Source organism: Trachypithecus francoisi, unplaced genomic scaffold (genome assembly GCF_009764315.1).
Source record: "Trachypithecus francoisi isolate TF-2019V2 unplaced genomic scaffold, Tfra_2.0 Contig00084, whole genome shotgun sequence".
NCBI classification, from domain to species: domain Eukaryota; kingdom Metazoa; phylum Chordata; class Mammalia; order Primates; family Cercopithecidae; genus Trachypithecus; species Trachypithecus francoisi.
In genome coordinates this window covers 761,301-870,228 of record NW_022680469.1, presented here as the reverse complement: position 1 = coordinate 870,228, position 108,928 = coordinate 761,301, and the positions used below count along the sequence as shown (strand labels likewise).

At 39.0% G+C, this 108,928-nt stretch overlaps 1 long non-coding RNA gene across 2 annotated transcripts; it reads left to right on the top strand.

The window, feature by feature from the left end:
• Nucleotides 1-15,383: 15,383 nt before the first annotated feature.
• Nucleotides 15,384-82,197, top strand: LOC117090666. 2 transcript variants are annotated; one of them, XR_004440089.1, is made up of 3 exons: nucleotides 15,384-15,504; nucleotides 78,935-79,041; nucleotides 80,094-82,197. It is a non-coding gene; the product is annotated as an uncharacterized LOC117090666 (long non-coding RNA). The 2 variants fall into 2 exon arrangements; XR_004440099.1 differs by having other exon boundaries at nucleotides 78,935-79,045.
• The last annotated feature ends 26,731 nt before the right edge of the window (nucleotides 82,198-108,928 follow it).

The following is a 108,928-nucleotide window of genomic DNA, read 5'->3' as shown; positions in this document are numbered from 1 at the left end:
GAAACACTTGGGTTAAATTTTGGAAAGCCCCTACATAGCTATCTCTGGGTCATTAGAAAACTTGCCTAGGTCCCCCCTTTTTTGTCTAAGGTCCTGAAATGGAAAGGGGAGTTTAAGTGTAGTAGCACCATGTCCATCAGACATTTCCTGTAAGGGCAACAGTGAAGTTGGGTGTTACTTGGGTAGCACATCCAGAGGATCTCATAAAATAGTTAATGGGACCCCAGATAAAGGGATCAGATAGGGCATCCAGAAGGTGCATTAGAGGGTTCCCCAGGAATTTGTCTTTCTGAGTTTGGGAAATTATCATTTGTAAGTTTGTGTGATATGACTGCCAAGAGGGCAGAGTCAATTTTGCAATGCTTGTAAAAATCTGAGTTGTCTCACAAGGAAAAGGAAGCTTGTACATAAGGAACCTTGGATCATTTTCTCTCCCATTAGCAGAAAGATCACGAGGCCAGATCTTCTGCCTTTCCTGCAGTTGGTAAGATGGCAACAATCTTGTGCAAAAAAATAAATAAAATGAATTTTTTTCTTCACAGTCTGAGAGTCAGAACAGTTTTAGTGTTTCAGAATGCATTTGAGAAGATTGCAGGCTGCAGATGGTTTGTTACTTATCTAAAATAGAGAGGAAAAGAAAGTGTACCTTAGTTTCTTTTTCCATTTGAAGTAACCCAAGGAGGAAAGAAAATAGAAAAAGTGCCCCCTGTAATTTCTTCCCTTAAATCTCCTCTGAGGCCTGGTGACCATCATAGTGTCATCCATGAATTCAGTCATGACCTTCATCCATGGATCTGGAGGAGCTAGCTGGCAAGAGTAATCGTGTTTCTGTGCATGAGACCCTACCTCTCTGGTGGTGAGTCCTCATTTCAATAATGCTTCCAAGATATTCCAGGGGCCTGGGAGGGATTATGTAGTAGCTGAATTTGGGGAGACCCTTTAATGAAGAGTGTCTTAATACTCTCCCTGGCTTCCTCTCCTGCTATGTCCCTAGTGAAATGGAGAAATCCTAGGGAATGGACGAGTTGATTTCCAAATATAAAATCCACTGTTTATTTAAAAGTCAATGTAGCTGGATGCAGAACAGGTACCTGAAAGAACATACGGAATAAATGGTTTTTTTTATTTGATGGGGACTACTCTGAAGGCCAGCTTCCTCTTGACTTCTGAAAGTGAAGGTTTTCTGCCTATAGATGAGGTATGGCATCTGATCACTGTTAGAGGAATGTAGGAGGAAGAATAATTGGGAAAGTAAAGATTTGGGGCAAGGGGTCAACAAGGCTCCCACAGAGAAAAATACCACTCCACTAAGTGGACCTGTAAGGTTTGAAATGTTAGGTAACTTTCATTCCAGCTTCTTTCCAGACAGAAGTTAGAGAGATTTGGGGCTTGACAAACCTGTCTCCACAGTATGCCTTCTAGCAAAAGAAAATTAACTTGTCTCAAGAAGAAAGAAAGGAGCCATTTAGATTCGTTGAGCAGTGCTGAATTCTTACATGGAGGAAAGAAAAAAAAAATACACGAATAGGAAGGTATTCACTCAGAGTGAAGTATCTTCTCATTCAGTGCCATGAATGTTTATTATTGGGGCAAAAAGCCTCTTAACGGTGAAAATTTAGACTAAAACATTAAGTTCCCATTGTTTCTAGAAAATCGCAAAATCAGTAACTCTTTGAATTACATTCCTGATTACTAAGAAACAGCTGATTTTACCCAAGAAGATTATATTCTCAGGTTGCAAAAACATTCACAACTTTGCAGACAAAGAAGGTATAGAAGTCGTAATAGTAATGCTGAGACGGACAGGTGGGAGGGGGGTTTCTGGCAAACTGTCAGCCAAGCTGCACACTAGGAGGAATACACACTGAGATGGAGCCATGGAAGTTCATGACATTTGCAGTGGGGAGAAGCTTGGCCTCTCCTGTTCCTGTGTAAAACCTGGGATTCAAACTGTGAGGCAGGAAGCAAAGGAGAGGAACTCTGGCCTTGTGGAGAGTCCGTATTTTTCCTTTTTTAAAAAAAATTCACACAATAAGGCCTACTTTACTCATCTTTCAAACCAATTGTGAGACTGAACTATTGTGGTTGTGAGACAAGGATCTTATCTTTAGCTGAACTAAGGAAATGTCCTGTAATATTTTTAGGTATGCCAATGTGGGCCTGGAGAATTGGTGAGGAAAATAGGGAATCAAAACCTCTCACTGTGGTTTGTAAGCCTTCTTGTCCTCGAACATCTGAGCTTAAGGGGTCTGGGGCCGTTTCATGCCCTTTTATTTCTTTTACAAGACAGACCAGTAAGCAGCAGTTTTTCACTTCTCCCCTCCCTACTGGGCTGGGATGCATGACCCAAGGCACCCAAGGCGGCTGCGACAGTCTAACATTTTCTGCCACGTGCCACGGGAGACTTCCCCTTCAGCAGCCAACGGGTTTAACTCCATCGGACAGTAATTAAGCTCAAGCTTGTCTCCCTGATGGAGAAATCACTAGCACAAAATACATCGGAGAGTTATGATTTCCTTTTACTGTCATCTCAATGGCTCCCTTTCCACTTTTTACTGCTCTCAAGAAGAAAAAATATATGGTGTAGCATACTTTATCTCCAGAAAGAATCAAAAGTACATTGCCAGAGCCCAGAGTCATTAAAATTAAGTCAGAAAGCTTTCCCTTTCCCTTTCCCTTTCCCTTTCAAAAAGGTAGGCCGGGCGCGGTGGCTCAAGCCTGTAATCCCAACACTTTGGGAGGCCGAGATGGGCAGATCACAAGGTCGGGAGATGGAGACCATCCTGGCTAACACGGTGAAACCCTGTCTCTACTAAAAAAATACAAAAAAACTAGCCGGGTGAAGTGGCAGTAGTCCCAGCTACTCGGGAGGCTGAGGAAGGAGAATGGCATAAACCCGGGAGGCGGAGCTTGCAGTGAGCTGAGATCCGGCCACTGCTCTCCAGCCTGGGCGACAGAGGGAGACTTTGTCTCAAAAAAGAAAAAAAAAAAAAAAAAAAGGTAAATGATGTTGAAAAAAGACACAACTCGACTATGTAGGAAAACAATTTGAATGGGGTAAGGTAAGGAAGCAGTCATTGGTTAATAGGAAGTTGCAAAGAAGACTGAGGACTGTCTCCTTTCAAAGGAAACAATGTTTTTCTAAGGGAGAAATATTTTTGTTCTAACTTAGATGCCAAGATGGGGGAAATGCATTTCCCAGTAATTTATCTGCATCTCCTCTGAAGAAAAGCAATCTACAGAAGCGCTGTGGTCCAAAGAGACTTCCTAAGATTTCAAAGCTGCAACTTGGATACAGGCCAATATCTAATATTGGGAAAGAGATGTTTCCAGGGAAAGATCTTATAAACTAGAAAATGTGAACCCCTAAAAATCATGCTACTAGACAATGTGCATGTTACTAAATGTTTTCTAAACAAGCAGTACACTTAGGAAAGGGAATACTGTCTTGCCTTGAATACTAAAACCAAAGAAAAGGAATAGGCAGAATACAGTGAGAAGCAGGGCAGGATAGAACAACTTAATCTTCCATACCTGAAATAATTCAGTTTATGGTTTTCCTTCATCTATTCCTAGCTCCTATACCCAGAAATCCCTAGAAGCTAGTGATGTGGTTCTAAGTTTTGAACATGAACTCCTTCTTGGTGTTTGCAGTGGGAAATCTCATGAGCAAATGCCTCCCATTTTCTCTAATATTCCAGGAACAAATTAATATGCTTAGTGTTGGTTTCTGCAGACAGAAATCCTGGGGACAACATATTCTGCCAGGTTTGTCCATCTAATTAGACAATAAAAGGAAGAGAGAGAAAGAGAGAGGAAGAATACATTGAGGATAGTGTATGTAGATAAAATACATCTATTTAATGCACTAGTGGAACAAGTTGAAAAGAAGCATAAAACATTTGACCACCTGTCCATTCTAGGGATGGTTTCAACAACATCAATAACGACCAAACATTGTGGTAGATGTACATCAATGTATATGCAGAGTACATGCTAATGCCTAAATAAAGAGATGCTGAGTGAGTGTTTGAAGGCATGGTGATGACATGGAGGAGTCCTACAGAAAATGTTTGGTATTGAATTCAAAGTTCTATACAGATGAGAAAGACAAACATATTATATAGCATCCTACTAAAAGAGAAACCGAGGAACAGAGGGGGTGGAGCAAGATGGCCGAATAGGAGCAGCTCCAGTCTCCAACTCCCAGCGCGAGTGACACAGAAGACTGGTGATTGCATTTTCAACTGAGGTACTGTGATCATCTCACTAGGGAGTGCCGGAAAATCAGTGCTGGTCAGCTGCTGCAGCCCGGCCAGTGAGAGCTGAAGCAGGGCGAGGCATCGCCTCACCTGGGAAGTGCAAGGGGGAAGGGAGTCCCTTTTCCTAGCCAGGGGAACTGAGACACACAACACCTGGAAAATCAGGTGACTCCCACCCCAATACTGCGCTTTGAGCGAACGGGCACACCAGGAAATTGTATCCCACACCTGGCCGGGAGGGTCCCATGGCCATGGAGACTCCCTCATTGCTAGCACAGCAATCTGCAATCGAACCACAAGGCAGCAGCAAGGCTGGGGAAGGGGCGCCCGCCATTGCTGAGGCTTAAGTAGGTAAAGCCGCTGGGAAGCTTAAACTGAGTGGAACCCACAGCAGCTCAAGGAAACTGCCTGTCTCTGTAGACTCCACCTCTGGGGACAGGGCACAGCTAAACAACAACAACAAAAAAAAAAACCAGCAGGAACCTCTGCAGATGCAAACAACTCTGACAGCTTTGAAGAGAGCAGTGGATCTCCCCACATGGAGGCTGAGATCTGAGAAGGGACAGACTGCCTGCTCTAGTGGGTCCCTGACCCCTGAGTAGCCTAACTGGGAGACATCGCCCACTAGGGGCACTCTGACACCCCATACCTCACAGGGTGGAGTACACCCCCGAGAGGAAGCTTCCAAAGTAAGAATCAGACAGGTACACTCGCTGTTCAGCAATATTCTATCTTCTGCAACCTCTGCTGCTGATACCGAGGCAAACAGGGTCTGGAGTGGACCTCAAGCAATCTCCAACAGACCTGCAGCTGAGGGTCCTGACTGTTAGAAGGAAAACTATCAAACAGGAAGGACACCTATACCAAAACCCCATCAGTACGTCACCATCATCAAAGACCAGAGACAGATAAAACCACAAAGATGGGGAAAAAGCAGAGCAGAAAAGCTGTAAATTCAAAAAATAAGAGCACATCTCCCCCTGCAAAGGAGAACAGCTCATCACCAGCAACGGATCTAAGCTGGTCAGGGAATGACTTTGATGAGATGAGAGAAGAAGGCTTCAGTCCATCAAACTTCTCAAGAGCTAAAGGAGGAATTATGTACCCAGCGCAAATAAACTAAAAATCTTGAAAAAAGAGTGGAAGAATTGACAGCTAGAATAATTAATGCAGAGAAGGTCATAAACGAAATGACAGAGATAAAAACCATGTCACGAGAAATACGTGACAAATTCACAAGCTTCAGTAACCGACTCGATCAACTGGAAGAAACAGTATCAGCGATTGAGGATCAAATGAAACGAAGTGAGAAGAGAAGCCAAAAGAAAAAAGAAGAAAAAGAAATGAACAAAGCCTGCAAGAAGTACGGGATTATGTAAAAAGACCAAATCTATGTCTGAGTGGGGTGCCTGAAAGTGAGGGGGGAAATGGAACCAAGTTGGAAAACACTCTTCAGGATATCATCCAGGAGAACTTCCCCAACCTAGTAGGGCAGGCCAACATTCAATTCAGGAAATACAGAGAACGCCACAAAGATACTCCTCCAGAAGAGCAACTCCAAGACACATAATTGCCAGATTCACCAAAGTTGAAATGAAGGAAAGAATCTTAAGGGCAGCCAGAGAGAAAGGTCGGGTACCCACAAAGGGAAGCCCATCAGACTAACAGCAGATCTCTCGGCAGAAAGTCTACAAGCCAGAAGAGAGTGGGGGCAATATTCAACGTCTTAAAGAGAAGATTTTCAACCCACAATTTCATATCCAGCCAAACTAAGTTTCATCAGTGAAGGAGAAATAAAATCCTTTACAGATAAGCAAATGCTTAGAGATTTTGTCACCACCAGACTGCCTTACAAGAGACCCTGAAGGAAGCCCTAAACATGGAAAGGAACAACCGGTACCAGCCATTGCAAAAACATGCCAAACTGTAAAGACCATCGGGGCTAGGAAGAAACTGCATCAACGAGTGAGCAAAATAACCAGTTAATATCATAATGGCAGGATCAAGTTGACACATAACAATATTAACCTAAATGTAAGGGACTAAATGCTCCAATTAAAAGACACAGACTGGCAAACTGGATAAAGAGTCAAGACCCATCAGTCTGCTATATTCAGGAGACCCATCTCACATGCAGAGACATACATAGGCTAAAAATAAAGGATGGAGGAAGAACTACCAAGAAAATGGAGAACAAAAAAAAAAAAAACAGGGGTTGCAATCCTAGTCTCTGATAAAACAGACTTTAACATCAAAGATCAAAAGAGACAAAGAAGGCCTTTACGTAATGGTAACGGGATCAATTCAACAGAAAGAGCTACCTATCCTAAATATATATGCACCCAATACAGGAGCACCCAGATCATAAAGCAAGTCCTTAGAGACTTACAAAAAGTCTTAGACTCCCATACAATAATAATGGGAGAATTGAACACTCCACTGTCAACATTAGACAGATCAACGAGACAGAAAGTTAACAAGGATATCCAGGAATTGAACTCAGCTCTGCACCAAGAGGACCTAATAGACATCTATAGAACTCTCCACCCCAAATCAACAGAATATACATTCTTCTCAGCACCACATGGCACTTATTCCAAAATTGACCACATAATTGGAAGTAAAGCACTCCTCAGCAAATGTAAAAGAACAGAAATTATAACAAACTTTCTCAGACCACAGTGCAATCAAATTAGAACTCAGGACTAGAAACTCAATCAAAACTGCTGAACTACATGGAAACTGAACAACCTGCTCCTGAATGACTACTGGGTACATAACGAAATGAAAGCAGAAATAAAGATGTTCTTTGAAACCAATGAGAACAAAGATACACCATACCAGAATCTCTGGGACACATTTAAAGCAGTGTGTAGAGGGAAATTTATAGCACTAAATGCCCACAAGAGAAAGGTGGAAAGATCTAAAATTGACACTCTAACATCACAATTAAAAAAGACTAGAGAGGGAAGAGCAAGCACATTCAAAAGCTAGCAGAAGGCATAAATAACAGATCATAGCAGAAATGAAGGAGATAGAGACACAAAAAACCTTCCAAAAAATCAATGAATCCAGGAGTTGGTTTTTTGAAAAGATCAACAAAATTGACAGACCGCTAACAAGACTAATAAAGAAGAAAAGAGAGAGGAATCACATAGACTCAAGAAAAAATGATAAATGGGATATCACCACCGACCCCACAGAAATACAAACTACCATCAAAGAATACTATAAACACCTCTACGCAAATCAACTAGAAAATCTAGAAGACATGGATAATTTCCTGGACACTTAACACTCTCCCAAGACTAAACCAGGAAGAAGTTGAATCCCTGAATAGACCAATAGCAGTCTCTGAAATTGAGGCAACAATTAATAGCCTACCCACCAAAAAAGTCCAGGACCAGATGGATTCACAGCTGAATTCTACCAGAGGTACAAGGAGGAGCTGCTACCATTCCTTCTGAAACTATTCCAATCAATAGAAAAAGAGGGAATCCTCCCTAACTCATTTTATGAGGCCAACATCATCCTGATACCAAAGCCTGGCAGAGACACAACAAAAAAAGAGAGTTTTAGACCAATATCACTGATGAACATCGATGCAAAAATCCTCAATAAAATACTGGCAAACTGGATTCAGCACATATCAAGAAGCTTATCCACCATGATCAAGTGGGCTTCATCCCTGGGATGCAAGGCTGTTTCAATATTCACAAATCAATAAACGTAATCCAGCATATAAACAGAACCAAAGACAAGAAGCACATGATTATCTCAATAGATGCAGAAAAGGCTTTTGACAAAATTCAACAGCCCTTCAAGCTAAAAACCCTCAATCAATTCGGTATTGATGGAACATACCTCAAAATAATAAGAGCTATTTATGACAAAACCACAGCCAATATCATACTGAATTGGCAAAAACTGGAAAAATTCCCTTTGAAAACTGGCACAAGACGGGTATGCCCTCTCTCACCACTCCTATTCAACATAGTGTTGGAAGTTCTGGCTAGGGCAATCAGGCAAGAGAAGGAAATTAAGGGTATTCAGTTAGGAAAAGAAGAAGTCAAATTGTCCCTGTTTGCAGATGACATGATTGTATATTTAGAAAACCCCATTATCAGCCCAAATCTCCTTAAGCTGATAAGCAACTTCAGCAAAGTCTCAGGATACAAAATTAATGTGCAAAAATCACAAGCATTCTTATACACCAGTAACAGACAAACAGAGAGCCAAATCATGAATGAACTTCCATTCACAATTGCTTCAAAGAGAATAAAATACCTAGAAATCCAACTTACAAGAGATGTAAAGAACCTCTTCAAGGAGAACTACAAACCACTGCTCAGTGAAATCAAAGAGGACACAAACAAATGGAAGAACATAACCATGCTCATGGATAGGAAGAGTCAATATCATGAAAATGGTCATACTTCCCAAGGTTATTTATAAATTCAATGCCATCCCCATCAAGCTACCAATGAGTTTCTTCACAGAATTGGAAAAAAAGAACAGCTTTAATTTCATATGGAACCAAAAAAGAGCCCACATTCCCAAGACAATCCAAGTCAAAAGGACAAAGCTGAAGGCTCACGCTACCTGACTTCAAACTATACTACAAGGCTACAGTAACCAAAACAGCATGGTACTGGTACCACAACAGAGATATAGACCAATGGAACAGGACAGAGTCCTCAATAATAATACCACACAACTACAGCCATCTGATCTTTGATAAACCTGAGAGAAACAAGAAATGGGGAAAGGATTCCCTATTTAATAAATGGTGCTGGGAAAATTGGCTAGCCATAAGTAGAAAGCTGAAACTGGATCCTTTCCTTACTCCTTATACGAAGATTAATTCAAGATGTATTAGAGACTTAAATGTTAGACCTAATACCATGAAAATCCTAGAAGAAAATCTAGGTAGTACCATTCAGGACATAGGCATGGGCAACTACTTCATGTCTAAAACTCCAAAAACAACGGCAACAAAAGCCAAAATTGACAAATGGGATCTAATTAAACTAAAGAGCTTCTGCACAGCAAAAGAAACTACCATCAGAGTGAACAGGCAACCTACAGAGTGGGAAAAAAATTTTGCAATCTACCCACCTGACAAAGGGCTAATATCCAGAACCTAGAAAGGACTCAAACAAATTTACAAGAAAAAAAACAAACAATCCCATCAAAAAGTGGGGAAAGGATATGAACAGACATTTCTCAAAAGAAGACATTCATACAGCCAACAGACACATGAAAAAAACTCATCATCATTCGCCATCAGAGAAATGCAAATCAAAACCACAATGAGATACCATCTCACACCAGTTAGAATGGCAATCATTAGAAAATCAGGAAACAACAGGTGTTGGAGAGGATGTGGAGAAGTAGGAACACTTTTACACTGTTGGTGGGATTGTAAACTAGTTCAACCATTATGGCAAACAGTATGGCGATTCCTCAAGGATCTAGAACTAGATGTACCATGTGACCTAGCCATCCCACTACTGGGTATATACCCAAAGGATTATAAATTATTCTACAACAAAGACACATGCACACGTATGTTTATTGCGGCACAATTCACAATAGCAAAGACTTGGAATCAACCCAAATGTCCATCTGTGACAGACTGGATTAAGAAAATGTGGCACGTATACAGTATGGAATACTATGCAGCCATCAAAAAGGATGAGTTTGCGTCCTTTGTAGGGACATGGATGCAGCTGGAAACCATCATTCTTAGCAAACTATCACAAGAAGAGAAAACCAAACACCGCATGTTCTCACTCATAGGTGGGAACTGAACAATGAGCTCACTTGGACTCAGGAAGGGGAACATCACACACGGGCCTATCATGGGGAGGGAGGGGAGGGACTGCATTGGGGAGTTATACCTGATATAAATGATGAATTGATGGGTGCTGACGAGTTGATGGGTGCAGCACACCAAGATGGCACAAGTATACATATGTAACAAACCTGCATGTTATGCACATGTACCGTAGAACTTGAAGTATAATAAAAGTAAAGAAAGAAAGAAAATCTTCAGAAACATTCTCAATAAAATAACAGTGATAGTAATAAAAAAAAAAAAAAAAAACCCAGTAATGCATCATCTAAGAAAATAAGTAATATAAATTAAGTACTCTGGGGCCACAGAAACTGTGTGTCTTGAAAGAGAAAGTAAGACAAGCTTACCCCTCTCCCATTGTCACTACCAGTGCAAACTAATTATAAATACTTTAAAGCATTTGTTAATGATTTAAAGACTTTTTTTTTTTTTTTGGCAATTACATTATTGAGTGAACAATTTATAGTTTACTTTCACAAATAATATAGTCTACTGCATGCCAAAGTTATAACCTATAGCCTATTCATTGTAGGTTTCAATGCTATTCCTAGTATACTAAATATTGAAGCTAGTTATGACAAAATAATATTTTTACATCTAAACATGTAAAATTTAAAAGTACAGTAAACATGTAGGATGTAAAATATGATACACCTATATAGAGTACTTACAGTGAGGGAAGATTGCAGGACCGAAACATGTTCTTGGTAAGTCAGTGAGTGAATGATAAACGAATATGAAGGCCCAGTGCCCTGAGGTACACTACTGCAGATTATACATACTATGTATTCAGACTTCATTAACTTTATCTTAAAAAGTGTCTTTCTTCAATCAAAAAGTTACCAAGTACTACAGATTTTTCACTCCATAAACTTGGAATTTCTCTTAAAATTTATTTTCTAATACGTTTAGCTTAAAATTATAATACAAGAATATTGTACTGGTGCACAAACAATATCTTATTTCTGTGTATTCTTATAAAAGGTTTTAAAAAATTTTTACATTTACGACATTATAAAAACTGAGCTACAACATACGTATTGTACTAGGCCTGTGCTGTGTTAGCATGTCAATATAGTCATCTTTCACCTTCACACCTTGTCTTACTGAAAGCTTTTCAAGTAAAACAGATGTGGAGTAGTCTTACACCTTTTAATGACAGGTGTGCAGCTGTTATTTCCCATAATGACAATGTATTTGATGGAATAGTTGCTGAAGGATCTGTGTGAGTCTTATATCAACTTATAATAGAAGTTTATCTGTTGATAGCCACAGGTTACTTTCAAATATTAGCAATGGTGAATAGTGTTGCAAGAAACTCTTCAGCACACTGATTTTCTTTCTTTTGAGTTTATACCCAGCAATGGGATTAGTTGACCATGTGGTATCTCTTGTTAGTTTTTTGAGGGACCTCCAAACTGTTCATACAAAGTTCCATCTTCTCCACATCCTTGTCAGAAATTGTTATTGCCTGTTTTTTGTCTATAAGCCAATTTTATTGCCTGTCTTTCCCCACATCCTTTTAGCTGTAAGCCAATTGTTAGTGCCTCTTTCTCCACATCCTTGTCAGAAATTGTTATCGTCTATCTTTTGGCTATAAGCCAGTTGTTATTGCCTGTAATCATTGAGGAAAAGAGTACAAAAAGCCACATTTTACAGTTCCCTGTTTTGTATTCCAGGTTGAAGAGTGCTCTGGCTGTACAGAGTCCCCATAGTCTGTCATCTAGTAACTCACCAGGCAAGTTTTGGATTTGTTTCAGAGAGCCCAAGACAGTTGCCATGCTCACACGGTTGTACCAGGAGACTCTGACTTTCTGCTGTCATCAACATGGCCCAGTTCAGCTCCATACTGCTCTGTCTGACCCCAATTTGACACACTTACTCTAAGTAAACAGCCCACTTATAGTCCTTCTAACCCATCACTTTTACCCATAATGGAAATTCCCAATAATAACACCTTGAACTCTGACATTGAGGTTGCTACCTTCTCGTAACAAAATTTAGAGAGCATTTGTGGAAGAGACTGGTAAAAAGAGTAGCTCTCACAGAATGGAGTTAAGGCTTCATTTAACTGGTTCCCCTTTTTATAATTTGTCTCTAGTTTCTCTTCTCTATCACCTCTTCCAGAGAAGGAGCCATCACCCTGAATGGGAAGAGGGCAAAAGACTTCCAGATAGTCATATTCTAAATGGGTATGATATGTCTGGTGATGCCATTTGGCAACACAGCAGTGAGAGTGAATGAGAAAATTCAGACAGCAGTTGCACCTTGAAGGTCAATAGTAGCAAGGTTTTTTCTCATCAGTGGCCAATAGATGCCTGGTGATGAATCTTCTGGGCTATCAGAAGCAGGAAAGGCTAAATGATAAAAAAAAAATTCTGTTTGAACTTTGAAAGAAAAAAATGGGTAAATGTCTAATTTTGGCAATTTACCTGTATGAAGCAATATGTTGAAGTATTGCTGGGCGGGAGTTTGTCATAAAAAAAAATTGACTGTGGGAGGAAGTAACACACAATTTTTATTTCAGGTTGTTGGATGAGGAAAAGACCCTCACAGTATGAAACTGAAGAGGGTTGAGGTGCAGGAATTATCATTCAAGTGCAAATAGGAATTTACATCCCAGAGTTCCAAATTCAGTGCTGGACTTGGGGTTGCACAGCCAAAGGTTCTATTTCATCTGAGACATGTGTTGAGCATATTATATATTATATTAAAGCATTGCTGTGCCCTTTCATTTACTGACTAAAATCTGTTTGACTTCCTTTAAATATAACTGGATATATAAAATGATGACTTTGCTTCTAGAAGGGTTATGGCTAACAGTATTTAGTCTGCAGTGAAAAATAAATAATTTGGTGACGAGTAAACAAGCAGAATCCATCATTGACTCATTTGTGTATTAGTTATTTATACATCACGTGTTGGCAGTAATGGAGGAAGCACAGCGTATTATTGAAGACGAGAATACAGGCATGACTGGGCAGTGCTGGGACACAGGAACATATAAAAAGTAATTGTGGAACAGATGTCAATGCATACATTTTACTATATGTTAGAATTTTATTATATGTACATAATTAGAGGAAATAGTTGTGGAATATTAAGGTCATATCCTTAACAGTTGTGAAAGTATAGAGATAAGGAAAGATTATATGAGATAAAATATTGAAAGACAAAACATATTGACATCAGGTAATTATCATCATCTGGAAAACTGGAGGACAAATAAGGTTTAGTTATTAAGGGAGGAGGAAAAAGAGAAATTTCCAAAAAAAAACACACACAAAGACAAACCTATTTAGTTGTTTTATAAGACTTTTAACACTAAAGCACAAAGTACCAAGGCAAAAGAAATACCAAATTGTGAAACATATTTATTGAAATATAGTTATGCATTTATTCATTCCTCAGACAAGGGGTTGAGAAATTTTGGCCTGTAGCCAGCCACCACCATCCAGCTGTTTTTATACAATCAAAGAAGTAAGATTTTTTTTTACGTTTATAAGTCGCTTAAAAAAATTGTAACATAAACATTTTCATTAAATTCAAATTTAAGTGACCATAATAATAACGTATTAAAGCGTTGCTATGCCCTTTCATTTACATATGGAGGTTTAAGTTGTTACAACAGAGTTGAATAGAGCTTTTACCTATTTATACTGCTTCTTGGTATGCTACTAATCACATTAATGCAGTAATACTGCAGTAGTTTCAAAGTCCACATCGATTTTATGGGGTTTCACTTTGTTTTTTGATTCTTTTTTTTTTTTTTTTTTTTGAGACGGAGTCTCGCTCTATCGCCCGGGCTGGAGTGCAGTGGCCGGATCTCAGCTCACTGCAAGCTCCGCCTCCCGGGTTTACGCCATTCTCCTGCCTCAGCCTCCCGAGTAGCTGGACTACAGGCGCCCGCCACCTCGCCCGGCTAGTTTTTTGTATTTTTTTAGTAGAGGCGGGGTTCACCGTGTTCGCCAGGATGGTCTCGATCTCCTGACCTCGTGATCCGCCGTCTCGGCCTCCCAAAGTGCTGGGATTACAGGCTTGAGCCACCGCGCCCGGCCTGTTTTTTGATTCTTACTACCACTGTGTATGAGTCACATGTGCACATGTACAACACATAAATAAGCATTGGCATGAGGCACTGAGCATCTTGGCAAAGACTCACATCAAAATTACAGCCATGTAAAAGCCTTTGGTGCTGAAACCAGACAGACAATGTCAACTTTCCAAATGACCCAGAGGCATGGATTAAAATAATCCACTCATACTCACTATACTGAGCATGTGGACAAGTCTGTGAAGGTGCCCTCTGTGGCATGTAATAAAGAAGTTTCAGTGCAGACATCCCATACACAGTTCTATTAAAACAGCAGATAGTCTAAAGTGTGAATGATGGCCTCACTCTGCTAGAGCAGAAGCAGGAGGACATAGTCTGCAATTATCTGACATTTTTAGGGACAAAGGCCAGAATATGTTCAGATTGGTTATAAAATGAAAGGGAATGAACAGGAGAATGGTTAAAACCAATACACAGCTAAAATCTGGCTTTTTTCTTTTAGGTGATGTGAATGGTTCCAGGCATGACACTAGGCCAGAGAAACATATTTGAGTATTTAGTAACATGTTATCTGGCCTTACTCACCCTTTACCATGTGAATTTCTCCGGGCTCTACAGTGACACTGCTCAAAAATGCAGAAGATACCAATCTGGACAAGAAATAACTTATTTCCATACTATTTACATCACAGGTAGAGTTAGATACAGGAACTGTGCTATACATTGTCTAGACTCTTCTAAGCATATTTAGCATGATATCCTACAACCATATGTCTCTCAGAGTTTCACTATTTTTTCTTTGCAGATACCACCATAGTTATGTAAAGGGAAGACAGAACTAGCCTGTGAGTCAGAAACAATAATTCTGACATTTTTTGTATCGTAACTTTTTGTTTTCTAAATGTCCACAAATATCACATTGAACTGAGTACTATGGTAATACCTAAACTATTCTCTATTTCATAACAGCCTTTAACTCTGTACTCAGAGAAAGTCAATAAAGTCCAATGGCGTATAACCTGTGGCCTAGAGAAGCTTCTGAGATTCTAATGCTCCACTTGGTAGAGAGGCAGATATCTAATATTAGAAACTTGGAGTTAAGAAAAAGGATAAACTAGGGAACACAGTATAACTCAAGAAATCCCTGTTACATGGCAATATTCTGCATCCTAATTTTTTTTCTTTTTTAAATCAAGGAGTACAAGAACACAAGAAGAGGTTGGAAATAATGTAGTAAAAACACGAGCAGAATAAAGCAGCTCAACTCTATACTTGAGCTAGTGCATGTTATCAACATTTCCTTTGAAACAAGGTTTGCAACAAATTCAGTAAGTATCAAGCATAGCCGTGGAATTGCATATACAATGTAAGTGCAAAATGCAAATTACTTCCAAAGTAAATACAAAGTGAATGGGTGTCTGGAAGTAGTACTAGTATTCATGACTGACTACTGACTACAGCTGGTCAATATTAAATTCATGTTTCTGTCAAAGAAGACAAGGCAACATGTTTTATACTATGCTGCTGGAGGAGGAGCCACATCTGTTGATACTATAATTCAAGTGTGGTTGCATCATGTTCCTTTACTAGGTCCTTCCACATTCTTTATTTCTTTTTACTACATCAATGAGAAATGATCACAGAAGGGATAACATGACAAATTAACTTCCCTGAATTTACAGCTAGTGTATGTGCTAAGGGAGGAGGTAAGACAAAATTCTCTCACTCTTGTTATTCCTCCCAATTCATGCTAGTTAAAATACACTCAAGCATCAATTAATGACTTTAATATATTGTGGAGCAATTCTGTAATTAGCTGAACATTTTAGAGTGAACATTCACAAACAAGACAGGATAGCTTACACTATGTGGTATACCACGATATATGGTATAGATCTGTAGACTATGAACTTACATAGCAGGTGACTATGCTAAATATTATAGGCAGTTAAAACAGTGGTATTTATTTTCTAGACATATGTAAATACTGAAAAGGTACAGTAAAAATATTTTGGAAGGGGTATAATGTCATATAACTGTGTAGGGAACATACTTAAATGCATGTCCTAAAATGCAGATTTTATGACTGACAATTGTTCTGGATGAGTCAGTGAGTGGCAAATTAATATAAAGGCCAAGGACATTACTGTAAACTACTATGACATTATATTATATGCTTAGACTGTATAAATTTATAAAAACTACCTCTCTTTAATAGTAAAATAACCTCTGCTACTATAACATTTTACTTTACAAACTTTTAATTTTTGTTTCAAGTTTAGATTTTTCAAATTTTATTTTTTTTATTATACTTTAAGTTCTAGGGTACAAGTGCACAATGTGTGGGTTTGTTACATATGTATACATGTGGCATGTTGGTGTGCTGCACCCATTAACTTGTCATTTACATTAGGTATATCTCCTAATGCTATCCCTCCCCTTTTCTCCCCAAAATAGGACCCAATGTGTGATGATCCCCTTTCTTTGTCCAAGTGATCTCATTGTTCACTTCCCACCTATGAGTGAGAACATGCGGTATTTGGTTTTTTGTTCTAGTGATAGTTTGCTGAGAATGATGGCTTCCAACTGCATCTATGTCCCTACAAAGGACACGAACTCATCCTTTTTTATGGCTGCATAGTATTCCATGGTGTATATGTGCCACAGTTTCTTAATCCAGTCTGTCACAGATGGACATTTGGGTTGATTCCAAGTCTTTGCTATTGTGAATAGTACCACAATAAACATAAGTGCGCTTATGTCTTTATAGCAGCATGACTTATAATCCTTTGGGTATATCCCCAGTAATGGGATGGCTGGGTCAAAGTGTGTTTCTAGTTCTAGATCCTTGAGGAATTGCCATACTGTTTTCCACAATGGTTGAATTAGTTTACATTGCCACCAACAGTGTAAAAGTGTTCCTATTCCTCCACATCTCCAGCACCTGCTGTTTCCTGGCTTTTTAATGATTGCCATTCTAACTGGTGCGAGATGGTATCTCATTGTGGTTTTGATCTGCATTTCTCTGATGGTGAGTGATGATGAGCATTTTTTCATGTGTCTCTTGGCTCTATCAGTGTCTTTTCAGAAGTGTCTGTTTATATCCTTTGCCCACTTTTTGCTGGGGTTGTTTGTTTTTCTTGTAAATTTGATTGAGTTCTTTATAGGTTCTGGATATTAGCGCTTTGTCAGATGGGTAGATTGCAAATATGTTCTCCCATTCTATAGGTTGCCTGTTCACTCTGTTGGTAGTTTCTTTTGCTGTGCAGAAGCTCTTTAGTTTAATTAGATCCCATTTGTCAATTTTGGCTTTTGCTGCCGTTGCTTTTGGTGTTTTAGACATGAAGTCCTTGCCCATGCCTATGTCCTGAATGGTACTACCTAGATTTTCTTCTAGGGTTTTTATGGTATTAGGTCTAACATTTAAGTCTCTAATCCATCTTGAATTAATTTTCGTATAAGGAGTAAGGAAAGGATGCAGTTTCAGCTTGCTACTTACAGCTAGCCAATTTTCCCAGCACCACTTATTAAATAGAGAATCCTTTCCCCATTTCTTCTTTTTATCAGATTTGTCAAAAATCAGATGGCTGTAGATGTGTGATATTATTTCTGAGGACTCTGTTCTGTTCCATTGGTCTACATCTCTGTTTTGGTACCAGTACCATGCTGTCTTGGTTACTGTAGCCTTGTAGTATAGTTTGAAGTCAGGTAGCATGATGCCTCCAGCTTTGTTGTTTTGACTTAGGATTGTCTTGTCAATGTGAGGTCTCTTTTCGTTCCATATGAACTTTAGAGCAGTTTTTTTCCAATTCTGTCAAGAAAGTCATTGGTAGCTTAATGGGGATGGCATTGAATCTAGAAATTACCTTGGGCAGTATGGCCATTTTCGCAATGTTGATTCTTCCTATCCATGAGCGTGGTATGTTCTTCGATTTGTTTGTGTCCTTTCATTTCACTGAGCAGTGGTTTGTAGATCTCCTTGAAGAGGTCCTTTATATCCCTTGTAAGTTGGATTCCTAGTTATTTTATTCTCTTTGAGGCTGTTGTGAATGGGAGTTCATTTGTGATTTGGCTCTCTGTCTGTTACTGGTGTACAAGAATGCTTGTGGTTTTTGCACATTGATTTTGTATCCTGAGACTTTGCTGAAGTTGCTTATCAGCTTAAGGAGATTTTGGACTGAGATGATGGGGTTTTCTAAATATACAATCATGTCATCTGCAAACAGGGACAATTTGACTTCTTCTTTTCCTAACTGAATACCCTTTCTTTCTTTCTCTTGCTTGATTGCCCCAGCCAGAACTTCCAACACTATGTTGAATAGGAGTGGTGAGAGAGGGCATCCCTGTCTTGTGCCCGTTTTCAAAGGAATACTTCCAGTTTTTGCCCATTCAGTATGATATTGGCTATGGGTTTGTCATAAATAGCTCTTACTATTTTGAGATACGTTCCATCAATACCGAATTTATTGGGAGTTTTTAACATGAAGTGATGTTGAATTTTGTCAAAAGCCTTTTTTGCATCTATTGAGATAATCATGTGTTTTTTGTCTTTGGTTCTGTTTATGTGCTGGATTACATTTATTGATTTACATATGTTGAACCAGCCTTGCATCCCTGGGATGAAGCCCACTTGATCATGGTGGATAAACTTTTTGATGTGCTGCTGGATTCAGTTTGCCAGTATTGTATTGAGAATTTTGCATCGATGTTCATCGGGGATATTGGTCTAAAATCCTCTTTTTTTGTTGTATCTCTGTTAGCTTTGGTATTAGGATGGTGTTGGCCTCATAAAATGAGTTAGGGAGGATTCCTTGTTTTTATGTTTTTTGGAATAGTTTCAGAAGGAATGGTACTAACTCCTACTTGTACCTCTGGTAGAATTCAGCTGTGAATCCGTCTGGTCCTGGACTTTTTTTGGTTAATAGGCTATTTATTTTTGCCTCAATTTCAGAGCCTGCTATTGGTCTATTCAGGATTCAACTTCTTCCTGGTTTAGTCTTGGGAGAGTGTAAGTGTCCAGGAATTATCCATCTCTTCTAGGTTTTCTCATTTATTTGCATAGAGTTGTTTATTCTCTGATGGTAGTTTGTATTTCTGTGGGGTCGGTGGTGATAATCCTTTATCATTTTTTATTACGTCTATTTGATTCTCCTCTTTTTTCTTCTTTATTAGTCTTGCTAGCAGTCTGTCAATTCTGTTGATCACTTCAAAAAATCAGCTCCTGGATTCACTGATTTTTTGGGGAGGGTTTTTTGTATCTCTATATCCTTCAGTTCTGCTCTGATCTTAGTTATTTCTTGCCTTCTGCTAGCTTTTGAATGTGTTTGCTCTTGCTTCTCTAGTTCTTTTAATTGTGATGTTAGGGTGTCAATTTTAGATCTTTCCTGCTTTCTCTTGTGGGCATTTAGTGCTATAAATTTCCCTCTACACACTGCTTTAAATGTGTCCCAGAGATTCTGGTATGTTGTATCTTTGTTCTCATTGGCTTCAAAGAACATCTTTATTTCTGCCTTCATTTCATTATGTACCCAGTAGTCATTCAGGAGCATGTTGTTCAGTTTCCATGTAGTTAAGTGGTTTTGATTGAGTTTCTTAGTCCTGAGTTCTAGTTTGATTGCTCTGTGGTCTAAGAGACAGTTTGATATAATTTCTGTTCTTTTACATTTGCTGAGGAGTGCTTTACTTCCCACTATGTGGTCAATTTTGGAATAAGTGCAATGTGGTGCTGAGAAGAATGTATATTCTGTTGATTTTGGGTGGAGAGTTCTGTAGATGTCTATTAGGTCCTCTTGGTGCAGAGCTGAGTTCAATTCCTGGATATCCTTGTTAACTTTCTGTCTCGTTGATCTGTCTAATGTTGACAGTGGAGTGTTAAAGTCTCCCATTATTATTGTATGGGAGTCTAAGTGCCTTTGTAAGTCACCAAAGACTTGCTTTATGAATCTGGGTGCTCTTGTATTGGTGTATATGTATTTAGGATAGTTAGTCCTTCCTGGTGAATTGATCCCTTTACCATTATGTAGCGACCTTCTTTGTCTCTTTTGATCTTTCATCGTTTAAAGTCTGTTTTATCAGAAATTGGGATTGCAACTCCTGCTTTTTGTTTGTTTGTTTGTTTTCCATTTGCTTGGTGGATCTTCCGCCATCCCTTTATTTTCAGCCTATGTGTGTCTGCATGTGAGGTGGGTCTCCTGAATACAGCAGACTGATGGGTCTTGACTCTTTACCAATTTGCCAGTCTGTGTCTTTTAATTGGACCATTTAGTCCATTAAGGTTAACATTTAAGGTTAATGTTGTTATGTGTTAACTTGATCCTGTCATTATGATATTAGCTGGTTATTTTACTCACTCGTTGATGCAGTTTCTTCTCAGCATCAGTGGACTTTACATTTTGACTTGTTTTTTCAATGGCTGGTACCAGTTGTTCCTTTCCATGTTTAGTGCTTCCTTCAGGATCTCTTGTAGGGCAGGCCTGGTTGTGACAAAATCTCTACGCATTGCTTGTCTGTAAAGGATTTTATTTCTCCTTCACTGATGAAACTTAGTTTGGCTGGATATGAAATTCTGGATTGAAAATTCTTTTCTTTAAGAATGTTGGATATTGGCCCACACTCTCTTCTGACTTGGAGAGTTTCTGAGGAGAGATGTGCTGTTAGTCTGATGGGCTTCCCTTTGTATATAACCTGACCTTTCTCTCTGGCTGCCCTTTACATTTTTTTCCTTCATTTCAACTTTGGCGAATCTGACAATTTTGTGTCTTCGAGTTGCTCTTCTCGAGGAGTATCTTTGTGGCATTCTCTGTATTTCCTGAAATTGAATGTTTGCCTGCCTTACTATGTTGGGGAAGTTTTCCTGGTTGATATCCTGCAGAGTGTTTTCCAACTTGGTTCCATTTTCCCTGTGACTTTCAGGCACACCAATCAGATGTTGATTTGGTCTTTTCACATAATTCCGTATTTCTTGGAGACTTTGTTCGTTGCTTTTTACTCTTTTTTCTCTACAATTCTCTTCTTGCTTCATTTCATTCATTTGATCTTCAATCACTGATACTCTTTCTTACAGTTGACCAAGTCAGTTCCTGAAGCTTGCGTATTTGTCACGTAGTTCTCGTGTTATGGTTTTCATCTCTATCAGTTCTTTTAAGGTCTCCTCTGCATCGATTATTCTAGTTATCCATTTATCCATTCTGTTTTCAAGGTTTTTAGTTTCTTTTCCCTGGTTATGTAGTTCCCCCTTTAGCTCTGAGAAGTTTGATCTACTGAAGCCTTCTTCTCTCAACTCATCAAAGTCATTCTTCGTCCAGCTTTGTTCTGTTGCTGGCGATGAGCTGCGTTCCTTTGGAGGGGGAGATGCACTCTGACTTTTTGAATTTTCAGCTTTTCTTCACTGCTTTTTCCCCATCTTTGTGGTTTTATCTGCCTTTGGTCTTTGATGATGGTGATGTACTGATGGGGTTTTGATGTGGGTGTCCTTTCTGTTTGTTAGTTTTCCTTCTAACAGTCAGGGCCCTCAGTTGTAGGTCTGTTGGAGTTTGCTTGAGGTCCACTCCATCCTGTTTGCCTCGGTATCAACAGCGGAGGCTGCAGAAGATAGAATATTGCTGAACAGTGAGTATTGCTGTCTGATTCTTGCTCTAGAAGCTTCATCTCAAGGATGTACCCCGCCCTGTGAGGTGTGTGGTGTCAGTCTGCACCTTAGTTGAAAATGCAGAAATCACCTGTCTTCTGTATCGCTCACACTGAGAGCTGGAGGCCAGTGCTATTCCTATTTGGCCTAAGTGGGCACAACCCCTATTTTTTCTTTTTAAAAGTTTTATTCAGGGTGTTTTTATTTTGTTTTTAAGGTAGAGTCTCATTTCGTCAACCAAGCTGCAGTACACAGATGCAGTCATAGCCCACTGCAGCCTCAGCTACCAGGTTCAGCCTCCTGAGTAGCTGGAATTACAGTCACATACTGGCTAATTATTGTAATTTTTGTAGAAATAGGACCTTGTCCTGCTTCCCAAACTGTTCTTGAACACCTATGCACAAGCATTCCTCAACTCAACCTCCCCAACTGCTGGGACTGTGGGCATGAGCCACCATGCCCAGCCTTGACCCTTTTTAAATGAAATGTAGATTAAAACAAATATATTGTACACATGAATAAACATTAATTTTATATTCAATAATATAAGCTTATAGCTGCTCTTATAACCGTTACTTAATTTTTTCCATTTAAATAATTTTAAAAACATAAAGCATGAGCACACACATTTGCCTTTTATTATGCAGAGACAGGGTCTTCAATATTATCATCACCCCCTCCACATCTTGTTCCACTGAATGTCTACAGGGCAGTAACACACATGGAGGGGTCACCTCCTATGTTAACAATGCCTCCTACTGAAATATTTCCTTTCTGGAATATCTCCTATTATGTCTTATACTTAGCTTTTTTTTTTTTTTTTGTAAAGAGTAGGAGTATATGCTAAATAATAGTGAAAATACAGTATAGTCAGTAGAATACATACCAGTACATGGATGGTTGTTATCATTATGAAGAATTATGTATGGTATGTATGTAATATGTGTGTTAGACTCACACAATTGGCAGTGCAATTGCTTGTTTACACCAGTGTCACCACAAAAACTTGAGGGATGTGATGCTCTTCAGAGCCACTATGTCATTGCTAAACAATAGGAATTTTTCAGTTGCATTATAACCTTATGAGACCACCATTGTATATATTCCAATCGTTGAGCTTAGTCATTTGGCACATGACTATATTGAAAAGTATTATGTTTATAGGGATGAGACCTGGTAGGTAGCCACTGTGGTAGGGTCCTACACCTACCTTTGACATTTGCCCCAACAGCTTTCTACCACAAATGACCAAGACGTTATCTGGACAAATCTGTTTTCAGACCTTGGCTCTCTTTTCTATCCAGGTATAGCCTTTATGAAATAGATAACACATCTGCTTGTCCTGCCTTGTTCCAATTGCCCAGCTCGGCAGGGTTGGGAAGGATGCTGGCAACCACCCCAAAATAACCTGCTGCCTGCAAAGGGATAATATGCCTCTACCATTCCCTTCTCTAGAGTCCTTAACTTTTCTTATTATATACTCGCTTGAATCATACAGCTAGGCCTCCCTGTTTCTGAACAAATTCTCTAAGATTAGTGTTGTTTGGTCTGAGAGTACAAAACCCAGACACCCAGACTCATGACCGTTCTAGTCTTTTTTGGTCATAGGTATGTACAGTCAAACTCCAGGTCAATCTATTTGGTAGGCATAACATTTGAATATTTATTCCACCAGAATGTCTTTTTTTTTTTTTTTTTTTTTTTTGAAAGCAGCTCAAGACCTCAGAGCAGAGTGGTCATGGGTCAGGCTTTCATAGGACATGAAGTCACTGCAACAAGACTGGGAATATAACCTGATTGGACCCAAGCAGTGGACCCAGATGAGCAGCAAGACCTCTGAAGTCCTTTGTTGTCTAATTCCTGCCCATATATGCTAAAAAAGAGTATTCTAAGATGTGTCCTTGTTTCTTTTGTTTCATTTTGTATTTTTTCTAAAGAACCCCATGATTACAGAAAGTGGTTTACCATTCTCTGAGATCCCTAAAGACAAGTACAAGACAAGAAATTTAATTTAACATTGTGAGCTCTTGATTACATACACAGTTTGTGAGATAGGTTACAGAAGCAAAGGGAGGTTGTTCACCTGGTAAGTCCCTATGGTCTGGAGAAAATGTCATTCATTGAAAAAGCAGGCCTGCTCATGTGGAGATTAAAGCTGTATTGGGAAAGGCTGACACAGCAGTCTTTAATTCGCATCTTAAGGCAAGGATAAGAATGGCCAGTGTCTGGTACTGCAAGAAGATACACATTAAGAAGTCTTTATAGACAAAAGAGGCTTTGATAGTGAAGTCAGATTTTAGGACTGACAGGCAGAATAAAGTTTTACACGTGCAAGGATGGTGGTGGAAGAAAAAATTTGTTAGAACATTCTTTTGGCAGAGGGACAATTTCACAGCTGGAAGAAAGATGAAACAACTTTAAGAACCCAGGACACGAAAACTGTAGGATCCTGCTTTTATGAATCCTAAAGGCTGAAGGGATTCAATGCATGCAGGAGTGAAAGCCAAAGATATATGCAGCCTTTTTGTATATTCAGTAGCCAGTAATGCTTGCTCCTGTAGGCCCCAGTCTGGTGGATATAGGGTAAGGACTTCTATGTGGAAATGCTTCTGTACCCTGACCTATGCCTGAAACTGTCTGTTAAGGTTGGACTGAGAAGCCAGAGAAGAGCACAGTCGAAACAAGGAGGCAGGTTACCTTTCTGCTTTGGCCTGTAGAAGTGGTTGTGGGATAGTGGGTAGACCACAAGCATTTAAGGTTTAGCATTGCTCAGGACATGCTGTGTCCTGTCCTGGAACTGATTAGACCTATTTCTGCTTGGCTCCCAAAATTCCAAGGTTTCAGGAATTCTCAGAGGGTCGGGGCTACTGTCCTTGAAGCTTCCTTCCCTCTTGGATAAATTTCAGGTCATTACTTACCCGTCTTTGTTCTAGGCATTACCTTGATTAACTTAATGGAAGCTGCTACATCCTCAAAGGGCCAGTGAGCTAGCTACTCTGTTGCTCATTCTTAGAACAACCACCTCAACAATAGTGCCTTAGTGCTACTCTGAAAGAAAAGTCTGAAGATAAAAGCTTCATACTGATATCTGGTCACACTTGGGCTGGACCTGACTATAAAGATAGGGATTCTACTTCCTTACTCTGCTTTAGAAGGTCAGGATATTGACTTATTGGGAACACCAATGGGCCAGGGACAGGCTGGTGGCCAGAAGCCTGGAGCACAGCATGTCCACTGGGCTAACTTTGGTTTTGGCTATGGCCAAGCCACTACGCCTTCTGACTTAATCCAGATGTTCTCCGTTGTCTTCATCTTTAAACGTCTTCCTTTTTTTTTTTTTTTTTTTCTTCTTGAGCAAGAGGAAGAAAAGTGAGTTGAGCCAGTCCCACACAGTGCCCTCCTGTGCCTCACAAGGAATAGTGCTCTGGCATCCCATGGTCCATAATTTTTCTCATCCTGAGACTCACCAGGTCAGCCTTGTTTTGGCATCTGAGATCTTAAGGCATAAGTCTTAACTCATGTTTTTGTGGCAGAAGGTTCCAATGCTCTGTGGCCATCATCATAGCCCAGTTTAGTCTTCTGATGTTCCTTCTAACTCAAACTTGACCAAGAAACTGTTAGTAGACAGCCCACCCATAGTCCTTGTTCTGCTAACTCATTGCTTAGAATTTCCCAATAATGACATGAAACACAAAGATTCTATGATGGGTCCCTTCTGTTCTAGGAGAAGAGAATTCCTGAGGAAGAATTAAGAAGTGCAGCTCTCACAGCAAGTCTTGCTATCATGAGTTTTTCTCATTGTATATTTATTGCGTTTTCTTCTCTCTTTCTCCTTGCTGTAGCAGGAACCATGATAAAGATGGGGAGAAAGGAAAGACAAGTCCTTAGTGGAGTGTATCCAATAATGCACTTAAATGTCTAGGTGATACCTCTCAGCAACTTACCATGGAAACTCTAGATGAGAAAATTTCAAGAGAAATTACACTTGAAAGCATATAGCAACAAGACTCTATCTTATCCATGTTTAATAGCTCCTGAATAAAGCTGGAGGGGTTAGTTTAACCAAGAAAATTGTAAATGCTAGAAAACTATCATTTGGCTTTTAAAAATAACGATATGTGAATGGGGCAATGTACCTGTTAGCTATCACAGATAGAATGATTGTTGAAGAATAAATAATATGAGAAACAGTGAAGAAAAAACAATTTCATTATGAGTATAAATACCACGCAGTAATCTTTATTGTGAAATTTTGCATAATAGATAAAGACCCTCACAAATTAAGATTGTACACAGTATTAAGGTACAGATTTTTCAGTTCAGTAAAACTGAATTAAGTAAGGTTATTTCTGGATAAGAGTTTAAGAAGATGTATGTCTCTGTAATGGTGCTTCAAAACCCTCCCAGAAATTAAGTTTTAAAAGCTCTACTTTTAGTGCTGGCTTAGCATCATGTACCTCAATCACACCCCTACGCAAACATACACCCTCACACACATAGAAATAGCTGATTGTCAAACGTGGTGCAGAGTGAATAGTTTTGATATTAAGTTAAATGGCAAACCTTTGTGTTCATTGTACAATAACATTTTAACTGTTAAAAATATAAGATTGAGGATGATGAAAGCAAGATAGTGAAATATGAGGTCACCATCCTGTATCCCTTTAAAACACAAGAATTCTGCACCCATTCACAGACAAAAATTTCTTTATTTCTTGATAAAATGATTGGGATTCACCTATGAGATTTGTAAAATGCTGGTATAGCCCCAAAACTATGATTTTTGAGACTGCAAATAAACATTCCTATGGCAGACAAGTCATTTGTTCTCTCTAATTTGGACTCAGGAGTGGTCCCTTTGGCTGGGTTAAATTCACATGTATTCCTGGAGCCTGATTCCAAAACTGTCTTTTACAAGACGCAGAAGAATCATGTGCAGTAGAGCCTAAACAGAATGAAGTCTGTCGGCTGACCCTTGTCTTGGGAGTGGACCCTAATCTTATCTTATAAAATGGATACTCTCCTTTTTAAGGCAGGATTTCAGGTTATTTTTTCTCCGCTGAGGAGGCTCAAGGGAACTCATCTATCTGTGCTTCCAGGATTGGCTTGCTTCTCTCTATTCAAGAGCAGGTCCACACTGTGGTAGGCAGAGTTTCTATGTCTGTGCAGCGAGCCAAGCAGTAAACCCAGACACGTTTACCTGCTTCCATCTGTCAGCAGTTACTGATGAGACTGTGTCAACTTTACTGCCAAAGTCCCAGATTTACACTATATAGATAGAGAATTATTATAAGTTACAACTAGATAGTCTTGAAGTCCTTTAAGCCAAAGAATATTCTGGAAGGTGATTGATTAGATTGACACAAGCATCTCTTAACTTGTATTTGTGAGCAATTTTGCCTGCAAAAGAAATTTTTCTTAGTGTTATATCAAAAAACCCACCATCTTAAGATGGTGTAAAAATAGTTTTTGGTTTTTATCTTTTTTATTTATTTATTTATTTATTTTTATTATACTTTAAGTTCTAGGTTACATGTGCATAACGTGCAGATTTCTTACGTATGTATACTTGTGCCATCTTGGTGTGCTGCACCCATCAACTCGTCAGCACGCATCAATTCATCATTTATATCAGGTATAACTCCCCAATGCAATCCCTCCCCCTCCCCCTCCCCATGATAGGCCCCAGTGTGTGATGTTCCCCTTCCCGAGTCCAGTGATCTCATTGTTCATTTCCCACCTATGAGTGAGAACATGCGGTGTTTGGTTTTCTCTTCTTGTGATAGTTTGCTAAGAATGATGGTTTCCAGCTGCATCCATGTCCCTACAAAGGACGCAAACTCATCCTTTTTTATGGCTGCATAGTATTCCATACTGTATACGTGCCACATTTTCTTTCTTTTTATTTATTTATTTATTTATTTTTTATTTTTTATTTTTTATTATACGTTCAGTTCTAGGGTACATGTGCATGACATTTATATCATGTATAACTCCCCAGTGCAATCCCTCCCTACTCCCCCCTCCCCCTGATAGGCCCCAGTGTGTGATGTTCCCCTTCCCGAGTCCAAGTGATCTCATTGTTCAGTTCCACCTATGAGTGAGAACATGCTGTGTTTGGTTTTCTCTTCTTGTGATAGTTTGCTAAGAATGATGGTTTCCAGCTGCATCCATGTCCCTACAAAGGACGCAAACTCATCCTTTTTGATGGCTGCATAGTATTCCATGGTGTATATGTGCCACATTTTCTTAATCCAGTCCGTCACAGATGGACATTTGGGTTGATTCCAAGTCTTTGCTATTGTGAATAGTGCCACAATAAACATACGTGTGCATGTGTCTTTGTTGTAGAGTAATTTATAATCCTTTGTGTATATACCCAGTAGTGGGATGGCTGGGTCATATGGTACATCTAGTTCTAGATCCTTGAGGAATCGCCATACTGTTTTCCATAATGGTTGAACTAGTTTACAATCCCAACAACAGTGTAAAACTGTTCCTATTTCTCCACATCCTCTCCAACATCTGTTGTTTCCTGACTTCTTAATGATTGCCATTCTAACTGGTGTGAGATGGTATCTCATTGTGGTTTGATTTGCATTTCTCTGATGGCGAGTGATGATGAGCATTTTTTCATGTGTCTGTTGGCTGTATGGATGTCTTCTTTTGAGAAATGTCTGTTCATATCCTTTCCCCACTTTTTGATGGGGTTGTTTGTTTTTTTCTTGTATATTTGTTTGAGTTCTTTGTAGATTCTGGATATTAGCCCTTTGTCAGATGAGTAGGTTGCAAAAATTTTCTCCCATTCTGTAGGTTGCCTGTTCACTCTGATGGTAGTTTCTTTTGCTGTGCAAAAGCTCTTTAGTTTAATTAGATCCCATGTGTCAATTTTGCTTTTGCTGCCGTTGCTTTTGGTGTTTTAGACATGAAGTCCTTGCCCATGCCTATGTCCTGAATGGTACTACCTAGATTTTCTTCTAGGGTTTTTATGGTATTAGGTCTAACATTTAAGTCTCTAATCCATCTTGAATTAATCTCCGTATAAGGGGTAAGGAAAGGATCCAGGTTCAGCTTTCTACTTATGGCTAGCCAATTTTCCCAGCACCATTTATTAAATAGGGAATCCTTTCCCCATTTCTTGTTTTGTCAGGTTTGTCAAAGATCAGATGGCTGTAGATGTGTGGGTATTTCTGAGGACTCTGTTCTGTTCCATTGGTCTATTTCTCTGTTGTGGTACTAGTACCATGCTGTTTTGGTTACTGTAGCCTTGTAGTATAGTTTGAAGACAGGTAGCATGACGCCTCCAGCTTTGTCCTTTTGACCTAGGATTGTCTTGGCAATGCGGGCTCTTTTTTGATTCCATATGAACTTTAAAGCAGTTTTTTCCAATTCTGTGAAGAAAGTCATTGGTAGCTTGATGGGGATGGCATTGAATCTATAAATCACCTTGGGCAGTATGGCCATTTTCACGATATTGATTCTTCCTATCCATGAGCATGGTATGTTCTTCCATTTGTTTGTGTCCTCTTTGATTTCACTGAGCAGTGGTTTGTAGTTCTCCTTGAAGAGGTCCTTGACATCCCTTGTAAGCTGGATTCCTAGGTATTTTATCTCTTTGAAGCAATTGTGAATGGAAGTTCATTCCTGATTTGGCTCTCTGCTTGTCTGTTACTGGTGTATAAGAATGCTTGTGATTTTTGCACATTAATTTTGTATCCTGAGACTTTGCTGAAGTTGCTTATCAGCTTAAGGAGATTTTGGACTGAGACAATGGGGTTTTCTAAATATACAATCATGGCATCTGCAAACAGGGACAATTTGACTTCTTCTTTTCCTAACTGGATACCCTTGATTTCTTTCTCTTGCCTGATTGCCCTAGCCAGAACTTCCAACACTATGTTGAATAGGAGTGGTGAGAGAGGGCATCCCTGTCTTGTGCGAGTTTTCAAAGGGACTTTTCCAGTTTTTGCCCATTCAGTATGATATTAGCTGTGGGTTTGTCATAAATAGCTCTTATTATTTTGAGGTACGTTCCATCAATACCGAATTTATTGAGCGTTTTTAGCATAAAGGGCTGTTGAATTTTGTCAAAAGCCTTTGCTGCATCTATTGAGATAATCATGTGGTTCTTGTCTTTGGTTCTGTTTATATGCTGGATTACGTTTATTGATTTGCCAATGTTGAATCAGCCTTGCATCCCAGGGATGAAGCCCACTTGATCATGTTGGATAAGCTTTTTGATGTGCTGCTGTATCCGGTTTGCCAGTATTTTATTGAGAATTTTTGCATCGATGTTCATCAGGGATATTGGTCTAAAATTCTCTTTTTTTTTGTGTCTCTGCCAGGCTTTGGTATCAGGATGATGTTGGCCTCATAAAAGAGTTAGGGAGGATTCCCTCTTTTTCCCTGATTGGAATAGTTTCAGAAGGAATGGTACCAGCTCCTCCTTGTACCTCTGGTAGAATTCAGCTGTGAATCCATCTGGTCCTGGACTTTTTTTGGTTGGTAGGCTATTAATTGTTGCCTCAATTTCAGAGCCTGTTATTGGTCTATTCAGGGATTCAACTTCTTCCTGTTTCAGTCTTGGGAGAGTGTAAGTGTCCAGGAAATTATCCATTTCTTCTAGATTTTCTAGGTGATTTGTGTAGAGGCATTTGTAGTATTCTCTGATGGTTGTTTGCATTTCTGTGGGGTCGGTGGTGATATCCCCTTTATCATTTTTTATTGCGTCTATTTGATTCCTCTCTCTTTTCTTCTTTATTAGTCCTGCTAGCGGTCTGTCAATTTTGTTGATCTTTTCAAAAAACCAACTCCTGGATTCATTGATTTTTTGGATGGTTTTTTGTGACTCTGTCTCCTTCAGTTCTGCTTTGATCTTAGTTATTTCTTGCCTTCTGCTAGCTTTTGAATGTGTTTGCTCTTGCCTCTCTAGTTCTTTTAATTGTGTTGTTAAAGTGTCAATTTTAGATCTTTCCTGCTTTCTCTTGTGGGCATTTAGTGCTATAAATTTCCCTCTACACACTGCTTGAAATGTGTCCCAGAGATTCTGGTATGTTTTATCATTGTTCTCATTGGTTTCAAAGAACATCTTTATTTCTGCTTTCATTTCGTTATGTACCCAGTAGTCATTCAGGAGCATGTTGTTCAGTTTCCATGTAGTTGAGCGGTTTTGATTGAGTTTCTTAGTCCTGAGTTCTAGTTTGATTGCACTGTGGTCTGAGAGACAGTTTGTTATAATTTCTGTTCTTTGACATTTGCTGAGGAGTGCTTTACTTCCAATTATGTGGTCAATTTTGGAATAAGTGCGATGTGGTGCTGAGAAGAATGTATATTCTGTTGATTTGGGGTGGAGAGTTCTATAGATGTCTATTAGGTCCGCTTGGTGCAGAGATGAGTTCAATTCTTGGATATCTTTGTTAACTTTCTGTTTCGTTGATCTGTCTAATGTTGACAGTGGAGTGTTGAAATCTCCCATTATTATTGTATGGGAGTCTAAGTCTCTTTGTAGTCTCTAAGGACTTGCTTTATGAATCTGGGTGCTCCTGTATTGGTGCATATATATTTAGGATAGTTAGCTTTTCCTGTTGAATTGATCCCTTTACCATTATGTAATGGCCTTCTTTGTCTCTTTTCATCTTTGATGGTTTAAAGTCTGTTTTATCAGAGACTAGGATTGCAACCCCTGCTTTTTTTTGTTCTCCATTAGCTTGGTAGATCTTCCTCCCTCCCTTTATTTTGAGCCTATGTATGTCTCTGCATGTGAGATGGGTCTCCTGAATACAGCAGACTGATGGGTCTTGACTCTTTATCCAGTTTGCCAGTCTGTGTCTTTTAATTGGAGCATTTAGTCCATTAACATTTAAGGTTAATGTGGTTATGTGTGAACTGGATCCTGTCATTATGATATTAACTGGTTATTTTGCTCGTTAGTTGATGCAGTTTCTTCCTAGCCTTGATGGTGTTTACATTTTGGCATGTTTTTGCAATGGCTGTTACCGTTTTCCTTTCCATGTTTAGGGCTTCCTTCAGGGTCTCTTGTAAGGCAGGCCTGGTGGTGACAAAATCTCTAAGCATTTGCTTATCTGTAAAGGATTTTATTTCTCCTTCACTGATGAAACTTAGTTTGGCTGGATATGAAATTCTGGGTTGAAAATTCTTTTCTTTAAGAACGTTGAATATTGGCCCCCACTCTATTCTGGCTTGTAGAGTTTCTGCCGAGAGATCTGCTGTTAGTCTGATGGGCTTCCCTTTGTGGGCAACCCGACCTTTCTCTCTGGCTGCCCTGAAGATTTTGATTTCATTTCAACTGTGGTGAATCTGGCAATTATGTGTCTTGGAGTGTGCTCTTCTGGAGGAGATCTTGTGCGTTCTCTGTATTTCCTGAATTTGAATGTTGGCCTGCCCTACTAGGTTGGGGAAGGTCTCCTGGATGATATCCTGAAGAGTGTTTTCCAACTTGGTTCCATTTTCCCCCTCACTTTCAGGCACCCCAATCAGACGTAGATTTGGTCTTTTTACATAACCCCATACTTCTTGCAGGCTTTGTTCATTTCTTTTTCTTCTTTTTTCTTTTGATTTCTCTTCTAGCTTCATTTCATTCATTTGATCCTCAATCACTGATACTCTTTCTTCCAGTTGATCGAGTCGGTTACTGAAGCTTCTGCATTTGTCACGTATTTCTCTTGTCATGGTTTTCATCTCTGTCATTTTGTTTATGATCTTCTCTGCATTAATTATTCTAGCTGTCAATTCTTCCACTCTTTTTTCAAGATTTTTAGTTTCTTTGCGCTGGGTACGTAATTCCTCCTTTAGCTCTGAGAAGTTTGATGGGCTGAAGCCTTCTTCTCTCATCTTGTCAAAGTCATTCTCTGACCACTTTGATCCGTTGCTGGCGATGGGCTGCGCTCCTTTGCAGGGGGAGATGCGCTCTTATTTTTTGCATTTCCAGCTTTTCTGCCTGCTTCTTCTTCCCCATCTTTGTGGTTTTATCTGTCTCTGGTCTTTGATGACGGTGACGTACTGATGGAGTTTTGGTGTAGGTGTCCTTCCTGTTTGATAGTTTTCCGTCTGACAGTCAGAAGGACTGTCTGTTGGTCTGTTGGAGATAGCTTGAGGTCCACTCCAGACCCTGTTTACCTGAGTATCAGCAGCAGAGGTTGCCGAAGATAGAATATTGCTGAACAGCGAGTGTACCTGTCTGATTCTTCCTTTGGAAGTTTCCTCTCAGGGATGACTCCACCCTGTGAGGTGTGGGGTGTCAGACTGCCCCTAGTGGGGGATGTCTCCCAGCTAGGCTACTCAGGGGTCGGGGACCCACCTGAGCAGGCAGTCTGTCCGTTCTCGGATCTCAACCTCGGCATTGGGAGATCCACGGCTCTCCCCAAAGCTGTCAGACAGAGTCGTTCGCCTCTGCACCGGCCCCGGCTGCTTTCCCTATTGGACCTCAGCTGTGGCTGTCCCCAGAGGTGGAGTCTACAGAGACAGGCAGGTTTCCTTGAGCTGCTGTGAGCTCCACCCAGTTCGAGCTTCCCAGCGGCTTTGTTTACCTACTTAAGCCTCAGCAATGGCAGGCGCCCCTCCCCCAGCCTTGCTGCTACCTTGTGGATAGATCTCCGCAGACTGCTGTGTTAGCAGTGAGGGAGGCTCCGTGGTCGTGGGACCCTCCCGGCCAGGTGTGGGATATATTCTCCTGGTGTGCCTGTTTCCTTAAAGCGCAGTATTGGGGTGGGAGTTACCCGATTTTCCAGGTGTTGTGTGTCTCAGTTCCCCTGGCTAGGAAAACGGATTTCCTTCCCCCTTGCGCTTCCAGGTGAGGCGATGCCTCGCCCTGCTTCAGCTCACGCTGGTCAGGCTGCAGCAGCTGACCAGCACCGATTGTCCGGCACTCCCTAGAGAGATGACCCCAGTACCTCAGTTGAAAATGCAGAAATCACCGGTCTTCTGTGTCACTTACGCTGGGAATTGGAGACTGGAGCTGTTCCTATTCAGCCATCTTGCTCCGCCCCCAAATTCCATGTGCCACATTTTCTTAATCCAGTCTGTCACAGATGGACATTTGGGTTGATTCCAAGTCTTTGCTATTGTGAATAGTGCCACAATAAACATACTTCTCCATGTGTCTTTGTAGTAGAATAATTTATAATCCTTTGGATATATACCCAGTAGTGGGATGGCTGGGTCATATGGTACGTCTAGTTCTAGATCCTTGAGGAATTGCCGAACTGTTTTCCATAATGGTTGAACTAGTTTACAATCCCACCAACAGTGTAAAAGTGTTCCTGTTGCTCCACATCCTCTCCAACACCTGTTGTTTCCTGATTTTTTAATGATTGCCGTTCTAACTGGTATGAGATGGTATCTCATTGTGGTTTTGATTTGCATTTCTCTGATGGCGAGTAATGATGAGCATTTTTTCATGTGTCTGTTGGCTGTATGAATGTCTTCTTTTGAGAAATGTCTGTTCATATCCTTTGCCCACTTTTTGATGGGGTTGTTTGTTTGTATCTTGTAGATTTGTTTGAGTTCTTTGTAGATTCTGGATATTAGCCCTTTGTCAGATGAGTAGATTGCAAAAATTTTTTTCCCATTCTGTAGGTTGCCTGTTCACTGATGGTAATTTCTTTTGCTGTGCAGAAGCTCTTTAGTTTAATTAGTTCCCATTTGTCAATTTTGGCTATTGCTGCCATTGCTTTTGATGTTTTAGACATGAAGTCCTTGCCCATGTCTATGTCCTGAATGGTACTACCTAGATTTTCTTCTAGGGTTTTTAGGGTATTAGGTCTAACATTTAAGTCTCTAATCCATCTTAAATTAATCTTCATATAAGGAGTAAGGAAAGGATCCAGTTTCAGCTTTCTACTTATACCTAGCCAATTTTCCCAGCACCATTTATTAAATAGGAAATCCTTTCCCCATTCTTGTTTTTGTCAGGTTTGTCAAAGATCAGATGGCTGTAGATGTGTGGTATTATTTCTGAGGACTCTGTTCTGTTCCATTGGACTGTATCTCTGTTTTGGTACCAGTACCGTGCTGTTTTGGTTACTGTAGGCCTGTAGTATAGTTTGAAGTCAGGTAGTGTGGTGCCTCCAGCTTTGTCCTTTTGACTTAGGATTGTCTTGGCAATGCAGGCTCTTTTTGTTTCTGTATGAACTTTAAAGTAGTTTTTTCCAATTCTGTGAAGAAAGTCATTGGTAGCTTGATGGGGTAGGCATTGAATTATAAATAACCTTGGGCAGTATGGCCATTTTCATGATATTGATTCTTCCTATTCTTGAGCATGGTATGTTCTTCCATTTGTTTTTGTCCTCTTTTATTTCATTGAGCAGTGGTTTGTAGTTCTCCTTGAAGAAGTCCTTGACATCCCTTGTAAGCTGGATTCCTAGGTATTTTATTCTCTTTGAAGCAATTGTGAATGGAAGTTCATTCCTGATTTGGCTCTCTGCTTGTCTGTTACTGGTGTATAAGAATGCTTGTGATTTTTACACATTAATTTTGTGTCCTGAGACTTTGCTGAAGTTGCTTATCAGCTTAAGGAGATTTTGGGCTGAGATGATGGGGTTTTCTAAATATACAATCATGTCATCAGCAAACAGGGACAATTTGACTTCTTCTTTTCCTAACTGGATACCCTTGATTTCTTTCTCTTGCCTGATTGCCACAGCCAGAACTTCCAACAGTATGTTGAATAGGTGTGGTGAGAGAGGGCATCCCTGTCTTGTGCCAGTTTTCAAAGGGAATTTTTCCAGTTTTTGCCCATTCAGTATGATATTAGCTGTGAGTTTGTCAAAAATATCTCTTATTATTTTGAGGTTCATTCCATCAATACCGAATTTATTGAGCGTTTTTAGCATGAAGGGTTGTTGAATTTTGTCAAAAGCCTTTTCTGCATCTATTGAGATAATCGTGTGGTTCTTGTCTTTGGTTCTGTTTATATGCTGGATTACGTTTATTGATTTGCGAATGTTGAACCAGCCTTGCATCCCAGGGATGAAGCCCACTTGATCATGTGGATAAGCTTTTTGATGTGCTGCTGAATCAGGTTGCCAGTATTTTAATGAGGATTTTTGCATCGATGTTCATCAGTGATATTGGTCTAAAATTTTGTTTTTCTGCTGTGTCTCTGCCAGTCTTTGGCATCAGGATGATGTTGGCCTCATAAAATGAGTTAGGGAGGATTCCCTCTTTTTCTATTGATTGGAATAGTTCCAGAAGGAATGGTACCAGCTCCTCTTTGTACCTCTGGTAGAATTCAGCTATGAATCCATCTGGTCCTGGAGTTTTTTGGTGGGTAGGCTATTAATTGTTGCTTCAATTTCAGAGCCTGCTATTGGTCTATTCAGGGATTCAACTTCTTCCTGGTTTAGTCTTGGGAGAGTGTTAAGTGTCCAGGAAATTATCCATGTCTTCTAGATTTTCTAGTTGATTTGCGTAGAGGTGTTTATAGTATTCTCTGATGGTAGTTCGTATTTCTGTGGGGTCGGTGGTGATATCCCCTTTATCATTTTTTCTTGCGTCTATTTGATTCCTCTCTCTTTTCTTCTTTATTAGTCTTGCTAGCGGTCTGTCAATTTTGTTGATCTTTTCAAAAAACCAACTCCTGGATTCATTGATTTTTTGGAGGTTTTTTGTGTCTCTATCTCCTTCAGTTCTGCTCTGATCTTAGTTATTTCTCGCCTTCTGCTAGCTTTTGAATGTGTTTGCTCTTGCCTCTCTAGTTCTTTTAATTGTGATGTTAGAGTGTCAATTTTAGATCTTTCCTGCTTTCTCTTGTGGGCATTTAGTGCTATAAATTTCCCTCTACACACTGCTTGAAATGTGTCCCAGAGATTCTGGTATGTTTTATCATTTTTCTCGTTGGTTTCAAAGAACATCTTTATTTCTGCTTTCGTTGTGTACCCAGTAGTCATTCAGGAGCAGGTTGTTCAGTTTCCATGTAGTTGAGCGGTTTTGATTGAGTTTCTTAGTCCTGAGTTCTAGTTTGATTGCACTGTGGTCTGCGAGACTGTTTATTATAATTTCTCTTCTTTTACATTTGCTGAAGAGTGCTTTACTTCCAATTATGTGGTCAGTTTTGGAATAAGTGCGATGTGGTGCTAAGAAGAATGTATATTCTGTTGATTTGGGGAGAGTTCTATAGATGTCTATTAGGTCCGCTTGGTGCAGAGCTGAGTTCAATTCCTGGATATCCTTGTTAACTTTCTGTCTCGTTGATCTGTCTAATGTTGACAGTGGAGTGTTCAAGTCTCCCATTATTATTATGGGAGTCTAAGTCTCTTTGTAAGTCTCTAAGGACTTGCTTTGTGATCTGGGTGCTCCTGTGTTGAGTGCATATATATTTAGGATAGTTAGCTCTTCCTTTTGAATTGATCCCTTTACCATTATGTAATGGCCTTCTTTGTCTCTTTTGGTCTTTGATGGTTTAAAGTCTGTTTTATCAGAGACTAGGATTGCAACCCCTGCTTTTTTTTGTTCTCCATTTTCTTGGTAGTTCTTCCTCCATCCCTTATTTTGAGCCTATGTATGTCTCTGCATGTGAGATGGGTCTCCTGAATACAGCAGACTGATGGGTCTTGACTCTTTATCCAGTTTGCCAGTCTGTGTCTTTTAATTGGAGCATTTAGTCCATTAACATTTAAGGTTAATATTGTTATGTGTGAACTTGATCCTGTCATTATGATATTAACTGGTTATTTTGCTCGTTACTTGATGCAGTTTCTTCCTAGCCTCGATGGTCTTTACATTTTGGCATGTTTTTGCAATGGCTGGAACCGGTTGTTCCTTTCCGTGTTTAGGGCTTCCTTCAGGGTCTCTTGTAAGGCAGGTCTGGTGGTGACAAAATCTCTAAGCATTTGCTTATCTGTAAAGGATTTTATTTCTCCTTCACTGATGAAACTTAGTTTGGCTGGATATGAAATTCTGGGTTGAAAATTCTTTTCTTTAAGAACGTTGAATATTGGCCCCCACTCTCTTCTGGCTTGTAGAGTTTCTGCCGAGAGATCTGCTGTTAGTCTGATGGGCTCCCCTTTGTGGATAACCCGACCTTTCTCTCTGGCTGCCCTTAAGATTTTTTCCTTCATTTCAACTTTGGTGAATCTGGCAATTATGTGTCTTGGAGTTGCTCTTCTGGAGGAGTATCTTTGTGGCGTTCTCTGTATTTCCTGAATTTGAATGTTGGCCTGCCTTACTATGTTGGGGAAGTTCTCCTGGATGGTATCCTGAAGAGTGTTTTCCAACTTGGTTCCATTTTCCCCCTCACTTTCAGGCACCCCAATCAGACGTAGATTTGGTCTTTTTACATAATCCCATACTTCTTGTGGCTTTGTTCATTTCTTTTTCTTCTTTTTTTTTTGGTTTCTCTTCTAGCTTCATTTCATTCATTTGATCCTCAATCACTGATACTCTTTCTTCCAGTTGATCGAGTCGGTTACTGAAGCTTCTGCATTTGTCACGTATTTCTTGTGTCATGGTTTTTATCTCTGTCATTTCGTTTATGACCATCTCTCCATTAATTAGTCTAGCTGTCAATTCTTCCACTCTTTTTTCAAGATTTTTAGTTTCTTTGTGCTGGGTACGTAATTCCTCCTTTAGCTCTGAGAAGTTTGATGGACTGAAGCCTTCTTCTCTTATCTCGTCAGTCATTCTCTGACCAGCTTTGATCCATTGCTGGCGATGGGCTGCGCTCCTTTGCAGGGGGAGATGCGCTCTTATTTTTTGCATTTCCAGCTTTTCTGCCCTGTTTTTTTCCCATGTTTGTCGTTTTATCTTTCTCTGGTCTTTGATGATGGTGACGTACTGATGGGGTTTTGGTATATATGTCCTTCCTGTTTGATAGTTTTCCTTCTGACAATCAGGACCCTCAGCTATAGGTCTGTTGGAGATGGCTTGAGGTCCACTCCAGACCCTGTTTGCCTCGGTACCAGCAGCAGAGTTTGCAGAAGATAGGAAATTGCTGAACAGCGAATGTACCTGTCTGATTCTTACTTTGGAGGTTTCCTCTCGGGGTTGTACTCCACCCTGTGAGGTGTGGAGTGTCAGACTGCCCCTAGTGGGGTATGTCTCCCAGCTAGGCTACTCAGGGATCAGGGATCCACTAGAGCGGGCAGTCTGTCCGTTCTCAGATCTCAACCTCCATGTTGGGAGATCCACTGCTCTCTTCAAAGTTGTCAGACAGAGTCGTTTGCGTCTGCACAGGCCTCTGCTGCTTCCCCTGTTGTTTTTTAGCTATGCTCTGTTCCCAGAGGTGGAGTCTACAGAGACAGGCAGGTTTCCTTGAGCTGCTATGAGCTCCTCCCAGTTCGAGCTTCCCAGTGGCTCTGTTTACCTACTTAAGCCTCAGCAATGGCGGGTGCCCCTCCCCCAGCCTCACTGCTGCCTTGTGGTTAGATCGCCGCAGACTGCTGTGTTAGCAATGAGGGAGGCTCCGTGGGCGTGGAACCCTCCCGGCCAGGTGTGGGATATATTCTCCTGGTGTGCCTGTTTGCTTAAAGTGACATATTAGGGTGGGAGCTACCCGATTTTCCAGGTGTTGTGTGTCTCTGTTCCCCTGGCTAGGAAAAGGGATTCCCTTCCCCCTTGCGCTTCCCAAGTGAGGCGATGCCTGGCCCTGCTTCAGCTCTCACTGGTCAGGCTGCAGCAGCTGACCAGCACCGATTGTCCGGCACTCCCTAGTGAGAGTACCCCAGTACCTCAGGTCAAAATGCAGAAATCACCGGTCTTCTGTGTCGCTCCCGCTGGGAGTTGGAGACTGGAGCTGTTCCTATTTGGCCATCTTACTCCGCCCTCCTTTGGTTTTTATCTTAATCTCAATTTCAATTCCCGCTATAATCTGGGAAAATTTAAAACCAAAGAAACAACACATGGGAATTCTTAAACTCTTGTTCACTTATGTCTTTCAGTAGGTCCTCTAATATATACAGATCTTTCTATTGATTTTTGTTGTTTGCAGATATGTGAGATATTTTGCCTACCATGAGTCCATGAGAGAATCACGTCCAGCAGTGTCCTACAGATGGATACTCTCACTTTGGATGCACTGTGAATTTTGAGACAGGTGCATAAATAGTCTCTGCCACAGACTCAGAGCAGGATTGGTAACTCCAAAACACAACAGGACATATCCTAATTTTGACGCCAGAGGAAGGTTTAGATATCTTAGTCCTGGATGACCTAACATTGTTTCTCAATTCTAGCATGTCTCAGCAAAAGAGTGAAGCAATATGAGAGGTCCAGGGACCTGTCTGTACATAACAGTAGTTCTCCCAAGTACCATAGATAGCCACACCTTTCAACACAAGTGCTGAAAACCCCACTGTTGCAAGTTGTGAAGAAAATATTTGTCTTAGTGCCAGGCCCGAAGTCCGGGACCTTGGAGACAGACAAATCTACCCAGGATATGGATAAAACTCCGGCCTATTAGTTCTCCTGGTAACTGGACTGTAAAATTCAGTTTGTATTGTGTACCAAGTTCAGCGAGGGGACCTACTTAAAACTCACAGAACTGTAATCCCAAAGGTAATGTCTTCAGCACAAAAGCCTATTGGAGGAAAACTTCAAACTTAAACCAGTTTGTAAGACTCAATGGAAACATTAATAAAACTAATAAAGAATGCTAATACCTCTTTTTAGAAATTACGTAAAGGAATGCATGTGGATTTCTTGAAACAGAATTAAACACGATTATTGTAAAACACTGCTCAGATGCAAAAGTAACCCCAAAAATTCAAGAAGAAATAAAAATATTGGAAAACTATGCATATACAAAATTTAAAGTTTTATCAGTAAATAAAAATTTAGAGAGAAAGGAAACAAAGTGGTAGAATAGAAATCCCCACTGATTGCAGCCCTGCCCCTCACCCCAGGGACCTCAAGTTACCGATTATCTACACAGAAAAGAAAAACAAAGAAAACACACACCTTCATAAGAACCAAAAATCAAGTGATCACTCTCAGTAACTAATTTTAACTTTGTATCACTGAAAGAGGCACTGAAGGTTTCAAACAAAAACAAAAAACAAGCAACAACAAAACCAGCCCTGATTCTCCAAGGCCACCTCTCCCTAATCCCTGGTACCAACTGTGTAGGCAGAAAGCATATGTGGGCACTGGTGTAGAAAGAGCAATCTCAAGGCAGTGAACTCAGTGCTGTCCTATTAAAGGAGAGAAGAAAACCAGAACAAAGTCAGCTGATGCCCACCCACAGAAGGAGCATTGAAACTATCCCTAGCTACAAGGGAATTTCCAGTGCTAGTGGTCTGAACTTGAGTGCCCTCAAACCTCTCCATAGAGGGCCAAAATGCTCTTGATATCTAAGTAACTTGAATAGTATTCTAAGCCACTGCATCTCTTAAGTCCTGTTGCTGAAGTGGGCCCAGAAACAGTGTACTTAAGTGGAACAAGGGGCACCAACCAAGGCAGAAAATGGATTCCTGACATCACCTCTGTGCTAACCCTAAGCTTCTTAGCTCATGGCTCCAAAAAAGGCTGCTTTCCTTTACTTAAGGGGAGGCCATGAAAGGGTACAAAAGACTTTGTTTTGCATCTACACACAGTTGAGCCACAGCAGGTTAAGGTACCGTACAGAGTTTTGCGGCTGCCATTTTTGGTCTTAGCTCCCAGATGGCATTTCTTGACACACCCTGGGCCAGAAGGGAAACTGATGCCTTGAAGAAAAGGACTTAGTCCAGTCGACATTTGTTGCCTGCTAACTGAAGAAACCTTGGGCTCTGAATAAACAGCAGTGTTACCCAGGTATTACATTAAGGGCCTTGGTGACACTCTGAGATTTGCTGGCTTCAGGAGAAATGTAGCACATAACCAACTGTAGTGGCAATGGGGCAAAACGACTTCTACTCTAGAAAAGTGGAGAGAAACTTAAAGGGGACTTTGTCTTCTTGCATTTTAGGTACCAACACTGCCACAGTGGCTAGGCACAAAGTGAGCTCTTGAATAGCATTTGTGGACCTTCCCTGACCCAGGAAGAAGCCCACTGCCCTAAGGGTGAATCCCAGGCCAGGCAGCATTTACCAAAAGCTAACCTAAAAGACTTCAGGCCTTAAGAAAACATCTGTGATAGTCTGGCAGTACTCCTTTTGGCCAGGGGTAGTAGTCGTAACTATGGGATAAGAATTCTCTGCCTTTGGAAAGTAGAGAGAAGAGTGGAAATAACTGCAACTTCTGGTTTGGTTGGCAGCTCAGCCTCAATACCGTACAGTACCAACTAGACTTCTAAGGTTTTTGAATTCAGCCCTGACTCTAAGATGGCACTTCTGACACACATGGGATCTAGGGGACCTCACTGCCCTAAATGGAAGAACAAAGGCCTGCCTTTCCTACCTGCTAATCGTAGAGCCCCGAGCCCTTGAATTAACATAGGCAGTATCCAGGGAGTGGTTATAGCAGGCCTTGAGTGAGACCCAGCAGTGTGCTGGCTTCAATTCTGACCCAGCATAATAACAGTGGTAGTGGACACAGGAGTACTTGTGTCACTCCATAACTAGTTTTAGATGATTAAGAACATAGAAAGAGACTCTGTATGTTTGGGAGAAAGTAAGGAAAGAGAACAAAAGTGTCTGCCTGGTAATCCAGATAACTCTTCCAGATGCTGTCCAAGACTGTCAAGGCAGTACCTCTGTGACTCCAGAAGAGCCATGGAGTTTTGACGCTTGTGATACTTCCTAAAACAGGCACAGCTTAGATCACAACGTCCAAGTCTTTTCCAATACCTGAAAAGCCTTCTCAAAAAAAAAAAAAAAAAAAAGACTCTAAATAAGCTCAGGTAATAAAGACTGCAATAGATACCTAACTCTTCAATACCCAGATGCCTTAGAACATCTAGTAGCATCAATACCATTCAGGAAAATGTGGCCCCACTAAATGAAGTCAATAAGGTACCAGGGATCAATCCTGGAGGAACAGAAATACGTGACATTTCAGACAGAGAAGTCAAAGACCAGTGTTGAAACAAAGAAATTTGAGATAACACAGAGAATAAATTCAGAATTCTGTGAAATTAACAAGGTATGAAAATAATTAAGCAGGAATCCCAGAACTAAAAAATAAAATTGGCATACAGAAGAATATAGCAGGGATATACTAATATAATGGATGAAACAGAAGAAAGACAGTGAACTTGAAGACAGGCTAACAGAAAATATACAGTCAGAGAAAAAAATAGAAAATCATAAAGCATGCCTACAGCATCTAGAAAGTAGCCTCTGGAGTTCTTGGCCTTAAAGAGGATGTAGAGAAAACGATAGGAGTAGAAAGTTTATGCAAAGGAATAATAACAGAAAACTGTTGCAAACCTACAGGAAGAAATCAACATCCAAATACAAGAAGGTTATAGACACCAAGCCTACTTAACTCAAATAAGACTACCTCAGGGAATTTAATAATCAAAGCCCTACAGATCAAGGATAAAGGATCCTAAAAGCAGCAAGAGAGAAGAAAAAAAAGCAAAACAAACAAACAAAAAACCTACAGTGGTGCTGCAACATGTCCAGCAACAGATTTGTTACTGGAAACTTTGCAGAACTAGAAAGAATAGCATGACATGTTTGAAGTGCTGAAAGAAAAAAAAGACAAATGAATCCACTTTTACGCTAGAATAGTATAGCTGGTGAAAATATCTTTCATATATAAAGAAGACTTAGAGACTTTTTCAGCAAACAAAAGCTATAGAATTTCATAAATACCAGATGCATTCTACAAGAAAAGCTAAAGGGAGTACTTCAGTCAGAAAGAAAGAAGTGTTAATCAACAATCAGTAATCACCTGAAGGTACAATACTTATGCGTAAAAATAGTTATGTAGGAAAACACAGAATATAATAACTTTCTAACTGTAGTGTGTAAACTACTCTTATTCTAAGTAGAAAAACTAAACAATAAAAAAATCAAAAATAATAATCACAACAATATTTCAAGATATAGGAGAGTAAAATATAAATAGAAATAACAAAAAGTAAAAACGGTGGAAGGTGGATTTAAAGTGAGTTTACTGGTTTTCTTTTTGCTTGTTAGGGTATGCAAATAATGTTGTCAGTTAAAATAATGGGCTATAAGATGATAGCATTTGTAAGTCTCATAGTAACCTCAAACAAAAAAATAGAAAAAAATGCAAAAAATTAAAAGCAGAAAATTAAATTATATCACCAGAGAGACTTATCTTCACTAGAGAAAGCAATAAAAGAAAAAGGAGAAAAAGACCACAAAAGAACCCCAGAAAACAACCACAAAATGGCAGGGGTAAGTCCATACTAATCAATAATATCACTGAATGTAAGTTGGCTCAACTCTCCAATTAAATAAACTGGCTGATTGTATGAAAAAATAAGATACACTGGCCAGTTGCCTATAAGAAATATACTTGGCCTATAAAATACACAAAGCCTGAAAATAAAGTGATGTAAAAGTATATTTCATGTCATTGAAAAAAAAAAAAAAAAAAAAAAAACAAGAATCACTTTACTTTTACCAAACAAAATAAATTTCAAGACCAAACTATAAGAGACAAAACTCACTATATAATAATAAATAATGACAAAGGAGTAAGTTCAGCAAGAAGATATAACAATTTTAAAGATATATGAACCCAACACTAGAGCAAAGAGATATGTAATGCATATAGAGCCACAGAGAGAAATAGGGTCCAATTCAATAATGGCTGGAGACTTCAGCCCCCCACTGTTAGGATTAGACAGATTTTTAAGACAGGAAATCAACAAAAAAGAAAAAATCAGAATCTCCACCATAGATCAAATAATTTAATAGTTACTTACAGATAATTTTATCGAAGAACTTCAGAATATACATCCTTTTACTCAGCACACGGATCATTCTCAAGGATTGGTCATACCTTAGGTAGCAAATCAAGTCTCAAAACTTTTTAAAAAATTGAAATTATATGAATAATCTTCTCATTGATGGAATAAAACTAGAAATTAATAACGTAATTTTTTGAACCTATACAAATAAGTGGACATTAAATAATATGCTTCTAAATGATAAATGGGTCAGTGAAGAGATTCAGAAGAAAATTTAACACTTTTTTGAAACAAATGATAATGAAAACACAATGTACCAAAACCCTGCGAGATACAGCAAAAGCAGTACTCAGAGGAAAGTCGATACCTATAAGCGCCTACAGTAAAAAAAAAAAAAAGAAATAAATAAATAAAAATAAAACTTCAAATAAACACGGATGCATCTTGAAATACTAGAAAAGCAATAGCAAATCCAACCCAAAATTAGGAAAAGAAATAAAGTAATAAAAATTAGAGCAGAAATAAATGAAATAAAAATGAAAATAGAAAAGCAATAAAAAAAGATAAATACAAAGTTTTTAGTTTAAGATTGAAAAACCTGTAGTCAGACTAAGGAAAAAAGAGTTCAAAGTAAATAGTGCAAGCTATATATAAAAGAAAGCATTACAACAGATACTGTAGAAATTCAAAGGACAATTAGTGGGTAGTATAAGCCAGTAGACGTCAATTCAAAAATCTAGAAGAAATTGACAAATTGCTAGATACATTCAAAGTTAACAATATGGACTTAGTAAGAAATTTGAAATATAAATGGACTAATAATAAATGACGTGATTGGAGGCATAATAAAAAAAAAAAAATTACTCCAGTAAAAAAAGCTCAGGTCCTGGTAGCTTCACTGCTAAATTTCACTGAATATTTAATGAGGAACTAATACCAATTCTATTCACACTATTCTAAAAAATAGAGAAGAAAGAAATACTTTCAAACTTAACTCCTCAACAGTAGTACTACCCTAACACAAAAGCAGATGATGACACATCAAAAATAGAAAACCATGGGGCAATATCTCTAATAGATACTGATGCAAAAATTCTCAACAAAACACTAGGAAACCAAATACAACAATATATTAGAAAGATCGTTTGTCAAGACCAAGTGGGATTTATTCCAGTGATGCAAGGATAGCTCAACATACACATATCAATCAGCATGATACATCATATCAACAGAGTAAAGAGTAAAAAGCATATGATCATTTCAATTGATACTAAAGCATTTTATAAAATAAATATCTTCATGATTAAAAACCTTCAAAGACATTGGAGATTGAAGGAACATACCTCAACATAAAAGCCATATATGACAGACCCACAGCTTGTAATATACTGAATGAGGAAAAGGTGAAAGCCTTTCCTCTAAGATCCGGGACATGACAAGAATGTCCACTGTTACCACTGTTATTCAAAACAGTATTATCAGTTTTAGCTAGAGCAACGAGAGAAGAGAAAAACATCAAATTATTTTTATTTTCTGATAATGTGATTTTATATGTAGTAAAACCTAAACACTTGACAAGTAAACTATGAGAAATGACAAACAAATTCAGTAAAGTTACTGAATACAAAATCAACATGCAAAATCAGTAGCATTTCTATATACCAACATTAAACAAGGTCAAAAAGAAATAAAAAGTAATCCCATTTACAGTAGCCACACACAAAATTAAGTACCTGGGAATTAACTTTCCCAGAGTTGCAAAATATCTCTACAATAAAAAGTCCAAACATTGGTTAAAAAAGAAAAGAAAAGAAAAGGACACAAACAATGGAAAAATATTCCATGTTCATGGTTTGGAAGAATTAATATTGTTAAAATCCTCATACTACCCAAAGCAATATAGTTAATGCAATACCTGTAAAAATAACAATAACATTCTTCACAAAAGTAAAACCTTAAAAATCCAAAAATTTATTTGGAACTACAAAGACCCAGAATAACCAAAGCTATCCTAAGCCGAAAGAACAAAACTGGAGGAATAGCATTACCTGACTTTAAATTATGCTACAGAATTATAGTAGCTAGAACACCATTGCACTGGTATAAACATGGACACATAAACCAGTGGAACAAAATGCAGGCTGGAAAGACAAATCTTCATTCCTACTAATTTTCAACTAAGGTGCTCAGAACATGCATTAGGTAAAATGCAGTCTCTTAAACCAATAGTGCTGAGAAACTGGATATGCACATGCAAACGAATAAAACTAGTCCCATATCTCTTGCCTTAAGAAAAAAATCAAAATAAAATGGATTAAAACCTTAAGTATAAGAAGTAAACCTATGAAACTAGCATAAGAAAACATTTGGGAATTTCTCTAGGATATTGGTCTGGGCAAACATCTCTTGAGCTATACCCCACAAGCTCAAGCAATTATAGAAAAAAAAAAAAATGAACAAATGGAGTCACAAGTTAGAAAGCTTCTTTATACCAAACGATACAATCAATAAATTTAAGAGATAACCCACAAAATGGGAGAAAATATTTTTAAACTACCTATCTGACAGAAAAATTAATAACCAGAAAATATAAAGAGCTCAAACAATTCTATCAATTCTATACAAAAAAAACCCAAAACAAACAAAAAATTGATCAAAGATTGGCACAAAATTTAAATAAACTTTTCTTTCTTTCTTTCTTTCTTTCTTTCTTTCTTTCTTTCTTTCTTTCTTTCTTCTTTCTTTCTTTTTTTATGACTATCTTTTTTTGTCCACAAGGCTAGAGTGCAGTGGTACAGCTCACTGCAGCCTCTGCTTACTGGTTTCAAGTGATTATCTTGCCTCAACCTCCTGAGTAGCTGAGATTGCAGACACCTGCCATAATGCCCAGCTAATTTTTGTATTTTCAGTAGTAACAGGGTTTCATCATTTTGGCCAGGCTGGTCTTGAACTCCTGACCTCATGTGGTAAGCTAACCTTAGCTTCCCACAATACTGGGATTACAGGCATGAACCACTGTGCCTGTTTTTTTAGATATTACTTAAAAGCAGATATATAGAGAGCATACATGCATAGAAAAAGATGCTCAACCTCATTGATAACCAAACAAATTCAAATCAAAATGACAATAAGATATCACCCCCAGTTAAAATGCCTTATATCCAAAAGATAGGCAATAACAGATGCTGGTAAGGATGTGGATAAAAGGAAACCCTTATACACTGTTGGTCAATATGTAAATTAATACAACCACTGTGGAGATCAGTTTGGAGGCTCTTTAAAAACTAAACATTGACCTACCATATGATCCAGTTAACAGATGAGATGCACAGAGAATTAAGGTACAAGTTTTCCAATTACAATGTTGAATAAAGTAAGGCAATTTCTGGGTGAAATGAGGGTCCAAGAGGAAACATATCTCACTTACGTTGTCCTACATGCCTACAAAAGTAATAGTTTCAAAGGCCTTGAGTTGAGAACTTGTTTGGGCATGTTTAATTAAGTCTTCTCTTTTATCAGCAGCAAATACTGTGCAAATAATTTGCAAGATTACACACCTAAAAAATTGAATGACTATAGTGTACTAATTGTGGTTACTTAAAAATACTTGGATGTTGGCCAGGTGAAGTGGCTCATGCCTGTAATCTGAGCACTTCGGGAGGCCAAAGTGGGCAAATCATGAGGTCAGGAGATTGAGACCATCCTATCTAACATGGTGAAACCCCGTCTCTAATAAAAAATACAAAAAAATTAGCTGGGTGTGGTGACAGGTACCTGTAGTCCCAGCTACTGGGGAGGCTGAGGCAGGAGAATGATGTGAACCTGGGAGGCAGAGCTTACAGTGAGCCAAGATAGCACCACTGCACTCCAACCTGGGCGACAGAGCAAGACTGTGTCTCCAAAAATAAATAAATAAATAAATAAAAACTTGGATGTATGGAAATTTCTTTCTTGATCCAATGGGGTTTTAGCTAACAGCTCTTAGTCCTCCATCAAAAATAAACAATTTGGACACCAGTACACTGAAGCAATCTTTAGCCCATTTACATATTTGTATATAAGATCTGGAGGTAATGGAGGAAATATAGCATGTTATTCACAACTAGATGGAAAAAACACAGGCAAGATTGAGCAAATTGGGACAGAGGAACTCAGAAAAGGTGTAATGGTTTGGGTTAAGATACTTAAGCACAGATGAAATTCTATTACATGCATAATAGGGAGGAGGCAGTGGAAGTGAAGTAAGGGCATACATGTAATGTTGTTAAAATTTTGGGACAGAAGAAAATATTATTGGGGGAGAACTACAGAATGTCAAGAAAAGTCTATTTTGAATAGAAGATACTTATCATCATATAAGAAAACTGCCAAAAAAAAGTGTCAAGTTATTAAGAAGAAGGGTGAACAGAATGTTCCAAAACAAAACAAATAGAAAACTTTTAATTTTCCTGCATAACTGTGTTTACTAGAACACAGATCCCAAAGAAATCTTCAGTCAGAACAGTGGCAATTAGCCATTAATAATTATATCTTTTACTAAACTGCTGAATAAGTGGCCAAGAGACTTTGGCGTGTAGCTAATACCTACCAGCTGTTTTAGTGTGAACAAAGCAATATTTTATATGTATTTTTAATTATTAATTTTTTTATTTTCCAAAAGTCATAATTTTTGTGGGCACATAGGTGCGTATACTTATGAAGTGCATCAGATATTTTGATACAGGCATACAATGCCTAATAATTACATCATTATAAAATGAAATATTATCTGCTCAAGCATTTATCCCTTGTTGCAAACAATACAATTATTTTCGTTATTTTCAAATGTAATTGTTACTGTTTCCTATCATGACTCTATTGTGCTATCAAATACAATGTTTTATTTATTATTTTTAATTATTTTTGTACCCATTAATCTTTTGCACCACTCCACCGGCCATCCAGTATTTTTTCAAGCTTCTGATAACCATCCTTCAACTCTCTAAGACCATGATTTCAATTGTTGTGATTTTTACATGCCATAAAAAGGGGGACATGTGATGTCTCTCTCTGACTGGCTTATTGCCCTCAACATAGTGACCTCCAGTTACATTCATATGGTTGAAAATGACAGAATCTCCTATTTATTTTTATGGCAGAAGAGTACCTCATTTTATGTAAGTACATTTTCCTTTCCATTCATCCATTGGTGGACATTGTCATTGCTTCCAAATTTTGACTGTCATGAACAGTGCTGCAACAAACATGGGAGTACAAGTATCCCTTTGATATACTGTTTTGTGTTTTGGGGATAAGTACCCAGAAGTGAGATTGCTGGATCATATGGTAACTATTTTTAGTTTTTGAAAAACCTCCAAACTATTGTCCATAGTGATTTTACTTCTTACCAGTGGTTTACAAGGGTTTCCCTTTTTCTCTACATCCTTACCAGCATTTGTTATTATTTGTGTTTTGAATATAAGCCATTTTAAATGGAATAAGATGATATCACATTGTAGTTTTGTTTTGCATTCTCTGATGAGCAGTGATGCCGATCACCTCTTAATATAACTGCCATTTGTATGTCTACTTTTGAGAAACATCAATTCAATTTTTTTGAGCATTTTAAAATAGGAGTATCTTTTTAATTTTTTCTCACTGAATTATTAAGCTCCTTGTATATTCTAGTTGTTGCTTTCTTGTCCACTGGATAATTTACAAGTATTTTCTCCCGATCTATAGACTGCCTCTTCACTTTGTTAATTGTTGCCTTTGCTGTGTACTGGCTTTTTAACTTGATGTGATTTACACTTGTCTATTTTTTGTTGTGGTTACCTGTGGGATATTACCAAATGCATTTTTTTCATTGACCACTGCTCTAGATATCTTCCCCAATTTTTACTTATAGTAGTTTCATAACTTGAGATCTTAGTTTTAAATCTTTATCCAATTTTAGCTAGATGTGTATATGTGAGAGATAGGAATCTAGTTTAATTGTTTTTCATATAGATGCTCAGTTTACCCAGCATCACTTTTTGAAGTGACTTTTCCTCAGTGTATGTTCTTGGCATCTTTGTCAAAAATAAATTCACTGTAAGTGTGTCACTTTGTTTCTGCATTCTTAATTGTGTTCCACTGGACAATATCTGTTTTTATGCCAGTACCATGCTGTTTTGGTTACTGTTGCTCAGCCAATATCATTTAAATCCAGGCAATTTATTCCTCCTGTTTTGTTCTTTTTTATCTTTTCACTTTGTATTTTGATAGGAATTGCCTGGGGTTGCTTTGAGTCATAAAGATATATTTAAAATATTCTTTTTTTTTTTTTTTGGTAGTTTTTTATAGAGTTTTATCACTTAGCCTGGGTTCTTTTAGAGAATAATTTTTTTTTGTGGCTATTGGAAATTGATTACGTTTGATTTGTTTTCAGATTATTACTGTTGATATGTAAAAATATGTGTAATTTTTGTATCCTACAAAATTTTGCTGATTTTTTCCCCTGCAATTTAATGAATTTGTTTATCAGGTATAATAATGTTTTTGTGGGTCCTTTAGTTTTTTGTTTGTTTGTTTGTTTGTTTTTCTAAATGGAAGACCAGATTACCTGTAAACACAGCTAATTGAAATTCTTTCTTATCAATTTGGATGTATTTTATATCTTTCTCGTCTGATTGCTGTATGTAGGGCATTGAGTACTATGTTGAGTATTAGTGTTCACAGTTGGCATCCTTGTCATCCTCCATATCTCAGAGGAAAGACTTTCACTTTTACACCATTAAGGATAATATGAACTGTCGTTCTATTATATACAGTTTTTATAATGTGGAAGTATGTTCCTTCAATCCCCAGTTTTTCTGAGAATTTTTATCTGAAGTTATGTTGAATTTTATCAAATGCTTTTGTGGAATCAGTTGAAATGAACAAATAATTTTTACTCTTCATTCTGCTGATATAGTGTATACACTGATTGATTTGCATATTTGAACTATCCTTGAATGCCAGAAATGAGTTCCAGTTGGTCTGATGAATTATCCTTTAATGTATTATTACATTTGATTTGCTAGCATTTTGAAAATTTTTGCATATTTATCAATATTGGTGTGTGAGATTTTTGTGGGGGTATGTGTCTTTGCTTTTAGTGCAGGGTACAACTGACCTTATAGAATCAGTTTCAAAGTGTATCCCCACTGTTTTCTGAAATGGGATTAGTACATTTTAAAATGTTTGGTAAAATTGAGCCACAAAGCCATTGGGTCCTGGGCTTTTCTTTACTTGAAGAATTTTTATTACAGCTTCAATCCTGTCAGTTGTTATTGATCTGATAATGTTTTGAATTTTTCATGGCTGAATCCTGGTAAGTAATATATGTTTGATTATTTGTCTGTTTCTTTAAAATTTTCTTAGTTTTTGGCATCTATTTGCTCATATTAGACTCTAGTGATCCTTTGAATGTCGCAGTAAACTATAATGTTTCCTTTTTCATCTCTGATTTTATTTATTTATGTTTTACTTTTTTCTTAGCTGGTCTAGCTAGTGGTTTGTGTTTAACTCCCCCAAAAAAATTTTGTTTCATTGGTCTTTATTTTTTCAGTATTAATTTCTGCTCCATGATATTATTTCTTTTATTTTACTAATTTTTTTACCCACTTGTCATTCTGGAGCACACTGATAAATGTCCAAGTATTTGTATAATTTCCAAAAATTTATCTTGTTATTACATTGTATTTAATCATTTTATTCAGAAGATGCTTGATATTATTTCATTTATTGCATGTTTTAAAACTTGTTACCCAACAATGCTTTATGCTTGAGAATACTCCATATGCTTAAGGAAAAAAGTGTATTCAGCAACAACTGGATGCAATGCTCTGTAAATATCTATTAGATTCATTTTGTATCTAGTGCAGATTAAATTCAGTGCTGGTTGTTTTCTGTCTGAAAGATCTGTCCGATGCTGAAAGGGTGATGTTAAGTCTCTAGGGTTATTGTATCAGGCTTGTCTCTTTCTTTATCTCTAATAATACTTGCTTTGTGTATCTCGGTGCTCCAGTGTTTGTACATATATAATTAAAATTGCTATATCATTTTTCTGAATTAACAACTTTATTATTATATAGAATCCTTCTTTATTTCTTTTGATAGCTTTTGTCTAAAAATCCATTTTTCTGTTTTTTTTTTTTGTATTGTTTTTTTTCTCTGAATGTATTTTCAGATGTTTCAAGCTCACTAACTCTTTCTTCTTCTTAATGAATCCTGCTATTAAGAGACTCTGAGATAGCCTTCCAACATGTGGATTGTATTTTACAGATCCAGATTTTCTGCTTGACCCCTTTTTATTCCATTATCTTATATTTATTCTAGTATCTTAAATTTATCTGACAGAATTCTGATTTTTTGTGTGTGTTTTCTTAAATATCTTTGTTTCCTCAAAACCGCTATTTTGAATTCTCTGTTTGAACCCTCACACAGCTCTGTGTCTTCAGGATTAGTCACTGGTGCTTTGTTTACTTCATTTAATGAGGTCATGTTTTCCTGAATGTTAATATTTATAAAGGTTTGTTGGTGTTTGGGCATGGAAAAATTAGATATCTATAATAACCTTCTCCCTCTGAGCCTATATGTAACCCTCTTTCTTTGAGGAGGCTTTTCAGATATTTTAAAGGAATCACTTGTTATGATCTGAACTGTATCTGCTTTAGGGGGCTCCCCAAACCCAGTAACCCTGTGGTTTTTCAGACTCATAGAGGTGCCACCTGGATAGTCTTGCACAAAGTCTGAAAGAATTATCTGTACTACGAGGCAGATACACTCGTTGTCTTTCTTATGTTCTCCAAATGAACAGTCTCTCTTTGTTCTAAGCCATCCAGAGCTTCTGTGTGAAAGAAGCACCCCTGTGGCCTCCACGACCAGGACTGCTCTGTGTCAGACGTCACACTAGCACAATACTGTGTCTCACCCAAGGGCTGCTGTAACCACACTCTGACTATGGCCTATGGTTGCTCAAGTCCCTTGGGGGTCTACAGCAATCAGGTTGCAAAGCCAGCCAGACCTAGTTGCAAGACAAGTCCTTTCTACTGGGGTAGCTAGTTCCTCAGTCCCCAGCCATGTCCAGAGGGACATTTCAGAAGTTAGGCACTAGTCAAAAGCCTTACATGCCTACTTAGTTGTTACTATACTATGGCTCAGCTGACCCTCAAACTATTAGACACAGTCCTTCCCAGTCTCCTCTCCCATTTCCAAAGATAGAGGAGCCTCACCTGTAGCTATCATGACCAAACACCTATGGAGTGTATTGTCAGCCTACCATCAATACCCTTCAGGCACAAGGGTAATCAACTCTTAGTGAATGCTTCCTGGCCTGAGACTTACCCTTCTGGGCTGTGGGTTTCCCTCTGGCCCAGGGAAGGTCTGAAATTCCATTTAATAGACAAGTCTTAGAATGAAAGACCCAAGATCCTACTTGGTGTTCTAATCCCCTGGGTAAGCTGATATCTAATGTATATAACAAAGTCCCTTTTGCTTTTCCCTCTGATTTTCTCAACCAGAAGAGACTTTAGCCAGTAGCCGTGACAGCTGGGCATGTGCTGAGTTTCACCTGAAGCCAGCAAGTCTTAAGATTTTACCCAACACCTTCAGTGGGTAGCTGGATCTTGCTGATGGTAAATCAAGATCTAATGGCTCTTTGGGTAGCAGATGATGAATGCTGCCAGGAATGGGTTTATCCCTACAAAACACAGGTTCCTTCTATCCCAGGATGTGTCCAGAAGCCAGGATCTGAAATGGTGGCCTCATGACTGACGTGTATCCTATTCTCCTGTAGCTAGCTGGTATCCAAGATGCAAGACAAACTCCTCCTCCCAACTCTTCCCCTCTCCTCTCCGTAAGTGGAGTGAAGGTGTCTTTTTCAAAGCCATGAGCTGTCCGGCCTAGGCTTACTGGAGTAGTGATGTCATCACATCCTTGACTATCCCAGCTGGTGTCTCAGCAGGTTGCATGTTCCCTCCAGTCCACTGTCTCTGGGACCAAGTCAGCATTTGGGCTCACAAGGATGGCCTAAACTGCTCTCTAGGTTTATTCAGCCAATAGAAATACCAACAACAATAACAAAAGCATTTGGAAAATAATAAAAGTAAGAGTATTGTGGGGTGGTTACTATCAATATATGAAAAGACAAATTATGAAATACCCAAGACAGAAGAGAAAGACAAAAAGCAGAAAATGTACTGAAATATACTGTTCAAACACAACTAAAATGCTAAGAGAAATATTAACTCAGAAATTCATGAAACTCAAAAAAAAAGATCAAGATTAAAAAATCTTATTCTCCAAGGAGCATCATAATCAAATTTTAAACAGTAAAAGATAAAAATAAATGTAAAGCAGCTATAGGAGAAACTTGCTACATACCAATCTTTCCATTGGTTATCACCTCACTTAGAAAAAGAAATCACCAAGCAAGGAAAAGTGAAATGACATATTGAAGGTGCCAAAGAAATAAAGAATTGCTAGCTCAGATTATCTAACCTGTAAAGCTCGTTGTCAGATATTTAAAAAGCACATTTAAAGAGAAAAAATAGCTCGGATATTCATCTTCTTGTGAATAGCTTTACAATAAATTCCAAGGGGTTTTACTGTTTGAAAAAAATCAATGATAAAAAAAAAAAAAAAAAAAATTGAAATTATACTAAGTGGAAACCTACAGAAAATGATCTATTATCTAATTAAATACTAGTAACTCTGCGATAAGAATGAAAAAAAGTTTCAATAAAATACCTGTAGAGTTGCTTAATATTTTTAATATAATGATATATAGAAGGGGCGGAGCAAGATGGCCGAATAGGAACAGCTCCAGTCTCCAACTCCCAGGGCAAGCAACACACAAGACTGGTGATTTCTGCATTTTCAACTAAGGTACTGGGGTCATCTCACTAGGGAGTACCCGACAATCGGTGCTGGTCAGTTGCTGCAGCCTGCCCAGCGAGACCTGAAGCAGGTGAGGCATCGCCTCACCTGGGAAGTTCAAGGGGAAGGGAATCCCTTTTCCTACCCAGGGGAACTGAGACACACAACACCTGGAAAATCGGGTAACTCCCACCCCAATACTGCGCTTTAAGCAAACGGGCACACCAGGAGACTATATCCCACACCTGGCCGGAAGGGTCCCACGCCCATGGAGCCTCCCTCATTGCTAACAGAGCAGTCTGTGATCTAACCGCCAGGCAGCAGCCAGGCTGGGGGAGGCGCCTCTGCCATTGCTGAGGCTTAAGTAGGTAAACAAAGCTGCTGGGAAGCTCGAACTGCGTGGAGTTCACAGCAGCTCAAGGAAACCTGCCTGTCTCTGTAGACTCCACCTCTGGGAACAGGGCACAGTTAACAACAACACCAACAAAGCAGCAGAAACCTTGTGCAGATGCAAACGACTCTGTCTGACAGCTTTGAAGAGAGCAGTGGATCTCCCAACACGGAGGTGAGATCTGAGAAGGGACAGACTGCCTGCTCCAGTGGATCCTGACACCTGAGTAGCCTAACTGGGAGACATCCGCCACTAGGGGCAGTCTGACACCCCACACCTCACAGGGTGGAGTACACCCCTGAGAGGAAGCTTACAAGTAAGAATCAGACAGGTACCACTCGCTGTTCAGCAATATTTATCTTCTGCAACGTCTGCTGCTGATACCCAGGCAAACAGGGTCTGGAGTGGACCTCAAGCTATCTCCAACAGACCTACAGCTGAGGGTCCTGACTGTTAGAAGGAAAACTATCAAACAGGAAGGACATCTATACCAAAACCCCATCAGTATGTCACCATCATCAAAGACCAGAGGCATATAAAACCACAAAGATGGGGAAGAAGCAGGGAAGAAAAGCTGGAAATTCAAAAAATAAGAGCGCATCTCCCCCTGCAAAGGAACGCAGCCCATCGCCAGCAACGGATCAAAGCTGGTCAGAGAATGACTTTGACGAGATGAGAGAAGAAGGTTTCAGTCCATCGAACTTCTCAGAGCTAAAGGAGGAATTACATACCCAGTGCAAAGAAACTAAAAATCTTGAAAAAAGAGTGGAAGAATTGACAGCTAGAATAATTAATGCAGAGAAGGTCATAAACAAAATGACAAAAATGAAAATCATGACACGAGAAATACGTGACAAATTCACAAGCTTCAGTAACCCACTCGATCAACTGGAAGAAAGAGTATCAGCGATTGAAGATCAGTGAATGAAATGAAGCGAGAGAGAAACCAAAAGAAAAAAGAAGAAAAAGAAATGAACAAAGCCTGCAAGAAGTAGGGGATTATGTAAAAAGACCAAATCTACGTCTGATTGGGGTGCCTGAAAGTGAGGGGGAAAATGGAACCAAGTTGGAAAACACTCTTCAGGATATCATCCAGGAGAATCCCCAACAGTAGGGCAGGCCAACATTCAAATTCAGGAAATACAGAGAACGCCACAAAGATACTCCTCCAGAAGAGCAACTCCAAGACACATAATTGCCAGATTCACCAAAGTTGAAATGAAGGAAAGAATCTTAAGGGCAGCCAGAGAGAAAGGTCGGGTTACCCACAAGGGAAGCCCATCAGACTAACAGCAGATCTCTCGGCAGAAACTCTGCAAGCCAGAAGAGAGTGGGGGCCAATATTCAACGTTCTTAAAGAAAGAATTTTCAGCCGGGAATTTTCATATCCAGCCAAACTAAGTTTCATAAGTGAAGGAGAAATAAAATCCTTTACAGATAAGCAAATGCTTAGAGATTTTGTCACCACCAGGCCTGCCTTACAAGAGGCCCTGAAAGAAGCCCTGAACATGGAAAGGAACAACTGATACCAGCCATTGCAAAAACATGCCAAAATGTAAAGACCATCGAGGCTAGGAAGAAACTGCATCAACCAACAAGCAAAATAACCAGTTAATATCATAATGACAGGATCAAGTTCACACATAACAATATTAACCTTAAATGTCAATGGACAAATGCTCCAATTAAAAGACACAGACTGGCAAACTGGATCAAGAGTCAAGACCCATCAGTCTGCTGTATTCAGGAGACCCATCTCACATGCAGAGATATACATAGGCTCAAAATAAAGGGATGGAGGAAGATCTACCAAGAATGGAGAACAAAAGAAAAGGGGGAGTTGCAATCCTAGTCTCTGATAAAACAGACTTTAAGCCATCAAAGATCAAAAGAGACAAAGAAGGTCATTACATAATGGTAAAGGGATCAATTCAACAGGAAGAGCTAACTATCCTAAATATATATGCACCCAATACAGGAGCACCCAATCATGAAGAAGCAAGTCCTTAGAGACTTACAAAGAGACTTAACCTCCATACAATAATAATGTGAGACTTGAACACTCCACTGTCAACGTTAGACAGATCAACGAGACAGAAAGTTAACAAGGATATCCAGGAATTGAACTCAGCTCTGCACCAAGTGGACCTAATAGACATCTATAGAACTCTCCACCCCAAATCAACAGAATATACATTCTTCTCAGCACCACATACACTTATTCCAAATTGACCACATAGTTGGAAGTAAAGCACTCCTCAGCAAATGTACAAGAACAGAAATTATAACTAACTGTCTCTCAGACACAGGGCAATCAAACTAGAACTCAGGACTAAGAAACTCAATCAAAAACGCTCAACTACATGGAAACTGAACAACCTGCTCCTGAATGACTACTGGGTACATAACGAAATGAAAGCAGAAATAAAGATATTCTTTGAAACCAATGAGAACAAAGATACAACATACAGAATCTCTGGGACACATTTCAAGCGTGGTAGAGGGAAACTTATAGCACTAAATGCCCACAGAGAAAGCAGGAAAGATCTAAAATTGACATTCTAACATCACAATTAAAAGAACTAGAGAGGCAGGAGCAAACACTTTCAAAAGCTAACAGAAGGCAATAAATAACTAAGATCAGAGCAGAACTGAAGGAGATAGAGACACAAAAAAACCCTCCAAAAAATCAGTGAATTCTGGAGTTGTTTTTGTGAAAAGATCAACAACATTGACAGACCGCTAACAAGACTAATAAAGAAGAAAAGAGAGAGGAATCAAATAGATGCAATAAAAAAATGATAAAGGGGATATCACCACCGACCCCACAGAAATACAAACTACCATCAGAGAATACTATAAACACCTCTATGCAAATCAACTAGAAAATCTAGTCTCTTTGTAGGTCTCTAAGGACTTGCTCTATGAATCTGGGTGCTCCTGTATTGGGTGCATATATATTTAGGAGAGTTAGCTCTTCCTGTTGAATTGATCCCTTTACCATGATGTAATGGCCTTCTTTGTCTCTTTTCATCTTTGATGGTTTAAAGTCTGTTTTATCAGAGACTAGGATTGCAACCCCTGCTTTTTTTTTGTTCTCCATTTGCTTGGTAGATCTTCCTCCATCCTTTATTTTGAGCCTATGTATATCTCTGCATGTGAGATGGGTCTCCTGAATACAGCAGACTGATGGGTTTGACTCTTGATCCAGTTTGCCAGTCTGTGTCTTTTAATTGGAGCATTTAGTCCATTGACATTTAAGGTTAATATTGTTATGTGTGAACTTGATCCTGTCATTATGAATTAACTGGTTATTTTGCTCATTAGTTGATGCAGTTTCTTCCTAGCCTCGATGGTCTTTACATTTTGGCATGTTTTTGCAATGGCTGGTACCGCTTGTTTCTTTCCATGTTTAGGGCTTCCTTCAGGGTCTCTTGTAAGGCAGGCCTGGTGGTGACAAAATCTCTAAGCATTTGCTTATCTGTAAAGGATTTTATTTCTCCTTCACTGATGAAGCTTAGTTTGGCGGATATGAAATTCTGGGTTGAAAATTCTTTTCTTTAAGAACGTTGAATATTGGCCCCCACTCTCTTCTGGCTTGTAGAGTTTCTGCCGAGAGGTCTGCTGTTATTCTGATGGGCTTCCCTTTGTGGGTAACCTGACCTTTCTCTCTGGCTGCCCTTAAGATTTTTTCCTTCATTTCAACTTTGGTGAATCTGGCAATTATGTGTCTTGGAGTTGCTCTTCTGGAGGAGTATCTTTGTGGCGTTCTCTGTATTTCCTGAATTTGAATGTTGGCCTGCCTACTAGGTTGGGGAAGTTCTCCTGGATGATATCCTGAAGAGTGTTTTCCAACTTGGTTCCATTTTCCCCCTCACTTTCAGGCACCCCAATCAGACGTAGATTTGGTCTTTTTACATAATCCCATACTTCTTGCAGGCTTTGTTCATTTCTTTTTCTTCTTTTCTTTTGGTTTCTCTCTCGCTTCATTTCATTCATTTGATCCTCAATCGCTGATACTCTTTCTTCCAGTTGATCGAGTCGGTTACTGAAGCTTGTGCATTTGTCACGTATTTCTCGTGTCATGGTTTTCATCTCTGTCATTTCGTTTATGATCTTCTCTGCATTAATTAATCTAGCTGTCAATTCTTCCACTTTTTTTTCAAGATTTTAGTTTCTTTGCGCTGGGTACGTAATTCCTCCTTTAGCTCTGAGAGGTTTGATGGACTCAAGCCGTCTTCTCTCATCTCGTCAAAGTCATTCTCTGACCAGCTTTGATCCGTTGCTGGCGATGGGCTGCGCTCTTTGCAGGGGGAGATGCGTTCTTATTTTTTGAATTTCCAGCTTTTTCCCTGCTTCTTCCCCATCTTTGTGGTTTTATCTGTCTCTGGACTTTGATGATAGTGACGTACAGATGGGGTTTTGGTATATGTGTCCTTCCTGTTTCATAGTTTTCGTCTGACAGTCAGAGGGACTGTCTGTTGGTCTGTTGGAGATTGCTTGAGGTCCACTCCAGACCCTGTTTGCCTGGGTATCAGCAGCAGAGGTTGCCGAAGATAGATATTGCTGAACAGCGAGTGTACCTGTCTGATTCTTTCTTGGAAGTTTCCTCTCAGGGGTGACACCACCCTGTGAGGTGTAGGATGTCAGACTGCCCCTAGTGGGGGATGTCTCCCAGCTAGGCTACTCAGGGGTCAGGGACCCACCTGAGCAGGCAGTCTGTCCGTTCTCGGATCTCAGCCTCCGCGTTGGGAGATCCACGGCTCTCCCCAAAGCTGTCAGACAGAGTCGTTCGCGTCTGCCACGCCCCGCTCTTTCCCTAATGGACTGCAGCTGTGCGCTGTCCGCAGAGGTAGAGTCTACAGAGACAGGCAGGCTTCCTTGAGCTGCTGTGAGCTCCACCCAGTTCGAGCTTCCCAGCGGCTTTGTTTACCTACTTAAGCCTCAGCAATGGCGGGGGCCCCTCCCCCAGCCTCGCTGCTTCCTTGCAGATAGATCCCCGCAGACGGCTGTGTTAGCAGTGAGGGAGGCTCCGTGGGCATGGGACCCTCCCGGCCAGGTGGGGATATATTCTCCTGGTGTGCCTGTTCCTTAAAGCGCAGTATGGGGTGGGAGTTACCCGATTTTCCAGGTGTTGTGTGTCTCAGTTCCCTGGCTAGGAAAAAGGGATTCCTTTCCCCCTTGCGCTTCCAGGTGAGGCGATGCCTCGCCCTGCTTCAGCTCACGCTGGTCAGGCTGCAGCAGCTGACCAGCACCGCTTGTCCGGCACTCCCTAGCGAGATGACCCCAGTACCTCAGTTGAAAACGCAGAAATCACCGGTCTTCTGTGTCGCTCGCGCTGGAGTTGGAGCTAATCTTTAAATAAAATAAGATCATCTTGAATTAGAATATTACAAGACATTTTTCTTAATACTCCGTGTGATCACAAAAAATTCTTCATTACATATACAAAAGCAACAAAAAAATAGCTACAGGATACAACTGGAATAAGACAACAGCAAAAACAAAATCAAGAAAGTATAATTGGAATAAAACAAAACAACTGCAAAAGTCAGGCAAAATTTAAAAATAAAATTGCTGTAGCCAGTTGTGAATAATAAATAATTACTTTAAGTATATCTAGATTCATTTTTTGAACGAAAAGATCCAATGCAATAGAAATGGCAAAAAATAAAAGTAAGTAAAATAAAAAAGGAACAAAAACCAATAAATTGATGCCAAGATGGTATCTGTATTTAGATTTCAGGGCACCAAAACATGAGAGTGAATGGATTAAAAATATTCAAAGTAAATGGTAATCAAAAGACAGTAGATGTACTTATATGAAAGTAGATGCTTATCAGTGTTGACACTGCTTTTGCACCTAGATAGATAGGGTGTTACAGAAACACAGCTACAGAAGATTAAATGACAGGCTATTTGATAACTATAGGTAGACTTTTCATCTGGCTTAATCTTTGATCTCCCTAATTGTTCTTGGTTGGGTTCATAAAATCTTTAACACATAAGAATTGCTTTAATCATCCTAGCAGCCATAGAAGGGATTCTCTGGTGTGTTGTGCTTTCTTAAAATTTTTATTTTATTTTTTTTGGAGAAATGTGTATATATACATATATATATATAAATTGTCTTTCTTATGTTCTCCCAAATGAACAGTCCCTCTTTGTTCTAAGCCACCTGGAGCTTCTGGTGGTGTGAAAGAAGCACCCCTGTCCCTCCACAACCAGGACTGCTCTGGGTCAGACGTCAGACCAGCACAATACTGTGTCTCACCCAAGGGCTGCTGTAGCCACACTCTGACTATGGCCTATGGTTGCCAAGTCCTTGGGAGTCTACAGCATGTAGGTTGCAAAGCCAGCCAGTATATATATTTATATATATATATATACACACACACACATATATATACTATATATAAAGTATGTACATATACCTAATGTAGATGATGGGTTGATGGGTGTAACAAACCACTATGGCACATGTTTCTCTGTGTAGCAAAGCTGCTCGTTCTGCACATGTATCCCAGAACTAAAGTATGTATATACTTATATATATTCTATAAAATATATTCTATATATACTCTCTATATAGTATAAAATATATTATATATACAATATATTCTATAGAATATGTTTTATAAAGTATATGTACTTTAAGTTCTGGAATACATATGCAGAACGAGCAGGTTTGCTACATAGATAAACCTGTGCCATGGTGGTTTGCTACACCCATCAACCCCTCATCTACATTAGGTAGATGATGGTATTTCTCCTAATGCTATCCTACCCCTACTCCCTTACCCTCCAACAGGCTCCTGTGTGTGATATTCCCCTCCCTGTGTCCATATATTCTCATCGTTCAACTACCACTTCTGAGTGAGAACATGCGGTGTTTGGTTTTCTGTTCCTGTGTTAGTTAGCTGAGAATGATAGTTTCCAGCTTCATCCATGCCTCTGCAAAGAACATGAACTCATCCCTTTTTATGGCTGCATAATATTCCATGGTGTGTATGTGCCACATTTCCTTTATCCAGTCTATCATTGATGGGCATTTGGGTTGGTTCCAAGTCTTTGCTATTGTGAACAGTGCTGCAGTAAACACACATGTTCATGTGTCTTCATAGTACAATGATTTATATTCCTTTGGGTATATACCCAGTAATGGGATTGCTGTGTCAAATGGTATTTCTGATTCTAAATCCTGGAGGAATCACCACATTGTCTTCCACAATAGTTGAATTAATTTATATTCCCACCATCAGTGTAAAAGCACTCCTATTTCTCCACATCCTCTCCAGCATCTGTTTTTTTCCTGGCTTTAATGATAGCCATTTTGACTGGTGTGTTGTGGTTAACTGTGGTTTTTATTTATGTTTCTCTAATGACCAATAATGATGAGGTTTTTTCCAGTGTCTTTTGGCCACATAAATGTCTTCTTTTGAGGAGTGAGACACAAATAGTTTTCAAGAGAAAAAAATTGATCTAGAAGTTAATATTATCTAGCAAATTGCCTTTTAGGAAAGGCTTAAGAAGCTCAACTGAAATCTTTTTCTGCCTTTTTTCATACCTGTGCAGTCTAGACTACTGTTAGGTAGCAATATTTTAAATTTTATCTAGCATTTTTAATGTGGCATCACACTATCTCCTATTTGGGAATTACCCAGATAGAGCTCACTTATATGGGTTGAGTTTTCCCACTAACAGATTTCACATTACTTTTTAAATTTTACTTTTTATAACTTGATTAAAATGCATCTAGGACTATTAACTTTTAAAATTAATCTTGATATGATCATTGAGATTTTAAATCTGTGAATTCATATTTCTTCTAAACTTTGGAATGTGAACAATAAAAATTCTGATAACTTTTCTTTGTCTCATTCTTCTCTTTTGTGTATTTTTATAATTGGTGTAGTTTTACAAATTAAGGCATCCATTAATAGACATAGTTATTTCATTTTTGCATGTCAATTGTTCTTCTTCTAATTGGTTAAACTCATAAATCTGTGTTTGGATGGCCATTTAATTCTTCTACCAGATTAGTTATGCTGTTGCAATTTTGTATTGATATTTTAAACAGCATGAATATATTACACAGCTGTACGTTTTCTGCTTTGTTCTTTTTGACAAAATTATTGTTAATTATATTTCAGGCAATTTCTAGGTCTCTGATTTTTTTACCTTTTCTTTGAAGTCTGATGAAATTTCTCTGGTTGTGTCATGAATGGCTGATACTTAGCATTCATTGTATCTCTGTGGTATTGTTTTATGCATTTGAAGAAGCAAAACCACAGAATTTTTGGATTGTGTTAGGCTTATAATATTCTTGAACGTCTGTGATATTTTGGGGGGAAAATAAAAGCAAAGTGTCTGACAAAGCTGTAGCTCATTACTTGTCACAAGGAGATGCAAATCAAAACCACAATGAGATACCATCTTATGCCAGTTAGAGTGGTGATCATAAAGTCAGGGAAAAAAAATAACACTGAAGAGGATGTGGAGAAATAGTTTAATTAGGTCCCATTTATTTAGTTTTCTTTTGGTTGCATTGCTTTTGGGTCTTTTTATTTATATATATATATATATATTTTTTTTTTTTTTTTTTTTTTTTTTGAGACAGAGTCTCGCTCTGTCACCAGGCTGGAGTGCAGTGGCCGGATCTCAGCTCACTGCAAGCTCCGCCTCCCGGGTTTACGCCATTCTCCTGCCTCAGCCTCCCGAGTAGCTGGGACTACAGGCGCCCGCCATGTCGCCCGGCTAGTTTTTTGTATTTTTTAGTAGAGACGGGGTTTCACCCTGTTAGCCAGGATGGTCTCGATCTCCTGACCTCATGATCCGCCCGTCTCGGCCTCCCAAAGTGCTGGGATTTGGGTCTTAATCATGAGTTTTTTGCCTAAGCCAAAGCCTACAGGATTTTTTCTCATATTATCTTCAAGAATGTTTATAGTTTTTGGTCCTAGATTTGAGTCTTTGATCCATCCTGAGTTGATTTTTGCATGGGGTGAGAGATGGGATCCAGTTTTATTCTTCTACATGTGGCTTACCAGTTTTCCCAGCATCATTTGTTGAATAGGGTGTCCTTTCCCCAATTTATATTTCTGTTTGCTTTATCAATCATGAGTCGGCAGTGAGTATTTGGCCTTGTTTTTTGGTTCTCTATTCAGTTTCATTACTCTGTGTGCCGTTTTTTTATATCAGCATCATGCTGTTTTGAAATAAAGCCTTGTATAATTTGAAGTCTACCCACACTTTGCTGGGATGGTTTTTTTTTTTCTTTATCTTATTTTCTTATTTCTTTAGTTCTCCACTTCCTAGTTGGCCCTTTGGGAAGGCAGATGTAGCCTTTTATCTACCTTTCGTAGAGGCTTTCTACAGGGCTAGTTCACCTCTTAGAGTTCTAAAAAGAACTCTTACCTACCGGAGACTGAAGGTAAAACACTAAATTTCTATGAAACACACTCCCATGAGCAGAATACTTTAAGAAATATCTGTCAATTAGCAACAGAAATATCCCGACTTAGGAAAATGCCAACAATCTCTTGGTAAATTGCTCTGTAGATAAGGCACTGGGCTAGCAGTATAAACTCCACCTGCTCCTTTCCATCATCGAATGACCATTAGGTTAGGCCCCCTTTAAAAGCATGCCCTTTCTGTTCCAAATCTAAAGTCATACACTTAGACAGAAAGCCTGCACTTATTCCCCTAGGCTATTTTTGAAATTAAAGAGGAACTTGCTCTTTACTAGAGTTTCTATATATCACTCTTGTCAATTTGACTCTGCAAGCAGCAAGTGACTGAATCTGCATTCTAGTCACAATATTTGTGGCCGATATGCAGAAATGTACACTGTGATTAGTCTGCACCTGACAGATTACTTTATTGAGCAAAAATGAGGGTACGTAGGAGTGACAGCTGCTCATACCTGGCTGACTGTTTTGATGAGAATTTTCAGAAAATTCTCAACAACGGACAGAAATGATTTATGGTTTGGCACACCTCCTTTTTACCTTACTCCCTTCAACATTCTTCTAAGGAAGAAAGTGACCTCCAAAAGATGGCTAAATTTGGAATAAGCTATATGATTTCAATAATATTTGACTATCCTCTGCCTCTCTCAGAGTGTCACTATGTCCCTGCAATTTTTGACTGTAGGTTCCTCAAAAACTATTTGAACATTTTATACCTTTGTATTTATTGGCATATGCAGCAGCACTGAAGCTCTTTGCTTGACTGAAATTCAGCTGTCCATGGAGCAATCAAACTTAGGAGAAGTTTCAGGGAGTTACCCAAACTATTGATTTGGACTCATTTTGAAGCACATTGTTTATTTGAATTTGTGAATGCATAAATGTCTGTATGAACACTAATTTCTTCTGTACTCTGCACCTGTTGTTTCACCCTCTTATCTGGGAGAGTCGTCTACTTGAACACTGAGAGTTCTCACTAATTTTTCCCTTTTAAAAATTCAACTAAATATTAACAGCTGAGCCAATTTTTATAAATTAATTCTTGAGGTAAGTAAACAAAAATACTAAAGAAAGTGACCCCATAGTTTATACTTAACTTTCAGTCACTTCTGGTATTTTTCATTATTATCTTTCTTTCTTACACTCTGCTTGTAAAATTGACTTTACAGTTACAAAAAGATTTGTAACAGGTTTTTATTAATAAAAAATCTCTGTGGCTGGGAGCAGTTTTCCTGAAGGGGCTTTAATGATTTTTCTTTATATAAAACCTTAGAATACAATTACAGTAATGTGGGACCAAAATTTTGCCTTTGGCTTTTATAAAGAAACTTTTAAAAAACTTTTCTCTCTAAAGTCCTTTGAAGTTGTTTTTACAGAGATTGTCAAGTCTTCCACAGAAGTTATAAAAAGTTATCATAGTTTTATAGAATCTTACTTTATAATGAAACTAAAGAATGCTGAATACATTGTTTATAAGGTTGTACTATGAATCAAGTTTAACAATAATAGTAAACTAAGGCAAGTGTAAAATATTGCTTACCTTTTAAACCAGATATTTATGAAAAGTAAACGATAATTTTGTTTTCCTTTGGATAAATGATAAAGAAAATGAGAAGAAATACAGATTATCTGTCTCACATTGTTTATTTGACCAGTTTTTCCCTTCAAAAAAATGTGAGTCTACCATGTAACAAAGTAAAAACTTTTCTTATATATTTAGATAACTTTTTCTGGGTTTTGTAACATCAGATGTTTAAATTGTTTATATTTGAAAAATTTTAAAAGTCTAATTCTAAGGCAAGCCTCTACTGATCTATTTATTCCTTTTCTGAATATGAGGTAGCCTAAAGTCCAAAAAAGGCTTATTTTACTTATCTGATATATTAATTATATATAGAAAGCATTGTGAACTATATTAATGTAATGCTGTTTATGCTTCTTTGAACTATATTCATACAGATTTGCCATTACTATGTGTCCTATAATTATTCTTAGTATATGTTATCAGTTGTATTTATAAATATTACTTAAAATATTTGTATACGACATATGTAACTGAGACTTAACAGTTGATTGTGTGTATAGTCATAGGAATTTTAACAATTTTGTCATCAACAATCACTCTTTTCTTTGATGTTTTATTAGGCAGTGTGTAAACAGCTACAAAACTCTAAGAAGTGCACATAAGAATGGGTTCCTGATAACTTTAGAATTGTGCCACTGAAATGGAACCAAAATCTTTCAGGACTGTCATGTAGAACTAAAGTATACCTGAGGATTGTTGATTCAATGTTGATCGGACAGGGAATAAATTTTAATGACAAAACTAACAATATTAAACTTTCATAACTTTTTGTTGAATTACTTTATTATTTTTGGTTTGTTTTCAATCGATATTTTCTTTTCTTTTAAGCTACTTGCAATTTATAAATGTTGAATAAGATTCATTACTTAGAGAAAATTTGGAGTGTCTTTTTCTGTCTCTACCAGATATCCCCAGAAAATGAGGACTATATTTAACTGTACTTAATATGTAGCAGTGTAATTATTTGAATACATTCCATTAGACTTGTAAAATGTCATTATAAGCAGTTATTATCTTACCAAAGTTTTTTTCTGCAATGGTATACTTTCAGATATAAAGAGACTGCTTAAAAAATCAAAGTTGACTTACACAACTCTTTAAGAGGCCATTGGAAAATCTATCTCTATTATTTATCTATGGGATTCCTCTATAGGCTTCCTGAACTCTGATGGTTAAATCATACCCTTTTCTGACAGGCCCAGGATCTCCAAATTATCTTGGCACCCTCAATAGAGGAGTTTCCCAATTAACGCAAGTATATGCATTCACACACAATGCATTGGCTTAGATCAAGGCTTTGGAAAGTCTAATCTGTGATCCTAATCAAACAAAGTTCCAGCAAAGACAATTTAAGAGGAGTCTTTATAACAAATAACTTTTATTGTAGCATTCAATGCCAATATTCAGGCAAAGCAGAATTTTAAATAACTAAATTTTTGAACAAATTGCCCTTACTATTATTTGTCTTTTATAAAAACAGGAACTGAAAGAGTATAATTAAAAAGTAATGTATAAAACTAATAATAATAATAAAAGAAGCATAACTTGAGAGAGGATGATAATTTTAAAACTCCAGTACACAAGCTGTTAGATTCTAGTACTGCCCGCTGTTTTTGAGTTTTTATTACTTTCCAGCATTTAGACTGAATGCTATGTGCTTCTTGGACTAAACTTACCAAGTTTGTGCATATATATGTGTGTGTGTGTGTGTGTGTGTGTGTGTATGTGTGTGTGTATTTCTGATTTGGTCTCCATGAAAACATTCCTACACTATTCCTTTTAAAATAGGCCCCCCAAAAAGTGTTATACAACCACCATATTCCTTCTCTGTAAATAATAGTGCTTTTAGTTTGACATCTTATTAAATTGGTCAGACATTAAACTGTGTATTTCTTTTATTTCCACAGAAATGTCTCTTATTAAAAATTTGAGTGCCTTCTTTACATGCAGATTACTAGCTCATTTGCAATGCCACCTTTTGAGTGAGGCAAAATTATTTAATCTGATTTATTCTCCTAAAGTAGACAGGGTGGACAACACATTATTTTTCTGTCTAACTTCTCATCATATTTACTTATGATTGATCATGAGAACTTTGTGAAATAATTAAGACTAACTTCTGTGCGTACATTCAAGAACATTTAGAAAATCTGTCAGATAGCCCTGGGATATGGACCAACAAATTAAAGCTGTGTCTGACTCCTTGCTGATGACTAAATAAATAGTTAGAATTATTTATCAGGTCAGAAAATTTTGTTTGTGAGGGCTACTGTTACCTTTTGACCTGCTTGCAAGAAGAGTCATACTTCTGCACTGCAGATTGTACTGTTGTTGCACCCTCAGTATGGGGTTACAAGACTGGCTTCTTCAGAGACCTTGCAGACGTGGCATCCTCATGATCTAACAGATAACTCTAAATTTTTGATACTCATGAACACTTCTAACTTCAATATATCATTTCCACTTTGAAACCCAATATTTCTGCCCCCTTTCAGCAGAAAGTATCCAGAATGAGTACAACACACAATTCCATAGAAATGGAATAAAATAGAAATGGTTTATTTTTCTTTTTATATAAACAAATGCTTTTATTTTTCTAAGAGATACATTAATTATATTGCCTTTTAACTCATTTTTTCTCCTTCCTACAGTCCATTTTATACTTAACCTTTAATAATTAAAACAGTCTTTTGACTCCTCTGCGTGAGGCCCTTACTACAAGTTTATTTAACTATGCTCTTGGAAGCTTCAGAAAAGAAAAGGCCAACAATTGCATGTTTAGGTGCCCAGCAAAAGGCAAAAGTTGTACATGCTAACCACTCACCTGTTTGCTTCTCCAGGCCTGTATTTCATTTGTGCTTACGGGTCATTTGAAAATGCTTCCTTAGATTAAGTTTAGAAGTTGAAATTAGAATGTGCTAAGTGCAATGGAGATTAAATGTGATAAGACTTCCAATAAATGCCTACAGTTGACAGACAGTACCTTTAACATCTGCTTCTGGGAAAATAGTTAAATTATCCTGTCTTAATTAAATGGAAAACATTGTTGCATCAATTCAATTTTATAAAAGTTGGCAGGATCTAAATCTTGTGCCTTTTTCGAGGGCCAATAGTTAACTTCCAAAAGATGCTCATAGACTATCCAGTCCCCTTGGGCAGGCACTACATTGGGCTTTCTGCTTGTTAACAATGATATTTGTTGACTCAACTATGGACAATCCCAGAGGCTGGAGTTCATGATTGGGCTATATATACACTAGTGACTAAGAATTTATGCTCTGGATTATTTGATCTTTCATTAATATTCCACTTCTCCGACCACCCATTTTGATACTTGGAAATGTTATCTAGTTGGTTACATTCTTAGTGGAAAACTTGGAATAATTTGCCATAGTGCTTAGTCCCACTCTTGGCATCTAGTGACTCTCATATCAGATAGAAGCAGTTGTTATAGTGACCCAGGTGACCTTGCAACATCTCCATCCATGTTGCTCCAGAGGACCAGAGGACTCAATTTTACTTTAAATGTTTATATATATTTATGGTCTACATAAACCATAATTATCATATGTTCTTCCATATTTTCTTCAGTAATCTAACTTTTAAAAACAACTGATTTGATTTCAAGTATTTGTTATTTAAAAGCCAAGAAGGAAAACAGTTTTTTTCTTGTATCACTACTTGTTGTTATCGTTGTTGTTGTTTTTATTATTATTATTATTTACTAAGAGATGGGATTAATGGGTTTAATGGTCACTCTGTTTTGACTTCTTTGAGATCCCTCCAGACTACTTTCCACTTTGGCTGTAGGAATTTACATTGTATCAATGGAGTCTACATATTTTTCCTTGAAGTCTTGCTAGTTTGCATAATTGTCATATTTTTAAATAATATCTATTCTTCCTGGTATGAAGTATTATCTGTTTGTGGTTTTGATTTGGATTTGCTAAGAAGAGCCATCATAGGTACTCAGAATTTTCCATAAGTTAGGAGGGTCCTTTTACTTCAAAAGGAGCACACCAGCTGTCTAGTAATGACTCTCAATCAGTCGGTATTTTCCAGAATTACAGAGGTAGAATTCACAATCAGAATAGCAATAAAATTAGTTGAGATTGAGCAGAATGTTGAAATTTAAATCAAGACAGTTAATTCATATAGTAGAACAATTCATTCTCATAGGGAGATTAAAGTCCTATTTTAAGAAAGATCCAAGCTGAGCTTCTTGAGATAAAAATAATTACTACAAGCATTTTTTAAATACACAGAAGTAATAACAGTGAAATAGACCGAACTGAGGAAGAGTTCATAGCTTAAACACTAGTTCTTCGAATTAACACAATCAGACAAAAATCAGAAAATGAAACACCAAAAAAAAAAAAAGCAAATTTGTGTCAAATCAGCATTTCTACTCTTCTCCAAATAATAGTTCTTAAGAATCTATGACATTAAGAAGTCACTGTGTGAGGAACGTTTGTAAACCCACAGGAGCCACTTCTCAATTGTACAATAAAATTTTTCTCCTGTCTCTGAGAGACATCTCTTTAATAGTAATAGAGTAGATCATCAAAGTAAGGAAGATAATTTCATAATGACATATCAATGAATCAGAGGAGATAAATCCCAGAACTGCTCTTCTCCAGCTCCCTGGTAGTCTTACGGGATTTTGTTGGGCTTATGCCACACTTCAAAATAATCCTGCTTGGAGAAAGTGACAAGTTATTTTCTTTGTTGCTAAACACTGTAAGCTAACACAGATAAACCCCTAAATACAAAAATAGTGGGACCGAAATTCTATGTGAGAAATATTTATGTGAAGTAATTTTTTCATGGAAACCAGAGTTTGTTTATCTGAAGAATAACTATGCAAGTAATTTCTCATGATTGGCTTTTAGAAGAGTTTACGTCTATCCAACTTCATGATAAATTTTCATTGAGTTGAATATTATTATTGGTTGTTTATTTAATAATAAATTGTGTTTGTTCAATATTGTGAGCAATTTTCTGAATAACCAGAATATTTTATTATAGATAGATTTTATAACAATCAGACTTTGTAAGTAGTTGGTTTTCTGGATGAATAGAAGGTTTAGTTATGGCAATGTTATAGGAAATAGCAATTATTTGGGTACACAGGGTAAACAGAGTACCCAAAAGAAAACTTTTCTAACAAGAAGACTTCAGAAATAGCTCCTTTTCTAACTTACACCATTCAAGGAAATCACTTCTTTCCTAAGACAGGGCAGCATGAAAGTTCAGGTTGTAAATCATGGATAAACAGCTTGAGCACAGGAGGAGGAGGAATCTGTTGGGTAATCATTGAACTTCACACCATATAATGGCTCCAGTAAAAACAGTGGCCTTTAATATGTACATCCCTTTCCCTTTAGGCACACTAAAATACAGTAGCTAGAAGCAGAAAGGGGAAAGAATGCCTGCAGCTGCAAGAAGATGTCTGGGAACTGTCACAGAAACTCTCCCTCCCAGATAAGCATCACAGAGCAATAGACTAAGAGTCTGCCTACGTGATCAGGGAGTGGGATGAGATCTGATTAAAAAGAAAACAGACACTGCATGTTCTCACTCATAGGTGGGAATTGAGAACAATTGGACACAGGAAGGGGAACATGACACACCGGGGCCTGTCGTGGGGTGGGGGGAGCTGGGAGGGATAGCATTAGGAGATATACCTAATGTGAATGATGAGATAATGGGTGGGGCACACCAACATAGCACATGTATACATATATAACAAACCTTCACATTGTGCACATGTACCCTAGAACTTAAAGTATAAAAATAATTGGGGGTCTAAAAAATAATAAAATGGTTAAAATGGCAGAAAGAGAAAAGAAGAAGGAAGGAATGAGGGAAAGAAGGAAGGAAGGAAGGAAAAGAAAGAAAAGAAAAAGAATGAAAGAAAAAAGGGAGGGATGAGAGAGGGAGGGAGAGAGGGAGAAAGGGGAAAGAAGGAGGGAGGGAGAGAGAAAAAGAGAGGGGGGAGAGAGAGAGAGAGAACAACCAAAAACCTCTGCTCTCCCAACTGAATTATCAAGCCTTTGGAGCATAAGACATCTCCTTCTCACTAACGCCCTCCTCACTAGCCCATTTATAAAAACCCTGACATTCCTGAGACCAAGATCCTTGGTATTTACCACAGACAAAGAGATTGCTTCATTTTGAGGACCCACCCAGGATTTAAAGATGTATTCCCCAGAAGACCAGTACAGGAGTGAATGTCTACTTTAATTTTTCAGGCTTCTTGTCCTCAGTTTTAGGGTTTTGTTTTGTTTTTTTTCCTTCCTTTCTTTCTTTCTTTTTCTTTTTTTAATACGGAGTCTCACTGTGTCCCCCAGGCTGACTGCAGTGACATGATCTCGGTTCACTGCAACAATCTCCCGCCTACTGGATTCAAGCGATTCTTCTGCCTCAGCCTCGCTAGTAGTTGGGATTACAAAGGTGTGCCACCATGCCAGATTCATTTTTGTATTTTTAGTAGAAATGGGGTCTCACCATGTTGGCCAGCGTGTTCACAAACTCCTAATCTCAAGCCATCCCAAAGTGCCTGGATTACAGGCATGAGCTCCTGCTGCTAGCCTGTACTCGCTTTTTATTATCTCAAAGAGCTATCAAAAAACATCAAGCATCTGATGGCTGATTAACCACAAGGGCTAGTCTTGAAGACTCAGATGTGAGGCTTACTGGGGAGGACCTAGTCAATCCCTTAGTGCTCTCAGGGTGCTAGGAATGTAGTCTATCCAAACCAGGTTCCTTTCATGGAGAGCTTGGCTGTTGCATGGGACTCAAATAGGTCTTAAATTAATTGAGAATTTCTGACCATGGCTACACCCCAGTGTTTTTCAAAGGTTTCTGGACTGACCCTAGCCTACAACTACCCAACCAGGTGTTAGCCTCAGGATCTCAGAGATTTCCTATTGCAAATGTTATTTGCCTCCTTTACTTTTGGAGGTCATCATGTTTCCCATCCCCTCTCTGGATGCAATGCCGCAAGAGTTTTTACAAAGCAATGAAATAATTCAATTAAGCAGGCTTAGCAACCAGGAATGCAGGTAAAGGGACTGCAGTTTTTTATGACTTGCTGCAGACAGGAGGATTTATAATCTAGATCCCAAAGACTGTTTAACTGCTAATAATAGCACTTCCTGGGGTTGGGTAGGAGGTTACTCCTTCCCCCACAACCATCACTGAACACCTCTTTTTCTACCTAGGCCGTTTTTGTTATTGTTGGTTTCCATGTGAGGAGCCAGCACTGACCAGTCAGACTGGATAGTCCCTCTATGAGGTGAATTATCTTTTTTCTTCTAGGAGCTATGCTATAGGGACAGCTAGCTACAAGTTAAAAACTTCCCTCTCCATGCTTGGTTAGAGAGCATGTGGAGACAAAGTATTTCAGTGCTGACAGTGCCACCTAATGGAACAGGAATCCTCTCCATGGGAATCTTGTCTGCCCTTTGCCAAAAGCCTCTAGCGTTTTAGTTCTTCTTTCAGCAGTAAGGAGGGACATATCTTCCAAAATCAATTTTAGTCTTAATACTCCCTGCGTTAGCAGGAAAGCCATCATTTAACACTTATGTTCTCTTAGTCACCTATAATGCCTACAATGAGAATGGCATCTAAATAGAAAGAGAATTTTATATCTGAAAGTTAACTAGAACCTAAATGTTCTCAGTTCAGTACATTCTCTCTTTTAAGGGGCCTTGCTCAAATGCAACTGTTACATAATCTCTCCCAAGGCCCATCTATCAAGGAGTCACACAAGTCACACAAGTCTAAGAGTTCAGAGGATAATTGCTGTATTATTAGGAAAAAGACTGAAGTCACATGGACAAAGGTTACTAGCCCCATTGATTCGGTACTGTGGTACTCTGTCCAGAATTGATTACTTCTGGTGGGTTCTTGGTCTCGCTGACTTCAAGAATGAAGCTGCAGACCCTCGAGGTGAGCGCTGCAGTTCTTAAACATGGTGTTTCCAGAGTTTCTTCTTTCAGATATTCAGATGTTTCTAGAGTTCCTTCCGGTAAGTTTGTGGTTTTGCTGACTTCAGGAGTGAAGCCACAGACCTTCACAGTGTTACAGCTCTTAAAGGTGGTGCATCTGGAGTTGCTTGTTCCTCCCAGTGGGTTCTTGGTCTTGCTGACTTCAGGAATGAGGCCACAGATGCTCGCAGTGAGAGTTACAGCTCATAAAGGTACTATGGGCCCAAAAAGTGAACAGCAGCAAGATTTATCATGAAGAGCAAAAACACAAAACTTCCACAGCCTTTGCTGCTGCTGACTTGAGTGGCCAGCTTTTATTCTCTTATTTGGCCCTCCCCATGCCCTGCAGATTGATACATTTTACAAAGCGCTGATTGGTCCATTTTACAGAGTGCTGGTCCATTCACTTTACAGAGTGCTGATTGGTGTGTTTACAATCCTTTAACTAGACACAGAGTGCTGATTAGTACATATTTACAGAGTGCTGATTGGTGCATTTACAATCCTTTTGCTAGACACAGAGCACTAATTGGTACATTTTTACAGAGTGCTGATTGGTGCATTTTCAATCCTTTAGCTAGACACAGAGTGCTGATTGGTGCATTTACAATCCTCTAGCTAGAGAGAAATGTTCTCCAAGTCCCCACTCGACCCAGGAAGTCCAGCTGGCTTCACCTCTCAGTACCATGTTTAGTGGTTACACCTGCAACCATAAGATGGCAATTATGGTGTTGGGACCCAGAGACCAAGGAAGGAGGTCAGGGGTCTTCCCCTACAACCTGGGTCACATTAAAAAGAACTGAGAGACAGAACGATGCCTCTTCCTTTGTCTCTTTATTCGAGGGTAACAATCCTCTTCAGCTTGCACTTCTCTGGATTGCATTCTGAAGCATTGGGACTCCTTTGACTCTGGAATTTTGAATAAAAATGGCTCATTTTCTTTAGCACAATGGTGTGGCCTTGTTACCATCTCAGGAATAAACAGACCTGGCCAGCTGAAGAGAGCCTTGATTCTAATTTTATCCAACAATTAGATCTTTTGTGTAGATGGGAAAGCAAATGATCTGAAGTTTGATATGAATAGGTTTTCTTTGCCCTATGAGACAACCCAGACCTTTGCAAGTGTTTCACAATTGACTCACCTCTTTTGGCAATCATGTCAGGTCTGTGGAGAGTAGTCCTCCTAAGTCAGAAGAGAAAGTTCAGAGGAGCTGAAGGGGGTGCTTTCTATGTGTCCGAGTTATTTCAGTTTCTCTTATCCAGGGCCCCCTCTAACGGCACCAAAATTTCCTCCAGCTCCACAATCTCCAAAGCTCTCCACTGTCCCAATTTCACTCCTACCCCTATAAGAAATGCCAGATGGAAGGATCACCACTGAAACAGACATTCTTCTTTCAGTACAGGACCTTAGGAAAATAGACACTTGGGCAGATCTTCTCATGACCTGGATAATTTGGAGACATTCCAAAATTTAACTTAGTGTTCAACCTCTAGTGGAGGGATGTTTTGCTGCTCCTATAGCAAACCTTCACTGCAGTTGAAAAGCAGGCAGTTCCTGATATTAGAAGAAAGCTACAGAAACAGGCTATAGGACCAGATTGTATCTTGAAGAACCTTCTGAATGTGGACTCACTGGTCTTTTACAACAGGACTGGGAGGAGGCGCAGGAGAAAAGAAAAAAAAAACAGCACAAGAGAAAGACTGAAGCTCTAGTGGCTGAGTCCAGGATCCCGCAGGAGCATCCACTAATTGCCACCTGCTACCATTGTAAAGCCAGGGGACCTTAAGAATTGCCCATGCAACAAGAAAAAGCCACCTTGACCCTGTCCAGCCTGTGGTGAAGACTACTGGAGATTGCACTACTGCCAAAAGAGACAGAGGTCACTGAGTACAGAGTCATTGTCACAGATGCTCCAGCAGGACTGATGGGATCTGGGGCTCAAACCCCTGGCTCCTATGGTTCAAACATCCATTACTGCTCAGGAGTCCTGGGTGATTCTAGAAATTGAACGGAGGAGGGCAAGCCTCCCACTGGATTCTGGAGCCAGTCTTTCTGTTCACCTCCCTAATCCAGGCCTCCCCTCTTCCCACAGCACAACAATGGTGGGTGTCTTAAAAAGGACACTTAACTTGATATTTTTCTCCACTACTTAGTGGTAGTTGTGGGGACTTATTATTTACACAGTCCTCCTTTATTATGCCTGAAAGCCCCACTCCTTTATGAGGTAGAAATATTTAGCCTGCACAGGGGCCGACATCCTCATGGCCCCAGGACAAACAAACTCCTTGTCTTTCCTTGGTGGAGGCCAATATTAATCTAAAATGTGGGCAACTCAAGAAAGAATAGGTCTAACTAAAACTGCTAGGCCAGTTCAGATCCACCTTAAAAATCCAACTTTTTTTGATAACCAGAGACAATACCCGCTAAGGGCAGAGGCCAAGAAAGGGCTAGAAGCTATTATTAGTAATAAGCTGAAATTCAGGCCTCCTCAAACCCTGTAACAGTCTTTGCCACACTCTCATAGTAGGAGTGCAAAACCCAATAAATACTGGAGATTAGTTCAGGACCACCACCTCATTAATGAGGCTGTAGTCCCAATACATCCAGTAGTCTCTAATTCCTACACATTGCTGACCCAAATACCTGACGGAACTAACTATTTTACAGTCCTAAATTTAAAGGATGCTCTTTTCTGCATACCATAACATCCTGACTCTTAATACATGTTCGCCTGTAAGGGTCCCTCCTGCCGAACCTGCCAGTTAACATGGACATGGATGGTGCTGCCTCAGGAATTTAAAAACAGCCCTCACTTGTTTGGATAAGCACTGTCAAAGGCCTCTCTAAGTTCTCCCGTCCTACAGTCAGCATCTTGCAGTGTGTAAGTGAGACTCTCCTCCTTGCCCCAGTCAAGGAAGTCTCAGGAAGGCACTAAGACTTTCCTCAGTTTCTTAATTGAAAAGGAATAGAAGGTCTTAAAATATAGAGTTCAGCTCTGTCAGACTTCATTAAAGCACCTAGTTCTGGTAGTATCGGGAGGAACCAGAACACTAGGTGAGGAAAGTATTAAGCCCCCCCCCCCTTTTTTTTTTTAAACAGTTAGGGGATTCATGGGCATTACTAGATTTTATAGACTGCTACTTGGGTACAGGGAAGTGGCTCACTCTTATAATACTTCAGAAGGGAAACTCAAACAGTTAAACTCATCTCCCCTTTTTGGAATCCTAAAGTTCAAAAAGCCTTTAACGGCTAAAACAAGCCTTGCTTAAAACACCAGCCCTCGGTATCCCCATGGGGAAAGCATTCAGTGTCTTCGTATCAAAGGAAACGAGGAGGGGAAGGAAGAGGACGGAGAAGCGGGAAAGAGGGGAGGGGAGGGGAGGTAAAGGGAGGCGATAAAGGAAAAAAAAGAGAAAAGTATTAACTAAGGCTTGAAGTCTGGCTCTACAGCCAGTGGGTTACTTAACCTAGGAACTTAACTTGGTTCCTAAATGATGGTCAGCCTACCTCCAAGCAGTTACTCTGGTGGCTTTGCTGGTGCCTGAGGCCACTATGTTAACAACCGGGAATAACTTAACTATTTGCACAGCACACAGTATAGCAAAACTGCTGTCGTCTAAGTAAAGGCTCTGGCTAACAGAAAATTGCCTCCTCAAACATCAAGCTTTGCTGCTAAAGGTATCTGCAGTCCAGTTGAAAACCAGTTCTTGCCTGCGCTCAGCCACTTTCTCCCAGAGAAACCTGAACATGACTGTGAACAGGTAGTAGAGCAAAGTGTTTTTTGATGTTTTTTGTTTGCTTGTTGTTGTTTTAAAAATATGTTTGCATTCAAGTGTTCTGCTTAATTGAAAGTGGAAATCCAAGTTACGGATATATTTAAAAGGCCTTTATCTTTTTCTCATCAAAAATCTTGTTTTCCTGGAAAAGGTTTTGTTGTTGTTGTTGTTGTTTTGTTTTGTTTTGTTTCCACTCAGGCTACTGAATTACTTTTCTTTCTTTCTTTTTTTTTTTTCTTAACTTTGTCTTGCCACTCTTGGTGCATGCACGAAGAACGCTAGAATGACTTCTGATGGCCTCGTGAAAACAGAAAAGGCATCACAAATCAATTTTGGTGAAAAAAAATCTCTGTTTTTCTTATGGAACCCCCGGAATTAAAAGTGAGTAAGTACTTCTCAAAATCTCTCTTTCTCTTTCCAGCTCCTCACACGGAGCAGCCGGCCTGCGCGGCTGACCCACGGCAGTGAGGGGCTTAGCACCCGGGCCAGCAGCTGCAGAGGTTGCACCGGGTCCCCCAGCAGTGCCTGCCCACTGGCGTTGCACTCAAATTCCCTCCGGTTTAGCTGCCTCCCCTCGGGGCATGGCTCTGGACCTGCAGCCCACCATGTCTGATCTATCCCACTGCGGTGTGCTCCCGCGCGCGCTGAGCCTGCCCAAGGAGCACCACCCACTGCTCAGTGGCGCCTGATCCCATCTACAGCCCAAGGGCTGAGGGGTGCACGAGCCGCTGGGACTGGCGAGCAGCTCCGCCTGCAGCTCCCATGCAGGATCCACTAGGTGAAGCCAGCTGGGCTCCTGAGCCGGATGGGGACTTGGAGAACTTTTATGTCTAACTAGAGGATGGTAAATACACCAATGAGCACTCTGTGTCTAGCTCAGGGCTCGTAAATACACCAATCAGTACTCTGTGTCTAGCTTAAGGTTTGTAAATACACCAATAGGTACTCTGTATCTAGCTAACTCTGTATCTAGCTAACCTAGTGGGGACTTGGAAAACTTTTCCATCTAGCACTGTATCTAGCTCAAGGATTTTATGTGCACCAATCAACACTCTGTGTCTAGATCAGGGTTTGTAAATACACCAATCAGTACTCTGTCTAGTTTAGGGTTTGTAAATACCAATTGGTACTCTGTATCTAGCTAAGTGGGGACTTGGAGAACTTTTCAGTCTAGGGTTCTGTGTCTAGCTCAAGAATTGTAAATGCACCAATCAGCCCTCTGTCAAAACGGACCAATCAGCTCTCTGTAAAATAGACCAATCAGCTCTGTAAAATGGAACAATCGGCAGGATGTGGGTGGGGTCAGATAAGAGAATAAAGCAGGCTGCCAGGAGCCCATAGTGGCAAGCCACTGGGTTGCCTTCCATAGTGTGGAGGCTTTGTTCTTTTGCTCTTTGCAATAAATCTTGCTGCTGCTCACTCTTTGGGTCCAGGCTGCCTTTATGAGCTGCAACACTCACCAGGAAGATCTGCAGCTTCACTTCTGAAGCCAAGGAGACCACAGACCCACTGGGAAGAAGGAACAATTCCAGACGTGCTCCCTTTAAGAGCTATAACACTCACCAGGAAGGTCTGCAGCTTCACTCCTAACAGCGAGATAACGAACCCATCAGAAGGAAGAAGCTCCAGACACATCTGAGCGTCTGAAGGAACAAACTCTGGACACACCATCTTTAAGAACTGTATCACTCACCGTGAGTGTCCGCAACTTCATTCTTGAAGTCAGACCAAGAACCCACCAATTCCCTACACAAACCCAGTTGGGAAATTGGCAGATGTGATCTTATAACTAGTAGATCTTTTTTATTTTTCTGTGTGGTTATATATGTGTTATGCGTGTGATGTCTATTAAAAACTCTTAATTAATGAGCCTAAAAACATTAAGCACTTAAGTAAAATATTTTAGGAGAAAAGTAAAAGCTGTACTACTTTTTAGGTCATATGACTTTAATCTTTAAAGATAAAAAGAGTCCTATAAACTATTGATAAAATACAAATGTCTTCAAGTTGCAAAAATGTGATCAAAATTATGGAGGTCTCATATTAGGTTTTCCAAGTGTTTTAAGGTTACACCATGCTTCTTTGGGCTTTAAAAACTGTCAGTTTACCTGCTTCACAATTGGTAGGGCCTGGGAACATAGGGAAGTAACCCTGCTCCTAACTATGCTGAAAGGAACCAAAGTTTATCTGCATCCCATACATAAAGCAACCTATCAGGTTTTACATTGAAGTTAAAAGTTGCTAAGAGTTACCATTATAATGTTATTGAAACTAGTAAACATGGACTTGAATTCAATGGATGTAAGGAAAAAAAATACAGTAAAATTTGTTTTTACTTAAGGAATATAAGAAGGCATGAAATGCACTTTTTCCTAGGAATAAAAAAATTGTCTTAATAAAATAAAGCAAAAAATTTAAGCAAATTGTGAAAACATTGTAAAAATTATTCTTGCAAAGGAATCTCTGTGTGTGAACATATTAACTAAATTCAAAAGGGTTTTACATACTTTTTTTCTGTAAATTAATCACTAAAATAAAAGCATAACAAGGTTTTCTCAAAAATGCTAACCTACTCTTTAGCACCTGTCAAGGGTTATAACAGGTATGTGAAAAATCTTACTTCCTGATCAACTATTTAAAATTAAATAGGATTGTTTCTAAACCTTCATTAAAATTACAGTTAACATGTATAGCAAACTAATGCAAGGGTAAAATTTAGTTTTCTCCCTTAAACAGGATTTTCTTGTAACTGAAAAAACTAATAAATGGTTTCTGCTTTTTCAAATTTTAACTCATCATTTTGGCAAAATAACTTATGGTAATCTAAAATTTTATTTTATAATATAAAATATTTTAAATTGTAAATATATTTAACAGGCTTCCCAAAATCAAACTTTAGTCTCAAAGTTGTCTTTCCATTAACTCCTGGCTTTGGGTGCTGCAGATGGCCCCTGGAGCATTCATAAAAGAGATAAACTGGATTAATTAACATGTTTAATTATAGGGAATTGCCAATATGATGTCTAGTACCTTTCATGTATTGTATTTTAGAAAATAATATTAACATATGTTCCAAAACCGTATGGAACATCTAAGGTCTAGTGTCTGAATATGTGCTATTAATCACAATTAAGGTTGTTATCTTGGGTTATTATAACCAAAAGAAAGTCAAATTTCTTTTTTAATTGTGTTTTTGACTGTATCCAAATTGAACATTTTGTTATTTACAGATAATTGTTGTCTTGTTTTAATTCTCTTCAAAAGATGTTTATAATCAAGCTATGGGAATTTAAGAAGGGCTCTCCAATGCAGGTTTCTCATAATTAAAAAAATGTACAGGACTCATAAAAAGCTGCAATGTTTATGAATATCAAACAGAACAAGAGTTAAGTGAATGGACTGAACTAATCAGAAACTAAAACAATATTCTTGATTTATCTTAGAACAGTGCTAATTCTTATTTCATTTTTCAGATTCAAGAAAACATGTCTTAAGCTAGATACAGGCTTTGACAACTAATAAAGTGTATTCCTGTAAGCAAAGTTTGGAGGGTATTTATTTTTCCCCAACTAATTCTTCTAAAATTGAAAAACTAGTTCAAAATATTCTTAAATTACAATATAGTTGTTTAAATCAGTGTCCAAAAAAAATCCACTTTATTTTCAAATAGTACACATTTGGAAAAACTGGTTGTTTTACCAAGACTTTGAATGAAAGGCTGTGTTCCCATTTAAGAGGTCTGGTGTGACTTGGATAGCCAATGAAAGACTGGCCTCATACTTTGTCTAGACAGTCTCTGTACAGAGTTACAGATCTGTGGTGAGTAAGGAATGTCACTTTCTAACAGGCATAGGAACCCCGTGATGGAACCCAAAGAAGAAAGAACTTTACCCCATTAGAGGTATTTGAGGGTACAAATCCACATTTGGACTTGGCTTTTAAAAAGTACTATCTTTGATTTCTCATGGAATAAAGTCCAATCCAAGCCAATCTAAAAGGCCTACATAAAAATAGTTATTCTTACTGCACTTTATGCAACTAATCAGGCCAAGTATAATACCAAAGTCTACTTTGCAAACAACTATGTTGTATCATTTGTTTTTAACAGAAATTAAGACTGGAGAGAGAGATACTATGTTTTAAAACTTATCATACATCTGTTATTGATTTCTAGTCTCTTTGTTTTAAGTACTTGCCTACATTTTAAACTAATCCTGCTTATTCTTGTGGACACACCAGTGATCTCTGACTGCAACTCAGAAGAAACAGAAAGGTATGGATGATGTAACTATCTAGAAATACGTTCTAGTTCTGAGCAATTATCCTACAAACCCTGTGAGGTAGCCAATAATCCCCAGGTTTTCTTTTTAAGGAGGTATGTAAGATCAAGGAAGTTAAACAAAAGCCAAACCCCACTCACAGGCTTATAACAGCACAACTCATCTAAATGGCTCACAGGTATCAAACAAATTCCATTGATATAGTATGGCCTATAGTGCCCTAGCTAATAACGGTAGTCTCATATTTGGACCCTATATCCTAATCCTGCTTGCATAGAAACTATCAGCCTTCAGATGGTGCCACAAATGGAGCTGAAAATAAAACTGCTCTTCTATGAGGACCCTTAGATCAACCTAGGAAGAATTCTAGCCACTGTTCCCTATACAAAGCCCATCTCAATCAGGAAGTAGCTAGAATAAATGATCACCCAATTCCCCCTAATAGCAGTCAGGGATTCCCTCCAGGAAGGCGGAATACATTATAGGAAATGGACATTATTTGAGTAGACAGGGTAAAGTGAGTCCGTGGCAGGAAACTTTTTTCTAACAAAAAGAAGCTCAAAAATAGTTCCCTTTCTAACCTCATGAATTTCAAAGAAATCACTTCTTCTCTAACAAATGGCAGGCTAAAAATTCACTCTGTAAATCACACATAAACACCTTGAGCACAGAAACAGGGAGCTTACTTTGGTAATCACCAAAGTTCACAATCTTACAAATGGGCCCGAGTAAAAATGGTGGGCCTTAATAAATACATTCCTTTCCTTCTGGGCATGATGGGGAAGCTAGAACTGAAAGTTGGGGAGATACCTGCAGCTGCAAAAAGATGTCTGGGAATAGACACACAAACTCTCTCTCCCAGATGATCAACACAAAGCAGCACAGAGCAACATAGACTAAAAGTCTGCCTACATGGTCAGGGAATAAGGTGAGAGCTGATAAAAACTCAATGTATACAGAAAGCATATCTGGTTCCAACTAAATCATCAGGTCTTTTGAGGATACGACATCACCTCCTCACTAACCCATTTACAAAAACCCTGAGATTTTAGTATAACTTGGCAACTCACTCAGGACCCCTCCGTATGATGAAGAGCTGTTCTTTTTGTCTATAAAACATTAAACTCCTGCTCTAAACTCATTCTGTGTGTGTGTCCACAACCTTAAATCACTTGGCTGTGAGACCAAGATCCTTGGTATTACCATACACAATTAGGGTGTTTCAGGAATTTCCTGTAAAAACAAAACAAAACAAAAAAGACATAGATCTAAATTATCAGGTATCAGAGAACACAGAAAATCATGTGTTTTTGGTTTGTTTTCTTTCTGTTGGTTTTCTTATCATGCTTAGAATGTCTGTGTGTGACTTTATATGCATATAAGACTTGTACTAGGGGAATTAAAGTAAAATATTTTACATGGATGAGTCTTAACCCTATATCACTGACATATTTAAGAGTATGGAAGAATAAGACTCAAACAACAACAACAAAGGATTGACGATTTAATGACATAGTAAGTACACCACCACCTCAGACTTGAGGGACAACTTGTGTAGACACAAAAACAAAACAAAAACTGGTCAACATTACATTTCTGCTCCTCTAGACTTTGGAACTGTAAGATAGTTACCCGTTTTAAGTCACCCAGTAGGTAATAAACAAGAGAAGAAAAGCAGAAAGTTATATTACTTATTTCTGATTTGAAAAGTCAGAAATATTTTGGGGATTTTCTAAGAGAACTACTCTTGTCCTGTAATCACTAATTGTCTTGTAGCATCTTCCTGCTTCCAGACCAAAAAATTAACCCCATCAAAGCACTTGGGATGGAAAACAATATTTTTTTCAAACAACATTAGTGGAAAATAAACACATAAAGCCAACAGGAATACCTCAGAATCAGGTTAGCCATCTATGTCCTGGTGTTTATTGGAGGTTTCTTTCTAAAGTTCAAAAAATGGTTAATGCCAGAGGCAGTGCTCTCATTGCTTTAGTGATGTCACAAAGCTCTAATGTCAGAGCAGCCACTTATCCCACAAGGTGTCCTTATACTGGACACTTGGCTGCAGTAATATGGGGCACCATAGAGGATTGTTAGCCCTCCTAAACCATTGGAATCACCTGGACATGCCACCCAGAGAGTTTGGCAAGCAACTTGGTGTCACTTTGCCCATGGAAGAATTTATAGTCCATGGCCACAACTGTAATTTCCAGAAGTATGGTCTGCTGCAAATCATGAAAAATCACAATACCAGCCTGAAAACCACAAGTATAGAAACATCTAGAACTACAACCAAGCATAGAAGAAGAAGATCCAACTGACAGGCAAGTACACAGTTCTCAACTTCAAATGGGGCCTTTTCTACCAACAAGAGCACAGACTATGGAAAAGGCTTAATTAAGGCCTGCAGATATAAGAAGTGTATGTCTCAAAACTTTGTTGACATGGTAGATTGGAACACTCTGCAAATTTAAGGATAAGACTTCCCTATATAAAAACTTAGCCAGGCCAAAAAAGTAGACTCCCCACCATAGCACTTGCAGTCAAAAATGAGCACATCTGAAAAAAAACTTGGAGAAACCAAGACTGGTCACAGTCCATTTTGGATAAGAGAGACAACAAAAGTAAAGCTGCAGAACAGACTCTTGTCAAAAAAGAAGACAGACAATTTTAATGTAGCAAATAACTCAGAGGAAAGGATTCGAATATTTAAGCACACTGAGCAGATGCCCAAGGCAGTGCAGGTGTCCTCCATGGTATGCAAACTAGTCTAGTTTCTCAAATTTTCATCCCACCTACAGTTCTATTCAAACAGTAGACAGTCCAAAGTATAAACAATAGTTATACTACACCAGAGCAGGAGCAAGAATGCAAAGTCTGCTGTGTAAAATGACCATTTAGGAACATAGAAGAGAAGATGAATCCAGCTCAAGATGCAATAGAAGGGGATGAAGATGAGGTGGTGAAAGAAATACAAGCCCAGGATCTGGATATTTTGAATGGCTGCAGCTGCTTCACACATGGCTGCAGGCCATGAAGACATATTTCAATATTTAATAAAGCCAAGCATTTTCCATCCTGAAACAACTTCTACAATGTGAATACTTTATGGCTGTAGAATAGATTAACATTATTGCCACTGCTAAGAAATTCAAGTCATACTGTTTTGCACAAGAATGTATCTGTTTTCCACATTGTTATTATAGGAAGTAGAATTACAGTTGTAAGTATGTAAGTATTCTTACATACTTACAGTTGTAATTATAACTGACCCCAGTTGTTGTATAATTACCACAGAATTACAACTGACCCTAGTTGTACTTCTACCTATGCCAAGTCTCCTATCTAGGTTACTAGTCTCAATTTGGGGACTATTTTCGATGTCAGATTATAGAACTATACCTGTCTGTGAATATCACCATTATTTACTTGCATAATATGCATGGTTTTGCCAAGAAAAAGAGGCACTAACTGGTGAGTCAGAAAATACAAATATAAAATATACTTTTATTATGAACCATCCCTCTTTTATCTGTACAAGGGCAACATTGAGCTGAATGTCTCCTAGCCTCTAAACTATTGGCAATACCATAGCACCCTGTCCTTTTTTAGTCAGAGAAAGTCTAGAAAGACTATTGGCAGATAAAACAAAGGTTTGGTAAGGACAGTTTTCTGATGGGCTATGGTATAAAGGGATGCTTTGGAAATGTGACAAAGCAAATAATCATAACTGTGACACATAACTTTGCAGGAGGTTTTCTGAGAGTTTTTCTCTCACATACATATATTTTGCAAATACAAAGGATCTGAGACTCTAAATTAGCTATCTACTTTTTGTGTTTTTTGTCCTTTCATCTGGGACACACTTACATACAACAGAAAACCTTCATTTTCAGTAGAATATACGTGTTTCACACTCTGTTTCACCCAACAGGAAACTTAGTTACACCTTTGTTGACCAATCTGATTCTTTAAAAATTTAACATATAGTCTTTTTGGTAGATCATTGTCTCAAGCTCTTCCTCATCATTAATGAGTACTGGCATTTCCTACATATTCCAAATACCATCCCGTTTTCCTCAAAGAACCACGTATGTCTACCAACAAGTTTTAGATCTTGTGTTTCAAAGACAGGTTTCCAACCTCCTTAATTGAGGCCACCCACAGTGTGGTAGAATTTTTTTTTTAATGCTAAAAGTGTACACTAATATATTTAGTATTGCATAGTATTCCTCAAAGAAAGGACTCTGTGTCAGTAATTAAGAATGTACAGATTTTTTAATGAAATTTTACCTTCATTTTACATATGAACATAAAATTGTGATGTCACCATAGAAAAGAGAGGATAATACTCAGGTCAGTACCTTGTACAGAAAGGCAATGCCACTTTGTTTCCATTATAGACCTACCCCAAGATTAACATGGCTTTCTTAGACATAGAAAAATGCATTAAAAACTTCAAATGGTATTTTTGTTTAATATTATGATTGATGTTGCAGTTCTGTCTACTCACAGAACTATAATAATAATGGTAAGTAATTAAGAATAATAACAAAAATGGATTTTTTTCCAGATACACTGAAATAATAATTGCAATAATCCACAGAAACTACATATATAAAAAGCAGAATTCTCTTTTCTAGAGAAAAAAATTAAACGATTTTAAATAACTGGATGAGTAAGAAGAAAAACTCTCATGAAAATAATGCCTTTGGATGGGTATGTTGTAAAGAAGCAGTTTTTGACAAAATGTTGCAAAACAGTTTAGAAAGAGGCCTGGCCTCACATTTTGATGTTAACTGCCTAAAATTTATGTTCTAATAAAAAGCATTGTTTGATTTATCTCTAAATGACATAAACAAGCTGAGAGAAATTTTTTCTCTATGCATTACTCTTCATTTTCACAGGGTGGAAAAAAAAAAAAAAAAGAAAAAACCTTACATGTGTTTAGGCCTAGAGAACCTTACTGTGATTCAAAAGGCACACTTAAAACAAATCCAGATATGTAATACTGGAGATATAGATGAGTTAAAAATAAGTGAGTGTAAACTAGAGAAAACAGAGAATCTCTAAAAATCTCCTTCACCGCCTAAAGATTTAGTCTCTTGAAGATTTTTCAAACATGTAGTTAAATTATGAATGGTATTACCTTATCTTCAATGCCAAGAACATTTGAATTAATCCATTTAAAAGATACTTAAAGGTCAGATGCAGTGACTCATGCCTGTAATCCCAGTACTTCAGGAGGCCGAGGCGGGAGGATCATCTGAGGTCTCGAACCAGATGAGACCAGCCTGGCCAATGCAATGAATCCCCATCTCTACTACAAATGCAAATTTTAGCTGGTGGTGATGGGTGCCTGTAATCCCAGCTACTCATGAGCTGCACTCCAGCCTGGGTGATGGGCAAGACTCTGTCTCAAAAAAAAAAAAAAAAAAAAGAGAGAGAGAGAGATGTAAAGAAAGGAGAATGCTGTAATTCAACTCTCTATACAGAAGTGGTCAATGTGTTTCCTTTCTTAGATGACAGTTCAAGTGTCCATCTGAAGACGTCCCTAGAACACAGTACTGTAGTTGCTAATGCTGCAGGTGGACTCTTTCTTGGAGTTAACAGTGGATAGGCTCATGAGCTACTGACTACTTGTCTTTTTTAAAAACTCAGGTGAACTTGATTATGTTAGTGTTGATATTCTGTAGAAGCCCTAAAGAAAGTTATTCCATTAATGCTTATTCAACTGAGAGAGATAAGAGATTGAAAAAGAGAGAGAGAATATTTGCCAGAAGATAAAAAAGCCCCAAACATTGTGGTTGATTTTGGACATCCACTGTAGGAATGGTTCAGCTTTCCACTAAATTAAACAAATGTGTGTTTTTACATGAAAGTGTAAGTTCCCATAATGTAACTGGGTAAAAACTGCCCAGAATTGAATTTATATTCTCGTAGAACTAAGGAAAGCACAAGATCTAACAAGCTGCAAGTTGAAGAAGCACAGTATGTGATAGGTTATCTGATGTCACAGAATATTCACAGGTAGGTGAATAGTCACAGAATATTCTTTTGGTAGGTCTTTCCACTTGTTTGATTTCATTTTGAAATGGAAAAAGTTCTCTTGATCCCCTCACAGGGCATGTGATGGGGGTATGGCGCACTTCTTTGGAGACTTGCTGCTCAAAACCCCTAAGGGAAGTGCAAGCAGATGGGCAGGTCATGGAAACTGTGGGCTCCCACATCATGGTAGCAGCTAAGGGTGAATGTTTCCAGCTCCTGAAGTTCCAGTGGGTGTGTGTTACAGTGTTCTTTTTTAGTTTTATGCCTGTAGGCAACTCATATAAATCAGGTCAATTAGACCCTCTGCCTTGTTGCGAGGACAGAGGACCTATGTCCCAGAGTTCTTGCCCTAGTGTAGTGGAAAAATTGAATCACACATGCGCTTGTGTAATGAGTCCAAGGTTTTATTAAATGGTAAATATAGCTCTCTGCATTTACCAGTCTATTTTCATACTGCTGATAAAGACATACCAAAAATTGGGAAGAAAAACAGGTTTAATTGGGCCTACAGTAACACATGGCTGGGAAGGCTTCAGAATCATGACAGGATGAGAAAGGCACTTCTTACATGATGGTGGCAAGAGAAAATGAGGAGAAAGCAGAAGTAGAAACCCCTGATAAACCTATTAGACCTCCTGAGACTTATTTACTAGCATGAGAATAGCATAAGAAAGACTGGCCCCCAGTGATTCAATTACCTCCCCTTGGGCCCTACCACAACATGGGGGCATTATGGGAAATACAATTCAAGTTGAGATTTGAGTTAAGGCACAGCCAAACCACATAATTCCACTCCTGGCCCCTCCATATCTCATGTTCTTACATTTCAATAACAATTATGTTTTTTCAACAGTCCCCAAAAGTCTTAACTCATTTTAGCATTAACCCAAAAGTCCACATTCCAAAGTCTCATCTGAGACAGGTCAAGTTCCTTCTGTCTATGACCTTATAAAATTTAAAGCAAACAAGTTACTTCCTAGATACAATGGGGATACAGGTATTTGGTAAATAGAGTCATCCATATTGGAGAAGTTGGCCATAACAAAGGGGTTACAGGCCCTATGGAAGTCTGAAATCCCAGCAGGGCAGTCTAATTTTAAAGTTTTAAAATAATCACCTTTGACTCCAGGTCTCCCATCCAGGTAACTCTGATGCAAGAGATGGCTTCCCATGGTCTTGGGCAGCTCTACCCCTGTGGCTTTGCATGGTACAGCCCCATCCTGGTTGCTTTCATGGGCTGGTCCAGAGTGTCTATGGCTTTTCCAGGTGCACAGTGCAAGATGTCAAATGGTTTACCATTCTGGGATCTGGAGAACAGTGGCCCTCTTCTCACAGCTCTGCTAGGCAGTCCCCTAGTAGAGATTCTGTGTGGAGGCTTTGACCCTACATTTCACTTTCATACTGCCATAACAGAGGTACTCCATGAGGGCCATGCCTCTGGAGAAAACTTTTTCCTGGGTGTCCAGGTGTTTTCATACATCTTCTGAAATCTAGGTTTAGGTTCCAAAACCTCAATTTTTGACTTCAGTGCACCTGCAGGTTCAGCATCACATGAATCTACCTAGGTTTGGGGCTTGCACATTCTATAACAATAGGTAAAGCTGTACCTTGGCCCTTTTAGCAATGGCTGGAGCAGCTGGGACATAGGATACAAAGTGCTCACTGAATCATCAGGTTGCAAATCTTCTGATCTTTTTTCTCTGTTTCTGTTTTAAAATGGAATGTTTTTGGCAGCACCAAAGTCACCTTTTGAATGTTTTGTCGCTTAGAAATTTTTTCAGCCAGACATCCTAAATTATCTCTCTACAGTTCAAAGTTCCACAAGTCTCTAGGTCAGGGGAAAATTCCACCAGTCTCTTTGCTAAAACATAAAGCAAGTCACCTTTGCTCCAGTTCCCGAGTTTCTCATCTCCAACTGAGATTACCTCAGCCTAGACTTTATTGTGTATATAACTATTAGCATTTTTGTCAAAGCCATTCAACAAGTCTCTAGGAAGTTCCAAACTTTCCAACATTTTCTTGTCTTCTTCTGAGCCCTCCAAATTGTTCCAACCTCAGTCTGATACTCAGTTCCAAATCTGGTTCCACATTTTTTAGTATCTTTTCAGCAACGCCCCACTCTACTGGCACCAATTTACTGTATTATCCCATTTCCATGCTGCTGATAAGGAAACATATCTGAGACTGGAAAGAGACACAGAGGTTTAATTAAGCTTCTAGTTCCACATGGCTGGGGAGGTCTCTGAATCATGGTGGGAGGTGAAAGGCACTTCTTACATGGTGGCTGCAAGAGAGAATGAGGAAGAATCATAAGCAGAAACCTCTGATAAGCCCTTCATACTTTCTGAGATTTATATACCATCAGGAGAAGAACACAGGAAGGACCAGCCCCCATGATTCAATTACCTCCCCCTGGGTCCCTCCCACAGTACACAGGAATTCTGGGAGATACAATTCAAGTTGAGATTTGGGTGAAACCATATTACTGTAGACAGATAGGAAGCCAGAAGGGGAATACAGTGAAAAGGTCCTTTTCCCTGGAGTCAGGTTGCTCAGTGGCTGAACTATCCTCCAACAACCCCAGCCAAATTTCCTTCATTGCCAGTGTCCTTCTGCATCTCGATGACCTGCCAGTGACTGTTGTTATGCTCTTCCACTCCTCTCCTCCTCTCAGTGTCCAGACACCTGTGTGTCCTTCTGCTAGTATGTTCTTCTCAACGTCCAGCCACTTGTGTGCATGCCCACTAAGGTCTCAGGGTTTTTATAGGCAAAGGCTGGAGGGCATGACTGGCCATGGTGGTCTTGGAAAATGCAATATTTGGGCATAAAAACAGGAGTGCCTATCCTGACCTAGGTCCATTGGCATAGCCCAGAGGATAGAGAGACCTCACGAGAGACTGATTTTTCTACCCAGCATTACCCTATCTCTCTCCTATATCATTTGCCCTTTCTGAAGAGATACATCTAATTGCTGTTAGAATTTGGATGATCATCAGTCTTAAGCTACTTCCTGCTGACAGGGAATGCAGCAGTCAGATTTCTCCCAGATGTCTATCTAAGGGTTCCTAGTAGATGGAGCTATCATCTGAAGCTCCAGTTACCTGACCATTTGGAATTTTGTGGCTTCTAAGTCAGAAAGAAACAAGTTTTATATGGTTGTGTATGCATAGGTTAAACAGGTGTATTGTAAAAGGAAACAATTTATTAAAGATTAGAGAGATAAGAAGTGAAATATACTAACAATCATTTTACCCTCAGTTGTTTCACCCTGACAAAATAAATTAAACCTTATATGGAGTAGTTAAACTTTAGAAGATAGATAACTATTTTTGCCATATCTTTAACAATTACCAGGTGCACCATGGGAATTCTGAAGTTTGTGGAGATTACCTGGAAGCCATTAAATCTTCTTATTCTTTCCTGTTTTTTTTCCATCTCTTTTCTGGGACTCTCTCTTTTTATTATAAAAGACAATAGTGGCTACTTTCAGGAGGTTCTCTAAAGTACTCTCCAGATCCAGGGCCTGCTTTTGTAGCTTCTGCTGCTAACAGAATCAGTCTGGGATTGTTGTGTTACTGGTGGATCCTTGCTCCCAGAGCTCTCAAGATGGTGGCAGACCACTTTCAAGATGGTGGCAAGCCTCATGTTCTCTGACCTGGGGTTCTTGACCTCACGAATTCCAAGGAATGGAATCTTGGGCCAAACGGTGAGTGTTAGAAGCCCTATTAGAAGCCGTGGGTCACAGAAGAGAACCCTGGAACCCAGTGACTGGTGTTCAACTCCATTAGGACGAACCCAGGCACTTAGCCATGCAGGAACAATGGCAAGCCTTTAGCCCAATGGGGAGTGGCAGTGGGCCCCTCACTGGATTAGGGGCACAGCAGACACCCTGTTGGATCAGGAAGGATGGAAGTCTGTGGCGGATCTGCAATGGCAGCAAACAGCAGTGGTGGATGATGAACAAAAGCTCAGCTCCAGCTGTAACAAAACACAGATCAGAAGAGTGCAGTTGCAAGATGTAATAGAGTGAAATAGGGTGAAGACAGAGCTCCCACATAAGGGAAGGGGACCCAAAGGGGGTTGCTGTTGCTGGCTCCAATGCCTGCATTTATATTCTCATCCTTGTCCCTCCCAGTGTGCTCTCAGGCAATAAATGATTGGCCATTTCTTTACCTCCTATTTTGTCTAATTAGCATTTTAGTGAGCTCTCTGATTGGTCTGGTGTGGGCTAAGTTGTAAGTCCTGTGTTTAAAGGTGGATGTGGTCACCTTCCCAGCTAGGCTTAGGGATTCTTAGTCAGCCTAGGAATTCCAGCTAATGCTGTCTTTCAGTTGTTACCTCGACTAAGTCAGGAGATAAAGAGTGGTACTTTATTAATGTCTTTATTACCTTTACAGTAAGGCAGTGGGATGTTTATCAAATCCTTGGTCAATCATGGACAACTTAGTATAATTAAGTAGCTTGGTACTAGTTCTACATAAGCCTTTCATTATGCACACTTGAAACTGTCTCCTCTTCCAGTGTTTCATCTTGTCATTGGGATCCCATTTAGGATCATCCATTGGTACTACTTCTATTCCAGTTGGATAATATCCCTGATGCTTTGTGTGATCCAAAGCTCATCCCCAAATGTATCTATTGCTTGCATAGTGCCCTATTCCTCAGTGTCCATCAGGGTCTGATTCAAAAGTAACATAACATAGACCGGGTGCAGTGGCTCACACCTGTAATCCCAGCATTTTGGGAGACCAAGGCAGGCAGATCATGAGGTCAGGAAATTGAGACCATCCTGGCTAACCAGGTGAAAACCCATCTCTACTAAAAATACAGAAAGTTAGCCAGGTGTGATGGTGGGTGCCTGTAGTCCCAGCTACTCAGGAGGCTGTGGCAGGAGAATGGTGTGAACCGGAAGGCAGAGCTTGCAGTGAGCCAATATTGCATCTGTTTCAAAAAAAAAAAAAAAAAAAAATGGCATCTATCCAGGAGAGTTCAAATATTCGAGTGAAATTTGGAAAGCATTCATATATCTAGCAGGGTCATCTGAAAGCTTGCCAAGATCCTCCTTAATTTATTCTGAGTTCTGTAGGGAGAAGAAGACCTGGACCTTACTGCGCCCAAGTTCACTGGACGTGTATTGGAATGTCAAGGGTGAGACTGGGGCTTGTTTAGAGAGAGGATTTCTAGGAGGGGCAAGTGAAAGGCTGAAGCTGGATGGGGAGGTCATGGTGTACCTAGTGAAGCAGGACTGGAGGGACCTAGCTCTGTTGCTGGGAGTGTCTTTGAGACTCTCATTTTTAATTTCCTGGGCTTTACTCTTGCAACATTTCCTGAGATGGCAAAGAGGAGGGCTAGATGAATCCTACAATGTTGGCAAAGGTCTGGATTGGCTTGCAAGGTATAGAAAGCCTGCACATATTGGGCCTCAGACCATCTATCGTCACATCCACAAAACACTTGCAGATGCCAGATTGTATCAAAATGCATGGTTGTTTCCTGAGCCCAAGCCAGTCCTTGCCATGAATTATAATTCGGTCAAACCTTTGTGCAGAGGGGTATGAAGTGTTTTTTTCTCAAGATTCTGAAGGTTAAGGCAGTACCAATAGTTCAGAATACACTCCAAAGAAGTATGAACTGGGGGTGGTTAAGTAAACTGGTTGCCCAATTTGAAATACACAGAATAAATTTGTCCCTCATTTCCCCTTCTTTTTTTTTTTTTTTTTCAGTGAAAACTCAGTGTGTGATGGAGAGAGAAAGCAAGTTTTCTCCCTTTTCTTCCACTTTTTATCCCTAAGTCCCTATGACATTGACAGCTGCCTCCCATAGATACCAATGTGGTATGTCCCCATGAAGCAAGGAAAACTTGCAGTGTAAGAAGTAACTGCCCTCACCTATGCCTTCCAGGTGTCAACAACCTTTGTGTTCCTTTGACTTATTTATGATATGAGGTGTGACCCTCTTCCATGGGGTGGGGGAATCAGTCAGCAGGAATTAATCCTGCCCATTTATATTTTGCCTGTTTCCTGGCTTTTGACTGCAGAAATCTGTTATTTCTTTTTAAGGCTTCAGGCTGAAACTTGAAATCATGTTTGAGACTAAAACAGTACTTGAGAGGCTGTTAGTATCCATTAAAACTGTTGCAAAGAAGCATTGACAAATTTGTTTGCAGGGGTCAATCAGCCAGCAGGGGTCAATTCTCCATTAACTTTCCTTTCAGAAACTAAATGCTGGCAGGGGGAGTTCTCTCACTTAGAAAAGGGGGGACATGAGAAAAACTGTTTAAACTATAAAGAAAAAGACCTGGGGAAGGAATCCCTTGCTCAGTGCAAGTTGGTACCTTTAATCCTTGTGTCCTTTTTCTCAATTCAGACAGTGTTGAATTCCTTGATCAGGTGAGAAACATTCTTTTAGTGCAATGGCTGAGATGCATCTATCTGTTTGCCCTGTGTGGTCACCATTACTGCTGTAGTTTTCTCCTTTCTTCATCCCAGGTGGCAGAGGCTAAGGTCATGGAGGCTAAGGCAGCAGACGCTAAGGAAGAAGAGACTGGTGCTGCTCCCCTCCACCCCCCATGGCTGTTTAGTGAGGCCTTTGCATGCTGTGTACTTGTCTAGGCACTTTAACTAAAAGGGGAAAGTAAGAGGATGTGCCTTGAGCCATACACACCTGTGGCTGCTGGGGTGGAGGCAGAGATGGTACCTCTAAAAACAGTTCATCTGATTTGCATGTTTGGCAGCTAAGACAAAAGCTCATTTTGCTTAATAACATTGCTGCAGCCTGTAGCAAAATGCTTTAACACCATGAAGGATGGGATAAGAGCTATTTCAAACCGTGAGAGACAGAAAAGAGAAGTCTAGGATTTTGACTGGCCAGGTTATTGTGGAGTTTTTAAAACTCCATGAAGGGAAACAGAGCCTCTTATCTACAGGAAAGAGAGAAAGAGATGGCAGAGATTTAGAAGAGGGGCTAACCTGGCCGGGCGCGGTGGCTCAAGCCTGTAATCCCAGCACTTTGGGAGGCCGAGACGGGCGGATCATGAGGTCAGGAGATCAAGACCATCCTGGCTAACACGGTGAAACCCCGTCTCTACTAAAAATACAAAAAAACTAGCCGGCGAGGTGGCGGGCGCCTGTAGTCCCAGCTACTGGGGAGGCTGAGGCAGGAGAATGGCGTGAATCCGGGAGGTGGAGCTTGCAGTGAGCAGAGATCCGGCCACTGCACTCCAGCTTGGGCGGCAGAGCAAGACTCCGTCTCAAAAAAATAAAAAATAAAAAAAATAAAAAAAAAGAAGAGGGGCTAACCTGATAGTTTCACATTTACACTCACCCTTTGGGATCCCTACTGAGCCCTCAGTTTAAATGGGACAACTTCCTTTGTCCTCCTCACAGGATGTGTGAAGGGGGTGTGCCTCACTTCTTTGGTGCCCCGTTGCTCAAAACTCCTAGGGGGAGCAGGCAGATGGGCATGTGATGTGGAGCATGGGCTCTGACACCACAGCAGTGTCTAGGAGTGAATGTTTACAGCTCCTGAAACTCCAGTGGGTGTGTGTTACAAATAATGTGTTCCTTTAGTTTGGTTGTCTATAGGAGGCTTGTGTTAATCAGCCCAATTAGATCCTCTGCCTTATTGCAATGACAAAAGGCTTTATGTATCTTGGGGGTTTTGCCTTAGTGTACCATAAAAGTCAGATCTCACTGAACTTGGAGAATGAGTGTAAGGTTTTATTGAATGGTTGAAGTAGTTCTCAGCAGATAGATAGGAAGCCAGAAGAGAGTTGGAAGGGGAATGGGTTTCTCCCTGGAGTTGGGCCTCTCAGTGCTTATACTCTCCTCCTGCAGTCCCAGCTGAATTCCCCTTGGCATCCACATCATTACTCCAGTTGATGGTCTGCAGGTGCCTGCACTGCTTGTCAGCGTGCTCTTTATGTCTTCTGCTCCTCTGTGTTAAGCTGCCTGTGTGCTCTTCTGCTGATGTGTCCCTCTTGATGTCCAGTTGCTTTTGCGCTTGCCCACTCAAGTCTCCGTGTTTTTGAGACATAGAATGGGGGACACAGTGGGCCAGGGTGGTGTTGGAAAGTGCAACATTTAGGCACAAAAACAGGAGTACCTTGCCCCATCATGAGCACAGACCCAAGGGTGGAGCCCTCACCAGGGACCCTATTTTTCTGTACCCAACACTTTTCTACCCCTGTTCTGTATCACTTTCAAACCCAATGAGAGATCTTCACAAATATTAAAAGAAATACAAATTTACTGCATTGATGCTACAGCAAATCTGTATGGTGGAAACATAATTTTAAAATACTTGTTTATTGTTATTAGCCTTACTGACCTAACTACCAAAAATGAAAAGTAAGGATGGATATGGTGGCTCACATCTATAATCCCAGCACTTTCAGAGACTAAGGCAAATAGATAACCTGTGGTCTGGAGTTCAAGACGAGCTTGAAAAACATCGCAAAACCTAATCCCTACTAAAAATACAAAAAGTAGCTGGGTGAGATGGCATGTGTCTCCATTCACAGCTACTTGGGAGGCAAAAAGATCACTTGAACCCAGGAGACAGAGGCTACACTGAGCCGAGATCATGACACTGGACTCTAGTCTGGACAACAGAGTGAACCTGCATCTCAAAAAGAAAAAAAAAAAATGTCAAAAATTCAGTAAATTCAGTACTTCACAGAAGCACATACCAAAGCAGATATTTCATTGGGATAGTGTTTTTCACAAACCAAGATGTGATAGCCAACAAACTTATTATACATTGTGTAGCCATTGGTCAATAAGCTACAAACTTATATACCATGTTAGTGTACTAAATATTATGGTTAATTATAACACAATGGAATGTGGCTTTATAACTAAGTAAAAATAAGCATAAATGAACACACTTACAATACTGTGGAAGACTTAACATATAGCACTCCTATATATGTATTGAATTTTTAGTACAGATGGGGTTTCACTGTGTTAGCCAGGATGGTCTCTATCTCCTGACCTTGTGATTCACCTGCCTCAGCCTCTCAAAGTGCTGAGATTACAGATGTGAGTCACCATGACCAGCTGAAGATAAAATATATTGAGATTTAATTGAAGAAGACACAAATGACTAAAAAGATATGCCATGTTTGTGGATTTGAAGAATAAATATTTTTAAAGTGAAATATTATCCTGAATGATTTGTAGATTTAATACAGTCTATAAGCATTTCAATATTTTACAGTAATAGAAAACACAATTCTAAAATTTGTATAAAATCTACAAAAGACTTCAAATAACCAATGAAATTTTGAGAAAAACTAAGACTAGAGCATCATAGGTTCCAATTTAAAACTATATTGCAAGGCTAAGTTGTATAAAAATGTGCATAAAGACTGACACAAAATTAATGGCACAGAATAAAGAGCCTCAAAATAAATTAATGTATGTAAGACCAACTAATCTTCAATGAGGATCCCAGTAATAAAAATGCACAATGTATAGTCTTTTGAACTTGATACTTAGTAAACTGTATACCCACAATCAATCAATCAATCAAAACCTTTTTATGATATTCCACCTTAAAATAACTTGCAACAAAATGAACTCATAATAGAATACATAAAACCCTAAAAATATTAGGGAAACTCACACCCTGAAGGGAAGGGGAATAGACTGGCAGGCTTCAGTACTGACTAATTTAGAGCCCTACGTTCTTGAGTGGATATAGGTCATATCCAGACAGTGATTACAGTGATTCTTGGGCAATACTCAGTACTGTGCTGCCTTCAGGTGTTATCAGGGCTGTCTCAGTTGTGGTAGCCACAGTGTTGTTGTATCATCTTTCCCCCAGATCCATGAAGCTCAGCACAGAAAGATATAGCATTAAATTTTTAAAGGTAATACATACATCTTTTTTACTTTAAGTTGATTTATGAATATTTATTTCTTTTGACTTCAATAATTTTGATATTTAGATACCACAAATAAGTGAGAAATTGTAACATTTTCTTTCCATGTCTGGCTTATTTCACTTAACATACTGATCTCAAGTTTTATATATGCTGGTGTAAAGTACAGAATATTATTTTTAAGACTGAAGAGTACTCCATTGTGTATACGTATACAATGTTTTTTTTAACGCATTCATCTACTGATGGATACTTACCTGGCTTCCAATCTTAACCATTGTAACTCTAGCCTGGGTGACAGAGTGAGACTCTATCAAAAAAAAAAAAAAAAACAAGGCAGATATGTCTTTGCTTCACCAATTTCCTTTGCTTTGAGTATATATCCAGAATGGGATTACTTGACAATGTAGTGGGTATATTTTTAGTTTTCTTGAGGAACTTTCAAACTGTTTTCTATATTAGTGTTAATAATTTTTTTTTTCACCAAAGGCTACCCTTTTCTCCACACCCTTACCAGCATCTATCGTTGCTTGTCTTTTTAAAATTATTTAACTGGGGTGAAAAAATGTATCATTGTAGTTCTGATTTGAATTTATTTGATGATCATAATGTTTAGCATTTTTTATATTTCTATTTGCCATTTGTATGTTTTCTCTTCAGAAATATCTATGTAAATATCTAACTCAAAATTTTAAATGTATTTCTATAGAATTGCTGAGTTCTTTATACATTTTGGCTATCAATCCTGACAGATGGTTTGCGTAGCTTCTCTCATTCTGTCAGCTGTCTTCATTTTGATAATTGCTAGTTTTACTCTGCAGAAGACTTTTGACTTAATGCTATCAGTTTTGTCAATTTTTAATTTGATTTACTGTGATTTTGAGGTATTACTCAAAAAGTTTTTGCCTAGACCAATGTCCTTCAGATTTTCTCCAAAGTTTTCTTGTAATAGTTGCATAGATTAAGGACTTCAACATTCGTCTTTAGTATATTTGGGTTGACTTTTATATGTAAAGAGATAGGAGTCTAGTTTTATTTTTCTGCATATGGATATTCAGTTTTTCCAGGACCATTTACCAAAGAGACTGTCTTCTCCACAGTGTATGTTCTTCACATGTCTATTGAAAATGAGTTGAAAGTTCACAGTAGCTATGAGAGTTCATTTCTGCATTATCTCATCTGTTCTATTGGTGTATGCATCTGTTTTTTGTTTTTGTTTTGTATCCTACTGTTTTGATTATTGTAGCATTTTAGTAAATTTAACATCAGGTTTCTGTCTTGTTTTGGTTTTGATTTTGGTTAAAACAGCTTTAGCTGTTCGTATTTTCTCTTTTTAATTTGTATTTTTTTGTAATTCCATATAATATTAGAAGTGTTTTTTTTTTTAATTTCTGTGAAAAATGTTACTGGCATTTTGATAGAGATTACACAGAATCAGTAGACTACCTTGAGTAGTATAGATGTTTAAATAATATTGAATTCAATCCATTAATGTGAATTTTTTTTACTTGTTTGGTGTTCTCTTTAATCAGTTAGTTAAAGTTTTTGTTGTAGAGATCATTCATTTATTTGGCTAAGTAAATTTCTAGGTATTGGATTTTATTTGTAGCCATAGTAAACGGAGTTTTTAATTTTTTCCCAGATGGTTTATGTTTGATATATAGAAATTCTACCAATTGTATGAGTTTTTCTTTGTATCTAGCAATTTTACTCCATTCATGTGTTCTAATTTTGTTGTTGTTGTTGTTGGAGTGTTTAGGTTTTTTCAGATATAAGATTATTTTATCTGCAAACAGTATTTTTTCTTTCATTTCAATTTTGTTGTCTTTCATTTTGTTCTCTTGTCTGATTGCTCTAGTTAGTGATGACAATAGCAAGTCGTCCAGAGGCGCCACTGCCATCACAAAGGCTGCAGTGGGGAGGCATGAGTGGTGCCAACAAGACAGGCTGAGGGAGCAGAAGTGGTGGCTGTCTGACCCCAAGCCCCATGTCCCTGAGCAGTGATGGTGCTGCTCCAATCCTAGTACCACAGGGCAAAACTTGTTCCTGGGCCCAGAGACTTCATTGCTCTAAATTCTGGCCCCATGTTGCTGCTCTCACACATTGCCACTGCTGGGATGGTTTGGGAAGGAGGCAGACAGTCACTGGAGCCTGCCCATGGGACCCTACTGCCCTCGAGGCCACAGCAATGAAGCCAGGCTGAGTCACTTATCAACAGGGGAGCATCATGGTCAGGCAAAGAAGGGCCCAAGGTGGAGATGGTGCAGGATCATGCCTTACTTCCACATGGAGTGCAGGGGCTGGCCTGCAGGGCAGAGCTTAGACCATGATTCAGGGATCCAGGGTGGAAAGTGAGTGGTGCCCATATTGTGTGTCCCTGGCACCTACCTCTCTGAGGGTGTCAGGTTCTTGTACCTTGGGAAAAGGCTCTGAGTGTGGCCACACGTTCCCTGGGTCTGCCCCATATCAGTGTGACCACTGAGACTGACACTCCTATTGGCCAGCCTGGGTCAGTGATTGGCTCCTGACAGCATTTTCCTGAGCAGGGATGCAACCTGGGTGAGTGGAAGCTCTAGGCCACCTTGAGCACTGGATGGGGGGCATGGAGTGATCTCACAGAAATGTCACCCTTGCCCCAGACACCAGCCCAGGCCCAGTGAGGACATGGACTCCCTGCCCTAGAATGTAAGACGGCATGACTGGGACTGCTTGCTCCACAGAGCCAGCCTCCAACTTGGAGGACAAGTGGGACCAGTGCCCCTTCCGAGTTGGTGGGTGGTAACTCCCCAGGTAAAGCTGCTGCTGCCATTATGCCACTGCAAAGCTGGAAATTTCTGCATTCTTGTTGTTGGAAAACACACTTTTGCCTCCCCATGGGCTTGAGGGTACTTGTTTCCACTACCTGGATTCTTCCTGGTGTTGATGACTTCTTCAGTATTGAAGCAAGCTGGGGACTGAGCCCAGGTGCTGTTGCAGCCCATCCCAGTATGCACACATTCAGGGCAGAATTGACAGGCCAGCCCCCTGCCATTTAGGCCCTCTGCAGACTTTGGCCACCAACAAGCACAGGAGGGAGTACCAGTCTTTCATTTTGTTTTCTTGTCTGATTGCTCTAGTTAGTGATGACAACAGCAAGCTGTCCAGAGGAGCTACTACCATCACAAAGGCTGCAGTGGGGAGTGCGGAGGGCAGCCTGGTGCTTGCATCTAGATGCCCCTTGGCATTAGAAGTCTAGGAAAAATTAACAGCAGCAAGAGGCAGGCAGGCTCTTTGAGAGAAGGGGATAGAACCCAGATGAAACCCCACCTTCAAGCCAGGGAGGACCCAAAGCCTGAGGGCCAGGCAACCAATTCCGGAGACCAGAGGGGAAACTTGTGTTGCTTGTTGCTTGGGCCACCCATGGCCACCAAGGGACCAATCAGCACTCACTTCTTCCACCCTGCAGTCCATAAAAACCCCAGAGTCAGCCAGGCTCAAAGAGAAGATAGATGATGGTGAGATGAAGGGTTGGTCTGCCTGCAGAGGGGAGCTCTCCACTCTAAGTCTGTTCTTTTCTAGCAGTTGAACACTAGTAGGGAGACCCTGACTGAGCTACCAACTGCAGGTCTTCTCTGAGCTGTTTTATCAATCAATAAACCCCCTCTTCATCCCACTCACTCTTCACTGTCTGCATGCATCATTCTTCCTGGTCACACAACAAGAACTTGGAACTTATAGAATGGCAAATCTAAAAAAGCTGTAACACAAACAGGGCTAAAACATGTCCCCTGGTTCCCAGATTGTGGGCAAAGAGTGAGAAAAAAAAAAAAAAAAAAAGATGTGATATTCAGGGATTTCAGACCTGTGAACTCCCTGAATGACTTTATTTTGGGGGCACTCTGATTCCTGAGGCAATGTTATGACTTCTATTTGGGGCACTGTGGTTTCTGAGGCAAGGTTATGACTTTCTTTTTGGGAAACGGTGGTTCCTGGCATCTCCAAGCCTAAAGGCACCACCACATTCCCCAATGCTAATCATAAAAGCTGCTTTCAGTACCCTGGACTGAAAAGTCCTGGCAGATGGAATTGCCCACCCCCTGGCAGCAGCCAGCCTGTCTGACTGCAGTGGCCAGAATTCACCCTTGCTAATGCACATTTTTCTGCTTTACACCTGACTTGTAATCTTTCTTAGAGGCATGGGATCCAGGCAAGTAGCATAAGACAAGAATAGCCTGCCAGGCACATTTTGTGGAGTAAGTCCAGTGGGCCTAAGCAAAATGCAGTCAAATGAGCTACCAGCTTCTGATATTTCCATCCAGAAAAGTGACATTTCCAAATATCTCATATCTCTAGGTTTTCCTGTGTTGAGTAAGTGTTGTCAATGACATTCTTTTCATATGCCATACTTTAGAAGAAAGGCTTTCAGTTTTTCCTCATTCAGTAAGATGCTCGCTGTGGATTTGTAATATATGGATTCTATTTTGTTAAAGCATGTTATTTCCATACCCAGTTAGTTGAGGGGTTTCATCACTGGGAGTATTGAATATTTTCAAATGCTTTTTCAGTGTTAATTAAAATAATCATTTGGCTTTCTTTCTTCCTTCTGTTGATATGATGTTTCATATCAATTCATTTACCCATATGTTGAACAAATTTTGCATCAAAGGAACAAATCCCACTTGGTCATAATGAGTGATCTTTCTAATGAATCGGTGAAATTTGGTTTGCTTGTATTTTGCTGAGAAATTTTTCATATTTATGAGAGATACTGGCTTGTAGTTTTTCACTGATGTATTCTTGTCTGATTTTGTTATTAGAGTAATACTGGTCTTGTAAAATTAGTTTAAAAGTATTACCTCCTACTCTATTTTTCAGAAAAGTTTGAATTTGTCTTGTATTAATTTTTATAAATGTTTGGTAGATTTCAGCTGTAAAGACATTCATTCCTGGGTTATTTTAAAAGAAGATATATATACACACATACATATATATAATTATAGTTTAAGTCCTAGGGTACATTTGCACAATGTGCAGGTTTATTACGTATGTATACATGTGCCACGTTGCTGTGCTGCACCCATCAACTCATCATTTACATTAGGTATTTATCGTAATATATCCCTCCTATCCCTCCCTTCTCCCCCACCTCACAACAGGCCCTGGTGTGTGATGTTCCCCTTCCTGTGTCCAAGTGGTCCCATTGTTTAATTCCCACCTATGAGTGAGAACATGCAGTGTTTGGTTTTCTGTTCTCGCAATAGTTTGCTCAAAATGATGATTTCCAGCTTCATCCATGTCCCTACAAAGGACATGAACTCATCCTTTTTTGTGGCTGCATAATATTCCATGGTATATATGTGTCACATTTTCTTAATCCAGTCTATCATTGGTGGACATTTGGGTTGGTTCTAACTCTTTGTTATTGTGAATAGTGCCACAATAAACATACATATGCTTATGCCTTTATAGTAGCAATATTTATAGTCCTTTTGGCATATACCCAGTAATGGGATGGCTGGGACAAATAGTATTTCTAGTTCTAGATCCTAGAGGAATCACCACACTGTCTTCCACAGTGGTTGAACTAGTTTACACTTGCACCAACAGTGTAAAAGCATTCATATTTCTCCACATCCTCTCCAGTACCTGTTGTTTCCTGACTTTTTAATGATCGCCATTCTACCTGGTGTGTGATGGTATCTCATTGTGGTTTTGATCTGCATTTCTCTGATGACCAGTGATAAAGAGCATTTTTCACGTGTCTGTTGGCTGCATAAATGTCTTCTTCTGAGAGGTGTCTGATTATATACTTTGCCCACTTTTTGATGGGGTTGTTTGATTTTATCTTGTAAATTTGTTTGAGTTCTTTGTAGATTCTGGATATTAGCCCTTTATCAGATGGGTAGATTGCAAAAATTTTCTCCCATTCTGTAGGTTGCCTGTTTAATCTGATCGTAGTTTCTTTTGCTGTGTAGAAACTCTTTAGCTTAATTAGATCCCATTTGTCAATTTTGGCTTTTGTTGCCATTGCTTTTGGTGCTTTAGTCATAAGTCCTTGCCCATGACTGTGTCCTGAATGGTATTCTCTCGGTTTTCTTCTGAGGTATTTATGGTTTTATGTCTAACATTTAAGTCTTTAACTCATCTTGAATTAAATTTTGTATGAGATGTAAGGAAGGGATCCAGTTTCAGCTTTCTACATAAGGCTAGCCAATTTTCCCAGCAGTGTTTATTAAATAGGGGATCCTTTCCCCATTTCTTGTTTTTGTCAGGTTGTCAAAGTTCAGATGGTTGTAGATGTGTGGTGTTATTTCTGCGGGCTCTATTCTGTTCCATTGGTCTATATCTCTGTTTTGGTACCAGTACCATGCTGTTTTGGTTACTGTAGAAGGCTACAATTATGCACAATTAAGTTATTAGAGTCACTGGTATGCTATTAAGTAGTACAGCTTTTAGTCAGCTAAAAACTCTCAATAAACTAGGTATTGATGAGACATATATCAAAAGAATGAGAGCTATTTATGACAAACCCACAGCATCATATTGAATGAGCAAAAACTGGAAGCATTCCCTTTGAAAACTGGCATAAGACAGGGATGCCCTCTCTTACCACTCCTATTCAACATAGTGTTGGAAATTCTAGCAGGGCAATCAGGCAGGAAAAAGAAGTAAAACATCTTAAATCAGGAAAAGAGGAAATCAAATTGTCCCTGTTTGCAGATGACATGATTGTATATTTAGAAAACCCCATCGTCTCAGCCCAAAATCTCCTTAAACTAATAAGCAATTTCAGCAAAGTCTCAGGATACAAAATCAATGTCCAAAAATCACAAGCATTCTTACACACCAATAACAAAGATCCAGATTGTGAGTGAACTCACATTCACAATTGCTTCAAAGAGAATAAAATACCTAGCAAAACAGCTTACAAGGAATGTGAAGGACCTCTTCAAGGAGAACTACAAACCCCTCCTCAATGAAATAAAAGAGGACACAAACAAATGGGAGAACATTCCATGCTCATGGATAGGAATAATCAATATTGTGAAAATGGCCACACTGCTCAAGGTAATTTATAGATGCAATGCCATCGCCATTAAACTACCATTGACTTTCTTTATAGAACTGGAAAAATCTACTTTAAAGTTTGTATGGAACCGAAAAAGAGCCCACATTGCCAAGACAATCCTAAGTCAAAAGAACAAAGGTGGAGACATCACGCTACCTGACCTCAAACTATACTACAAAACTACATTATCCAAAAAAGCATGGTACTGGTAGCAAAACAGATATAGACCAATGGAACAGAATAGAGCCCTCAGAAAAATACCACACATCTGCCACCATCTGATCTTTGACAAACCTGACAGACACAAGAAATGGGGAAAGGATTCCCTATTTAATAAATGGTGCTGGGAAAACTGGCTAGCCATAAGTAGAAAGCTGACACTGGATCCTTTCCTTACTCCTTATACAAAAATTAATTCAAGATGGATTAGAGACTTAAAAACTCGACCTAAAACTATAAAAACCCTAGAAGAAAACCTAGGTAATACCATTCAGGACATAGGCAAGGGCAAGGACTTCATGTCTAAAACACCAAAAGCAATGGCAACAAAAGTCAAAATTGACAAATGGGATCTAATTAAACTAAAGAATTTCTGCACAGCAAAGGAAACTACCATCAGAGTAAACAGGCAACATACAGAATGGGAGAAAAATTTTGCAATCTATTCATCTGACAAATGGCTAATTTCCAGAACTTACAAAGAACTCAAAGAAATATACAAGAAACAAAGAGACAACCCCATCAAAAAATGGGCAAAGGATATGAACAGACACTTTGCAAAAGAAGACATTTATGTAGCCAACAGACATATGAAAAAATGCTCATGCTCATCTTCACTCACCATCAGAGGAATGCAGATCAAAACCACAATGAGCTACCACCTCACAGTAGTTAGAACGGCAATCATTAAAAAGTCAAGAAACAGCAGGTGCTAGAGAGGATGTGGAGAAATAGGAAAACTTTTACACTGTTGGTGGGACTGTAAACTAGTTCAGCCATTGTGGAAAACAGTGTGGTGATTCCTCAAGGATCTAGAACTAGAAATACCATTTGATCCAGCCATGCCATTACTGGGGACATATCCAAAGGATTATAAATCATGCTGCTATAAAGACACATGCACATTTATGTTTACTGTAGCACTATTTATGTCACAGTAGCAAAGACTGGAACTAACCCAATGTCCATCAGTGACAGACTGGATTAAGAAAATGTGGCACATATACACCATGGAATACTATGCAGCCATAAAAAAGGATGAATTCGTGTCCTTTCTAGGGACATGGATACAGCTGGAAACCATCATTCTCAGCAAACTATCGCAAGAACAGAAAACCAAACACTGCATGTTCTTACACATAGGTGGGAATTGATCAATGAGATCACTCGGACACAGGAAGAGGAATATCACACACCAAGTCCTATTGTGGAGGAAGAAGGGAGAGAGATAGCATTAGGAGATATACCTAATGTAAATGACGAGTTAATTGGTGCAGCACACCAGCATGGCACATGTATACATATGTAATAAACCTGCATGTTGTGCACATGTACCCTAGAACTTAAAGTATATATATAAAAAAAAAAAGACAGTTTCTCTACACTAAGGGAGAGAAAGACCCTTAAAAAAACAAAACAAAACAACAAAACCTAATTGGAGTCCTAGTGACTCCAGGATCATGGAGTTTCCAGGCCTGTTAGAAAGTGGCATCCTTTACTTACCACAGGTCAGGACCCTTGTATTGGGACTGCATCGAAAAAGTATAAGACCAGTTTCTATTTCTGTTTTGACTTGCTATAGCAAACCTGCTATTTTTCTCTCTATCTCTCTGCTGCCTATAGGGTTGGCTGCCTGTTTTTCAATAGCAGTTAGCTGTTGTAAGCCCAATACTTTCTGATGTGCATATTAAAAGTCTTAAAATTTGCTTAAAACTCATGCTTTATTTTATATAATTTAAGACAAAAATTCTATAGGACTGAGCAAGAGCTCATTATGCGTGAATGCAAAAACAACCTTGTGAAAGAAATTCTGTGTAAACATATTGACTAAATTCAAAAGGTATATGGTTTGTAGTTTAAGCATAAAATACAAGCAAAACAAGTTTTTTTTAAAGAAACTAAAATACACAATAGCAAAATTTGTAAAGCTATATAAAAGGTTTGTAAACACTTCATCTCATTGTCAAACTGGTTAAAATTGAATAAAAGTGAGTATAAAGTTTTATTAAAATTAGTATTAACATTAATACTAAGTTAATGGAAAGGTAAAATTTAGCTTTCTCACTTTAGAACAGGATTTTCATATTTGAATAAGGGCTAGTAAAAGCATTGTGCTATTTCAAATTTTTAAGTCATCATTTTGGTAAAACAAAGGACACACTGTAATCTGAAATTTTATTTCATTATATCAAGTGTTTTAAACTTCAAACATATTGAGCAGACTTCCAAAATCAAATTTCAGTTTCAATGTTGTCCTCGCTGTTGTCCAGGTTTTGGGAACTGCAGAGAGGACCTGAAGCATCCAGAACAGAGGTAGACAGTATTGTTTGATATGTTTAGGTTGAGGGATTGCCCAAGTAATGCCTATATTCTTCATGATGTAGTTTAGTGAATTATATTAATGTATGTTTTAAAACCACATGGAATATCTCAGATTCTAGTCTCTGAATATGTACTATCAATCACAGTTCAGGTTATTTTGTTGGGTTATTGTAAACCCCCCAAACAACCAAATTTCTTTGCTAGTTGTGTTCCTGATTGTATCTACTCTGGTAATTTTGTCATTTAAAGACAATCGTTGTCTTGTTTTAATTGTTTTCAAAATATGGTTTTAAAAAACTTTGAAATGTTAATAGATGTCCTGAAGTGCTTATTTTTGATAACTGAAAAACATACAGAGTGACATAAAAAGCTAAAATGTTTATAATTGTAAAGCAGAGCAACAGTTAATTTAAAAAAAGTAAACTAATAGAAAACTAAAGCAGTATTTTGACTTTCGCCTCAAAC